Genomic DNA, 132,985 nt, shown 5'->3' with positions numbered 1-132,985 from the left:
TAGTGGTCAAGTGAGAGCTTGGATGCCTTTCGCTGTCATCCCAGGATGTCAATGCATCCCCCCTCAGTTCCATAAACAAAGGGGCCTACAGTTGCCCTTATCATGCACCTGGGAGCTTCTGGGCTCCCACTAGGCATTCCCACCAGTTATCCCCAGGCAGCCCTTGGCAACTGGCTATTTCTAATCAAACTCCAATTAGACTCATAGAATTAATAAGGTTGGAAAAGACCTCAAAGATCATCAAGTCCAACCTGTCACCCAACACCTCATGACTACTAAACCATGGCACCAAGTGCCATGTCCAGTCCCCTCTTGAACACCTCCAGGGATGGTGACTCCACCACCTCCCTGGGCAGCACATTCAATGGTTAACAACCCTTTCTGTGAAGAACTTTCTCTTCACCTCCAGCCTAAACTTCCCCTGGCACAGCTTGAGACTGTGTCCTCTTGTTCTGGTGCCGGTTGCGTGGGAGAAGAGACCAACCCCCTCCTGGCTACAATCACCTTTCAGGTAGTTATAGACAGCAACTCTCTCCTGCTACACTGCTCCAGCACCTCAGTGTCCTTGTAGTGAGAGATGTGGGAGCTTGACCTCACAGAGCTCTCTCCAGGGAGGTCCAGTTCAGCACATGGTTGTGTCCAACCCCTGGACGAGATCTGCCCTGGGATGGGGTTTAATCTGCTGCTGGGATGGGGAGATCCCCTCCATAACCACAGCAAAGTGCTCAAGCATCTCTCCTTTCCCTGTGCTTGGGGAGCCAGCCCACCTGAGCTGCTGTGCAGTCCCCTGTCACCATCCCTGCTGCAGGTAGGACCCCCAGGTCTGTGTCTGGAGCTACACTGTGTGCAGCTGGGTACTTTTTCCTAGGAGATTATAACAGAATCACAACAGAATCACAGTATGGTGGGGGTTGGAAGGGACCTCTGGAGTCCACCCCCCCTGCTAAAGCAGGTTCACCTAGATCAGGCTGCACAGAGACATGTCCAGCTGGGTTTTGAAAGTCTCCAGAGAAGGAAACTCCACAACCTCTCTAGATAGCCTCACAGGAAAGAAGTTTTTCCTCATGTTTAAGTGAAACCTCCTGTGTCCAAGTTTGTGCCCACTGCTCCTTCTCCTGTCACTGGGCACCACTGAAAAGGGCCCAGCCCCATCATCTTGACACTCACCCTTTAGCTATTGATCAGCATCTCAGGCTGCCCTTCTCCAGAATCAACAGCCCCAGGTCTCTCCTCGTTTCCTTCTCACAGAGATGCTCCAATGTCCTCAGCATCTTTGTAGCCTCCACTGGACTCAGCAGTGCCCTGTCTCTCTTGAACTGAGGAGCCCAGAACTGGGCACAAGCATCCTGATCCAGGCACTAGATTCATCAACGTTTTGACATCATCTGCTGAGAGAGTGCCCACAGGCCTCGTCTGAGCTCACAGAGCTGCTGAGGGCATGGTGGCACAATCCCAAGACAGTGTGACCACCACGTCCTGGCCACTGCACCCTGAACACTGCACATGTTCTTGCAACACATATCAGTGTGCCAGGCTTTATTGACAGGCTCTGGATGGCTCAGCAGCTCCTGGAAGATGGGGAGACACTGGCCAAGGTAGGTCCAGGTCTGCCTTCACTGATAGCAAATGCCTCTAGAAAAGCCTCTCATAGCTGCAGAGCTCACACTCAGACTTTGGGATTAGCTGGCACCTTGGCAGCACTACATGCACACCTGAGTGAGGAACCTGGCAAGGAGACAGTGATGTTAAGGTCAAAAGGCAGAGGAGATTTCCTTGGCCAGGTCACCCACTCCTGGTCCTGCCTGGACAGAGCTTGGGTCAGCTGGCACATCCTCATGCTTTAGTCCAACTGGTCCATGGGCAGCAGTGGCAGCTCTGGGCTGGGTCAGCAGGTGTGACAAGACTGTGAGACTGGGTGTCCTCAAGTGAGGTGCTGCAATTCAGCTGTGTCTGCTTTGATCCCACAGTGGCGAGACAGGAGCCTGCCTGTCCCACAGGGCAGCTGAGGTCCTGTTGTGGAAGGAAAAGCAGGCCTTTGACAAGAGCAGTCCCACCAAACCCTTCAAGGGACTAGTGCAGAATTTCAGAAGCAACCAGCAGCCCCCAAGGGTGATCTCCATGCCTTGCTGCCAGGTGCCAGGCCAGGACAAGGCAGGAAACCAAGGCAGTCAAGCTGAGACATGGCTGTTGAGAAGCACTCTCCATGGATGTAAAGCAGGAAGCAATCCAGCTATGGACATGAATTGTCCTGGACTTGCTCTGCATGCAGGAATTGAGATGATTTCTGGAACCCCTCAGGACCCTTGTAGCATGTGCTCACATCTCCACAAGACAGGTCAGGTGCTGATGATGATCTCCAGCCCTAACTGAGCTGTAGAAGACTGCATGCAGGACTGGTGGGAGGACAATGCCTTTGAGGTTACTGGTGGGAGACATTTCTGCTCCTGGCAGCCCTGTCCACTGTAGGCACCTAGCTATGCTAGTCACATGCAAGTGCTGCTCCTCACAGCTGGTCTGGGTGCTGACAAACGAAGGTTTTGCTGCCCATTCCCCTTTGCAGTCTAAGACTGGACAGCTGGGACTAGTACCTGTATTGCCATGTGCTAGGTGATTGGGGTGAACTTCACTGCCTTCTTTCTTGAGGCTTCTCAAGTGGCCCTCCAACAGCAGTGGCCTAGCTGAGCTACTGCTGCTGACAGCCTGTGTCCAGAGTTAGCTTGTGGTGAAAAGCATCCCCACACAACACTTGTCCTTCTGTGTGAAGGGCCTCCAGCAGCCCCAGGGAAAACACTGCTGGTGGTGCTTTCTGCTGGGGTCCAACAGCAGAACCTGCAGCCAGAGGCCCTGTACATCCTTGGGTGCCAGAAAATGGGCCAGAGGCAGGCTAGTGTCACCTCTGGACACCTCCTCTGGGACATATCTCCTCATCAGTCAGAGGCTATGCAAGTCAGTGAGAAGTGGAAAGCTACCATCCACAGACAACAAAGTTCCCTATGGAAGGACACTCAACAGAAGCAGCACAGCTGAAGACCACCACTGGCCCACTGGTATCCAGAAATGCCAAGCAGCACTGCAGCCTGCAGCAAACCACTGGACCTACATCAGGGTGACCACAATCACGTTTTTGGGCAGCTATGGGTAAAGCAGCTCTTCCCCAGCTGGGGTTAGCTACTAAGGATCAGGGTCTGGATTGCAGGGAGCAGCTGCAGAAGTGAAGCACAGAAGTGTTGTGGTTGGAAGAGCCCTTAGATATCATCAAGTCCAGCCACTTGCTTAGAGCTCACAATCCCACCACTACTGCTAAGCTGCTGCCACTAAACCACATCCCTCAGCACCTCATCCACACTAGACACCTCCAGGGAAGGTGACTCCACTGCCTTCTTCAGCAGCCTGTTCCCTTTCTGTGAAGAATATTTTCCTAATACCCAACCTGAACCTTCCCTGGCACAACCTGAACCCTTTTCCTCTTGTCCTGTCACTTGCTGCACGCGAGAAGAGACCAACCCCCACCTTGCTCCCACCTCCTCTGAGGTGATGGTCTCCCCTCAGCCTTCTCTGAAGACTGAACACCCCCAGTCCCTCAGCTACTCCTCGCCAGCCCTGTTCTCCAGACCCTTCACCAGCTTTTCTGCTCTTCTCTGGACATGCTCCAGCTCCTTCCTGTAGCAAGGGGCCCAAAACTGAACCAAGCATTCCAGATGTGGCCTCAGATCTGAGCAGAAGGTAGGCAATCACATCCCTAGACCTGCTGGCCACACTATTCCTGCTATAGGCCAGGATGCCATCGGCCTTCTTGGCCACCTGAGCACACTGCTGGCTCATGTTTAGGCAGCTATCAATCAACACCCTCAGATCCTGCTCCACCAAGCAGCTCTCCAGTCATCTCTTCCCGAGCCTGTAACATTGTGTATGGCTGCTGTGGGCCACAACAACTCCCTGACAGGAGGAAAACAGCTTTCAGTGTGCTGATGTGCCTTGCAACCCTAGGAAAGGGATGTGGCTCTGAGCAGCCTGCTCTAGTGTGAGGTGTCCATGGCAGGGGGGTTGGAACTGGCTGATCCTTGAGGTCCCTTCCAACCCTAACAATTCTAGGTTCCTATAAAAGGCAGGGCCAGTTTGCAGACACACAATCCTCAACCAGGCTGTTGCACCAGCACATCATGCAACATCTGCACTGGAGAGGAGGTGCTGCTCAAGCCCTGTGCTCTGCTTCACCCTAGTCTGCTGAGGACATGGGGTAGGTTTGGATGGAGCTTTGCTGAGGAAGCCACTAAATTAGTTACAGCCAGTTAGCACCACGTTTAACAAGGAGTTTCCCAGTTCCCTCCTCCCCTGCTGTAATTAGTTCCAGCCCTGCAAAGTTCAGTATCACCAACAGTGCCACACTGACAAGGGCAGGTGGCATGGAGACATGGGGTGGAAGCTGGTCCCACACAACACCCACCCAGCCTCAGGGACTGATTTGAAATGCAGTTGTGGTGGCAGGGTCAAAGCTGGAAGTCTTGGAATCATAGAATCAATAAGGTTGGAAGAGACCTCAAAGATCATCAAGTCCAACCTGTCACCCAACACCTCATGGCTACTAAACCATGGCACCAAGTGCCACATCCAATCCCCTCTTGAACACCTCCAGGGATGGTGACTCCACCACCTCCCTGGGCAGCACATTCCAATGACCAACAAATCTCTCTGTGAAGAACTTTCTCCTCACCTCCAGCCTAAACTTCCCCTGGCACAGCTTGAGACTGTGTCCTCTTGTTCTGGTGCTGGTTGCCTGGGAGAAGAGACCAGCCCCCACCTGGCTACAACCTCCCTTCAGGGAGTTGTAGACCACAAAAAGGTCTCCTCTGAGCCTCCTCTTCTCCAGGCTAAGCAATCCCAGCTCCCTCTCAGAGTCTGTGGCATCAGTACTCCCCCTCAATGTGGGAGGGATTTTATCATCTTGAAAGATGTTAAATCATCAGAAGTTGAACCACAAAATACCCCAAACCCAAACAGTTGGACCTTCTCTTCCCTGCAAAATGCTGCCATAGATAATAATTGTGTACTAAAAGAATAATAGAATGGCTGTGTGTGGAGGAGACCTCTAAGATCATCAAGCCCAAACATCAACCTAACACCATCATGGGCATCAAATGATGTCCCAGGTGTGGCATGGCCACATATCTCCTGAACACCTCCAGGGATGGTGACCCCACCACCTCCCTGGGCAGCCTGTTCCAACGCCTGACCACTCTTGCAGGAAAGAAATTGTTCCTAAAACCCAGTCTAAGCCTCCCCTGGTGCAATTTCAGGCCATGCACAATTTCAGGCCATCACTTTACAAAACAAATCACTTAATAACATTAACACAAAGGCATTGTTTTCAGCAGGTGGCTGAGATGTTGGGCTCAGAACTGGTTTTTCACCAAGGACATGGAAACTTGGTTTTCCTTACCTCGTATGTTGCCTCTCGTCTCAGAGCTTCCTGCCAGCTTGACACCAGAACATGCCAGAGGATCTGTGCTAGGAAAATCAAGCTTTAAACCACAGCAGATACTGATCCACCAGCTGGGATCTCAGAGCCAGACTTTGCACTTGGCAGAAAGCCACCAGTCAATAACCAGGAGAAGTGGGGACTTTGTCTCAGTGGTGCTGGACCACGTGCCTAAAGCAAGCACCTGGCTGCAACAGGGCAAGGAACCCCTCACCTAAATGTGCTTCTCCCACTGAGGTGCTGGTTTTCCCTCTGGAGGGAGAGCTCCTGAGGCTCTCTCAGAAGAGAGGGTGGAGGGGTACCCATGGTGAGGGAAAATGATTTGTCTTCTTGCACCTGGCATGTCCCTAGGCCAGACAGAGCTAATGTTCTGTGAAGGAGCTCCTAGGGCTGAGAAAAAGACGGAGAAGTCCCAGCTTTGGCTCAGGCCACAGAAGTGAGTCCTTAAAACAGGCAGAGAGCCAGCCCCAGGTGCGGTGCCTGCGATGGCGGCAGGAGGCTGCCCAGGCTGCTAGCTGGAGCAGGAACTCAGCGCTGCGGGGAGAGCTCCAGCTGCAGGCTGCTGTTGTTGTTGTTGTTTCCCTCTTGTGGGCGGCCTCGTGTCCTTCAGCTCTCTCCTTCACCCGGAAGCTGGAGCTTGGAGTGAACATTAACCCAGCACAGCAACAACCCTCCCAGGAATGCCTCTTCCCGGGGCAGTGTGCCAGGCTGCAGGAGTGGATCCGGTGTCTTCGCTGGGCACTTGCAGGCAAGGGCTTAGCCACAACAGCTGCATCAAGCATAGTGCAGCCAGCAGGAGCAGGGAAGTCATTGTGCCCTGTACTCAGCACTGGTTAGGCCACACCTTGAGTCCTGTGTCCAGTTCTGGGCCCCTCAGTTTAAGAAGGACATTGAGACACTTGAACATGTCCAGAGAAGGGCAACGAGGCTGGGGAGGGGTCTGGAGCACAGCCCTGTGAGGAGAGGCTGAGGGAGCTGGGGTTGCTTAGCCTGGAGAGGAGGAGGCTCAGGGGAGACCTTTTTGTGGTCTACAGCTCCCTGAAGGGAGGTTGTAGCCAGGAGGGGGTTGGTCTCTTCTCCCAGGCAACCAGCACCAGAACAAGAGGACACAGTCTCAGGCTGCACCAGGGGAAGGCTTGAGGTGAGGAGAAAGTTCTTCACAGAGAGAGTTGTTGGCCATTGGAATGTGCTGCCCAGGGAGGTGGTGGAGTCACCATCCCTGGAGGTGTTCAAGAGGGGATTGGATGTGGCACTTGGTGCCATGGTTTAGTATTCATGAGGTGTTGGTTGACAGATTGGGCTTGATGATCTTTGAGGTCTCTTCCAACCTTATTGATTCTATGATTCTATGACCTAAGAGGTAGTGGTGGCTCAGACCAAAGATCCTTCCAACACAGTACCAACCAGGGCCAAAAAGGGCTGAAGAAAGGCAGCCTCCTGACCTCTACCTGTTTGCAGCTCAGGAACTTACTGAGCCAGCAGTGGCTTCCTGTCTGGCCACTCTCCACCAGCCTGCCCTCTCCAAGGCAGGTAAACTCTTGGTGGCCCCAAAGTCCTGGAACAACATGACCTACAGATTAACTGCACATTCAGAGCAGGGGGAGGGAGTTGAAACCATCGTTCTGAGGGTTGGAGCTGGTATCCCAAGGTCTAGATTTACGCAGAGACAGAAGGCTGTATTTACCAAGTGGAGTTTGCATACAGCACAGCTCAGGGCAGGGACACGGTCTGTCCACAGGCAGAGGGAGCTACTAAACTGTGCAACCAGATCCAACTTGTTTTCCAACCACCACAGCTGGCAGTGGCAGCACAAATAATCCTTCTGCACCTCATACAGGGGTTCAGAACACTCCCAGCACTGCCTGTCTCACAGTGCAGGGCTTGGAGAGGCCTGAGGGACTTTGTGGAATCCTAGAATGCTTTGAGTTGGAAGGGACTTTCCAAGATCACCTAGTGCCAACCACCCTGCCATGGGTGCCACCTCCCACCAGACCAGGCTGCTCAAAGCCTCATCCAGCCTGGTCTTAAACACTTTCAGGGATGAGGCATCCACAATTTCTCTAGCCAACCTGTTTCAGTGTTTCACCATCCTCTAAAGAACTTCCTCTTAATGTTCATTGTAAGCTCTAATTTAAAACCTTTCTCCTGCCACTGCAAGCCCATACAAAAAAGCCCTCTCCAGCTTTCCTGTAATCTCCCTTCAGGTACTGGAAGGCCTCCCCACAGCCTTCTCTTCTCCAGGCTGAACAGACCCAGCTCCCTCAGCCTGTCCTCCTGGGAGAGGTGCTCTTAACACTCTGATCATCTTTGTGCATAGGGATAAGCTAACCTCTCTGCCCAGCTGGTATCTTGTCACAGAATTTCAGTGCTTTCAGTAGCCCCAAAGTTTGTGGGGCACAAGGGGAGTAGTGGCCATAAGGACATGCTAGCTTGGCTCCAAGGTGCAGGTCTGCATAACCCTTGCAGATAATCCTTCATCCACACCTGAGGAAGTGGCCTCAAGCCACACCAGGGGAGGTTTAGGTTGGACACTAGGACAATTTCCTTCACTGAAAAGGTTGTCAAGCTCTTAAAGAGGCTGTCCAAGGAAGTGGCTGAATCATCATCCCTGGAAGTATTTAAAAGAAGTGTAGACATGGTGCTGAAGGACATGGTTTAGAACCAGACTTAGTAGAGTTAGGTTAATGGTTGGACTCAATGACTGGACTCTTCTCCAGGCTAAACAACCCCAGCTCCCTCAGCCTCTCCTTGTAGGGCTGTGCTCAAGGCCTCTCCTCAGCCTCATTGCCCTTCTCTGGACATGTTCAAGAGTCTCAATGTCCTTCTTAAACTGAGGGGCCCAGAACTGGACACAGGACTCAAGGTGTGGCCTAACCAGTGCTGAGTACACACTTTTTCAACCTAAACAATTCTGTGATTGTATGATTCTAGTGAAGAACAGCCACAAGTGACTGGGTGGCTCTGTGACCAGAGGAAACGGCCCTCAGTGAATGCACATGTGGAGCAAAACCAAGAGCTGGTGAAGACACAGCAGAAGAGAAACTTCTAGCAACCCAGAGATGTCCTTCCTCCCTGTTTTCAGTTAAAAAAATCGCCCTCAGAATTTGCCAGCAGGGACAACAGCTTGGTCCTTGTGTCTCCTGCAGAAAAGTTTACTTTTCAACCTGTCATTACATACCAGATGTTTATTTATATACTGCAGACACACAGCAGGCTCTGGTTTGGTCTAATCATTAATGTCCCAAATGTCTTTTATTAAAAACAAACAAACAAACAAGCAAACAAACAAACAAAAACCAAAACCAAGGAGAGGACAGAAGAAACCTCTAGGGAAAATACAACTGCAAGCACAGTTCTAATTTCCATGGCCTTGGTTTGAAAGCAAATGCCTTTCCAAAGTCCATGACAGTAGCAAAAACCTGTAGTTGTGTGTGCCCATGCACTAACCAGTGTGAGTAAATTAGATTAGCAGCATCACCTGTGAAGACAAACCTTCTGCCTCCTGAGCTTCTCCTGGCTAGGTGGCATCAATTTAAAACCAGTGCATTTTTCCTGGGACACTGTGGTTAAGACTCCAGTGAACATTTTTCTTCCCTCCACCCACACTTCCAATGGGGGCAGCTGTCGGTGGCATGCAGAGGATCCACCTTGCTCTTGTCCTGACATCCAACCTTTCCCCAAACCTCACTTCCACTTTGATTACTTCCATACTGTGTGGTTGACCTCCACAGCCCTCTCCAAATTCAGGCTTTCATAAGTCTTTGAATGCACCTGATCTGCCCAGTAGTGTCTAAGGCAGAGCTGAGGCAGACCATGCCTCAGGTGAATAAAGGCTGGTGCTTCTTCCACTGGAGCCTGTGACCCTGGCTCCAGCCTACCTGGCTGAGATCAGTATGGGTTATGAATGCGTCTCTCCCCTTACTCTGCAAGCTGACATCTCTGACAGCTTTACAATGAGGTTTAAAGGAGGCCTCATCCACTGACTTGGCTTGGGTTTGAGGACAGTTGAGCAAAAACCCCCCTTACAGTGGGGTCTGCTGCATGCTGTCAGTGCCAGCACTACAGGCACAGCTGGAATGAAGCACTGCTCAACAGGAAAGCAGGGCAGCAGGACCTGGCACCATGATAGGGGGAATAAGTTGTATTTATCTGAGACACTTGGATCATCTTGGGTCTATGGAGGACTGAGCAGCACAGGCAGGTGTCCAGCCCAGGGAATGGGTGAGCCTAGGAGGCTCAGGGAGCAAGGCAATCAGATCCCACTTGCAGGGGTAGGCAGGGCATTTCTATGTGCTGGACTCATGGAGGTCAGCTCCTTGTTTCAGAAGAAATTAATGTTTTTTTCTAAAGAGTATCAAGTGATTTTCAGGTTTATCCCCAGAGAGGCATATTCCATGAGTCAAACACCTTCAGTACTGGAAACTCCTGCAGGAAAGACCTCTTTCCTTCCCATTATGAATGAGAGTCAGAGACTGAGATATCAGTGTGGAATCCTGGCACAGGAGGAGCCTAGCTGAGGTAGAGACAGGTAGCCACATGCTCATCCTCACCAAGTGTGAGGTGATCAGAAGACCCAGGTGTCCTCAGTAGCCAAACTCTCTGTAACATTAGGCCCTGCCTACTGCCAGGCTGTGGTTGGTTACACACTGAGATGAAAGGTTGTCTGTGGAGCAAACTCACCTCTGGAAGGCACAGCTCCCAGGACTTGAGCAAGGCCCAACACTCATCTGGAGACAGTGCCATGGCTTAGTAACTGCAATGTTAAACATGCTCTCCTGGCAGGCTAGCCAGCAAGACAAAGAGCAGGTCTCCTTCCTGACCCATTCAGAAGCTTGAGATACCAATGAGAGAGTGCTCTCAGTTCAGTATTTCTGGTGATTTCACTTGAACCTGAAGATCTCTTTCAAGCCCCCACCAGAAAAAGTAGCAAAGCCCTGGCTGGCTGGGTCCTTTACACCACGCCAACCTTTGTCATGGTAGCATAACTGATATTTCTTATGGACCTTCAGCTGTAATCCCAAGCTAAACAGGACAGGGTGGGCTGAAGAGGGAGAAGTACAGAAGAGGATAAAGCTCCCTTGACACCTTGCTTCCTGGGGCAGATGAACTCCTGCTATGACCACCTTTCTCCCTCTGCTCTGCCTCCTACAGGCAGTTGCTACTGAAGACCTTCTACAAGGTGAGAGGGAAGCGATGAGGAGCTCTGTTTTGGTTAAATCTCTTCTTCCTCCTCACTAATAACCTCCTTCAGGTCCTGAGGCCTCTGCTCTGCTCTCTCTTTCACATAGGCTGCTTTGATCTGCTCCAGCTCACGCAGCTCGGCCTCCAGCTCTTCCCTGTGCACTGACCGTCGGTTCCTCAGCACTTTCATGGGGAAGGGATTTAAGTCATTGAAGGCAATGTTCATCAGCTTCCTGTGAAGGAAAAGACAGCTCTTTACTGGCTGGTAACAGATGATAACAGATACCCCAAGTGCATCCTGGGGCAGGCAAAGGGTAGGCACTCAAGATTTCAGCCTGCTGCGCTCAAGTCACCAAGTAACCACAGGCAATGACTTCCCACACAAACACCAGCCCAGACCAATGCTTTACACAGCTTTATACCTTTTAAAGTACCAGTATGCAGTCACCAGTCAGGAGGTGGCTGATCAGAAGCCAATTCTGATGGTCCCCAGAGGAAGGCTATTCCTGACACTGAGCTCTTCTGATCACAGAAAGCTTCCTCTGAGACACAAGCTGCCATTAAAGACTGTGAGTGGTGCTGCACCCCCGGACTCCCCAACTACAGCTGAGAGAAACCCAGGAAGTGGCAACACAAGTTCCAATTGCTGCAAAAAAAGAAACTTGAACAGACTTTGTGGCCTTCTCTGCTGCAGCCTGCCAAAAAGAGCTGAAGTAGCACCATGAAGGGAAGGTCAAAAAGAGACAAACTGACCCGAGTGCCATGAACCCGCCAACGCACATGCACCTCTCTTAACAGACCGGTCACAACTCTTTTTTAGGCTGACCTAACAGGCAAGGAAGTAGAAACCCAGGATGGAGGGCTGCCTGCAGCCCCTGGTCCTACCTGCCATCTGTGATCATCCTTGTGAAGAAGCGCAGGTACTGGTAGATCTCCACACTGTCATGAATCCTGAGGATTTCCTCCTCGTTGTACTTAAAAATGGCAAGAGCGTAGCGGAAGATCACCTGGAGGGTTCACAGAATGGTCTAGGTTGGAAGGCACCTCCAAAGGCCACCCAGTCCAGCACCCTCTGCAGTCAGCAGGGGCATCCTCAACTACAGCAGGCTGCCCAGAGCCCTCTGGAGCCTCACCTTGAATATCTCCAAGGATAGGGCCCCAACCACCTCCCTGGGCAACCTGCTCCAGTGTTCACCACCCTCATGGTGCAGAACTTGTTCCTAACACCCAATCTAAATCTGATTGGAATGGAATGGCATGGCATGGAATGGAATGGCATGGAATGGCATGGCATGGCATGGCATGGCATGGCATGGCATGGCATAGAATAGAATAGAATAGAATAGAATAGAATAGAATAGAATAGAATAGAATAGAATAGAATAGAATAGAATAGAATAGAATAGAATAGAAGAATAGAATAGAAGAATAGAATAGAAGAATAGAATAGAAGAATAGAATAGAATAGACCAGGTTGGAAAAGACCTTTGAGATCATCGAGTCCAACCTATCATCCAACACCATCTCATCAACTAAACCATGGCACCAAGTCTCTCCTGAACACCTCCAATGATGGTGACTCCACCACCTCCCTGGGCAGCCCATTCCAATGGGCAATCTCTCCTTCTGTGAAGAACTTCTTCCTAACATCCAACCTAAACCTTCCCTGGCACAGCTTGAGACTGTGATCTCTTGTTCTGGTGCTGGTTGCCTGGGAGAAGAGACCAACCCCAACCTGGCTACAACCTCCCTTCAGGTAGTTGTAGACAGCAATAAGGTCTCTTTTGAGCCTCTTCTTCTTCTCCAGCTTAAACCCATTGCCCCTTGTCCTGTAACTGCAGGCCTTTGTAAACAACCTCCTTCCCATCATTCTTGTAAGCCCCATCAGGTACTGGCAGGCTGCTATTAGGTCTCCCTGGAGCCTCCTCTTTTCCAGGGTATTTGAGTTGGAAAGGTGTTAGGCAGCGGAGGGACCAGGTCCTCCTGGTGTAGAACATGGTGTTCAAGTGGGGATTGGACATAGTACTTGGTGCCGTGGTTTAGTAGTCATGAGGCCTTGGGTGATCTCTGAGGTCTTTTCCAACCTTACTGATTCTATTCTATTCTATTCTATTCTATTCTATTCTATTCTATTCTATTCTATTCTATTCTATTCTATCGGGTGGGCCACACAGCAGTCAGTACAGGCTGGAGACTGGGCTCCTCTTGCTCTCAGTAGGCCTAAAGGTCATACTCTCAGCCATGTCTTGATCACAGAGCAGAAGACACCATGGCCTGTCAGAGAATTGTTTTATAGCAGCACTACCTGCTACAAATGGGACAGGGATACTGTGCAGAGCATCAGGGACAGGTCTGCCTACCAGCACACAACAGAGAGGCTGGAAGAAATCAAGGAGCCACACCAAACATGCAGAACACAGAATCACAGAATCAGCCAGGTTGGAAAAGGCCTCAGAGATCATCAAGTCCAACCTATTACCTAATACCTAACACCTCATGACAACTAAACCATGGCTTCAAGTCCCACATCCAGAGTGGGTCAGAGTGGCTGGAGAGCAGCCAGGCAGAAAGGGACATGGGGGTACTGGTTGAGAGCTGGCTGAACAAGAGCCAGCAGTGTGCCCAAGTGGCCAAGAAGGCCAAGGGCATCCTGGCCTGCATCAGGAACAGTGTGGCCAGCAGGAGCAGGGAGGTCATTCTGCCCCTGTACACTGCACTGGTTAGGCCACACCTTGAGTCCTGGGCCCAGTTCTGGGCCCCTCCGTTTAGGAAAGATGTTGACTTGCTGGAACGTGTCCAGAGAAGGGCAAGGAGGCTGGGGAGGGGTCTGGAGCACAGCCCTGTGAGGAGAGGATGAGGGAGCTGGGGTTGCTTAGCCTGGAGAAGAGGAGGCTCAGGGGAGACGTTAGTGCTGTCTACAACTACCTGAAGGGAGGTTGTAGCCAGGTGGGGGTTGGTCTCTTCTCCCAGGCAACCAGCAACAGAACAAGAGGGCACAGTCTCAAGCTGTGCCAGGGGAGGTTTAGGCTGGATGCTAGGAAGAAATTCTTCATAGGGAGAGTGATTGCCCATTGGAATGGGCTGCCTGGGGAGGTGGTGGAGTCGCCATCATTGGAGGTGATCAGGAGGAGACTTGGTGCCATGCTTGGTGCCATGGGTTAGTTGATGAGATGGTGTTGGATGATAGGTTGGACTTGATGATCTCAACGGTCTCTTCCATCCTGGTCTATTCTATTCTATTCTATTCTATTCTATTCTATTCTATTCTATTCTATTCTATTCTATTCTATTCTATTCTATCCTATCCTATCCTATCCTATCCTATCCTATCCTATCCTATCCTATCCTCTTTTGAACACCTCCAGGGATGGTGACTCCACCACCTCCGTGGTGGTGGACACCACAAGCAGGTCAACCCCACAACTCTTGGACACATGCCTGTGCCCAGCACCCTGCCATCATGTCACAGGGTAGGAGCTGTACCTTAGTTCCCTCATACAGGAAGGCATCCCACACTCTCAGGAGGATGTCGCTGACCAGGCTGTCCACGAAGGCCACCAGAAACCAGTTGAAGGTGATGAGTGAGACATCAATCTGATACTGCTCAAAATGAGCTGTGAGGCGAGGCAGCTTCTCTGACAGGAGGTCTTTGAAGACTCTCTGATCTACCTAAAATTGACAAACAAACAACAAAAAGAAAAAGAAAACAACAAAGTCCTGGTCAAGAGCAGTTCTGGTGGTGGAGGGAAGGAGCAGTGCAACAGGACAGTGGCCTACACACCTCATGGTAATCACTGATGCTGCCTTCTAGCCTAACCACATTATAGGAGGAGGATTACAGAGGTATAACCAGAGAATGTAAAGATGCAACAAGGAAGGCTGAGGCCCTCTTAGAACTGAATCCTGCCAGAGGGATGAAAGAGAACAAGAAGAGCTTTTTCCAATACATCAATGACAACAGGAAGAGCAGGCAGAAGGTGGGCTCACTACTGAATGATATGGGAGAAATGGTAATTGATGATGGAGAGATGGCAGAGCTGCTGAATGCCTTCTTTGCCTCAGTCTTTACCCCTAAGATTAGCCCTCATGAACCTCAGTCTCTGGAAGCAAGGGAGCAGAGCTGGAGGGATGAGGACACTCCACTGGTCAGTCAGGACTGGGTTAGAGATCTCTTGTACCAGCTGAAGACACACGAATCCATGGGCCCCAGTGGGGTGCACCCATGTGTGCTGAGAGAGCTGCTGACACTGCTGCTGAGCCTCTCTCCATCATCTTTGAAAAGTCATGGAGAAAGGAGAGGTGCCTGATGACTGGAAGACTGCAAATGTCACTCCAGTCTTCGGAAAAGACAAGAAGGAGGACCCAGGCAACCACAGACCAGTCAGTCCCACCTCCATCCCTAGAAAGATGGCTGGATTTGAGATGCAAAGCAACACATAAGAAAAACAGCAAAATCTACTGATTTAAAGAGAGATGCAGGTCTTGGTAGAGTCAGCCATTCCCTCTGGCTATTTCTCTACATGTGGAAGATGTTTAAGTTTGAGAGAACTGAGTCTTTTTAGTCTGGAAAAGAGAAGACTGAGGGGGTAATCTCATCAATGCTGATCAATACTTAGGGTAGGTGTCAGGAGGATGGGTCCAGGCTGGAGGTCACCTCTAACCACATGGAAGACAAGAAGGTTATCAGGAGTAGCCAGCATGAGGAGAAACTTTACAGTGAGGGTGACAGAGAACAGGAACAGGCTGCCCAGAGAGATTGTGGAGTCTCGTTCTCTGGAGACTTTTCAAACCCACCTGGATGCATTCCTCTGCAGACTACCCTATCCTGCTATGGCAGGGGGGTTGGACTGGATGATCTCTTGAGGTCCCTTCCAACCTCTAATCTACTATGATACTGGAACAGCATCCTCTGTCTCCCAATCCTTCCAAATTACTGAGCACTGTACTTGTGTTGTGCCCAGTGCAACATGTGGAGCTGAACTAGAACCTTTAAGGTACAAGCAGAGACATGTGTGCTCTTCTCACTCAGAAGACCACAGTCCTTCCCAGCCTCACAGTGAGGAGGGAAAATGCTGCCACATCTTCCCACCTGGTCTTATTGGGATTTTCTGTGATTTCATAGAATCATAGAATTGTCAGGGGTGGAAGGGACCTCAAGGATCAGCCAGTTCCAACCCCCCTGCCATGGGCAGGGACACCTCACACTCCAGCAGGTTGCTCACAGCCACATCCAGCCTGGCCTTAAAAACCTCCAGGGATGTCATGAGTGCCCAGCTGAATGACAGGGATTAAAACATGCCCAGCTCTGAATGACTGCACATGGCCCAACAGAATAAACACCTAGAACCCCTCTGACTTCACAAGCAGGATTTGATCTTCTCACTTAGCTTCTCTTTGGGGTCATGAGTACGGTCAGTGTTTTCTTCCATGTGCTCACTTGGTGCAGCTTCCAAAGAAACATCTGGAGGGCTGCTGCAGAATGGTGCCTTCTCCATACTTACTTTCACACATAGGAGTTTGCTGCTTCACCTCTACTAGGCCCTCCTTGAAATAACTGACTGTGCAATCAGTGGGCACCCTCCTGACTAACCTGACCTTCAGGTGATCCCTCAGGAGTGGTTCCCAGTTTCCTAGTGCTGGGGATCCATTTTGCTGCCTCTCTGAGCCTAACAGCTTGGTACTCTCAACACAACACCTCTGCAAGGGGAAGGGATTGCAGGGTGGTATCACTGTCTTGTGAGAAACCAACCACACTGCAAAGCCAACTGCTTGCTTTGAAGCTTTCACTCCAAATCACTGTACCAAAGCCCAAGCAGATGTGAAGGTGCTCAGCTCACCTGGGATGTTATCAGTGTGTCACTGTAGTAGTCTGCTGGCATTAGGTTCTCCACAATATGGACTAAGCACCAGAAAGCAGTTTCCTCATCTTCCAGGACCAGGAGGGCCACAGCTGCCAATCTGTGATGGACAAGACAGGGTGAGGCAATGCAATACTACAGGAGGAGACATAAGCAAATGCAGGAACCAGGAAAGTAGGTTTACACTGGATCTTAGGAAGAAATTCTTCTGTATGAAAGTGGTGAGACTCTAGAATAGGTTGCCCAGGGAGGCTGTGGATGCTTCCTCCCTGTGTTCAAGGCCAGCCTGGATGAGGCATTGAGTGGCTGAGTCTAGGGGAGGGGTGTCCCTACCCATGGTGGGGGGAATGGAGTAGATGATCTCCAAGGTGCCTTCCAGCCTAAGCCATTCCATGATTCTATGATCCCTCCTACAGCTGTTCCTTCATATTCTTTAACTACAGAGATGCCAAACAAGTGCAGCCTGCTGCTTCCTTGACCCCAGCAACAACACTGGGTGAAAAAAAACAGACACCAAAGGCAGAATTCTGAAGGAAGATACCTAAAGCCAAGACAGAACTCTAGAAAGACAGGGGCTTGGGGTTGCTTCTTGGTACTATCCCATCAAGAAGCAGCACACCTGGCTCCTCACCCATTCCTCACACCAACTTCCTCACCTCTTCCTCACACTGACTTCCTCACCTCTTCCTCACACCTGGCTCCTCACCCATTCCTCACACAAACTTCCTCACCCCTTCCTCAACACAAACTTCCTCACCTCTTCCTCACACCTGGCTCCTCACCCATTCCTCACACAAACTTCCTCACCCCTTCCTCAACACAAACTTCCTCACCTCTTCCTCACACCTGGCTCCTCACCCATTCCTCACACAAACTTCCTCACCCCTTCCTCAACACAAACTTCCTCACCTCTTCCTCACACCTGGCTCCTCACCCATTCCTCACACAAACTTCCTCACCCCTTCCTCAACACAAACTTCCTCACCTCTTCTTCACACCTGGCTCCTCACCTATTCCTCACACTGACTTCCTCACACAAACTTACTCATCCTCAAACCAACTTCCTTGCCTATTCCTCACACTAACTTCCTCACCCATTCCTCACACCAACTTCCTCACCCATTCCTCAACACAAACTTCCTCACCCCTTCCTCAACACTAACTTCCTCACCTGTTCCTCACACAAACTTCCTTAACCCTTCCTCAAAACAAACTTCCTCATTTGTTCCTCACACCTGGGTCCTCACCCATTGCTCACACTGACTTTTTCACACCAACTTCCTCATCCTCACACCAACTTCCTTGCCTATTCCTCACACTAACTTCCTCACCTGCTCCTCACACCAACATCTTCATCCTCACACTGACTTCCTCACATGGATCCTCACCTGTTCCTCGCGCGGCTCCTCACCTGTTCCTCACACCAACTTCCTCACCCATTCCTCAACACCAACTTCCTCACCTGTTCCTCACAGTGACTTCCTCACACCAACTTACTCACCCTCACACCGACTTCCTCACCTGTTCCTCACACCGACTTCCTCATCCTCACACTGACTTCCTCGCCTGGCTCCTCACCCATTCCTCACACCGCCTTGCTCACCTGTTGAGTCCCTGGCAGTATCCAATGGCAGGGTTGTGCCAGGAGAAGGCCAGCAGCACCCTGCGGAGCCGGGGGATGAGCTGGGAGGTGGGGGAGGCGAAGTGCTTGTTGTTGGTGAGGGTGCGGGGCAGGTCGAGCTCGATCTGGCGGCAGGCGGGGTGCTCGGTGGCCTTGCTCTGCCGCAGCAGGCGCTGGTAGTGGTGGGGCCGGTGGCCGCCGCGCCGGCCCACGATCCACCTCCAGACGCGCTGGCGGTGCTCCGCGGGGATGCCGCTGCGGATCAGGCTCTTCAGCTCCGCGGAGGCGTTCAGCTCCACCACGCTCTTCCACTTGTCCCGCAGGGGCTTCTCCACCGCCTCCTGGCTGCGCAGGTTGTTGGACTTAATCTCCAGGGCCTGGATTTTGGCGAGAAGTTTCCAGTCCTCCACTTCGTAGTCGGGCACAGTCATAAAGCCGTACTCGTCGTACTCACTGGAGGGACACAGGGCAGAGGTTAGTGCCAAGGGCAGTGCTGCTACCTGCACCAAGGGCTGCTCGTTGCTGTCTCAGAGCATGGAAGGTAAATGAGAACCTGCAGCAATGACACAAACTGTAACTTTGCTCTCTGCTAAAGCCCAGCCTCATCAGACCTCTCTCATCTCGCTTGCTCTCTGGCTTCTAAGGGAGAGCATCCAGATGAACCTGCGTACATTCTCCCTACCATGCCCGAGTGCAGAGACACTTCTGCAGGAAGGGACTGCAAAGGCTTTGGGTCAGCAGACCAAAGAACACAGACCCACAGTCCCTCCTGATGTCTCCTTGTGCACAGGGAAGCCAATGAGGGTTTGTGCATCATCAAATACTTGTATCAATCACTGCATTTCTGACAGAAAGATAAAGGCTGAACTTGGAGTCTTATCTCCAAAGATACCTGGAGAACCTGCAAGTCTGACCAAGCAGATGAAATAGAAACTACCACAGAACTGTGGCACTAACTGGACAGGGAAGCATATGCACAAATGCAAGGACTCCAGCAACACTGGTGGCAAGGCTCTCTGGAAATCATCAGCCCAGTGCCACTTCACTGCAAGGTCACTGTAACAGGGCAAAGGTGGCTTTGTATGTCTGGGACTAGAAAAATCCAAAGGATTGAGATCCCCCAAGTCCCATATGGCCTTCTCTCCTGCAGAAGGAGCTTATCCTCACATGCAGTGTTTACCTTGAAGGTACAGTACGGCTTGTGGTCACTTGCCATACCCTGTGGCTTCTGCTGCTCCCAAGAAAACTTTAGCTGGAGTCACCATCACTGGAGATGTTTAGGAACCTAGAGACTTGATGGGGCACTTGGTGCCATGGTTTAGTTGATTAGATGGTGTTGGGTGATAGGTTGGACTCGATGATCTCAAAGGTCTTTTCCAACCTGGTTAATTCTATTCTATTCTATTCTATTCTATTCTATTCTATTCTATTCTATTCTAATCTTTTAACTTCTTGTTCCCACAGTGATATGACGCTATCAGATGCCAAATTAAACCAGCCTCCTCAACCTCAACTCCTAGGTCATGGCTCCAGGTCCCTGCTATAGAAATGGCTTCTTGCCTGTTCATTCCCCTCCACTGTCAGACTTTTAGTTGGGGTGTGAATATCACCACACTCTTGCCTCTTACCTTACAGGGTTCAGGTTAAAACTTTCTTCTGCTTCCTCCTTCACATCCCACTGGAGTGCTTGCTGGATGAGGTTCCTCACCAACTCAGCATGGGAGCTGGGTAGGTCAGGCACAGCCTCCTGCAGCTTCCGCAAGACCGTCAGGTATTTGCTCTCCATCTGGCAGTTTCGTGCTTGCAGGCAGGCACACTGAGGCAGAAACAGGAGGGAATGAGCTGGCTCACTGAGGGTTCTGCCTTCACACTGCTCTCTACTGGTCTGGTCTGGACATAAAGGAAGACTCCCAAAGAGCAGAGCCCCCCAGAGCACACCCAGCAGTTTTCTGCAGTCAGTGGAACTGCAGCTGCAATGAATCGATGTGGTCTGTGAAGAAACATGAGCTGCAGCATCCAGCATGCAACAGAAGCTGCTTACTGAGTAGGAGACCTACTACAGCATCACCTGCATTAGCTACTGCAGTGTTATCAGTGGACACCAGCCAGCTTGGCTCAGGACACCAGCAAAGAGCCACCACTGCTGAGCTGCGCCCTGACAAAACACAATGCTCCTGTGACCAAGCTGTCATCATACCATGTTCAGGATACACAACAGCACCACAGACAAGGTGCCACCCAAATCCCATGGCACTGGCATACAACGTTTCCCAGGCACAGGAGGCCAAAGAGCAGGACAGTCCCTACCACCACCACACTCCTGGGCACACAAAACTGAAAAAAAAAAATGGAATGATGACTGTTATCCCCACTCCACAAGTGGAGATCTGAGGCCACACGACTCACCCAGCACCTCACAGGAAGCTCGCTGAAGATCCCTGCTCATTGGGAAGCAGCAGTGGAAAACAAAAACAAAACAGAAACCACAGAGAGAATTATCTGAATGCACACAGAGGGGACAGAAAGGAGGGTGGGATGCCACCACTTTAACCAGCATTGTGCCTTGTATTGAGCATGTTTGCCTGATGACTTCCTTTCAGAAGGTGATGGCAGTTTCAGGATCAGAGAGGGATGTTCCATTAAGAGGCAGGCAGGGTTTCAAAGGGCTAAAAAGCAAACAGATGTAACAACCTACTTCAGAAGTAGGGGTCTGGGTTTTTTGCCTTGCTCCAGAATCCAAAACTCTGGAGATGTCCCTTAAAAAACTGGGAGCAGATGTTGGTCAGTAAGAGGGCAGAAGGGCTCTGCAGAGGGACCTCGACCAACTGGACAGATGGGCAGAGTCCAATGGCATGGCATTTAACAAGTCCAAGTGCTGGGTGCTGCACTTTGGCCACAGCAACCCCATGCAGAGCTACAGGCTGGGGTCAGAGTGGCTGGAGAGCTGCCAAACAGAGAGGGACCTGGGGGTGCTGATTGACAGCTGCCTAAACATGAGCCAGCAGTGTGCCCAGGTGGCCAAGAAGGCCAAGGGCATCCTGGCCTGCATTAGGAATAGTGTGGCCAGCAGGAGCAGGGAAGTCATTGTGCCCTGTACTCTGCATTGGTTAGGTCACACCTTGAGTCCTGTGTCCAGTTCTGGGCCCCTTAGTTTAAGAAGGACATCGAGACACTTGAAGGTGTCCAGAGAAGGGCAACAAGGCTGGGGAGAGGCCTTGAGCACAGCCCTGTGAGGAGAGGCTGAGGGAGCTGGGGTTGTTTAGCCTGGAGAAGAGGAGGCTCAGGGATGACCTCATTGCTCCCTACAACTACCTGAAAGGTGGTTGTAGCCAGGAAGGGGTTGGTCTCTTCTCCCAGGCAACCAGCACCAGAACAAGAGGACACAGTCTCAAGCTGCACCAGAGGAAGTTTAGGCTGGAGGTGAGGAGAAAGTTCTTCACTGAGCGAGTAATTTGTCATTGGAATGTGCTGCCCAGGGAGGTGGTGGAGTCACCGTCCCTGGAGGTGTTCAAGAGGGAACTGGATGTGGCACTTGGTGCCATGGTCTAGTCATGAGGTCTGTGGTGACAGGTTGGACTCCATGGTCTTTGAGGTCTCTTCCAACCTTAGTGATACTGTGATACTGCAAAAACCCAGGTAAGTAAAACACAACACAGGGAAAAACCCCAAAAACGAATGCCAGTATTCATCACCAGCCAGGGAAAATGGTTCAGGACCAGAAGGCAGGACTAGACAAGTCTGACAGTAACCAGACTTAAAAGGAGAGACACAAAAACAGAGCTTAAGAATACCTAGGAACTTTGATCTAGCTGCAGGACCTGAGAGTGTTGCCACCTGACAGCGCCAAGCCTGGTAGAGAAATCAAGATGAGACAGACCCAGGGCTCAGTCAGCCTGCCAGCTTTCAGGCATTTTTTTTCTGATTCCCTACACACACTGTTCCTGTCTTATTTGCATTAAAACACATAGATGAAATGCAGAAATCTGGGTTAAGCTTCAGCACCCTTAAAACTGAGCTTTCCAGGTAGGTTGATTTTGCTGAGGGACGAAAATGATTGTGTCTGATTTGGGAGCAACACAAAGCAGGAAAATAGGCACAGTTAACAAAAGAAAAAAATTGGGAGAAAAGCTTATTCCTGGTGTGTTTTGGACCAAAACCTATCACAGCACCAACTTTGGGGAGGAATTGGTAACAGTTGTCAGCAAGGAGAGGGCAAAAAAAAAAAGTCAATGCTTACCTTCATCAGAAGGGATTTTTCATTTTCAGCAACTCTTGTCCAGAGTCGAGTCACCTGGTGTATCTCTGAGTTGAGGAACTGGTTCTGGGTTTTGTATGCATCAATATCATCCTGCCACAGAGCACAGCAGTCACACAGGCTGAGTAATGGAGAGGTCTGGGATCCCCTCCCAGTTCAGGGACATCAGGTGTGGATTGTATTAAGGACAAGGAAACACCTCAACAATTTTTGTGTTCTGGGGAGGAGATGAGACTCCCCAGGACAAATATTGCCCACAGAGGAAATCAAGGCACAACAGGAGATTTAACACATCTAAGTGCCAGGTTCTACACACTGGCCACAATAACCCCAGGCAGTGCTACAGGTTGGGGTCAGAGTGGCTGGAGAGCCTGCCCCTGTACACTGCACTGGTTAGGCCACCATTTGAGTCCTGTGTCCAGTTCTGGGCCCCTCAGTTTAGGAAAGATGTTGAGTTGCTGGAAGGTGTCCAGAGAAGGGCAACAAAGCTGGGGAGGGGTCTGGAGCACAGCCCTGTGAGAAGAGGCTGAGGGAGCTGGGGTTGCTTAGCCTGAGGCAGGCCCAGGAGAGACCTTCTTGCTGTCTACAACTACCTGAAGGGAGGTTGCAGCCAGGTGGGGGTTGGTCTCTTCTCCTGGGCAACCAGCACCAGAACAAGAGGACACAGTCTCAAGCTACACCAGGGGAGGTTTAGGCTGGGTGTTAGGAAGAAGTTCTTCACAGAAAGAGAGATTGCCCATTGGAATGTGCTGCCCAGGGAGGTGGTGGAGTCACCATCACTGTAGGTGTTTAGGAAGAGACTGGATGGGGTGTTTGGTGCCATGGTTTAGTTGATTAGATGGTGTTGTGTGATAGGTTGGATTTGATGATCTCAAAGGTCTTTTCCAACCTGGTCTATTCTATTCTATTCTATTCTATTCTATTCTATTCTATTCTATTCTATTCTATTCTATTCTACTCTACTCTACTCTACTCTACTCTACTCTACTCCATCCTATCCTATCCTATCCTATTCCATTCTGTTCAACCATGTCATGCATAGACAAGACACTTGGGATTGCTAAGTGCACTGCATGTGCACGCTTAGAAAACACAGAGACTTCTGGGTGATATAAAGCTAGAGAGGCACCTAAACAAGACGATGAGCATATGTGTTTTGTTCTGTTTTGTAAAAACATGAGAGAATTCTCAGCCCCAAGGCTGTCAGCAAAAACAAACTCTCTCCCACAAAGCAGAAAGTGGCTGTTTCGCCAGTTCTCCACTCCACACTAACCAGTCACCATGCACGGTGCACACAGTGACACACAACAGGATGGATAGGTAGGAAAGAGCCAGGATGTATGGGGAAACTGCAAGAGGGAAGCAAAGAGGAACAAAGCACCAAGAGAGACTGCACCTGTGAAACAAAAGGAGAGCAAAGAAAGAGGCAGTCACCTGTAAATGGTGACTCCAATCAAACAGAACAGGCTTTAAGATGGAGATGAAATTGAGCCAGATGCTTTTGGGCACCCTACTGGAATCAGGTGAGCCCCTTTCCAGCCTGCCTCTGGTTTTGAGACAGATCAAGCAACCAGCAGTGCATGTGGTGTTTCCCACAAGGAAAATCCTCCCACTGAACCAGAGGGCACAGAAATGGGAGCCCCTAAACGACCTGTGCCATCTCACACACCTTCAGGTGCTCAATCTCCTCCTGCTGCTTATACAGCGTCTCTGCAGCAATAGTGTTGGCTTCCAGCAAGGGGTCGGAGAGCTCTCTGGCCATCTGCTCTGTCAAGGCCATGATGACTTCCTGTTTGGTGTGGTTCTTCTCCATCAGAAGCTGCACATGCTCCTTGAGTTCCTGGATGTGGCTGTCTCTCAGAGTCAGTGTCTGCTCCAGTTCCTTCTTCTCCTGCTCAAGAGCCTCCAGGCGGCTGGTGAGATCTGCAATTTGCCTCACCTTGTGGCGCACCAGCTCCAGCCTGTCCTTATCCTCTGCTGCCGTGAGGTACATGCTAGATACTCGCTTCTCCTGCTGGGCTGCCTCCAGAGCTTTGTGGAGAAGTTTAACCAGCTCCTGCAAAGGAAAAAAGAATGCAAAGCCATCACATCCCAGCGCAGCCCAGGGCAAAGGCAGCACAAACAGAGCAGACCCAACCAGTAATGAATGAACTGGGTTGTTTAGCCTGGAGAAGAGGAGGCTCAGGGGAGACCTTCTGTCTACAACTACCAGAAGGGAGGTTGTAGCCAGGTGGGGGTTGGTCTCTTCTCCCAGGCAACCAGCACCACAACAAGAGGACACAGTCTCAAGCTGCGCCAAGGGAAGTTTAGGCTGGAGGTGAGGAGAAAGTTCTTCACAGAGAGAGCTGTTAGCCATTGGAATGTGCTGCCCAGGGAGGTGGTGGAGTCACTGTCCCTGGAGGTGTTCAAGAGGGGACTGAACATGGCACTTGGTGCCATGGTCTAGTAGTCATGAGGTCTTGGGTGACAGGTTGGACTTGATGATCTTTGAGGTCTCTTCCAGCCTTATTCATTCTATGATTCTGTAACAGCAAAAAGTCCTCAGGATCTTGGAAACAACTCCTTTCAGAAGGAAAACTAATGCAGTGATCTTGATCTCTGCTCTCAGAGCTGGGACTGGAAGCTCTCTGCAGCAAGCCACAGATGACTAGGCTTCAGGTGGACTGCTAACAGCCCAGCTGTTGCTCACACTCTCCAAACTCTGGCTTTCCTACATTCACCATTCTCTGGAGCCCCAGGTGAGAGCAGAGAAACTGGGCATCTGGCCAGCAGTGTGGTAAAATGGGAGGGAGGGAGGGAAATCATGCAGTCTGCACCTGTCAGTGCTACCAGGGGGAAGCTGTTGTATCCATTCCAACCTTCCCTCTGCCAAAGTCCTCCCTCACTCCATCCCACATGAATGCATAAAAGCTTGCCCCAGCAATATGCTGCTGATTCAGGCTCTGCCATCTCCACCACTTCAGGAAGCAAATCAAGGATATAACCAGCTGCCCATCATGGGACCTGGTTCTCCTGAGTCTTCTGTCTGAAGAGCTACCAACATCACAGTACCATTCAGAAGAGACAGCCCTTGCAGTGACCCCTGCACTCCCTTCTTCAGTCAAATCAGCTCTTAATGGTGGATCACTGCTGAAAAAGAACCTGCTTGAACAGCATGACTTGGCCTGGCAGCTCCTGCCACTGTCACAGTGCCTGTTGAGGACTGTACTTTGTATGTTCACTGAGCAAGAGAGATGCATGGACATGTGCAGAGCACACCTGGATGTGTTTTGCCTCCCTTTTCCAACCCATCTGCCGGCTGCACTTCCCAGCAATGGCTGAAGGACAGCCCATTGTCCCTTCTGCTGGGCACAACCAGGCAGACACCAAAGGGGTATCACCAGGAGCTTCAGCTGGTCCCCACTGCATGCCTGCTGAGCACTTCTTGAACACCGAGGTATAAGGGAGTCCCTGTGACCAGTCCCAGGGCAGGGTCCTTAGGAGCAGCAGACTCTTCTTCACACTCACCTTCTGTGACTTGACTTCCTCTGTGAGTGTGAGGATCTGTTGCTGCAGGACACTCACTTTATCCATTGGGTTTCTCTCTCTGGACAACTCTTCAGGCAAGCCTGGGAATCCACTGCTCATCCACTTGGCCTTCCTAACCCAGTTCAGCCTGGACTCCATCCTCCCATCCTCTGGGTTCCCCTCCTTAACTGAAGGGAAAGAGGGTTAGTTTACACAGAATTGGGTTGCTGCTATGCATTCCTGTGTCTTGCTGTGGGGGACTCACAACAGCTCAGCAGAGAAGACTGAAACACAAGATAAAGAAAACTGCCCTGCTAGGATCCACAGGGTCACAACACAGTCAGTGGGGCTCAGCCACAGGCACCCCCAGAATAAATAAAGCCATAATGTGTTATGGTACCTGTTAAGCCACCCTGCACCCCACCCATTTATCTTGCCCACAGCAAATGCCAGTTACCATCATGCAGAGGTAACTTCCCAAGCATGCAGTGGAGCTGCTGAGCTTTGCCTGTGTCACTGCATCAGTTTAACTTCTGCCTCAAAGAAATATCAGCATGGGATGGCACTGAGAGATACAGCCTGAATCACAGCCAAAAGAGTCAGTCCTGTGCCAGTAACACAGGATGGGGTCTGAGACAATATGGTAGAGTTTCATGCCCCATGGTGACTTGCCACCTTCTCCCTCCCTGTCCTGCTAAGCCTGACTCCTTGCTAGAAGGCACCATACCATACCAGCCCACACAGCTCAGTAATAAGCACCTGCACATGCTGCCTCCACTTCTGCCTCTTGCTCCTCATCCAGGTTCTCAGGATGCTCCTGGAATTCACTGAAGTTAAAGATGTTTCCGTTGTTTCCCCAGAGCTGCTTGGAGCCACAGATACTGTAGACAGTGTTTCTGAAATAATAGATCAAGAAAGCATAGTGAACACAAGAAGTCATGACCACTGCAGTCATTGCATACTGCAACTGTTCAGCACCTTACCTCTCCTCACACCCCACCCCTCCTCCCAAAACCTACCTCCTTAATGTGCTGAGAAAATTAACTGTCCAGTGCACTGGTGGGTCTGGGAGGAGCAGGGTTGTAACAGATGTAAATCAGGTAGATGCCACAAAATCAGTACCAGGACAGCATGTGTAAATCAGTTGTAAATCCTTCCCCATGTGCTTTAGCCATAAATGCACATAAATGTACATAAATGCATCAAGCTGGGCAGAGGGATCAGTTAGACTTCTAGTAGACTAATAACATCTTTCCCTTCCTCCCTTTTCTCTCTTCCTCCCTCTCCTCCTCCTCCCTCTTCTCCCCTCCCTTCATCTCTTTCCTCAGCTCCCTGCAGAAATCCCCAGGTGCCAAGGAAAGCTCAGCTATCTACAGCAGAGTCCAAAACTGCCACCATGATCACATCTTTGCAGCCACAGGTCCTGTGCTCTGAACAGCAGGCATAGCCTTGCAACAACCAAACTCAACAGAGTCTGATGCACTAAAGAGATTCAGGAACAAAACTGCAACCAGACCCAGAATCAGCTGTTTACAGCTGCTGCTACCAGATATGTCCAGAAACACCAGGAGATGACTTTACAGCATCATGCAGAACCACAAATCCACAAATATTCCTTGTAAAACCTATACAGGAAAGTGAGACAGCTGCCTCTCTCCATGAAGGTATTTTCCCTTCTCTTCCTGTGTTGTCCACCTGCTATAACAAAACAAAGCCCTTGTTTTGAGATCCATAAAACACTCAGTGCCAGCTACACCCTAACTGTAAATGAACTTGGCATTTAACTGTTGTTCTCCTTTTGCCTTATTGCTGCAAGGTTCCACAGCAGAAGAGCAGACATTTCTGACCCCAGAAAACATATGGGCACATAAGATCCACAGACTTTAATTCCCTGCAGTCTACAGTTGGCAGTCATCCAATGCAACCTTCCTGTTTTTCTCTACCTCATGCTGCCCTTCGTTTTTCCCTTGGGACAGCAGCAGCTCAGGGATCTGATGAACTTTGCTGAAATTAGACACACCACACTCCTGCAGGTCCAGCCTGAGAGTGACAGAATCTGAAGAGATGTTTACAGAACCAGGGGGGCAACTCAGTTTGAAGCTGAAAAGAGGCAACTGTCATTCAAGCTACCAAAAGTGAAGAAGGCACAAAGTGTCAGACCAGCATGTCAACCACATTGCAGCTCTCTTCATGCACTTACTGTATCTCTGTCCAAGGGTGCTTAAGGGAGATGTTCTGCAAAGCAGTAGATGTCTGGGGTGCAGGCAAAGAAGCTGCTTTTAAACCCACTGCTTCTGTTGGTGTTTTCACTGGAGGCAGAAAGTCTTCGTTGTCAACAACATCTATGTAAAAAGAAGGTGAACAAGACAGAATTCCACTGGACTTTGGCTCTTCATCTGTCCTGAAAGCCACAACATTTTAGTACAGGTATACATTCCATGTTCAGCTGTCCAGGTGGGACAAGGACAATAGAGCAGGTTTCCTTAGTTGCAGTTCTCTTCACCCATCCCAGCACTGGATACTTTTAATGTGCAGGCAGCATTCCACAAACACAGTTTGTTACCAAATCATTGGCCTGCTGTGGAATATTTCAAGGCACTCAGCACCTTTCAGATCAGACACTTAGTAGGAAGTGGGCTATATGTTTCAAACAAAATTTGCATCTAATCATCACACTTTGTATGTGTGAGAAAAATCAAGAAGGAATTCACCATCGTGAGATACCTGAGAACCTCCAACCACATGCTGTGGATTAGGAGACAGCTCATTCAAAGTCATCTAGAGTAAGGCCAGAAGTTCCAAACTTGGGGGTGCTGGTAGATGAGAAGCTCAACATGAGCCAGCAGTGAGCACTTGCAGCCCAGAGAGCCAATCACACCCTGGGCTGCATCAAGAGAAGTGTGGCCAGCAGGTCAAGGGAGGTGATTCTCCCCCTCTACTCCACTCTGCTGAGACCTCACCTGGAGCACTGTGCCCAGTTCTGGAGCCTCTGTTACAGGAAGGATCTGGAGGTGCTGGAAGGTGTCCAGAGAAGGGCCATGAGGATAAGCAGAGGGCTGGAGCTGCTCTGCTATGAGGACAGCCTGAGGGAGTTGGGGTTGTTCAGTCTGGAGAAGAGAAGGCTCCAAGGAGACCTTCTTGTGGCCTTCCAGTGTCTGAAGGGGGCTACAAGAAAGCTGGGGAGGGACTTTTGAGGGTGTCAGGGAGTGATTGGACTGGGGGGGATGGAGCAAAACTAGAAATGGGTAGATTCAGATTGGATGTTAGGAAGAAGTTCTTCCCCATGAGGGTGGTGAGAGACTGGCACAGGTTGCCCAGGGAGGTGGTGGAAGCCTCATCCCTGGAGGTTTTTAAAGCCAGGCTGGATGTGGCTCAGAGCAACCTGCTGTAGTGTGAGGTGTCTCTGCCCATGGCAGGGGGGTTGGAAGTGGATGATCCTTGAGGTCCCTTCCAACCCTAACAATTCTATGATTCTATCTGACCAAGCATTGGAAGTTGGCACCTGCATTTACAAACCTGGCCAAAACCTCTTCCCACTTACAGATGAGAAGCACCATTCATCACTGGAGGGGGTAGATGCAAAAGAGAAGCCAACATATGTGACACTTACTTGTTCTGCCAGCCAGAGGTTCATTCACAAGCCCAGATCTGCCCACAGGAAATCTGCTCTGAGTGTTGCAAAATTCCCAGCGTCTCATCTGTAGCTGCTGCAGCCAGTAGACCATTGCCTGCTTGCTGATTGCCTAACATGACAAAGAAGAGGAAAAGGAGAGGAGTCATGTCATCAGCATGAGACATATCCTGAAGGTCTGACCACCACTTTGCTGCCCAAGTCAACAGAAACAAGGGCCAGCTGTGCCAAGCCTATGCTGCATCCTCTGGGCCTAACGCTGACTTGTGAGGGCAGAGTAACTCTTCAAGCATAGCCTCAGGAGCAGAACCTGAGTGGACCACTGACCTCATTTTAAATAGTTTTTATGGTTCACTGTGTTCCAAGGCTAAGCAGAAACATCACAGCTATTTCAGCCAGGAGTCACCCACAGAGCTTCTTAGAAGCAATTTTGACAGAGATAAAAATGCAGCCAAGGCTGCTGACGGGGCAACCATTTTAGGTAAAGGGAGGTTATTGCTGTTCAGCAAATTACATGCGGGCTGCAGGGCTCCTCAAGGGTTTTAATTCAGCACCCAGTCTGGCTTTTACTCCTATTCTGTTAAACATCACCCATCTCACAGGTAATGGGAGTGCCAGCCTTGCCAAAACAATGCCAGTAATTTAGGTATAGCAATTTAGGTATAGGCTGGGAGAACTCAAGTGAACCTCAAGCTAAGAGGTATCCTAGCAAAGGTGCCTCTTGCAAATGTTTCCTAATGACCCCCACCACAAGGTGCTGCCCCTTACCTTCAAAGTGAAAACTCTACTTGGTGTTCTGATCTCAAAAACCCCTTCCCCATTTTCCACCTTGCAGTCAAAGCTGGCACTGGAGAGGTCAATAGAGCCCAGAGGGTTGATGTCCTGTGCAGTTCTGTAGTACAGCAAGTGACATTTGTTTTCATCATAGAAGAACCAGCGAGACTTCCAGGTCTTGATTGGCCCCTTGATGCCCAGCTTATTTAAATAGCCACAGAGTGTTTTTCTGGATGTTTCTCTGCTGGGTTTCAGCTGTACATTTTCCAGGTCCCCAGAAGAGGAGAGCAGGTCTTTGTCTTTTGCTGGGGCTTCACTGCTGCTGGTACTGTCTGGATTTGACTCCACCAAGCTGCCTGGAGTGGCAGCAGAACAAGCTCCGCTCTCTGGTCCCTTTTTCATCTCTTTCAGGAAATAAACTCAGAACTGGATTGAAACAGGAAATTCTCTAGGTAAATAAGTAACAGCAGGTCCTGACTACATCATGTTACAGAACCTGCAGCAAATTAAGAAGAAGGAACAAGACCAGGTCTGGCATATGACAAAAACCATTCAACTAGCTTCCAAACTGCCCCACCAAGGTCTCCAACTTCTACTTTTGGTCTTTGCTCCTTGTGTTCCTCATCTCAGATGACCTCTATATATCTGTTTTCCCCCTTTTCCATTCCTAAGTTAGCTTAGACTAGCAGCCAAGAAGCAATATCACAATCCTGAGTGAAAAATAAGTGCAGTATGGGGGCACACCAGACCAATAGCAGTAACCAAGGCACGTGAAACCACAGACAACCACCTTGAGTGGTAGCTGTAGCAGACATGCCAACATTATCAAGCTCTGGATGGGCAAATACTCAGGCCAAGGGATTCCAGGGAAGTGTATCTTGGCATTTCCACTGACTGTTCAGCTAGTATTTTAAACTATGGTGTCTGGATTAAAACCCAGCCTTAGACACCATCCTCCTGTATCATTTGTGCCAGCTGAGGATTGCTGTTACAAAGACTTCATGCCAGGAGGCCTCATATGAGCAGCTGTGCAGCACAGAAAGCAATGCTTTGATCCCTGCAAAAGAGACTTTGCTGCTCAGTGGCTAAAGCAACCTTCTGCCTTCCCAAGGAGAACACAACATCTAAGAGAAATTTAGAAAAAAAACAAGGTTGGAAGGGATCTGTGGAGAGCTCTACTCCACCCTCCCTCTCAGAGATGGGGATGATAACTTCAAAGCCATAGCCAGCTCCTCAGGTCCACATTCAGATGAATTTTGATCACATGCAAGGATGGAAGGATTCTGCCACATTTCTGGGCACTTTTTCAATGGCTTCCCCATATGGCAGGTGTGATTATTTTCTTCTTTGTGTTTGGAAACTGCAGATACCCATGCCCATTGTTCAAATGAAGCTAACAACACTTCCTGAAAAACAGCTATGAATAACTTCTCCCCCCACACACTTTTTACTTTCCCTGAAGTAAAAACCTGATTTAAAAATCAGCAAATATAAAGACTACCAAAGAGTTCAGCTCAGACACTTAACACATACAAAGCCAACAGGCAATCAAATGCATTCCTGCACTGGTCAGTTACTGGGAAATCCAATTACAGACACAAACTATGGAACCTGACAGCCAGCTGTGTGACCACAGATTTATAGACAATAACACAGTGGAGCACACAGATGTTGCCCAAGCTCACACTCTCAGGAACAACTCATCCTCATGGCTGAAAGTAAGTTTACACATCCCAGTGCTGGCTAAGCTCCATCATGTTTGTTGCTGCCCCCTCTTGTTCCCACATGAGCTTTGTAGAGATCTACAGGCAATACTCACTCTCTTGGGAAAGGGACTGAACTTCTAATTCACTCCCCTGACACCACAGACCTTGCTGCTCAAAAGCATTCACAAATGCTAGGGAGAAGCAGCCTTCATGAAGGTGCTGCCCCAGATAAGCTTCTGGAACACTCACAAGCTTAATTTCCAAGCTTACTTTGCCATGCACAAAGGAGCCATCATCAGGAGGATGAAGCAGTTTCAAATCTTCCTAATAGACCTTGACCTTTTTACAGCATGACCAGCATAAGGACCTCCAGTACCCATCTGAACACTCTTATCACATTTCTACCTCTTGCCAGCATGATGGCCCACAGGTCCACACCATGTCCTGGCCCAAGTAAGCATTTTGGGTTCAAGCATCAAGTTACAAGGAGTCATGTCTCCCCTCCTTAGTAACAAGTAATAGGGCAAGAAGAAATAGCCTCAGGTTGCATCAGGGGAGATTCAGGTTGGATATTGTAAGAAGCTTCTTCACTGAAAGGGTTCCAAAACATTGGAAAAGGCTGTCCAGGGAGGTGGTTGCATCCCCATCCCTGGAGGTGTTTCTAAGAGGCAGAGATGTGGTGCTGAGGGACATGGGTTAGCAGCAGACACAGTTGAATTGGATAACGGTCGGACTCAATGATCTTAAAGGTCTTTTCCAATGAAAATGACTTTATGACTCTATTCTATGTCAGATCTGAGTTGGAAAGCACTCTAGGGACGACCTCACCTTCTAAAGAGAAGCAGAGAGATGCTCCTGGAAGTCACCTTCTGCTGGCATAAAGCTACTGCTGCAGGCACCACCCAGCAACCACCACAGCCTCCAAAACAAATCTGTCAGCAACAGAGGTTTCTGCCTCAGGTTTCCTTTGGTCCAGACTCTGTCCGGGAGCTGTCGGGGGAAAATGAAAAAAAAAAAAAAAAAAACAAAAAGGAAAGCAAGCAAGCAAGAAAGACTTATCTAAAAGCAGTGCTGACACTTACTCATCGGTGGGAAGAGAGGATCAGAGCAAGCCCTGCACAGATCTCTCTGCAGAAGCTGGTGTGAGCAGCACCAGGCAGCGCACCCCCCCCCCGCCCCGGCCTCGCAGAAGCACCTCCCAGCCCAGCTGCACCGCGCCTGGGTACCAGCGCAGGCTGCTGGAGCCTGGCACCGAGTTGCGCTGCCCGGCGCTGCGGGGGTCCGGAGTCTGGCACCACCGTGTACCGCCCAGCCCGGGGCGGGGGGACCTCAGCACCGGGCTGGGGGGCGAGGAGGAGGCGGGGAGGGGACACATCTGGGCCGTGAGAATGGCGGGGCTGGGTCGGCAGCCCCGGGAAGTGGGGGGTGGGAGGGAGTGGTACCTGCTCCGGTAGTCCGGGCTGCAGCGGGCGCCGCCTGGCGCTTCCTGCCCGGCCGGTCCGGGCGGCGGGACACGGCGGGGCGGGGCGCGGCGGAGCCCGGGGAAGGCGGCAGGGAGGAGGGCGAGGAGCGAGCGGGGTGCCTGGCAGGGGGGCGGGGGTGTGCCAGCTGGAGCGGCGAAAAGAAAAATCACTGAAAAACGGAGGTCTCAGGCGGGGAGCTGAGTGCCGTCCAAATGGAGCTGATGGGAGAAGCGTTTGAGCCCTCTCAGGCTGCCCCTCAGCGACACCCGGACAGGCTGAGGAGTTGGGTAGAGGAACTTCATGAAGTTCAGCAGGGACAAGCGTAGGGCCCTTCGACTAGAGAGGAATAACCCCCAGCACCAGCGCAGGTGAGGGGTTGACCCGCTGGAAAGCAGCCCTGCGGAGAAGGACCTGGGAGTGCTGGTGAACAAGTTCACCACGAGCCAGCACTGTGGCCAAAGAGGCCAAGGGCTTCCTGTGATGCACCAAGAGTGTGGCTAGAGGCTAAGGGAGGTTCTCCTCCCCCTCCACTCTACCCCAGTGAAGCTGCATTTGGAGTATTGTGCCCGGTTCTGGGCTCCCCAGTCCAAGAGGGATAGGGAACTACTGGAGAGTGTTCAACGGAGGGCCATGAAGATGCCGAGGGGACTGGAGCATGTCTGTGAGGAAGAAAGGCTGAGACACTTGGGGCTGTTTAGATGAGAACAAATACTTGGGAGGGGACTTTATCAATGCATATGAACATCTAAAAGACTGAGGGTGGGGCGGAGGCTTTTCTCAGTGGTGGCCAGGAATAGGAAAAAGGGGCAATGGGTACAAACTCTTAAGAGAGGAGATTTCACTTGACCTGAAGGAGAAACTTCTTGGAGGGTGCCAGAGCAGTGGAATAGGCTGCCCAGGGAGGTTGGAGAGACTCCCTTCTCTGCACTTTCAAAAACCCACCTGGATGCATTCCTGCACAACCCCATCTAGGTGCACCTGTACGAGCAGCAAGGTTGGACCAAATGATCTCCACAGGTCCCCCCCAGCCCCCACCACTCCATAATTCTATGATATTATGGTGGGGAAGTCTTGTGAGGGGCAGCTGGGGAACTGGGGTGGTTTATCCTGGAGAAATGAAGGCTGAAGGGAGACCTTGGTCTCTACAGCTCCCTGTAAAAGGAGGCTGGAGCAAGCTGGAGATTGGTCTCTTCTTCCAAGCAGCCTGGAGAAGAGGAGGCTCAGAGGAGACCTCATTGCTGTCTACAGCTACCTGAAGGGAGGTTGTAGCCAGGTGGGGGTTGGTCTCTTCTCTCTAGCAACCAGCACCAGAACAAGAGGACACAGTCTCAAGCTGCACCAGGGGAGGTTTAGGCTGGATGTTAGGAAGAAGTTTTACAGTGATTGGCCACTGGAATGTGCTGCCCGGGGAGGTGGTGGAGTCACCATCACTGGAGGTGTTTAGGAAGAGACTGGATGAGGCACTTGGTGCCATGGTTTAGTTGATGAGACGGTGTTGGGTGACAGGATGGACTTGATGATCTCAAAGGTCTTTTCCAACCTGGTCTGGTCTATTCTATTCTATTCTTATTTCTATATTAAGTGACAGGGTGAGAGCAAATGGCCTTGAGTTGTGCCAGGGGAGGTTTAGGTTGGACATGAGAAGAAATTTCTTCCCCAGAAGGGTAGTTAGGCCCAGGGAACAGGCTGCCTTGGTGAGTGGCGGAATCACCATCTTTGCAGATGTGTAAAAGACTCCCTGACCCCAGGGCAAGGAGTCTGTATGGTTCCAGCTTTCCCTGCATGCTGTGACAATTGAGCCTTGATGACATGACTCAGTTGGTTTAAAAAAAAAACACCCTGAGTTTAGCCAACTTTACCGAGTTTGATCACCAGCTTCAGTCCAGTTTAATGTCTGAGCAGCAAAAAGTGAAACTGTCCAATGACCCAGTGCCCCATCCTCCCTCTGGCTTAAGCTATCAAGCAGTGCACATGAAACATGCAAATTCTGAGTACTTCCATAGCCAAAACCAATGTGACCCACTTTCAGCCTGCCAAGCAGCCAGCCTTTAGACTGGATCAGCACCAGTGGAGCCCAGCCCCAATGGCTAAAAGCAGAATGTGTGAAGGCTACAGATGAAGTCCTCCTCCCCTCTGAAGCCTGAGCTGCCTTCTCCTCTGCTGTAGCTGGCGAGGACAGAGGGTAGCCAAAAGGGCTGCGTCAGGACAACACTGCCCTATCTGCAGTCTGACTGGAAGCACCTTGAAGTCTCATCTGGAGATGAACCTCAACCAGATAGTACCAGCACAGCTGCAAAATAGAACAGAACAGAATAGACCAGACCTTTGAGATCATCAAGTCCATCCTATCATCCAACACCATCTAATCAACTAAACCATGCAACCAAGCACCCCATCAAATCTCCTCCTAAGCACCTTCAGTGATGGTGACTCCACCACCTCCCTGGGCAGTACATTCCAATGGCCAATCACTCACTCTGTGTAGAACTTCCTCCTAACCTCCAGCATAAACCTCCCCTGGTGTAGCCTGAGACTGTGTCCTCTTGTTCTGGTGCTGCTTGCCTGGGAGAAGAGACCAACCTCTGCCTCACTACAACCTCCCTTAAGGTAGTTGTAGACAGCAAGAAGGCAACCCCTGAGCCTTCTCTTCTCCAGGCTAAGCAACCCCAGCTCCCTCAGCCTCTCCTCATAGGGCTTGTGTTCCAAGCCCCTCCCCAGCTTTGTTGCTCTTCTCTGGACTCGTTCCAGCAAGTCAACCTCCTTCCTAAACTGAGGGGCACAGAACTGACACAGTACTCGAGGTGTGGCCTAACCAGTGCAGTGTACAGGGGCACAATGACCTCCCTGCTCCTGCTGGCCACACTGTTCCTGATGCAGGCCAGGATGCCATTGGCCCTCTTGGCTGCCTGGGCACACTGCAGGCTCTTGTTCAGCCTACCATCGACCAGCACCCCCAGGTCCCTCTCTACCTGGCTGCTCTCCAGCCACTCTGACCCCAGCCTGAGCACTGCATGGGGTTGTTGTGGCCAATGTGCAGCACCTGGCACTTGGATGTGTTCAATCTCATGCCCTTGGACTCTGCCCATCTGTCCAGCCTGTCGAGGTCCCTCTGCAGAGCCTCTCTACCCTCCAGCAGATCAACTCCTGCCCCCAGCTTGGTGTTGTCAGCAAATTTACTGATGGTGGGCTCAATGACCTCATCCAGATCATCAATAAAGATACTGAACAGGATGGGGCCCAACACTGGTCCCTGGGGGACACCACTCCTGACAATCCTGCTGCCGGGGCTACCTTACACCTTGTCACTGCCACAGCCAGCCACAACCCCACAGGGAAGAGAAAGCTGGTGAGAAGTCAGAAGCGGAGCTATCTTGCTGTGTAAACCCCAACCCCGGGCGGCTTCCAGCCCCCACTGCGTGACTCACGGAGGGGAAGGTGGCTGTGGGACCGGCGGCTAAGGAGCCTGGGGGCGAGGGGGGCTCCTCGCCATGCAGCCACACCAACCCGCCCGCTTCCTGAGGCTGCCCGCCTGAGACCCGCAGCAAGTGCCAGCCCTCCGCCCTGCACAGCCGCCTGTGCCACGGCAGGGCGGCAGAGATGCTCGGCGAGGAGCTTCGAGCCCCGGCGGGAGCGGCAGCTCACACTAAGCGACACGCAGGGGACGCGCTGCCAGCTCGGGCAGGCGACGGCGGCGCTGCCCAGTGGCGGCCTGCCCTCCGCTCGCACCGAGAAGGCTCTGCTACCTCCCGGGATCCTTGGGAAGAGCTTGACAAGAGAAGACGACGCGCGCCGCCGCGCCCGACCGCCATTTCCCGCCGCCGTGCGGGAGCGCCGTGCCCGTGCCGCGCCTGCGCCGTGCCCGCGCCTGCGCCGCCGCCGCCTCTGCCTCTGCCCGCCGCGGAGAAGATGGCGGCGCCCTGAGCCGAGCGGCCCCCTGAGCCGAGCGGCGCTGTCCGGCACCACTTCGCCATGAGGAACCTGCGGCTGCTGCGGACTGCGGGGCTCCGCTCCACCGCCGCCTCGGGCGCCCCGCAGTGCTTCTGCCTCGGCGCCGAGCCCGGCACGGTCTTCGTGGGCTCGCAGCGTGGCCTTGCGGAGCTGGGCCCAGGCGGAGACTCGGTGAGACCCGGCGCCGCTTGTCGCTGTCAGGCTCGGGCCGGGGATGCGGCTTCGGGGGAGGGTGCCGGTGGCTGTCGGCTCCCGCGCATCGCTGCAGGCCTGCGGTTACCGGCAGTCCTCTGATAGGCTTCGCTTGTCTAAGAAGTGTCTCAGAGCATCCTGCTGCTCCGCTTGCCGCTGTCTGATCACAAAATCGGTTACAGAATAGTTGGGGTCTGGAAGGGACTTCCGGACATCGATCTAGTCCAAGCCCCCTGCGAAAGCGAATTACACAAGAGCACGGCCGGGCGGGTTTTGAATGCCTGTGGAGACTCCCTGGCCTCTCTGGGCAGCCTGCTCCAGTACTCCAGCACGCTCATTGAATTGTTAGGGTTGGAAGGAACCTCCAGGATCAGCCAGTTCCACACCCCTGCCACGGGCAGGGACACCTCACACTACAGCAGGTTGCTCAGAGCCACATCCAGATTGGCTTTAGAAACCTTCCACCACCTCCCTGGGCAACCTGTAAAGAAGTTTCTCCTTGAGTTCAGGTGAACCTTCCTGTCATGTGGTTTGTACCCACTGTCCCTTTTCCTCCTGGCCACTGCTGAGGAGAGTCCGGGACCATCCTCAGGACCTCCACCCTTCAGATGTTTATATGCATTCGTAAGTTACCCCCCTGGTGTCTGGTCATCTCCAGGCTAAACAGACCTAGGCCTCTCAGCTTCTCCTTGACAAAAAGATGCTCCAGTTCCCTCAGCATCTTTGCAGGCTCCACTGGAATGTCTCCAGTAGTTTCTGGTCTCTCTTGAACTGGAGAGCCCAGAGCAGGACAGAACACTCCAGGTATGGCCTCACCAGGGCAGAGTTGAGGAGAAAGAGAACCTCCCTTGACTACTTTGGAAGCTGGCTGTAAGGCTGCACTGTGAGCTTAGTGGCTGAAATGATTTGCTGTGCTTTCAAAATACTAAATCTACCTCTAACTGGGTCATTCCTGTGTGCAGTCTTTAAGCATGATCCAGCAAACAATTATGGCTCTGGCCAGCCTGATCTAGTGGGAGGTGTCCCTGCCCATGGCAGGCAGGTTGGAACTAGATGATCCTTGTGGTCCCTTCCAACCCTGACTGATTCTATGATTCTATGTCAGACAGTACTTGAGATCAGCAGAAGCAAATGGGCAGTGGAATAGTGAACAGTGCATGAGGATGCTTTTTGGAATCATGCTTTAAGTAGAAAAAAACCCCAAGCTATCACTAAAAAGGTCTCTTCAGCCTTGAAGAACTGGATTGCAGTGTCTTCTCTGGAAACTATGCACCTCTGAGGCATCTTTCTCCTCTGGTACATACAGTTCTGAAGTTGCTTCTGGGCTTTCCCAGGACCTCCTTATAAAGAAGAGTGTTTTCTTAAAATCTCTGTTGTGCCAAACGGAAAGGGACCTGGGGGTGCTGATTGACAGCTGGCTGAACATGAGGCAGCAGTGTGCCCAAGAGGCCACGAAGGTCAGTGGCATCCTGGCCTGCATCAAGAATAGTGTGGCCAGCAGGAGCAGGGAGATCATTGTGCCCTGTACTCAGCACTGGTTAGGCCACACCTTGAGTCCTGTGTCCAGTTCTGGGCCCCTCAATTTAAGAAGGACATTGAGGCACTTGAACGTGTCCAGAGAAGGGCAGCGAGGCTGGGGAGAGGCCTTGAGCACAGCCCTGTGAGGAGAGGCTGAGGGAGCTGGGGTTGTTTAGCCTGGAGAAGAGGAGGCTCAGGGAAGACCTTTTTGTGGTCTACAACTCCCTGAAGGGAGGTTGTAGCCAGGAGGGAGTTAGTCTCTTCTCCCAGGCAACCAGCACCAAAACAAGAGGACACAGTCTCAAGCCGTGCCAGTGGAAGTTTAGGCTCGAGGTAAAGAGAAAGTTCTTCACAGAGGGAGTCGTTAGCCATTGGAACGTGCTGCCCAGGGAGGTGGTGGAGTCACCATCCCTGGAGGTGTCCAGGAGGGGATTGGACGTGGCACTTGGTGCCATGGTTTCATCAGGAGGCCTGTGGTGACAGGTCGGACTTGATGACCTTGGTGATTCTGTGAAGGCCATCAACTGAATCAATTTTTAAATTAAAAAAAAAAAAAAAAAAAGAAAAAAAAAAAAAAGAAAAAATTCTGTAACCTAGTTGAAGCTGTTAAGTATGTCAGGTTCTTTTTGTGTTGTAGGGAGGGTGGGGCTGTTTCAACTATTTATTACTGTGGGGTTTTCCCTGGATGTACAAAATCGTCATTCAGCTAAACTAGAGAGAGCTATTTCACTTAAAACTGGCTTGTTTTGCTTGAACTGCATGCACAGCCAAATGTCTGAGGTGGTTTGGGCTTGTGTTTTTTTCCCCTTTGATTCATTTTTTTGGGGTGCTGTTTCTGCGAGGCCTGAATGACTTTGTATTGAAACAGTTTAAGCAGCTGCCCATTTGCCTCTTAATGTTGATTTTATGTGGAGAAGTGTTGAAAGGGGGTTGAAAGATGATTATGAGGACAAACCAGAAGCTGCAATATTGCCATTTACTGTTTGCTCCCCACTGTGAGATTTCTTATTGCCTTGCATTTGTGATAGAAGAGGACATTCACAGTCTTGTGTGGGTAAGTGAAATCACATGGAATCACAGAATGTTGGAAGGGACCTCAAAAGATCATCTAGTCCAACCCCCTCTGCCAGAGTTCATTGGCTGTTTCCTAATGCCGTCCTTGTACTTCTTGCTGTGTAATTGCAGTGGGATGAAATGTACCCCTGGATGTTACTCTGTCATTGCTGCAAACGTGCCACTGAGGTGATGTGTAATTAATGTCATTGGCCTCTCTATGTCTAGGTGACCAGAGAACTTTCCTTGACTGCAGAGGGTTTCATGCCTGAGGATGGAAGTGGTTGCATCGTGGGTATGGAAGAGCTTCCAGAGCAGGAGTGTGTGTGTGTTGCTACAGCAGCAGGAGACATCCTACTGTGCAATCTTGGCACAAAGGAGGTAACATGGCAGGAAAGACTCAGGGATTTCAAATGAAAGGGTAGCTCTGTTTTAACTTCTTCAGGAGGAAGTTGTATATTTATTACATGCTGAAGCATGGTTAGCCTTCCTTTTCTGGGCATGTGAGATGATTTTTCTGGGAGCTTGGAACAGGATTAAGGACAGAATATAAACTCTGTAAATAAAATGTAATAAAAAACAGTGGCTTGCTTGTCCACAGCCCTAGTGCTGTGTGGTTGCTCAGAGGGCTGTTGGCATACACCCACGTGCATGGGATCCGCTGGACAGTCTTGCAGAAACAGGGTGTTGCTGAGATCAGGTACAGAATGAGGTAATCCATCCACAACACACAGTGTTAACTACTTTTTTATTACTACCAGTCAATGTAGAACATCATGCTGACATAACTGAAGGGAGAGCCTTGTGTGTTGTGGCTTGAGGAACATTTGGAATAAAGAAGTCCTAGAAAACCCCCAGAGGAAACCATAATATCTTAGATAGGTAAATACAGCAGGAACTGAGATACTTACTCTGTGAACTGAGATCCTTGCTTCCTGTTCCTTGGTGTCAGATTTGTGTCATCTTTAGTACAGCACTTAAACACCACAGCAGCACTCTCTGAACCCTGCATCAGTTCCCACACCACCAGCCCGAGAGTGCAAGTGCAGGTAGACATCAGATGACAGTGGTCTGTCTGGGTTAGCTGGTCAGGTTGTCTGCAGGTCACCTGGGTCTTACTAGGTTTTGGGTTGCAAATACCACTTAAATATGTGTAGTTGGCTGTATCTGAAGAATGTGATCCATATTGCAACTTAGAACATGTCATAAGGGAATAGTGATTAACAAAAGATGTGCCATGGGACACTTTTCCTGCACTCATATATGGGCCACAGTTGAGGTTTAACTTCAGACCCTTTATTTCAAAGGTTTTCTTTGCTTGCTTTCTCAGTGTTAAAGTTGTGTTCTTTCTGGGGCACCAGGACAGCAGTCTTGCAGGTTACTCTCCTTCTGAAACTTTTGTATATGAGTGAGGGCTACTCTGCTCTCCAGTGCCCAGTCACACTTTAACTCACAAAAGGTTGTGGCACCCACACTTAATTCCTTGGACGGCATCATCTTGCTGTTTTTCACAGTTGCTTTGCTCCATGCCTTTTGCAGATCAGGACAACTGCTTGATGGAAGTTCTCTGCTCACTGCTGTTCTCTTGTACTCCTGATGGCCACGTATAACTGGCCTAGTTTTTCATAAACTTTGGGATTAGTGCAGCTATATGCAACTGTCACGTGCAGCCTGCACAAGCTAGTCTATATTTTAGTGCAGGTAGTGTCCCTTGACGTCATGTTGGAGTTCAGCAGGTAAGAACCATCATGGTTGTGACTTCATTATGCTCACCAACATAGCCAGAGGTCTGGTCAGGCAGTATGAGTGTTAGCATTATAGATGCTGAGATGAGACTGAGAGTTGCAGGATCAAGAAAGCTCTTGTTTAAACTGTACATGGTAGAAAATGTTAACCTCCAGATTACTTGGGCTCTCATACAGAAACATTCTGGAGCCATCTTTGGTTAGGAATGTTTCTTTTGTTTCATTCAACACAAAGGGTAGAGTAGTGTGACTTTTTAAACAGGAGAGGATTTGACTGCCTTGGTGGCTGATTGCTGATGTGCTGCAGTGGTGCTCCAGAACTTATGTGATCTTATTTTGGTCTTGCAGGTGGAATGTGTTGGAAGTGTGGACAGCGGTCTGAGTACCATGAGCTGGAGTCCTGACCAAGAGCTTGTTTTGCTTGCAACAGGTACCAACAGCAACCTGTGAGCTTTCTACCTTTAGGAGTAAACTGAATATGCCCAAAATGTAAAACAGAGTTAAGTATAAGATACAAAAAGCAAAGTACAAAGTTACGAAATTGAGACTGAGACTTAGATGAAACCCACCTGATCCTGTATGTGAGATTTCCTTTCATGATCCATGAAGTGCTTTGGTAATCCAAGCAGAAGCTGTTCAGGCCTAAAAAGCTGGGGTTTATACAACAGTGACTAGTCTTTCAGATCTTCTAGGGAAGTATACTTCATCTTACCTCTATACATGTAGAATCATAGAATCAGTCAGGGTTGGAAGGGACCACAAGGATCATCTAGTTCCAACCCCGCTGCCATGGGCAGGGACACCTCACACTAGATCAGGCTGGCCAGAACCTCATCCATCCTGGGCTTAAACACCTCCAGGGATGGGGCCTCAACCACCTCCCTGGACAACCCATTCCAGGGCTTCACCACTCTCATGGGGAAGAACTTCCTCACGTCCAGCCTCAATCTCCCCACCTCCAGCTTCATTCCATTCCCCCTAGTCCTGTCGCTACCTGAGACCCCTGTAGAGACCCCTACTTTTGATCCCCATTTGATTTCTTAGTAACAAAATCTGCTGCTTCTCTTTTGGTAGGAAATGTGTATGGCATAGGCTCAACTATGGCTAGAGGTGTCTCACCTAGAAAATAAAGTTAGCCTCAAGCAAAACAAAATCACAAAATGCCAGAGGCTGAAAGGGAACTCTGAAGATCACCTCTTGCAACCCCCTTGCTCAAAGCAGGTTATCTGAAGTGAGTTGCCTGGAACTGTGTCCAGTCAGGTTATAGATACCTCCAAGGGTGGAGACCCCACAACCTCTCTGGGTACCTTATGTTTTAATGGAATTTGCTGTATTTTAGTTTGTGCCCATTGCCACTTGTGCTGTCACTCAGCACCACCGTCAGTCTGTCTCCTGTATCCTACCTCCCATGTCAGACATTTATACACACAGGTGAACCTCCATCTGAGACTTCTTTCCAGAGCAGTCTGACTTCTTTCAGCCTATCCTCACTCAACAGGTTCTCTAATCCCTTGGTCATGGACTCACTATGGTATGTCCTTGTCTGTCTTCTACTGCTGGCTCCAAAAGGAGCCAGCATTCCACGTGTGTCTCACCAGCTCTGAGTAGAGGAGGAGCATCACCTCCCTCAATCTGCTGGCAACACTCTTAATGAAGTTTAGGATGCTCTTAGCCACCTGTGCAGCAGGGGCTTGCTGCTGGCTCATGTTCAACATGGTGTGCCCCAGGAAACACAGGTCTTTTGGGGTTTTTGGCTTTCCAGCAACTTGGCTCCCAGTCTGTCCTAGTGACTAAAGTTACTATTTTCCAGGTGCTGGAAGTGGTTTTTGCCTTGTTGAGTTTTTGACAGGCCATCTCACCTACATGACAAGATCTCTGGTATACCTTCTGGTGTACCTGCTGCTCCTCCCAGTTTTATGTCATCTGCAAATTTGCTGAATGTCCCATCCTCCAGCTCCCTGATGAAAATGCTGAACGTTTGCCCAAGTGTCCAGGGGCATGCCACTGGTGACTTGACCTCAGGATCCACTTTCTGCCACTGATAGCAATGCTTTGAAGCTTTGCAGTTCAGCTGATTTTAATTCCACTTCACTGTCCTTTATGTGTCTTGTCCTTCATGAGTTTGTCTATCATGGTGTTATGGAAGGCAGTGTGAAAGCCCTTACTGGAATCAAAATGACACCCACTGGTCTCCCCATATCCACAAGTTAGTCATCTCATTGTAGAAGACAGGATGGTCAGGTGTGGTTTCCCCATCATAAATCCTTACCAGCTGCTCTTAATCACCTTCTTGCCCTTTGTATCTTAAGAGGAAATGTTCAAGGGCTCCAGCTACTTATTATGAAGATGGAAAGAACATTTTTAAGGTTAGGCTTAGGATTAGGGAGCATAATCTGGAAGAGGGAGATTTGAAAGTGTTCCTCTGTTACAGTTCACTATTTTCTGCTTTGAAGGATGTTCTGTCTTCACTACCATACTGCAATTAGAACTATTGCTGTATTCAAGTCCATGCCAGAACAACAGGACAGTCCAGGAGAATGCTGAGTTCTGATTTAGAATAGAATAGAATAGACCAGACCAGGTTGGAAGAGACCTTCAAGATCATTGTGTCCAACCTATCATCCAACACCACCTAATCAACTAAACCATGGAACCAATCACCCTGTCAAGTCTCCTCCTGAACACCTCCAGTGATGGTGACTCCACCACCTCCTTGGGCAGCCCATTCCAATGGGCAATCACTCTCTCTGTGTAGAACTTCCTCCTAACCTCCAGCATAAACCTCCCCTGGTGCAGCCTGAGACTGTGTCCTCTTGTTCTGGTGCTTCTTGCCTGGGAGAAGAGACCAACCTCTGCCTGTCTACAACCTCCCTTAAGGTAGTTGTAGACAGCAAGAAGGTAACCCCTGAGCCTTCTCTTCTCCAGGCTAAGCAACCCCAGCTCCCTCAGCCTCTCCTCATAGGGCTTGTGTTCCAAGCCCCTCCCCAGCTTTGTTGCTCTTCTCTGGACTCGTTCCAGCAAGTCAACCTCCTTCCTAAACTGAGGGGCACAGAACTGGACACAGTACTCGAGGTGTGGCCTAACCAGTGCAGTGTACAGGGGCAGAATGACCTCCCTGCTCCTGCTGGCCACACTGTTCCTGATGCAGGCCAGGATGCCATTGGCCCTCCTGGATGCCTGGGCACACTGCAGGCTCTTGTTCAGCCTACCATCGACCAGCACCCCCAGGTCCTTCTCTGTTTGGGAGCTCTCCAGCCACTCTGACCCCAGCCTGTAGCACTGCATGGAGTAGTTGTGGCCAATGTATGGAACCCAGCACTTAGATGTGTTCAGTCTCTGCCCATCTGCCCAGCCTGTCGAGGTCCCTCTGCAGAGCCTCTCTACCCTCCAGCAGATCAACTCCTGCCCCCAGCTTGCTGTCATCTGCAAATTTACTGATGATGGATTCAATGCCCTCGTCCAGATCATCAATAAAGATGTTAAAGAGCATGGGGCCCAGCACTGATCCCTGGGGCACACCACTTTTGCCTGGCTGCCAGCTGGCTGTGGCACCATTCACCACCACTCTCTGGGCTTGGCCCTCCAGCCAGTTCCTAACCCAATGCAGTGTGCTCCCATCCAAGCCATGGGCTGACAGCTTGGCCAGGAGTTTGCTGTGGGGGACGGTGTCAAAGGCCTTGCTGAGGTCCAGGGAGACTACATCCACAGCCTGCCCCACATCCATCAGGCAGTCACCTCCTCACAGAAGGAGATCATGTTGGTCAGGCAGGACCTGCCCTTCCTAAATCCATGCTGGCTGGGCCTGATCCCTTGGCCATCCTCTAAAGTGCTGTGTGACTGCACTCAAGATGACCTGTTCCATAATCTTGCCTGGCACTGAGGTCAGGCTGACAGGCCTATAATTCCCTGCTTCATCCAACCGGCCCTGGAGACACCATTTAATACTGCATTTAATATCTGCCCTGCAGGTCAGCAAACACTTATCATGATGACAAGGGATTTTGAGCCAATTACTGAGAAGCAAATCCACCAGGATGAGTTTGGGGAAGGTGAGAGCTGCTGCACTGAAATGAAATTGTTCAATCTGATGTCATTGGTGTGTTGTGTAGAAAATAAAGAAATGGACCTGAGCACTTAATGGGCCCCAGGAGGCATTTTAGACTGTAGTGCTGCTGGGCAAGATGAACACCAATAAGGTACTGGAGCACAGCCTAAGTTAAATTAAGCTTCCTGCACTGGAGGTCTGTCTGGCCTGGGTACATTTCTTGCAGGTTTGGCTGGAGGGTGTGGGTGGCTTGGAGCTGTGGTCGTATTTAGCCACACACCATGCAGAGTAGCTCTGTGAATCTTACAGCACAATGATTCTTTCTTCTCCAGGAAAGCTTGTGGCTCTTGGCTGGGGCAAAAAGGAGACACAGTTCCATGGATCAGAGGGAAAAGAGGCTGCACATCGCAAGCAGACGGTATTGTGCTAGTTCTCTTATGATGGGCATCTCTAAAGAGTTCTCTTCTTCCTGTGGTGCCAGTTTGCCACTGACTGTCTGGTAGTTGTCTTTATAGGCTTCTCTTTATTTCTTCTGTTAATTGAAACACAGCATTTTTGTCCTTCTAATGAAAGACAGCAGCTGGGTGTGCTGAAGGACTGTTTGTACAGAGCTGATGTTTGCAGAGGTAAAGCCACCTTCACATCAGCATGCTAAATGTGTGCTATATACCAAACTGCCCGGATGATCAAGAGGAATAGCATGCAGTTGGGCTGGGAGGAGATGATGTAGCATTAGTTTGAACTCACAGAAGGCAAGAGAAGAAGGATTTGGGCTGCTGAGCATCACCAGTCATAAAATCATACAGTTGTTTCAGTTGGAAAAGACCTCTGAGGTCCAGGCATCAACTGAACACCAGCCATGGCCATTAAACCATATCCCAAGTGCTATGCCTACACATTTCTTAAACCCCTCCATGGATGGTGACTCCACCACCTCCCTGGGCAGCCTGTTCCAATACCTGACTACCCTCTCAGTAAAGGAATTTTTCCCAATATCCCGTCTAAACCTCCTCTGGCATAGTTTCAGGCCATTTCCTCTCATTCTGTCACCTGGTACCAACCCCCACCTCACTACAAGCTTCTTTCAGGGAATTGTAGAGAATAGAAATAGAATAAAATAGAATAGAATAGAATAGAATAGAATAGACCAGACCCGACCCGACCAGACCATGTTGGAAGAGACTTTCAAGATCACCATGTTCAACCCATCATCCAACACCATCTAATCAACTAAACCATGGCACCAAGCACCCCATCAAGTCTTCTCCTGAACACCTCCAGTGATGGTGACTCCACCACCTCCTTGGGCAGCACATCCCAATGGGCAATCACTCTCTCTGTGTAGAACTTCCTCCTAACCTCCAGCATAAACCTCCCCTGGTGCAGCCTGAGACTGTGTCCTCTTGTTCTGGTGCTGCTTGCCTGGGAGAAGAGACCAACCTCTGCCTGTCTACGACCTCCCTTCAGGTAGTTGTAGAGAGCAATAAGGTCACCCCTGAGTCTCCTCCAGGCTAAGCAACCCCAGCTCCCTCAGCCTCTCCTCATAGGGCTTGTGTTCCAAGCCCCTCCCCAGCTTTGTTGCCCTTCTCTGGACGTGTTCCAGCAAGTCAACATCCTTCCTCAACTGAGGGGCCCAGAACTGGACACAGTACTTGAGGTGTGGCCTAACCAGTGCAGTGTACAGGGGCAGAATGACCTCTCTGCTCCTGCTGGCCACAATATTCCTGATGCAGGCCAGGATGCCATTTGCCCTCTTAACACCTCAATTGACACCTCAATAATGAGGTGTCCCCTGCCTCATCCTTCTCCAGACCAAGCAATCCCAATTACCTCAGCTGCTCTCAACCAGACCTGTTTTCCAGACCCCTTGCCAGCTTTGTTGCCCTTCTCTGGACATGTTCCAGCCCCTCAGTGCCTTTTCTTGTAGTGAGGGGCCCAAAACTGAATACAGTACTTGAAGTGTGGCCTTACCAGTGCCAAGTACAAGGACGTGTGAGGCAGTTCCATGTGCCTGCACATTTTAGCTCTTTGCTCCTTTGACACTTCCTTGTCACTGCTGGATTTTTCATGCCTGTGGGTACCTAGCTGTGCCAGGGGAGGTTCAGATTGGGCATTAGGAAATATTTCTTCACTGAAAGGTTTCTCAAACATGGGAATGATCTGCCCAGGGCAGTGGTGGAGTCACCATCCGTGGGAGTGTTCAAGCAGTGTTTGAACCTGGCCTTTAGAGACATGGTTTAGTGTTGACCCTTCAGTGCTGGGTTGAGGGTGGGCTTTGGATGATCTTTGAGGTCTCTTCCAACCAGATGTTTTCTGCAATTCTGTGAGTCCAGCAAAGGGCTACAAAGATACTGAGGGGACTGAAGCATCTGTCCTGCAAGGCCACAAGTCTTGGACCTGTTTAGCCTGGAAAAGAGCAGCTTGAGAGGGAATCTTCTCAGTGCTGATCAATAACTAAAGGGTGGGTGTAAAGAGAATGGGGTTAGTCTCTTCAGTGGTGCCCAGTGATAAGGCAAGGGGCAACAAGTACAAACTGGAGCACAGAAAGTTCCACTAAACATGAGGAGAGACTTCTTCCCTTTGAGGGAAGAAGCTGTCCAGAGAGCTTGTGGAGTCTTCTTCTGTGGAGAGATTCCAAACCTGCATGGACGCTGTGATCCTGCACATCCTGCTCTAGATGAGCCTTCTGTATTAGCATGTTGAGCTGGACAACCAGCAGATGTCCTTTTTAATCCACCCTCCCACCCTCTTCTGTGATCTGTATTCTGTTGGGATGTCTCTTTTCTTTACCCTGTGTTGTTCTGCAAAGAACACAGCCTTCCAAGAATGCTACTTCCCCTTCCACCTTCTGACTGCTGTGCAGACTGCCTGGACGGTGTTCCTTTCTCCTCCCAGGGGGCTGTGACTCCTGGCATCAGTCATGAACAAACCCCAGTTCACCCCTGTGTCCATCTGGTGCACATCTGGCCTGTAAGCAGAGACCCTGATGAAGGGGAAGGGTAGCACGTGATCGTGTGAACAGACATGGGTCATATGCACTTGCAGGAGGAGCAGATTAGATTTACAGAGAGTTTTAATTTTAGTATTTCCTAAAACAACCTTCTGAGTAATGAATTTCTAGCTTTGCAGCCTTAAGATGTTTTTGTGGATCAATCTCATGTCAAGGCTCTTGAAAGAGCTGGTTTAGCAAGGCAAGTCTTGCTTAGACTAAGGCATCGATTGCCTTCCCAAGGTTTGATGTCCTTTTCTTCTGTGTGACTTCAGGGAGTGTTGCCTGCTTCAGCCTGGGATGATGGCAGGCCTCGGGTGACGTGGAGAGGAGATGGGCAGTTTGTTGCAGTGAGTGCTGTCTGCCCAGAGACAGGTATGGGATCAGACTTCTCTGAAATGCCAACACTTGAAAGAGGCTTCTTAAGCAGAAACTAGGCAAGAACCAGGCTTGTGGTCTCTTGACCATTCAATGCAAGGCTGAGTCAGGCTAGTTAACTGCTCTTTTCCCTGTTTTGACTTCTCTTTTCCCTGTTTTGATGTTCTCAGAGGCATTTCCTAAACACCATTGTTTTGATGCAGTCTGGATTTCCATCCAGCAAGAAGCCAGGAGAGGTTACTGCTGAGTAGTTGCTTTCTGAACTGCTTCTCTCTCTGGTGTTCAATCACCACTCAAGCCCTAAGCAGTTTCTGATGGTCTCCCAGTGCCAGATGGGAGAATCTGTTTGGGTTGCCCTAACTACTGTCCCTCATAACTAGCAGTCTGGCCTTGCACACTTTCATTTAGGTGTTGGTAATACTTTTCTCTGGGTTTTAACCTGAAGCTAAAGAGATAACAAGCACATAGTTTTCTTCTAAGACTGTCTTCCATGATAAATATTACTGATCATTTCAAACTGTATTAGTCAACATGTAACCCTAACTCTATATTAACTCAAACTGTATTACTCAGCATCTTGAACTGCACCAGACTCCACTGCTTTTCCACTAGTTTGGGGGTTTGCCTTCAGTACTTCAGATTAGGGAGAATCTTGCAGTTACAGGATAATTTTAACATTTCTGTGGTGAAAATTGGAGAGAGAAATGGCTGAGAGCGAGCTGCACAAGCCTGAAATACCTGTGCAGTTCCTTTGGAGACACTGTTACTAAGGGAGAACTGCTTGAGACAGAGGAAGTTGTTACCTCTTAAGGTGTAGAAGAGAAATCTCCTTTTTATTCAAGTGCATCAAAATTTGCTCTACTAGCCTTATGCAATCAGAGAAGTCTCTTCCCAGGGCCTTCACACATTTGTCTCATTGCTTTCTCACCCTGTAGGTGCCCGGAAGGTCCGAGTATGGAACAGAGAGCTTGTGCTGCAGTCAACAAGTGAGCCTGTCTCAGGATTAGAACAAGCACTGTCCTGGAAGTGAGTAGCAAAACAATCTGTAGGCTGGTAGCAGAGTGTTGCTTTTTATTCCCTCCTCACAGTCTTTCATCAGCATTAGTTTAATTTCTAGTGTGTTTGGGGTTTTTTTCCCCAAAACAACTACCTGAAGGGGGGTTGTAGTGAGGCAGAGGTTGGTCTCTTCTCCCAGGCAACCACTACCAGAACAAGAGGACACAGTCTCAGGCTGCGTCAGGGGAGGTTTAGGCTGGAGGTTAGGAGGAAGTTTTACACAGAGAGAGTGATTGCCCACTGGAATGGGCTGCCTGAGGAGGTGGTGGGGTCGCCGACGCTGGGGGTGTTCAGGGCGAGGCTTGACAGGATGCTTGGTTGTATGGTTTAGTTGATTGGGTAGTGTTGGATGATAGGTTGGACATGATGATCTCGAAGGTCTCTTCCAACCTGGTTAATTCTATTCTATTCTATTCTAAGAAAGCTTCCTCCTGATCCAGCATGAGGAAGAGCAGCCCTTTAAATCCTGGGCAGCCCAGTGCTTGCATTACATGTGGGGAGAAGGGACAGATTCTCTGCACAGTCTCAGTGTCAAGTGGTTTGGGATTCAGCTGTATAAACAGGAATATTACAAATCCCTTTGCTGCTGCTGCTGACATTTACTTGCTCACCTGAGGACATCATGAGTTCTGGAAAATGTCTGTGCTGAACCTGTGACTTTGATGAGGAAAACACATCCTCTGCTGCCCTTTTCTTCATGCCTCTGGAGAAAACATGAGGTGATTGGTATTTAAAATGACAGCTGCTGATCATGTGAGCAACCACTTTCCATTTGGCTCTTGTTTTTCAGACCCTCTGGAAACCTGATAGCATCCACACAGGAAAAACCCAACAGACATGATGTAGTTTTCTTGGAAAAGAATGGACTTCTTCATGGGGAGTTCACCCTTCCATTCCAGAAAGGGACAGTCAAAGTAAGTGCTGTGTGTGGGCTTCTTTGATTTAGAGTACAGTGGAGAGGAGGACTAGGTCTTTCCCATATTCTAGGAGAAAGTTTTTAACTTGGCATTTAGTACTGGTCCTAGTGGAAATGTGGCCTGAAAATAGAACAATGAAGAAGTTTGTGGAGCAGATGCAGAGCCATAGTACAGAGACAACTGTAGGGGACTGTAACCCTCAGGTGTTTCTGGCCATTGCATGCTTTCTGCCAGGCTTCAGAAATGCTGTTCAAGATGCAAGAGTGAGGTGAAATACTCACTTTATCCCAAATAAGAGAAGTGAGAAGCCACTCCTAGGTGTCAGCTCAACTTTTGCTTTTGGATGGTGAGAGGTCTTTTTCAGATGTTTCCTCAATGCCAAGGAAAGCAAAGAGCGCTCGTGTCATGTTTGTGGTCATACTGCCTCTTCAGTTGTATGGATCCACTGTGACAGGTCCTGCTGCAGGATGCTTCTCTCCAGCTGGTGGGAGCTTTGTGATACACAAGAGTTATGTTAGTCTGCTAAGCCATGGACCTCATGTTGTTGAAAACAAGGAGCAAACTCATGGTCTTTCAAGAGCATACCCACCTTACACAGAAGGCTAAAAGTAAGAGCCATGTTTGTTTCTGCAGGTTAATGAACTGCTTTGGAATGCAGATTCTACAATCCTGGCTATATGGCTGGAAGACCTGAAGGTGGAAAACTCCAACCCAAACAGTTATGGTGAGAACACTACATGAGGATCAAGCTCTTAGACTTGCCTCCAGGTGTGGTTAGCAGTGGTATTTCTCTGCAAGTTAGGAGGCATCAGGGAGGCTTACCTTCAGCTTTGAGATCCTTCTGGATCTCAGGAAGAGCTGGTGTTGCAGCCCAAGTCCACAGCATCTTTCAGGCTGCTCTGACTGGAAGTGTCATTGATGTGGGATGCTTAAGGTAGGAGCCCTTTAGAAAGCATGGGTGCCTTCTCACAGTGGGAGCTCAGTGATTTCTAGGATTGTTCTTCTGCACAGTCTGTTTTCTTGTGCTGAGTATTGTATGACAAAGCACACGGGCTGGAGGCTGGAACTACTGTCTTCATTGCACTTGACACACTTGTAGAAGAAGAAGAGTGGTGGTGGGGAGGGTTTGGGATGGCTCTCAAGTAGTAGTTTTTAGTAACCATTTGTTTTTCTGTAGTTCAACTGTGGACCACAGGGAACTACCACTGGTACCTGAAGCAAAGTCTGCATTTTGGTAGTTCAGAGGAGAATCGTTTGGTGTCCCTGCTGTGGGACCAAGAGAGCCCATACAGACTGCATGTGCTCTGCCAGGGTTGGCTTTACCTTTCCTATGACTGGCACTGGACCACAGACCATGGGATGGGAGAGAACAGCCAGCATATGGCTAATGTGGCTGTCATAGATGGAGGTAAGCAGTGGGACTGCTTGGCATCTCTGGGGTCAGAAGAAGTGGTTGGATGCAGGCTGGAGGGATTATGGTACTTCTTGTGTTTGCTGTTACTGCAAAGCTGTCACTCAGGAGGACCAGAGAAGCTTTCAGAGGTGGTTCAGTGGCATTACCTAAGAGCACAGCAACTGCAGTTTCCTGTTGCGTTGCTCCTACTTTCAGTAGAGAACCTAACAAGAGTCACTAGCACTGGGACAGGGTTACAGCTTGGGTTTTCTTTCTCTTTTTCTCCCACAGATAAAGTGCTTGTCACAGCATTCCAGCATGCTGTGGTGCCTCCTCCCATGTGTACCTACGAGCTCCAGCTCCAACAGGCAGTTAACCAGATTGCATTTCACACAGGTCCCAAATGTAGTGGGGACATGGCTATCCTGGATGCTGACAACAAGGTCTCTCTGTACAGATATGGTGAGAGCTCTCTCATGTTAAAGGAAACCCTCTCTCTCTGAGAGCATTAACCATGGGGGACTGATAGGGCGATGGTCACTCAGACCCTTAGCAGGCCACCCAGAAGGACCTTCAGAGAATTGAGGGGTGGCTCAGTGACAGCCTCATGAAGGTAAAGAAAGCCAAGTGCAAGGTCTAGCATCTGGGTTGGGGGAATCCCAAGCACAAATCCAGGCTCAAGGGAGAATGGATAGGGAGCAGTCCTGGGGAGAAGGAGTTGGGGGTGGTGGTTCATGGGAAGCTCAGCATGAGCTGGCAGCATGTACTCACATCCCAGAAGCCAGCCACAGGCTGCATTCCAAGCAGTGTGGGCAGCAGGTGGAGGGAGGAGATTCTGCCCCTCTCACACCTGGTGTGCTGTACCCAGCAATGGAGCCCTCAACACATAGAACTGTTAGAGCAGGTACAGAGGAGGTCACAAACACAATCAGAGGGATGAAACCCCTCTGCTGTGAGGCCAGGCCAAGAAAGTTGGGGTGGTTCAGACTGAAGAGAAGGCTCCAGGGAGATCTTACAGCAGCCTTCTTGTATTTGAAGGGGCTGCAAGAAGGACTTTTGGCAGAAGCATGTAGTGGCAGGATGAGGGCTAATGGCTTCAAACTGGAAGAACCTAAGTTTAGATTAGACATTTTGAGGAAATTCTGGGCCAGGAGGTTGGGGAGTGTGCTGGGTTGAGGCAGCCCCCTCTCTCCCCACCACGGGCAGGAATAAAACACTCAGACAAACGGATTGCAAAAGTGATGAAAGTTTAAATAGAAAGCAGTGAATGTTACAGAGAACCCAAAGCGCAGTGACAAAGAGAGATCCCAAAGCAAACCCAGAGGCATCCCATCCCATTCCCACCTGAGGGTACACCCGAGACCCTCAGGGCTCCTTCTTCCCCCTCCCTCTGCTGGGCTAGTCTCAGCTGGCCAGGCCTGAGACTGCCCATCCCCCCGTGGCCTTGGGCCTAGCCAGGCCCAAAGCCAGGAGACATCTCCCCCAGTTACCGGCTGGCGGAGGAGGAAGGAAAAAAGACAATGCTAGACCCCGCACTGGATCTTATAGTGGTGCAAAGAATTATGGTAGGAAATACACACAATTTCCTGTGTCCATCCCTCTGGGCTGGACTTCTGGACACAGGAAGTGAACACACCAGGGGGGCACCCAGCTCAAACTGCAACAGGGAGGCACTGGAACAGACTGCCCAGAGAAGTTGTGGAGGCTCTATCCTCCAACCCTGGAAGTGTTCAAGGACAGATTGAACTGGGGCCTCAAGCAACTTGATCTGGTAGGAAGTGTCCCTGCCTGTGTCAGGGGGATTGGAAGTAGATGATCTTTCAGATCTCTTCCAAACCAAACCATTCTGTGATTCTGGGCAAGAGCATGATACATCTGCTTTAACTGTGGGTTTAAACTCAGTTCTCTCATCCTCAGTAGATTACATGGCACAGGAACATTTTGGTGGCACACTGGCTTACGTGAAGGCAGTGTTCAGCACTTAGCTATGTGCTTATGCTGGCCATATCCCTCTGCCCTAACTTTGACTTGAGTAGCTTGCGCAGTCTGTTCTCACAGATTGCTGATTAGCCCTGGCAATAGCCACCTAGGGTCTATCTGAAGCACCTAGCACCTCCCAAAGCAATCCTATTTATTGTGTCATGTACCCAGTGCACTGTTACGCAAAGGGACTGTTGCTGCCAGCTCTGACTTCTACTGTGACAGTACAAGGTCACTGTGTCCCTCAGCCTAAAATGAGGATTAGATGTTTGCTGTGTGCATAGGGATGATATTTTCTGACTTCTGGAAATACTTTCCTGTAGCATCTACTTTTTTATAAGAATTAGTATGGAAGGGGCTCTTTTGGCAGGATGTCTAAACTCTGCTTTGTTCTTTGCTTGCTAGGACAGAGCACAATGCCTGACCCCACTGTCAGGTTTGGAGCTGTGGGTGGAAATGGATTTAAGGCATCTGTGGAAACACCGTGCCTGGATAAAACCTACAGGTAACACAGAGCTAGAGCAGCTGTACCAGGGAGAAAAAAAAGGTAGTGCCTGGCTGGATATTTTAGAGGTCACAGCTCTGACCACTTGCCTCAGGATGTTGAAGCATCTGTCAGATAACATGGTTTCATTGTACTGAGGCTGTGGCTGCAACCAGTGCTAAGGACAGTGCAGCACAGTGTGCAGTTTATCCTGAGCAGTGCCTTTGACTGAGGTCTTGTTCTAGTAGGAGCAGTGGCTGTGAGTGAACAGCACTAAGACAGGCTTTCCTGTGCCTGGTGCTCTTGGCACCGTGCTGTTGCACTTTGTGCTGCTGCTGCCAAAGCCAAAGGAATGGCTGTGCAGTGCCCAGGCCCTTCATCATGGCACACTGAGCCAACAGAGCTGCTTGCATGGCAGGGACAATGACAAGGTGGAAGAAAACCCTGGCTTGCTCTACATCTGTTCCTGTACACAGCTGACATGAGAGCCTGGGGAAAACAAATGGGGCTCCCTGGTCTCATAATTCATCTCCAGCCCAGCCTGTGGCAAGATTTATGCTTTGGGTGGCTGTGTGTTTGTGCCATGGAGCCCTCTTAGCTATGCTGTGTCTGAAGAGCCAGGCTGTACCTGGGAAGACCTTCCTTTCTCCACTGAGGTGGCCTTCTGAAATCAGGGTTCTATGTGCTTCTCACTCTCTTTTTGTTTTGTGACAGAGTTGATGTGGGCAGCAACAGCACTGAAGTGATGAATCCTCTGGGGCTCCGATTTCTTACCTGGCTGCCAGATGACAGCTTCCTGGTGGTGAGTCAGGGTCAGCATGCTGCTCAGTCCATCCTTCACCACCTGACTGCAGTGCCTGACATGGCTGGAGCTGAAGAACAGTGTCTGAATTTAAGGTACTAGAGATCTGTCAGTTTTGATTGAAGTCTGAAAGCACCTCTGGACAGTGCCCAGAAGAAATTCAAGTTTCTCAGTAGACAAGCAGGCTTGGGGCTGCAGGTTGGGAAACTTGGCTCTCTTCCTGTAAAAGAGCCAAACAGCTCATAAAGCTGGTCAGCACTTGATTGTAGTCACAGAATCCCATCATGGAGGGACTGGAAGTGGCCTCTGAAGATTATCTAGTCTAACCTCCTTGCTAAAGCAATGTCACCTAGAGTAAATCACACAGGAACATGTCCAGTTGGGTTTAGAATGCCTTCAGAGGTGGAAACTCCACAGCCCCTCTGGGCAGCTTGTGCACACCCAGCATGACAAGAGGATGTATGTTAGCATGCTTGTGTCAGTGCAGGATAGCTCTGTTGCTTTGACTGAATTTCAGCTCCTCATGTGGACTGAATTCCTCTGTTCAACCCTTTGCCCGCCATTATTAAAGGCCAGAAGGGGACTGGTAGCCCTTGTTTCTCCTGTCCTCATCTTCTGGGCTCTGTGGGGTCAGTTTAGCTAAAATGAGATCATGAAAGGAAAACACCTGGGGTACAGAAATCTGCTTGCCAGAAGGATCCTGGGAGTTCCTTTGTGCAGCACTCACACAGCAGATACAGGCTGATCTGCATATGAACTGCAGACTAGAACAAAAGCAGCTGGGCTCTGCAGAGTGCAGCAGCTCACACAGAAATGCCTGTTGGCTGGAGCTGCTGTTCCTCTGTTGCTGCCAGTGTCAGCTGAGGTGGGTCTGAAAGACTGCAGAAGATCCTTAGAGGAACAAGGCACCTGTCTATGCTTAAGATGTGCATCCTTCCCTCTGGCCACAAGAAATGCAGGACCCAGCTGTAAAATAATGTTTCCTGTGACTGATGTTCTGTGTCTTGCCTCCAGGTTTTCTGTGCCGGTAGATGGAGAAGTAATTAGCCTGTGCTGCAGCCCAGTAACCAGAACTGTAGCTCTGCAGCTGGCTAATAGACAGATCCTGAAGTACTTCTGGGGTAAGCTGGGCCTTATTAAAGTACCTGGTCTGGGGTGTAGTCATTACAGACTTCTCAAAAGGCTTTATGAGGTCAGTTGACTTTGAGGGACACAGGTGACCCTCATCAGTAGGTGGTCACAGCTTTCATGCTCTCTCTGCTCCAAAAATTAGGCCAAAGTCAGTGATTAGTGTCAGAAAGCACTCCATGCCAGGAGTGAGGGCTCAAACTTTGTGATTTGGAAAGAAGATGACTGGTTTAGTGATTTCAGAGCTGCTGACTGACCATCTTTGGCACTTCTCTCTTGTTCCACACTGAAATAAAGGTGCTGTTGAGCCCCTAGAAGTTACCACCTTCTGTGTCAGCATTCTTGCTCTCTGTCAGATAGGATAGCTCATTCCCAGCTCTAGTTTTCTTGAGGCACCTGTCCTGTGGTTGTCCTGACTGCATCTTTGATTGGCTAGAAAACAGTTTGATCTTCTTTTCAGAGGCCTCTACTCCAGTCCTTGAGCCCTGGAGGACTAGCAGTGGCTCTGCTGTGCAGTTCCCCTACTCTTGTGTGCAGACTTCTATCACGAGGATCGGTGGTGAAGTAAGTCAGACTGTGAGCAGCTTCAGTGCCCTGTGAGCAGATTCAGTGGCCACTCTTGGTTTTATTTCTGGTGTCCCACATCCAGAAAAGAAGAAACCCCAAACCTCCTCTTTGTCAATAATGCACCATGATCCTCTGCTCAGGGTCCACTGATACTTCTTAATGGTGTTGTTCATAAGGCAAATGTGGCAGTATGGCTGCATTGAGTTACCAAAGCTGTCCTACTGCTGGTGTTTCCTCTTGGTGATGGTTTCTTGACAGCTTAAGGAACAGCAAGCTCTTTTGATGGTAGTTTCAGGGATTCTTTTCTTCAGTGTGCCTTTAAGTGAATACTGTATGGAGCTGCTTTGCTCTGCCCTGTACTGGTACTATTCCTCTGGTATTTTGGACCAAATCTGGCATGGTTTCTGCTTCTGGTTTGTTACTGTGCAGCTTCTGTTATGGGGTGAACCAGGCTGGGTTTCCAGCCAGTACTGTTTAAAAACACTTAAGTAAGCCTTTCTGGGGCAGAGGTTGCATGACCAGTCCAGCTTCCCTAAGTAAATCACACCAGGTACTCAGTACCTCATTGTAAGGTGCTTCAACCCATTACTAATGTGTGAGGAGCTAGATGCTGTGACTCTCCTGGCTCATCCATGTCATCTTCTGTGTTTACAGGAGGTGATCTTGGGCCTCACAGATCGATGCCGGTTCTTTGTTAATGACACTGAGGTACCAAAGTTTGTGCCCTCACTGCATCCCTTTTTCTCCTGCCAAAGGAACTGTGCCACTTTCTGCAGTGATGAACTTCCATCGTTTCTCTTTGTACAGGTTGCTTCCAACATCACCTCGTTCGCAACATACAATGAGTTTCTGTTGGTGACAACCAGCTCCCACACCTGTCAGTGCCTCTGCCTGAGGAACATGTCAGTGAAAGGTAAATGCTGACTCTGGCTGCCTGCTGCTGCTGGCAGCTCATGGCCATTGCCTTGGTACCACAAAATGTCTTTGTTTTTAACATCCAAACCTGCTGGGATTGGGTTACCCAGAGCAACTGCTTAAAAGGGAGCTGCCTTCAAAAATCTATGGGAGAGCAAGGAATCACAGAATCAACCAGGTTGGAAGGGACCTCCAAGATCATCATGTCCAACTGTGATCACCTAACCATAATTAATGGACTAAACCATGGCACTAAGTGCCTCATCCAGTCTCTTCTTAAACACCTCCAGGACGTTGACCCCAGCACCTCCCTGGGCAGCCCATCCCAATAGGCAATCACTGTGTGAAGAACGTTTTTTTAAGATCAAGCCTAAACCTCCCCCTTGTACAGCTTGAGACTGTATCATAGTGTCATAGTATCAGTGGGTTGGAAGGGACCACAAGGATCATCTAGTTCCAACCCCCCTGCCATGGGCAGGGACACCTCACACTAGATCAGGCTGGCCAGAGCCTCATCCAGCCTGGGCTTAAATACCTCCAGGGATGGGGCCTCAACCACCTCCCTGGACAACCCATTCCAGGGCTTCACCACTCTCATGGGGAAGAACTTCCTCCTCACATCCATCCTGAATCTCCCCATCTCCAGCTTCATTCCATTCCCCCTAGTCCTATCACTACCTGATATCCTGAGAATTCCCTCCCCAGCCTTCTTGTAGGCCCCCTTCAGATACTGGAAAGGCCACAATTAGGTCACCTCAGAGCCTTCTCTTCTCCAGACTGAACAGCCCCTGTGTCCTCTTGTTCTGGTGCTGGTTGCCTGGGAGAAGAGACCAACCCCCACCAGCCTACAACCTCCCTTCAGGTAGTTGTAGACAGCAATAAAGTCTGCCCTGAGCCTCCTCTTCTCCAGGCTAAGCAACCCCAGCTCCCTCAGCCTCTCCTCATAGGGCTGTGCTCCAGACCCCTCACCACAGAAAATGACTTTGCATCTCACATCCATCTCCCAGGGAGCAAAATTTATCCTCTGGTTATTGTCCCTTCACTATTTTCAACAGCTTAGGCCTGGGTTCCCTCCATACCCTCCACATCCAAATAAAACCCAAACTTCTGTGTGCTATTTGAGGGTTTGTGGTAAAGAAGGGATCCCAGTTAGAGTTTCTGGTGGCATCTGGCTGTGAAGACCCTGGGAAAGGCAGGATGACCACTTAATGGTCCATTACATCTTTCAGTGCTCCCCTCCTCTGGTCTGTTGAGCCTCATGACCCTGCTGTGTACTGCTTCGTGTGCAGCAGTGCTTGGTCTTAAGAGCTCCCATTTCTGTCTGGAGCCATTGGAGATGGCTAGTGTATTGTTGACTCTGTTGTTGGTCCAGTATGGCCTAGCAGAACCTGGCTGGGGGCACTCCATGTGTGCTGACAAATGTGTTGTCTTCAGCCCTTCAGGCTGGCCTGAGCAGTGCTGCTGCACCCAACAGCGAGACCCTGCGCAAGGTGGAGCGAGGCTCTCGTATCGTCACCGTTGTGCCCCAGGATACAAAGGTTGTGCTGCAGGTCAGTGCTCTGCCTGTGTCTGTTGAGGTCTGCTGTCAGAGAAGGTGGAGGGGGACATCTCAGTGGGCAGCTGGCCAGCCCACAAATAATGTGTGCAGTGCTGCAAAGCTGCTGGCCTGAACAGGCGCAGCTCAGCACCTTGTGAATCTCCCTCTGGCTGGCTGGATGCAGAAGGATTTTGGACTTGCCTGTGTGAGTCAGGCTTAGCACAGGCAGCTGTGTGTGAACATAACTGGAGAGGTCTTCTCAAGTTTCCTGATGGCTCAGATGATGTACTTCATGTTGTGGCATCTTGTGGTATATCTCAGGCTCACCAAATACTTGCCCTGTTCACCAGCAGCCCTCTCTTAGCCTTGGCACAAGGTTGTCTGAAGTGCTAAGCTCATTATTCAGAGCCATCAAAGGTTTTCAGAATGGAAAAGGATGTCCTTTGAAAGGCACTGTAGAGGTGTGTGGCCTCAAAGCAGGGCTAACCTGAAAGGTTGGTCAGGTTGCTCTGGGTGTTGCCCACTTGCATAGAGTCCAGCCTCCTGAGGAGGGAATGTTTCTGAGCTGAGAGAATTTTCAGATGTTTTTCCACAGCTGTTGAAGTTGTGTGTCCTTTGAGGTGAACAAACAGGCATGTGTGCCTGCAGGTAGCAGGCAGGCCTGGAATATTGGCCAGTCCTCACTTTGCCTTCAATGTAAGCAGAGTAACTACAATTAATTGTGTGGATCTTGTGTTATAGATGCCAAGAGGAAATCTGGAGACTGTCCACCACCGAGCTCTGGTTCTTGCACAGATTCGGAAGTGGCTGGACAGGTAAGTGGCACTGGTGTGTTCTGGTCTTCCCTCACCCCATCTGAGCTGTTAGAGGCTGGCCTGGGTTTGTTCTGCTGGGGATAGAAGGGAGGCTAAACTCAAAGGAACTCATTGGAAGAGATTCTTCCCCGTGAGAGTGGTGAGGCACTGACACAGGTTGTCAAAAGAAGTTGTGGGCTCCCCAAGCCTGGAATTGTTCAAAGCCAGGTTGGATGGGGCCTGGTCTAGTGGAGGTGCAGAGGGGTTGGACCTGGATGAACTTTTAGGTCCCTTCCAACCCAAACCATTCTATGAATCTATTACTTCATTAGTGGGAACAAACCTGTGTCTGGTTCTACCAACCAGAAGTCCAGCTTCCAGCAGTCCCAGGTGCTTCTCACTTCACCCCTGGAGGGCTTGTATGTGTGCTGAGACTGTGTGGGTCTGCTCCAGACATCTCAATCACTGCATGATGAAGCTTGCTGGTTTTCATGTTTCATTTGTCTCATTGATTTACAGTGATGTTTTCTGACACAGAAGCTGGTCCTTTAGATTGAAATGCATTTCTAAGAGAGGAAAAAAATAGTGCAAGGCCTGTATCACTGCCTCAGCCTGGTGTGCTGGTCTGTCCCACTGCAGAGGCTGATAGTGAACAGGACTGACCTTGCATGTTTTTTCTGGAAGGCTTACTGCCTAGGCTATTCCCTTCCCAAGGGGGTCTTTGCTTCATTCTAGTCAGTTGCCTTTCTCTGCAGATGCACCTATCTACCATGTAAACTGTCACACTTGATTCTTTCCTCCAGGCTTATGTTCAGGGAAGCATTTCAGTGCATGAGGAAGCTGAGAATCAACCTCAATCTCCTCTATGACCACAACCCCAAGGCGAGTATGCTCAGTCCTGTTGTGTTGTTTTCTGTAGCCACCTAGCCTGCAATCCATTGTCATAGAACAGTGGGCTCAAAAGAGCAGATGGTGCTGTCATTTCTGCTTGGAGCAGAGGTGGATGCTCTGTATTGCTGCATCCTCATGCAGGCAGGTTAGATTTAGTGTTTCATTCCTCTTGCACCTTCAGAGAAGGTCTTTGAATTTGGGCTTAGACTGAATGTGCTTGTTCAGAATAAATGGTAATACTCTTGTTCCTTTCAGGTGTTTCTGGAAAATGCAGAAGACTTTATTAGGCAAATAGATTCTGTGAATTATATCAACTTGTTTTTCACAGAACTGAAGTGAGTATATCCCTGCAAAGGGAAGCATGCATGTGCTTAGTGGTGATACACCATTCTTTCAAAATACTGGCAGCTCTGGGTGCAAATAGTCACTCAGAAATCTGGCATCCTGGGTCATAAAGGCTTGGGTAAGCTCAGTAGTTTCAGGGACAGTCAGTGTGCCTTGTTGGGCATTCCAGCTTGCAGGCAGCTATTAGATTGGTTTTTTGCAGCAAGGGGTTAGTACATCATCTGACAGCTTTGGCTTGTCTTATAGTTTGCTGTACAGGGGTAAGCATGAACAAAGGAAGTTCTGTTCCCTCACAAAGAGGAGCAAGACAGCACTGCTCATCTGAAGCCCGAGGCCAAGATGCTCAGATACCCAGATCAGGTCCACTGACTTCATTCTCAAAGGCTGAGTGACAAGAGGCTTTGAGGGCATCAGTAGCTTCAGGACTTCTCAAGCTTGCTGAAGTAAATAATTGTTTAGGACCTGGAGCTATCACTTAGCTGTTCTGCTTTACTTTCACTTTTCACTTGACCTTAAATCTTTGTCTATAAATAAAAGCAAATGGCTGGATTTTCAGAAGTGCCCTGTGTTTAGCTAAAAGGTAGCTCTATCTTGAAAATCTTAGCTTCTGTTTTTTTGTGCAGCTGAAGCAGTTGTTCTGACCAGGGTTTTTGTTTTGTCTGTAGTGGCTGGGTTTTTTTCCCCAGTGTTGTTCTGTTGTTTGAGAAGGCTTAGGAATGAATGTTGGAAGAGCTTTCTGGTAGTGTGTCACGTTGTGTGTTAGTGCTGAATGGCATGAGAGTTACTTTGTTGAGTAGTTACTTCCTGTGTGCATTTGTGTCTCTTAGTATTACTGCCTTTGTGCTGGGCTGTGTGAAGAGCCATGCTGGTATTCATGGTTACCCTTTTCTCTAGAGAAGAAGACTTCACAAAGAGTATGTACCCAGCTCTGACTGGTAGCAGTAACACTCAACCACACTGCCACCCTGACCAGACAAAAGTGAACCTCATATGTGACGTGATGAGAGCTGCCATGGAACAGATCGACCCTCAAAAGTGAGCCTTTTCTTCTTGTAGGTGAAGGAGCCATTAGACAGATTTCTAACAAGTCACTTGCAGAAAGCAAAGCTGTCCTTAACATCAGTTATTTTGCTTTGGATCTGCTGAGGTGAGCCTGTGCTTCACCAAGCTTATGCGGCCCCCCACCATCTGTCTGCTGACGATGGTGTCCTGAAAGCCAGCATATGATAATTCCACAGATAGCAACCTTTTACTGCAAGGATTGAAGTAATAGATGCAGGATGCTGCTAAGAGTTTAAGAGATATACTCAGCTTAGGAGCAGTCTATGTGGCATAGGAGACAGGCAAGCAAGATTATTCATCTCAGGATGATGCCTTTTGGAGACATCTCAGCTGTTCCACTGGAGGTTAAACTACCTTTTTGATAACCATCCTGCTTGGATGAATCAACACCAGACAAGGATAAAGGGCAGGAAAACAGGATAGTAACAGTGGTTATGAAGCGGTGTTAAAGCCTTGGTGGCTTTTACATGAAGCAGTGGATAGAGGAGCAGCAGATGGTGGGTTGCTGCTGAGGCCTGTGAATGCAGACACTTTTCAGCAAGCAGTTTTGGAAAAGCATCCCCTCAACTAGGAAAACTATTTTTGAAATGGCACATGTGAAATATGTGACAGTGGAGATAACCTCCTAGAGAGCTTTCCCTTTAAAAAAGACCATTTTCATGCCAAATTTGCATTGTAAAACTGTGTCCAGCTGTCTGGGGTTTGAGAAGGAGGCTTTCTCTTTCCATCATGCTGACTGGTATGGTAAGGAAACTCATACTACTCAAAACACACCTCCAATCTAGTGACATGTTTGGGGGAAACATGCTGAGTGGAAAATCCTCTCTGGTACCTTCTGTTCTCTTCACATTTTCCCTATCTTCCTTTAAAAAGTCTGAAATACTTGAGTAGATTGTTGTTGTTGTTGGTTTGTTTTTCGCACTACATTGTAAACTAGGACTTGCACAAACTCTGCTGAAATAGCAATAAACAGTGTTTCTGCCCTCTCAATCATTTTATTTGCCTGCTTCTGTTTTCTGCAGATACTGCTTATCAATACTGACATCACATGTAAAGAAAAGTCCTCCAGAGCTGGAAACTGCTCTCCAGAAGGTTCATGAGCTTCGAGGTGGTGTATCAGGAACTCGACATTTTTGCAGATGGGTGATCTGCAAGGGCTTTTATTGTTAGCATGGTTCACCCTTAACATGGTTTTAAGGTGGATATTCATGGAGTCAGCCAGAAAACAGAAATGTACTTGGAACTACCTTTTTGTTAATGGAACAGCAACAAGTTAGCTAAGATATGCTGCTGTTCGTGCCCTTAGCTTATCCTTTTATCTGTCAGCAGACAGCCCAGAGTTGGAACTGTTTCTTTTCCAATCAGAGCTCTGGTTCTCTCAGCACAGAGTGGGAGGTTGCCATTCTGGATCCTGAAATCTCTAACTGGCAAACTGTGCTTTTATTCTGTGCTGGTACTTCTGGCTTGTCACTGTTGGACCCTTCACAAAGTTACTGTACTCAAGGTGGTCCTTGAAGTATTCCAGGAAGAGCAAGACAGACCAAGCCCCTAGTTTGATGATCCCTACCTAGTGGCAAGGGTGTGCTCCCTCAGAGCAGGGTGCCACTGCTGATAGTGAGACTGACATTGTGCATCTTTTCCTTGTTACAGAAAGTACCACTCCAGATGTCAAAGCTGTGAGTGCAGAAGAAGCACTGAAGTACCTGCTTTTCCTTGTGGATGTCAATGAATTGTATGATTATTCCTTGGGGACCTATGACTTTGATTTAGTCATCATGGTGGCAGAAAAGTCTCAAAAGGTCATTCTTGTCTTACAGTTCCACCCAAGCAACTTATTTTCTTGTTTTCACAAAAGTTCTTTTGGATGAGCCCACATGCTTTGCTAGCCATAGCTCTCTTCCAGTTACTCAGGAATCCTCTATGTGTGTTTGGCATGATGCTGGGAAGGTGACATGTCTCTGCACCTCTTAGTACTTCTTGAGCACAGCCTTGGAAACCTGCTTCTGCTCAAGGGTGAAATAAAGTTTTCTAGAGGAACGTGGCTAAGGAGCAGTGGAGAAGGGAAGGACTGAGGTGTGGTGGCTGCACAGCTTTTGTTCCCAGTTTTGTACTGTCTAAATTCTTGCTTATTTGGCTAGTGACCACAATAATGTGCATCCTACAGCAAGTTTAATTTGAAGTCTCTCAGTGGAAATACCCATCAGGATCTCTAGTTTGCTGATCTTCCAGCAGAGCCTTCTGTCTGCCAGTTACAACACCCAATCCACATTAGCAACGTTTATGACCTTTGGTGTGGGTGAAATTGACCAGCTGCAAATCTTTACATGATGACAGCTAATAGAAAACAACATGTGGCATGGTAGATAGTCTTGAATTTGGAAAGCCACCAGCCTTTAGACACTGCTGAAGCCTGGTAATTTAAGTTCTTTGTTATCCCTGGCCAGAGTACATAAACAGCCTTGATTCTTTCAGATGGCTTAGGCTTACTTTTTCTTTTGTTTTAAAGGCCTTTTAAATGCATTATCCTACAGTTTCAAACACAGGTCTGTCTGTTGGTGAAGAGGGGGGCAAACAGGGGTCTTAGCAGGTGAGCTCAAGTGCAGTTTCCTTCTTTGCAGGACCCCAAGGAATACCTGCCCTTCCTGAACACCCTCCGGAAGATGGAGACCAATTATCAGCGGTACACCATAGACAGGCACTTGAAGAGATACACAAAAGCTCTTGGGCACCTCAGCAAGTGTGGTAGGTGTCCTGCACATGCAGCATCTCTAAGGAGAAATTCTGCAGTGAAACATGTCTTTTCTGGGGGGGGGAGAAACAGCTGAAGAAAGACCAAAGGTCATCTTCCTGCCTGGCAGTGCATGGTTAACCTGGTTCTGTGATGTGTTTTGTAGTGCAGTTTGGTGCAGGGTGAAAGGAGTGAGAATGGTTATTGCTTTATGATCATGAGGAGTAAGACTTTGCTTGTTCCTGTTGTGGATTGCTTGTTCCCAGTTAATATTGCTGGTAAATGTGGAGCAGGCTGCCCAGAGAGGTTGTGGAGGCTTCTGTTTTAGAAACTTTGAAGACCGTTCTGGATGTGTGCCTGAGTGACCTGCCTTAGGTGATCCTGCTTTGGAGAGGTGGATTAGATGATCTCCAGAGGCTTCCAATCCCTGGCATTCTGTGGTTGTATGAAAAGTGGAGCAAACCTCAAGGAAGTGAACACCTTGGTTTTCTGGTAGTAGGATAGGTGGTTGTGTGCTGCTGCTTAATGTAGTGAGCCCAAACTGGCAGGGAGCCATAAGAGCCATGTGCTTTCTCCTCTAGTGCTACAAAACAATCAATTCTTTCTGCAGGTCCTGAACACTTCTCTGAATTTCTGAACTTGGTGAAGGATCAGAATCAATATTGTGAAGCCCTAAAGCTGTACCCCTCCAGCTCTCAAGAGTACAAGGTGTGTAAGCAAGTGACACTGCAGTGTGCAAGCTTTCTGTTCTCTCAGGCATGTGTTTGCCCATCCTCAGCTCCTTGAGTGCAGGATTGAGCCAGCAACTGCTTGCTGTGAAGTTCAGCAGCATTTTGCTGTTCCTGAGGCCCTCCTCTGAGGTAACAGCTGTATTGACTCTCAGCACTGACCCTGGGAGGTCTGGTGATCAAAGGCACTTATTTCTTTGAACCTGTGATCAGGAGAGCAGCCAGCTTGAGTCTCTACTGCACTGTCTTGTGGTATGGTGAGAACTCCTGTAACCAAAGAAGGATTCTCATCTTGTCCTGACCTTTGTGATACCAGCTGTCTATCTGGCACTTAAAGCTTAAAACCCTCAAAACTATTCTGAGTAGTGTTAGAGAGCTTGGGGCACTTGCAGATGTGCTGTTCCTTAGCATGTAGTGTCTCATGTTGATTTCAGTGCTGCTGAAGAACTTCAGCTTGCTCAAGGCTCAGGTGACATGTAAATAAATGCATTTATTATGATTTAATTTAGATACACACCACACACAAGCCTTTGCAAAAGACATTAATGAAGAATAGGGGAAATGCAGAAACTAAGTCTGTTTGCAACACAGTGAAAGCAGAAAGGACTTTCCTCATGAAGGAGATCTCTTCCTGACTGGCTCATTGGGAATCTTCTTTGTTCCTTCTGTATTCTTCCAGTCAAATCCACCTGTTCCTTCTTGATAGCTTTGAACAGCATCATAAAGTTCAGGATATTCATTCACAGCAGCCTGTGCCTATAGAGTTGCAGGGCTCATATCCTCCCTTGTGCCAGTGTTTGACTCCTGGTTCATGAGTAGGTTCAGGGAGACATTCCAACAAAAAACACTCCTGTGAGTGAGGAAGAAGGGCCCCAGTTCCTGCAGTAAGATATCTACTCAGCCTTTGTGTTGGAGATTTAAGTACCTCCCTGTGTCTTGCTTTAGCTCTCTGAAATGTCTCCATGTTCTAATTCTCAGCCCATGGCTTGATCCAAAGCCCAAAACCTCATGCCTGGAGGTCCTTTGAGGCAGGGGGGCATCTTTGGGGCATCTGTGGTGATGGGCACTTAATTTTTACTAATGGAGGGCTGCTACTGACTCCATCTGACCTCTTGTTTCTCTTGTCCCTTTCCTGCAGGACATCAGTGATGCATATGGGGAGTACCTGATCCAGAAGCAGCTGTATGAGCAGGCTGCCTTGATATTTGCTCGTGCTGGCATCTTTGCAAAAGCACTTGATGCTTTTCAGAGCAGTGGCAGCTGGCAGCAAGCCCTGTGCATGGCATCACGACTTGGATACACAGAGGATCAGGTGTCCAGCCTGGCCTGCAGCATGGCAGGTAGGCCTTGAGCAGGTGGAAGTGTGCAGAGCAGAACTGGCTGCTGTTATTTTTGGTTAATTTTGTTGGGTTTTTTCCCTAAAATTTAGTGAAAACTTCACCTTCCCTTAAAGGGATAACAAAGATCCCATGTTCCCCAAGGGCTTGTATGATTGCAGGTCACCTTTGTTTCTTAAAGGAACAAAAAGATGTCACAGCTGAGCTGGGAGGCACTCAGGAGTGGCCAAGCTGGCTGTGGCCTTGGCTGCCCAGTGCTGACTCCTTGCACTTTCTCCATTGCTGAACTGCTGTTCCAGACTGCCTCCTTGGTTAACCTCAGGCAGTGGAGACTGAGGTTAACCTGTGTGTCTGACACATCTGAGGCCTCCATAGGTTACTGACATAAGTACTGTCCCTAACCACAGACCTGTTGGATCATTCACAGCTGCATCTCCATGTCTTCTCCTCAAAGCCTGCTAGCAGCTAGGACCAAATGGTACCTGTAAAGCTATGTGCTGTCCTGCTGCAGGAGAAAAACATAGCAGCTGTCAGAATTTGTGGCCATTAGGACACTTCTAGACTGCATCCATGGGATGTGTTGTGGACCTGCCAAGCGTTTCAGCAGTAGAAATAGAGCAGCATCCTGACTCCTTCCTTACCCAGGGGAGCATTTATGAAGAGCCCACTTATGCAGTGGGAATGTGGCTTCTTCCAGAAGCTGAATGTCAGTGTTCTCTTTTTCTGTCACTTAATGAGATTTGGATGATTTGTTTTCTTGCCTTTAATACTTTTTCTAGTGCTCCTCTGAAGTCACAACTGTAATTTAGCAAAATGAGCAGACATATCTCTGCTTGTTTCCAGACACAGGGTGTCCTGAATGAGATTGTTTCACTTGGGTAATTTCATTTGGGATTTTTCCCTGGCATGGTATCACATCCTGTCTTGCATTTCATCCTTGCATACTGACTAGTGCCAAAGCTGGTTCTGAAGCCCTGAGTCCTACAAGCTTCATGGTGGTTGTGTCCGTGCTATAGAGAGCAGGTGGCAAAATGCTCCCTGCAGATAGCTGGGCTGTGATACACTGAAGCTTTCAAGAGAGATTTCCCTTTCACATCCTGGCCCCCTCCATTTAAGAGACTCATCACTATTTCTGTCTCAGACTTGAGGGAGAATGTTCTCCATCTGGCCTAGAGGGGTGTGCACCAGCAATTTCACAAGCAGCTGGCTGATAATGTGGCAAGTGAATGAATTCTTGGCTCTAGGCAGCCCTTCTTTGTAACAGGCAGATTGAGTCAGTGTGTGCACAGATAGGAAGTGGGATCTTCCTCTGCTTTGTAGATTTGTGGCACAAAATCCAAGCTGCTTCTGAGAAGCTGAACTCCACCTTTTCTTGTAGGAAAACTCATTGAACAGAGAAAGCACGCAGAGGCAGCCATTCTCATGGAGCAGTATGCTCAGGTAATGGAATGACCCTCCACTCTGTGCCCCAGTAATGTTCTCTGTCACAGGCCATGTGTTTTGTCCTGAGACATATGTGACTGTATGCCAACAGCAAAACTGTCTATGTCATGGGGAGGGCAGAGCAGGTCCAGGTTGTGCAGATGTGTCCCTAAAGAGCAAGTCCAGGGGATGCAGTGAGTAGGATGGGGATGAATGCTGTGTTCCTGAAGAGCAAGTCCTAGGTGATGCAGTGAGCAGGGTGGGGATGAATGCTGTGTTCCTGAAGAGCAAGTCCTAGGTGATGCAGTGAGCAGGGTGGGGATGAATGCTGTGTCCCTGAAGAGCAGGTCTAGGGGATGCAGTGAGCAGGGTGGGGATGAATGCTGTGTCCCTGAAGAGCAGGTCTAGGGGATGCAGTGAGCAGGGTGGGGATGAATGCTGTGTCCCTGAAGAGCAGGTCTAGGGGATGCAGTGAGCAGGGTGGGGATGAATGCTGTGTCCCTGAAGAGCAGGTCTAGGGGATGCAGTGAGTAAGGTGGGGATGAATGCTGTGTCCCTGAAGAGCAGGTCTAGGGGATGCAGTGAGTAAGGTGGGGATGAATGCTGTGTCCCTGAAGAGCAGGTCTAGGGGATGCAGTGAGCAGGGTGGGGATGAATGCTGTGTCCCTGAAGAGCAGGTCTAGGGGATGCAGTGAGTAAGGTGGGGATGAATGCTGTGTCCCTGAAGAGCAGGTCCAGGGGATGCAGTGAGTAAGGTGGGGATGAATGCTGTGTCCCTGAAGAGCAGGTCTAGGGGATGCAGTGAGTAAGGTGGGGATGAATGCTGTGTCCCTGAAGAGCAGGTCTAGGGGATGCAGTGAGTAAGGTGGGGATAAATGCTGTGTTCCTGAATTTTTCTACTCATGAACCTGCCTCTGCTTTGGTATGAAAAGTTTTCGTCTCAGAGAGCTGAAGCATGAGGACTGGAATAAGGAAGAGTTTGAGAGGGATTTCCCCTCTGCATGGGAGAAGTTACAGAGTTTATAGTGTGGTTTTATTCATGTCAGCACCTCAAAGTACTCTGCCAGAGGAGTGCTTTCCTGTCCTGACTGTGATACTGCTGCATAGCAATGTGCACCTGAATAGGTGCTCCTTCAGTGTGTGTTACTGGCATCAGTAGCAGTGCATGGCTGCTCTTCCCTTCTAGAACTACGAAGAGGCTGTTCTCCTGCTCTTAGAAGGAGCTGTCTGGGAAGAGGCTTTACGACTGGTAAGACATTTCAGACTAAGAGCCAGAGTGGAAATACTTCTTTAGAGTGCAAGAACAGAGGGAGGGGGTCTGAGTTAGATCCTTAATACCTTGTTTCCTTTCCCTGATCCAGATTCACAAGTATGACAGACTGGATATCTTGGAAACCAACTTCAAACCTGCTATCCTAGAAGGTAAATCTGTGCAGGGATCTGAGAATTACCTGTGCCATAGATGCTGAAGAAGGTCTTCACTTGGTCTGTGGGAAGTCACAGCTCTCAACTGCTAGAGGCTGTGTGGAAGGATGCTTTGATTCTGCCTAACTGGTGCTGCCCAGTTAGCTGCATTTGGCCCCACTCGATGCAGCTTGAAGCCCTGCAGTGTCGGGAGCTTGTTGCAGCTTAGCAGAGCTCCTTCTAACCTTTTCCAGACCTCACAGGCACAAGCTGCAAAGAGGTCTGTGCCTGAAGGCCCATGAACAAGCAGGCAGTGCAGGTGTGGCAGCAGAGCTGTGGAGTTAGAAACTGCCTGGGTGTCCTACAAGCTTTCATGAGTAGTTTGGGGAAAATCTGATTTGACAGCTGTGTTGTCTCTTCCCTCCAGGAAGGGTGGATGGTTGCTGTGGGTTGTGTCTTTGCATGTGATGGGCAGTAGGCTTGAGGAGTTGAGGGATATTTTTACTTTCACTCAAACCCCATTCATATACATGGATTTGGCCACAGAGCTTTCTGCTCTTCCTGTATCAGAAACAGACTCTTGTTCTAGAAAATGCTTCTTCAGCAGGTGAATTCACTCCTTGTCCAGGTGCATCCTGTACTGCATGCCTTGAATTTCCTTCCGCTCCGGTGCTTTTGTGTGCTTGAGCCTTGACTTCTGAGCTTGCTGATGAGCTGTGTGCTCCTTCAGACTTGTCCTGTAAAGGGTATGCTTTTCTGGTTCTATGGCAGAAGTACTCATGCTGTGATTTTCTGATTGAGCAGCTCAGAAGAGCCAGCTGCTCTTCTTGGATTCCCAGAAGACAGCATTTCTCCGCCATAAGAGTCGCCTGCTGGTGGTCCGAGAGCTGAAGGAGAAGGCTTCTGAGAGCCTGCAGGGTTGGTATTAAAATCCCTGTGGCTTTCTTCTACCTAAATAACTATGGTCATCTTTTGCTTTGTGGCATCCTTCTGCCCTGATGCAGCTGTTGGCCCTCCTCTAGCTCCAGTGGTATCTACAACAGTAGAATAAGATTCTTCTCACCCTGCTCCTCATGCCACACTTGGGCTGTGATTGTTTGCCCTTGCTCATTCTCTGAAGACTGCCTTATTTTCAGTGCTGTCTGCGTCACAGCTTCCATGGGATCAAAATGCTCCTGAAAGCTCTTCAGGATGACACAGCATTGTCTCCACGGTGCCAGCTTGGCTGGGTCAGACAGTGCTCAGCATGTCCTTTGTGCCAGCTCTCTTCTAGGCATATTCACCTGCCAGCTCATACAGGCTGAGGGGAAATTTTCTGAAGGCAGACTGCTTTCTCCTAGTCCAGACTTTGCTGCACTGAAATTGTCATCCCTCTGATTGTGCTGCTTAATGTCACAGTAATCCCCACCAAGGCAGAGGAGCAGCTTTCTCCTAGCTGCTGTTTCTTTTCCTGTGCTGGCTGAGTGGGGTTGGCAGCCATAAAGGCTCCTAAACACCAGCAGGTAGAATGACTCTCCCCAGGCTGCTTTGCCAGCATTACCCAGAGAGAAAGCTTGGAATAAATGTGACCTTTTTCCATTCTGTGACTGTTCTTAATGTGTTTTGCAGATTATGAGATGCCCAGCTGCCCAGAACTGGATCTTTTCTCTGAAACCAGCAGTGTTGTAACAGCCAGTGACATGAGCAGCAAATATTCACACAGCAATTCAAGAATATCAGCGTAGGTATCTGCCTCTAAATTAGGCAGTCACTGCCCTGGCATCAGCATTTTGCTCAGGCTTGGCATGCTCCTCCTCCTCACAGCTGCTCCTGCCTTGAAGCTGCTTTAATTTCCTGCTTATTTTAACTCTTACTGAGAGGAGGGAGAGAGCAGAAAGTACCAGAAGCTCCTGGTGCAACAGGAGCTGAACACCCAGCAGAGGAGCTGTGAGCACAGACTGGGGGCAGGAGCTGGTTCTGTGGATATTGGGCAAGCTGGCAGAATAATCTGGCTGTAGGAAGTTTAACACAGAATATGGGCAGAGCTCCTCAGGCATGAGCAGTTTGTGCACGTGGCTTGTGCTCTTTGTCCTTGGCTCTGTGCTGGCTGGGGGAGGGCTGCTGCCACCTCTCATGCTGAGGCCTTCCCACAGTGGGCGTCTGTGCTGCGTTTTGAGTGCTCTCAGTCATGTGAGCTGCAGTGTAAGGTGAGGTGTGTTAGAGGTCAGTGTTAGCCTGTGGGTGGGACCACTTCTAATTCCCCAGCTGAAATGTGGGGAAACACACAAGCTGTGGGAGAAGTGTGGACTTTTTAAGGTACTTTCCATGGCCCAGTTAAAAAGAGGAACAGAGTGCAACCTCAGTATGCAGCATATAGAAGTCTAATGAAATTCAACAAGGGCAAGGGTGCAGTCCTGCATCTAGGGAAGAGCCACCCTATGGATCAGTACAGTCTGGAGAGCAGCTCTGAGGAAAAGAACCTGAGAGTCAAGCAGGTGACCTTGAGCCAGCAGTGTGCTCTCATGGCCAGTGGCATCCTGGGATGCATTAAGAGGAGTGTGGCCAGAAGGTCGAGGGAGGTTCTCCTCCCCCTCTACTCTGCCTTGGTGAGGCCACAGCTGGAGTACTGTGTCCAGTGCTGGGCTCCCCAGCTCAAGAAGGGTAAAGAATTGCTGGAGAGTCCAGCACAGGGCCACTAAGATGATTAGGGGACTGGAACATCCCTCATATGAGGAGAGGCTGAGAGAGGTGGGACTGTTTAGGTTGGAGGAGGCCGAGGAGGGATCTTACTAAGGGGTGGATGTCATGAAGATGGGGCCAGACTCTTCTCAGTGGTCCCCAGTGCCAGGACAGAGGTTATGGGCATAACCTTCAACACAGGAAGTTCCATCTAACATGAGAAAGAGATTTCTTTACTTTGAGGGTGGCAGAGCACTGGAACAGGCTGCTCAGAAAGGTGGTAGAGTATCTGTCTCTGGAGACTTTCAAGGCCTGGACATGTTCCTGTGCAATCTGCTGTAGGTGATCCTGCTCTGGCAGGGTGCTTGGACTCGATGAACTTCAGAGGCCCCTTCCAACCCCTACCATTCTGTGATATGTGTCAGTGTGCCCATCACTGGGTGACACCATGCAACTCATACTGGCCTGTAACCAGGGGTTGCTCTCCTGTGGTGATGGGCAGGAGCTGAGCTGTGTCAGTTCACAGCTTGCAGAGACTGCAGAGAGGGAAATGTGCACAGACAAGCACAGATTCTGGCATCAACCTGTTTTAAGTGCAGCTCAGCTTCACCCAGTGGTGACTACTGCCAATGAACCTACCTGGCTGTGTGCTTAGAGATGTGCTCTAACCTTGCTGGAACACAAACCAGGCCTTCCTGTAGTCCTTTCTGTAGAGAAACAGCCCAGCTGCTCACTCCTGTTCCAGAACACACTGGGTATTGGGTGACCAGCGTGGAAGACATTTGGGCACAAAGGCAGGTCAGCTTATGTGCAGTTCCCTATCACTGGAAAGACCAAGGACTTGAGTAACAGTTTTCATGCACACTGCTGATATTCCTTCAATCTTAACCTGTTGTGCACATCATCACTGAGCCTCTTCCTTTCCAGGAGATCCTCGAAGAACCGGCGCAAGGCTGAGCGCAAGAGGTACAGCTTGAAGGAGGGGAGTCCCTTTGAAGATGTGGCTCTTCTGGAAGCCTTGGGAGAAAGTGTTCGTGCTGTGGAGGCTGTGAAAGGTAGGACACTTGGTGACCTTCTTGCAATCAGCTGCTGGTGAGGACAGCACAGGCAGCGTGCCCCCCTGGTTCTTTATGGATATGCTGAGGAGAGAGGCTGCCTGGTTAACAAGACCATCTGCATTTAGCCTTTGGTTTAGTTCATCTGCCTCTGCGCCTGGAAGGTCCGAGCCTTCCACGTTGTAATTTTGGGAGCAGAGAAGAGAGGCCTTGTTGGTGCCAGGACACATTGGTGCTGGGGCACTGCAGGGGCTGGGCAGGGACAGAACCAGTCCTGGTGTGCTGCCTCACAACCTAGGCTCTGACAGCAGAAAAATACAGCTGTTTGTTTAAGGCAGTTGTGTTAATTGCTTTGGCTCCTGCTTCTCTTCCCCCCTGCAGGAGACATACACACCCTTCTGAAGCAGCTTGTGCTGTTTGGTTATGATGAACAGGCTGGGGCACTGCATCAAGTCCTGGAAGAAGTTTTGCAGTTGATGGAGACCTCAATCCCAGAAATCTGGACTGCAGACCTACAACAGAGCTACACCAACCCGGTCTGTGCTCATCTTCAATACCCATCACACCCACGATACCAAGCATTTAGCATGCTTCTGCACTCTCCAGCAGAGAGTCCAGAATCCTTCCCTGGTGAGGTCAAATAGACATCCTGTGCAGTACCTGTCAGGGCAGCACACAGTAGATGTGTGCTACAGGATTAGCCTGCTGTGTCCCTTGCTCTGAATGCCACTTTGGACATGATGAGGTCTCTCAGGAGGCTTGTGTTACCTTGTCCTAGTGGTGACTTGCTAAGTGTATCTTAGTTTGTAGAACTCAGCTACAGCATTTTCTTTTATAGGCCTGATGTCTTAGAATAGCTTTTATGTACCAGAGTAGTGGTTGTCCCATCATGGTGTTGTGAAGTGAAAAGCTTGCAGAGTGCTCAGTTTAGTCTGAACTAGTATATCATAAGGAGTGAGAAAGGTTTTGTCAGGCTTCTGAGCCTCAGCTTAATGCAGGATAAGGAAATCAGAAGAACTACACTTAGTTCCCTTATTTCTGCTAAGTAAGTTGTGAACACTTATGGTGAACACATCACAGTATCTTCCCCCTTAACTACTGGTCAGAAAGACTCTTGAGGGTAGTTGAAAACTGTTCTGCATGACAAGGAGCTGAGACTCTCAGATGAACTTTAAATATTGCTGGCACTGTAATGAAAGTAGTCCTGCCAAGTCACAGCACTTCAGTGCTGTGAAGAGGTAGGTGCTGGGATAAGGGTTCTGTGTCCTGAGAAGCTGCCCTAAAGCTCCTCTGTCTCTATGTTAACTCTTCTGAGACATGGAGTTGAGAGTAAGCTGTGGAGAAAGAGACTTGGGGGTGTTGATTGATGAGAAGCTCACCATGAGCCAGCAGTGCCCCTGTGCAGCCCAGAAGGCAGCCATGTGCTGGGCTGCATCAAGAGGAGTTTAGCCATCAGGGCAAGAGGGGATTCTGCCCCTTGACTCGGCTCTGCTGAGACACCACCTCCAATACTGCCTCCAGTTCTGGTGTCCCCAGCAGAAGGAGACAGAGCTGTTGGAGTGAGTCCAGAGGCGGCCACAAAGATGATCCAAGGCCTAGAACTCCTCTCCTATGAGGATAGGCTGAGGGAGCTGTGGGTGTTCAGCCTAGAGAAGACTCCAGGGAGACCTTATAGCTGCCTTCCAATACCTGAAGGGATCCTGCAGGAAGGCTGCAGAGGAACTTTTCCTAAGGTTGTTTGGCAATAGGACAAGAGGGAATGGTTTGAAGCAGAGGGAGAGGAGGTTTAGACTGGATCTTAGGAAGAAGTTCTTCAGTGCAAGGGTGGTGAGACTCTGGCATCAGCTGCCCAGGGAGGTTGTGGATGCCTCCTCCCTGGGGGTGTTCCAGGGCAGGTCAGATGAGGCCTTGGGCAGCCAAGTCTGGTTGAGAGGCATCCATGCCCATAGCAGGGAGGTCGGAGTAGATGATCTCAAGGTCCCTTTCCACCTAAGCTGTTCTGTGATTTCTGGGTTTTGATGGCATGTTCCTGGTTACCTTGTACTGTCAGGCATCCTGCCAGCAGCTGTTTATGCTGTTGGAGACCAACAGCAGAGTTTTCATAGGTATCCTTGCTCTTAGCCTTGCTTGGTGCAGGCTGGAACATGAGGATTTCTTCTTCATACAGGTCCTGGGACCCAACTCAACTGCAAACAGCATTATGGCTGCCTGTCAGCAGAGGAGGATGATGACTCCTGTTGTGCAAGGTTAGTTGGAGCTCTGAGGTTAGGTCTGCTTATGAAATGCTGGTGGGGTCAGTGGCTTTGGGGCTCTCCCAGCACTGCTACTTGCCACCAGTTGTAGCATTTACTCAGGTGTGGGAGTTGCTTTTCTTTGTGGTGTACTTTCCTGCTTTGTTGTGAGTGTCCTGGGTTCAGTTTTGGGTCCCTGATTCCATCAATGACATTGAGGGGGCTGGAGCAGGTCAGAGAAGGGCAGTGAAGGTGGTTAAGGGTGTGAAGGAGCAGGTCTGGTGAGGATCAGCTGAGGGACCTGGGGTTGTTCACCCTGGAGAAATGGAGTCTGAGGGGAGATCTCATTGCTCTTTACAACTCCCTGGAAGGAGGCTGGAGCCAGCTGGGAGTTGTGCTCTTCTAGGTAGCATCAGATGATAGGACCAAAGGAAATGCCTCAAGTTGCCCCAGGGGAGGTTTAGGTTGAACATGAGAAGAAAATTCTCAAAGACTGGAACAGGCTCCCAAAGGAGGTGGTGGAAGTGTTTGTATGATTCAGAGATGTGGTGCTGAGGGATATCATTTGGCACCAGCCTTGGTGGAGTTAGAGAATGATTCAACTTGGTGATCTTCAAGGTCTTTTCCAACCAAAATGATTCTGTGATTCTAAGTGAGGAGCCTTCTTAGTAAGGTTTTGTTTGTTCTGATGTCCTGGGCTAAACCTGCTGTCTGAGCTGTGCTCCTGGCTTCATGTGTGAACCAGGAGGGAACTGGAAGTCTGATTTCTTGGGAATGTGTTAGATTATTCTGCTCCTGACTTACCCACTGAATTCTGGCTCTGGCTACAGCCTGTCCTGGTGCTCTGCCATCTCAAAGTGCTTGCAGCTATTAGGGCTGGGAGATCTAGCAAGGGTTGGTGCTATACCCCCCTTTTATCCTCCCTCTTCCTCACTAGTCCTACACTCTCCTTCCCTACTAGTCCTGGAATTGCCTGGAGAAATCTTCTAATAAACCTCTGGATGTGACCTGCCTATTGCCACTTGCTAGGGCTGGCTTCCAGAGAGGACCTTGTGCCTGTTTCTCACGCTGAACTACTGCTGTGTATGATGTCCCTGTCACTGGTGAAGGAACAGAGTTCTGCCACTGAGGGTGTCCTCCTCATTCTGAGCCACAACACTTTGTGGAGAGGAGATTTAATTTGCACCAGAGATTTCTTTCTGTAGGCAGTTCTGCTGGGGGCAACCTTCTGTGCAGGCTGGTGATAATCACTGAGGGGAAGGAGCCTTCTTGGTGTCCTTGGCCTGTAGAGTGAACTTGGTAGTTAACAGCTCCTGCTGTTACCCTCTGTTCTGACACTTGTCTTGTTTGCTTTTCAGATCCAGAATTACTAATTCCACCAAAAATCAATAAAAACCTACAGTGGAAACTGCATCTTCTCCAGTAACTGAAAGCCAAGGAATCCCAGTGGACTCTGAACTGTGACTTCCCAGATAATTCCAGTACATCTTTGCAGAAGCTGCTGTTGTCCTGACGTTTCTGATGCGGTCTGCAGGGCTGTGCAGGTCAAGGGTGATGTCCCTCTGACCTGTGGCACCACACCAAGGGGGCAGCCACCTACAGCCATGTGCAGAAGTGGCTTCTGTGGCTGGGGAGCCACAGGGTGTGAAGCTCTGAGCACTGCTGGCTGAATCCAGCATCTCCCACCGCTGTTCTCTCCTTCTGGGTGAAGCAAATCCCACCAGTGCTGGACAGGCTGTTTTCTCTGCCATCATTCCCTGCCCTGCCCATGATGGCAGGTCACAGTTTCAGCTGTCCAGCCTGGTTTGAGACATCTCGCCACTGGGTCTGTGCCAAAGCAAACTGTTGTAGTTGGAGACAGGAGTTGCATTTTTCTGTGTTGAAGCTGGATGAAGCCTAGCAGCAGATTTTCATCAGCATCACTTTGTTACACGAGGGTGAACCCTGCAGCAACAGCAGCCCTTACTGTCCTGAGAGTGGAGGGAGATCTTTGGTAGAGGAAAGTAGGAATAAAAGTGGGTGGAGGACTGGAGCTGGGGGGGTGTCAGTGCATCTTAATTACCAGAGTTTGAAGATGATCAGCTCATGCTGCTGTATGCCACTGACAGATCAGCACCTGCACCCTGATGATACTGTGTGCTATTGCAGGACTGGTCCACTAGAAACTGAGCTAAATGTACACCTGGGGATTAGGTTTTTACCCTAGAATACTTCTGCCATCTGACTGGAGAAGTAATAGCAGCAGTCCTGGGAGTAGAGGGAGGGGACAAGCTCTGCAGGTGAGGCTAGAGACCCTCTCAGAGGTTAATTTTGGCCTGGCAGCTGCTGTGTTCCATGCAGGCCATGTCAGTTGGGTGCTGTGGGAAAATGCCAGCACAGACAAGGCACCCCCTGTCTGTTGGAGGTATCTCATGACACAGCAGCAGGCTGTGTCCTTGCTGCACAGCATTAGCATCTGTCTAGTGCTGCAGATAATTGTTGTTGTGATGTTCTGGAGCCCCTATTACAAGAAGGATCTGGAGGTGCTGGAATGTGTCCAGAGAAGGGCCATGAGGATGAGCAGAGGGCTGGAGCTGCTCTGCTATGAGGACAGGCTGAGGGAGTTGGGGTGGTTCAGTCTGGAGAAGAGAAGGCTCTGAGGAGACCTAATTGTGGCCTACCAATATCTGAAGGAGGCTACAAGAAAGCTGGGGAGGGACTTTATAGGGTGTCAGGGAGTGATGGGACTGGGGGGAATGGAACAAAAATAGAAGTGGGAAGATTCAGATTGGAAGAAATTCTTCCCCATGAGGGTGGTGAGAGACTGGCACAGGTTGCCCAGGGAGGTGGTGGAAGCCTCATCCCTGGAGGTTTTTGAGATCAGGCTGGATGTGGCTGTGAGCAGCCTGCTGTAGTGTGAGGTGTCCCTGGCCATGGCAGGGGGGTTGGAACTGGCTGATCCCTGAGGTCCTTTCCAACCCTAACAGTTTTATGATTCTGTGTGAGAATTCCATCAGACTGGGGTGGCCCTGTGGGCTTGTGGGGTGTGTGTTGTGCTGGCTTGGGGTTGTTAGAGTGGAGTGGTCAGAGTCTTCTGCCAGTGTTGCATGAAGCATTGGAGTGGTCTTATTTCCATCTGTCCTGAGTTACATGGCCAATTCTGGGTGGTGTGGGGATGGCTTCAGCCTGGTGTCAGGTACCTGGAGACTGCACTGGTAAGAGATTCTCCAAGAGTAAAGCCTCAAGATGGCAAAACACATGAAAGGCTGCACAGGGTGGGAGAGATTTACTTGATCTGGGTCTTCAAAATGGTAGCAGAACACAGTCCAAGCCATCTTTCAGATCTGGAGAATGAGTGGTGAGGAAGTCTGTGGTCATCTTTAGGGTGTGGAGGGTCTGGTTCTGCAACTGAAATGCAACACTGACACTACTGGTTCCTGACATGCCTCAGTCTGATGCCAGGAAATGAGGTCTTGCTCAGCCCAGTGTGTTGTCTAGGAAGAGATTCCCTCTTGAAAGTACCAGGAAAAGGTAAAAACACTGCCAGCTTACTGAGGATTCATGCTTGTGTCTAAACACAGCAGTTCCTTGACTGCATGTGTATGGGTTCTGCATTTCCATTGTGGTGGTGGTCAAAGCTGAAGAGCCTCTGGCCTTAGGCATGTTTTCCTGTTCTCCCATCAAGGCAGGATCACTTTAAATCTGCCATCCATGTGGAAGACCAGTCTTCTAAATCATTCATATGGTAATTCATCACTGAACTCCCGTTTTGTTCCCCTACCTCTCTCCCCACCCCCTGAGTGAACTTCCAGTAAGGAGCTGTCCTGAGCTAGGGATGTCCAGCCTCCTGCTTCCTACTTCTGCAGTTGCTGAGCCTTCAGCAGCAGCAGTCAAGGTCTGCTTTCTCTTGAGTTCTGCTAGGATGCTCTTTGGCTTTGCTAGTGATGCATGTTGTCTTGAAGTGCATTGTCTGGGTGCAGTTGGCAGGAACTGAAGGGAGCCATTTGTGCAGAAACAGGCAGCTAGCTTGAGGAATGTCCCCACTGCTAAGCAAGCCTGGCTGCAGGAATGGAGTGGAGTGGAGTAGAGTAGAGTAGAATAGAATAGAATAGAACCAGTTTGGAAGAGACCTTCAAGATCGTTGTGTCCAACCTATCATCCAACACCACCTAATCAACTCAACCATGGCACCAAGCACCCTATCAAGTCTCCTCCTAAATACCTCCAGCAATGGTGACTCTACCACCTCCCTGGGCAGCACATTCCAATGGCCAATCTCTCTTTCTGTGAAGAACTTCTTCCTACCATCCAGCCTGAACCTCCCCTGGCACAGCCTGAGACTTCTTGTTCTGGTGCTGGTTGCCTGGAAGCCTGGCTGTGTCATTAGAGCAGAGGTTTGTCACCCATCTAGCTTCATTACATACAAAACGTGAAAGAAAAGGGAGGGAGAAAGGGAAGGGGAAGGAAGGGAAGGGGAAGGAAGGGAAGGGGAAGGAAGGGAAGGGGGAAGGGAAGGGAAGGGAAAGGAAGGGAAAGGGGGAAGGAGAAAGGAAAGGGGGAAGAGAGAGGGAAGGGGGAGGAGAAAGGGAAGAGGGAAGGGGGAGGAGAAAGGGAAGAGGGAAGGGGGAGGAGAAAGGGAAGAGGGAAGGGGGAGGAGAAAGGGAAGAGGGAAGGGGGAGGAGAAAGGGAAGAGGGAAGGGGAGGAGAAGGGAGAGGGAAGGGGGAGGAGGAAGGAAATAAAAGCTATTTCAGGCACACAATGTCATGAAAATAACACAGCTTTACTAGAAATCTGAAATACAGCACCAGGTGGAAAGGGAGGTTCTGAATTGATTCAGGTACCCTTTGCCAGCCATGGCCTTTGTAAGGCACCCAGCATCTCCCTCAGAAGCACTTCTTCCAGATGCAGACGGGTCCATGTTCTTCATATTCACTCCTGGAAATCCAGAGGTCCTGGAAAGAGTGTAGTGAGGCTAGGATAGAACCCCCAACCCAGACAGAAAACTTCCTGTGCGGGGCCGCGGTTATGCCGAGGCTGCCACTGGGGCACATGGTGGCCAGTTCCCTTCGGAAGCGCTCAGCAAAGCCCTCCATCATGGTGCTGCCCCCACACAGCAATATGTTCCCCATCACTGTCTTGATGATGTCACATTCGTGCTTCTTGAGGCAGGCACATGCCAGCTGTGGAAGGCCTGGCTCCTGTGAGCCAAGTAAGTCTGGTTGGAAGAGCGCTTCGGCACAAAGGAATCTCTCCTTGCCTACCGTCAGGAGGCGGCCGTCCGGCAGCTTATAACCCACCTCTTGTTGCTCCACAGGCAAACACAAGTCCTCTGTGAAGTCCAGAGAAGCGTAGCAACACTTCTCTTTGATGTCTTGCACGATGTCCAGCTGCTGCCCTGCGAGCAGGGTTCCAGACTCATTCAGTAACTTCCTGAGAAAGCGTGTGATGTCCAAGCCGCCGTAAGCTGCGCTCTTGGTGATGCCATTCAAAATGTAACCTTCGTAGATGGGAACCACCTGTGAGGTGCTGTGGCCACTTTCCACCACCAGAGCTGAGGTTCTTCCATAGGAGAACATGGATAAGTGGGGCTGGTAGGCAACGTGGATGGCAGGCATGTGAAACCCCTCGAGCAGCATCTCTGCGTACCTGCTCTTGTACGTGAAGGGGCAAAGGAGAGGCACCGACACCAGAGCGGCGTGGTCCTCAGGCTGAATCTTCATCTCTCTCTGGAAAATATGCTCCAAAGTACCTTGGACATGGTTCCAGTCCACCACAAAGTCGTGCCTGCTGTGGTTACTGAGCGTGAAAGGTGCGCTGCTGTTCCAAATCTCTTGTCCAACAAAGGTTCCTTTCTGATTGCTCCCCGACGTGCACTTGCCAACCATCGACGAGACAACACAGGCAGGCCATGGATCCCCTGCAAAGCCACACTTGCAGAGGCTTGTGCCAATGTCTACAACTACTGCTCTGGTTGCCTTTGTGGCCTTGGGACTACCCCTGGTCACAGGTACTACGTGGCTGTGCCCTGCAGGAGTCAAGCTGCTTGCATTCTCTGCTGACATTCTTACACACCTTTCCTGCACAGCTGCAGCTTCATACAGCAACTGCAATGTAGCACTGCCCTGCCACCACTTCACCTGGGCTTAGTGCAAGCAGCACATGCAGCCTGGAGCCCTGGTGGCAGAGGTTCCACTGATGCCACCAACTTATGATGTCATACATAGGCTTGCCCCTCTGAAACTAGTGCTCTGCATGCAAGGGTGTGACCAGGTGTGGTGGGTTGAAATCCCACCCCCACCCAACACAAAATTGCCAGAGCAGCTCAGCTGGGAGCAGAGGAAGCTCTATCCACAACCAAAACTACAATCCAGAAATATGGAATGCAATGAATAGGAATAGAATAGAATAGAATAGAATAGAATAGAATAGAATAGAATAGAATAGAATAGAATAGAATAGACCAGACCAGACCAGACCAGACCAGACCAGGTTGGAAGAGACCTTTGAGATCATCAAGTCCAACCTATCACCCAACACCATCTAATCAACTAAACCATGGCACCAAACACCCCATCCAGTCTCTTCCTAAACACCTCCAGTGATGGTGACTCCACCACCTCCATGGGCAGCCCATTCCAATGGCCAAAATACGCAACATTTACAGGTATTTACAATTTATAACCAGCACAAGAACCCCCACTGGACAAACCAGGGGGCTACTAATAGCTTCCTCACTCTCTGCTCCCTTCCTTACCCCCTGTGAAGGAGGCTTTTCCATTCTGGCCTGACCCTACCACATGAGGAAGGCCACACTTGTCCAGCACTTGCAACTAATTTTGGTCCAAAACAGTTCTTGCTAACCTTTAGCCCTGTTTCACCTCTGAGGCCAATGAAGAACCCAGATGGGTTGGACTAGATGAGCTCTGGGGCCAAGTGAGGTCCCAGTCTGCCTGTCCTAGTCTACCTGTCCTGTCATTGTTTCACTCTATTAAGTGACTGAGAGAGGCTAAGCTGGGCTTAGAATAAAATTAATCTTACAAGCCAGGCCTAGGCCCAGGAAAAATACTTCTACTCCTACTGCTCTGATGCTTATCTGTGAGCTCACATCTTGACAGTCATCAGATGATTGTGGCTCACCAAAATCCCCATGTGGATAAATAGGGCAGCATGAGAACACAACTTGGGTAGCAACCTCAACCTAGGCAGCCAAGCAACTGCAAACCTTGATGGTTTATCCTGCTGTGAAGCTGGGCATTGCCCATGGTACATCTGGTTTTATATGTAAATGACTACACAGAATCACAGAATGTTAGGGGCTGGAAGGGACCTCAAAAGATCATCCAGTCCAACCCCTCTGCCAGAGCAGGAGCACCTAGGGCAGGTCACACAGGAATACATCCATTTTCATTGTCTGCAGAGGAGCCTCCACAACCTCTCTGGGCAGCCTGCTCCAGGGCTCTGGCACCCTCACAATGAAAAAGTTTTTCCTTATGTTCACATGGAGCCTCCTCTGCTCCAGCTCGCACCCATTGCCTGTTGTCACTGAGAAGAGCCTGGTTCTGGCTTCCTGACACTCACCCTTCACTTACAAACATTGAGTCACCCCTCAGTCTCCTCTAAGCTACAGAGACCCAGCTCCCTCAGCTTTTCCTCACAGGGCAGATGTTCCACTGCCTTCATCATCTTTGTGGCCCTACACTGGACTCTTTCAAGCAGTTCCCTGAGGTCCTTCTGGACACAATATTCCAGATGTGGCCTCACCAGGGCAGAGTAGAGAGGGAGGAAAACCTCTCTCTACCTATTCACCACACCTCTTGTAATACAGCCCAGAATGCCATTGGCTTTCTTGGCCACAAAGGCACATTGCTAGCTCATGTTCATCCTTCTGTTCACCCAGGACCCCCAGGTCCCCTTCTTCTGTGCAGCTCTCCAGCAGGTCAGTCCCCAACCTATACTGGTACATGGGGCTGTTCTTTCCCAGAGGCAAGACTCAACACTTGCCCTTAATGGATTTAATTGTTTTAATTATGTTTAGATGGAGCCTCCTCTGTTCTAGTTTGTGCTTTATGACCCTTATCCTATCACTGGCCACCACTGAAGGGAGCCCAGCCCCAGCCCCTTGACCTCTACCCTTTAGTTATTGGCCAGCATTGATCAGATCCCCTCTCAGGTTGTTTTTTACCAAGCTAAACAGCCCCAGCTCTCTCAGCTTTTCCTCCTCACAGAGATGCTTCAGGCCCCTCATCATCTTTGTGGTCCTCCATTGGACTCTCCAATAGTTCTCTGTCTCTCTTGACCTGGGAAGCCCAGAACAAATCCTTTCACCCAAACAAAACACCCCCTCCAGCCCTCAGTGGACACAGGTGAGAGTGGCAGGACCACAGCAAAGCTGCACACATCCCCTTTGATTTCAGAAGTCACTTTATTTCATGTAGTTTAAACTATTGCAAAGTATCAAAAGTACACTTGCTGCTTCCTGGCTGCTTTTCCCCACCTTAGCCAGGCCAGTGAACAAACCCCCCACACCTCCACTAACAGTCCAGGGTTGTTGTTTCAGCCTGAAATCTGCAGGCAGGTTGTGAGGTGGGGTTTTTTTTTGCAAAGTCATTTTGGCCTGTGTTTCATGAGGTGTGCCTTTAACTCTGGCATAGTGGAGAGCTGTTGTTTGCAGTGATGGCACCTCAGGGGCAACTTCAGACATTCAGAGACGTGATCTCCTACCAGCACTTTCCCCTTGCTTCTGACCATCTCTATCACATCTGGTGGGGGGGAGAATTAAAAAGAGAGCAGAGATATTGGGACCATGTGGCATCACAGAGGAGGTGGCACTGCAGAATCTCTCTGCACAGCACTGCATTGCTGCCTTCTGGTTTGAACCAGTCACAGAACTTGGTGGAGTTTCACTTAGTGCTATTCCCCACCACCTGAAATTACATAAAACCTTCCACTTCTTACAACAGAATTTGTGGCTTGCACATCTGTTTAGAAACAGAACCCACAGGCAGGATTACATGTTCTTGAAATACCTTTCCTAAATCATTACCTTCAGAGTTCAAGAAGTAGTCTGTAGTGAAAGAGTTCCAGTGCTTTTTGGTCTTCAGAGCTGGAGAATCGAAATCCTGGCTGATGACATGCAAATGCAGCTGACTGAAGCCAAGAGATTAATGTAGATAAGAGAGAAGAAGGTTAATGTTCTAAGTTCTTTTGCAGCAGTGTCAGTTGCAAACATGACTCAGCAGAGTCAGGCTGCCAGCCTTGTGTCTTAACCCTGTCTGACCCACAGTCCTGTGACCAGAAACCCTGAGGTCTGTTCTGGAAGTGCTGCTTCATGCCAAACCTTTAAACAGTCAAGGTCACTAGTCTGCACCTCCACTGGCCCCTAACTACAGTCTGCATTCCTGCCAGCTTCCAAAAAGGCTGTGGTTTTAATAAACCAAAGGTTTAAACTCTGTAGATCACCTGGATGGGATTGGATCAGTGCCTCAGAGCTAGAAAACAACTTTGGGACACCAACCACAATACCCACAGGCATCTGGGCATTTACCTCACTCACTACATTCAAAGCTTTACTCAGTATCAGGCAGAACTTGACAGGCTTAAGAGTCACTCCCTGACCCCAGATCAGTGCCATGGGAGGGGGATACCCTAGCACCTGGCCACCTGCAGCATCACTGCTGTGGGTAGGACTGGACACAGGTGTGCCACAGCCCCAGCTACAGACCTCTGCTAAGGGAACCCAGCAGGCAGTTTACAGCAGACCCAAGAGGTGTGGCTGTCCCAACAGCATGTGCACAGCAGCACTCCCAGGACTTGGACACCACACCACAGTACTTAAGAGGATTACTTGTTGTGCAGCAATGCCAGGTCACCCCACAGGGCAAGCCCCCAAATCTCTGTCACCAGATTAACGGGGTCTCCAGCTGATGACTCATCCAGGCCTTACCTCATACTGGGGATAGCATGGTAACCCAGTCTGAACTCCAGACTCTGTCTGGCAGGGCACTGTTCAATCATTCTTTGCCCAACTGCATGCATGTGTTCCAGCAGTTCAATGTGGTCCCTGGTAATTGACTTCAGGCTTGGAATGGGCTTCCATGGTAAGACAAGCCAGTGGTAACGTGCTTTGGGATATTTGTCCTTGATGACCACGGCCTTTTCATCTTTGTAAACCTTTCAAAACAAATCAATGGATTATTGACTGACTGGAAGTCAAGTGTCTTACTCCTGCATGCAGTAGATTTTGAGGTGTCACCCATCTCCCATCTACACATCCCACCATGGCTGCAGAAGACCCCAAGCACACAGATGTGTTGCTAAGGCAACTTGGGCTGCCAGGAAAAAGGCAAGGAAAGATTACTAGATCAGGGAGAAGTATCAAGCAGCAGAGCATTCCACTTCAAGGAGGATTCTGATGGACATAAATTGGTCCAGGATATGTGCACTCTGTTCAACACCATGCACCAGGCCCCTCCTTCACGTATTTCTACAGCCTTAGAGGTGCTACCAATGGTGTGCTCAGCACCAGAGACCTCCACCAGCAACAGAGAGACAGAAACACTAAAGTCTAAGCTGTTTCAGTTCCAAGTCTATTCAGAAAGAACAGATGCCTGTCTGCCATGACCTTCTTCCCCATTTTGGTTTTTGTCATTTTGTTTTGCCTCCTGCAACAGTCTGATGAAGAGGAACAGTAGCAAAGCATGTGGAGAACAGGAGGGACAACCTGCCCTAGCAATAAGAACGTGCCAGGCTCTGCAACAGAACCCGTGTGAGACGTCTCAGACATCATCCATCTCTCAGAGCTCACTGTCATTTCTGCTAATGATTCCTGTGTGTTTCTACATGGGGCTGATCAGTCTTGCTCTACAGGAAAGAAGATTAAAATCTGATCAGCACACAAATCACAGAGCTGATCCCTTCAGCAGCAAGGCAGGTTGATGCTGTCATGTTGTAACAGACATACATCAGTGTCTGCACTGGCAGCCGGCGGAATGGGATCACAGAACCACAGAATGGTTTGGGTTGGAAGGGACCTTGAAGATCATCTAGTTCCAACACTCCTGCCACACCAGGTTGCTCAAACCCTCATCCAGCCTGGCCTTGAACACTTCCAAGCTTGGAAAGTCATCAAGTCCAACCCCTGCCAGAGCTGGACCATAGAATCCAGCACAGGTCACACAGGAACACATCCAGACAGGGCTTGAAAGGCTTCAGAGAAGGAGACTCCACAACCTCTCTGGACAACCTGTTCCAGTGGCAGTAATGTGGGGTGTTACTTGCACCCTTTGCTAGACTGCCCCAGTCATGGGGAGAGCACAGAAAGGTGGCATCTCTCATTTTGGTTGCACCAGTGTGAAAAACAACAGAAACACTCCACAGATGGTGAGTTTCACTTTATTTTACATACTAACCAAGCAGTTCCATTTCCTGTTTCTAAATGGCTGGAACAGCCAGTTCTCTGGCTGCCTATGCCAGTCCCTCACCGCTCTCATGGTGAAGAATTTGCTCCTAATGTCAAATCTAAATCTAACCAGGATCAGGTGTTTCCAGAACAAAGCTCTACTGCCATTTATTCAACATTTAATTGGAAAGCAAAGGCCAGAGTTCTCTGGTCTGTTGAGTTGAGAACCACAACTAACAAAGCTAACACTGAGTCACAAGCAGGTATCTGTGTTTTAACACCCAAAAGAAGAGTTTTAAACCCAGCTGCCCCAGTAAGTGCTGTATAAAATGGTGCTCTGGGGATGAAAATTAAGCTTCATGGGTTTAAAACTGAGTGTTTCATTCCACACAGAAAGACTGCTGACATGTCCAGGAGAATGGGCACCATTTCTCCTACAGTTCAGACCAAGTGACCTCTCCAAAGGTCTTTTCCAATTATTCAGTGATTCCAAGAAATCATGAGTGCCTGTGGTACCAAACCTCCTGAACACATTTTCTTGTTGAGAAGCAGAGAGGGAAAAACACCTCTCAAAGATGAAGATGGCCGGCCAGCACCCAGGCTGAAAGGTCCCAGGCTTCAGGCATTACCCTGCCAGACAGTGGGGTATCAATAGAGAGCACTGTCCCTGTTTTGGAGTTGAGCTAAAAGGCTTGGCTTTGAGAAGCTGCCTACAGATTTGCTATAGCTTAGAAACAAAAAAAAATCAAAGCCAGTTCAATACATGGACAGGAAAAATTCTCCCAGAACAGCAATAGAAAAGTGTGTGCACACACTGCAGCCACTAAAGACATCAGGGAGGTTTCTGTGTCTTGAGTATGACCTCCCCAAGAGCAAGCAGCAGACAAAACAAAGCCCAAAAAAAACCCCAGGAAAAATATTCTGCATCCCTGGGGAAGCAGATGGAGGGAGGAGCATTTGCAAGAAGGTTAAAAGAAACCACCCAGGAAATTCCTGTTGGCACAAAGAAAATAGGGCAGATGGAGGAGGAGCTGGGGTCACATCCTGTCAGCTGACACAGAGCTGCTGCAGTGAGGAGTTTGCGGGAAAGCAGGAAACTGCAGCAGGCTTGGACACCAGGCAGTGCTAGCTGCTGGGAAACAGGCACCTCCACCACCACTGCTCGGCTTTCAAGCCACACCTCCATCTCAGCTGCTTTCAGAAGAACTGCACTGCTCTGCTAACGAACTCTGGGATCTGTTGGCTGAAACTGACAGCGTGGAGAGCTCCAAGATAACCAAAACAACAACATTCTGCTGAAATCAGGATAGGTGGAGACTCAGAAGTTTATGCTGCTGCAAAGATATTTGTGAGTGGAGTGAAGCATGGTTAATCAGATCACCAAGGTAAACAGCAGGAGGAAGAAACAAAGGTCATTTGACTTGGTTAGACAGGAGCTGCTGCAGAGTACAGCTCTCACCTGCATTTCTGGATCCTGCATGGAGCTCTTCAGTCCTTGACTCCAGTGTCCTAAATGTTCCTAAAGCACAAAAGGAAGAAGATGTTTTAAAGCATTTAATTACTTTCATTTGTAGCCAGGTGGGGGTTGGTCTTCTCTCCCAGGCAACCAGAACCAGAACAAGAGGACACAGACTCAAGCTGTGCCAGGGGAGGTTTAGGCTGGATGTTAGGAAGAAGTTCTTCCCAGAAAGAGAGATTGGCCATTGGAATGTACTGCCCAGGGAGGTGGTGGAGTCACCATCCCTGGAGGTGCTTAGGAAGAGACTAGATGGGGTGCTTGGTGCCATGGTTGAGTTGATTAGGTGGTGTTGGGTGGTAGGTTGGACTTGGTGATCTCTTCCAACCTGGTTAATTCTATTCTAATCTATTCTATTCCATAGCAGTCAAATAAGAGCTGAATTATTTCCTTTCTGTACATGCCAACACACCTGCTGCAACTGCCCCCACAAAGCTTTCAAAACAAACTTCTAACAAGACACTACCAAGGTGCAAAGTCTTTCAAGTGCTGGAAATATAACAACAGGGAGCTCCAGATCTGCCTGAATTTGATAGTTTGCATGTTATGGCACAGTCCCTGAACAGTATTGGTGACACTATTTTACTGGAAGACCCTCTGCTTCATGGATCACAAGGGCCAAAGGAAGCACAAAGATCTCCACAGATCCTTGTCTTGTCACATGCTGCTCTGCACAGCACAAAGAAGTGGTAATGGTCTGTGGCTCTGCTCCCAGATGCATATATATATAGTGCAAGGAGTGGCTGGCAGAGAAAACAAGAAAGTCACAGGAAAATCAAGCCAACACAAGCAGGTATCTCTTAACACCCAACAGAAGGTGCCTCAAGTGCACTCTTTTCAAGTGACAATGTTTTATCTGTTCAGGTATCCCTACCCTGGGATAGGACAAGGGGCAATGGATATAAACTGCAGCACAGGAGGTTCCACCTCTAACGTGAGGAGGAACTTCTTCACTGTGAGGGTCACAGAGCCCTGGAGCAGGCTGCCCAGAGAGGCTGTGAAGTTTCCTTCTCTGAAGCCTTTCCAGCCCTGTTTGAATGAGTTCCTGTGTGACCTGTGCTGGATTCTATGGTCCTGCTCTGCCAGGGCTTGGACTTGATGACTTTCAGAGATCCCTCCCAAACCCTAACATCCTGTGACCCTGTGTTCCTGCATGTGTGTGTGTGTCACTTTACAGGCATTATCAACAGTGATCTTCATCATATTCTTAGAGAGGAAGATGTTCAGACATTTTTATAGTGCTAACAAGAGAAAGAGCATCAGTTGTATTGTCTCCCTGCTCCTGCCACCACTAATCTGGCCTGAGCTCATAAATGAAGTGGGCAAACCACATCCTGGGACTGACATTTAATCCTGAGGGGTTCATTTCTGTGCCCTCTCCTCCAGCAACTGCACTGTTACAGTTCCAGGTGCACTAAGCAGCCTTTTATTCTGTCCAAGGCTAAAATCTTGCTTTCAAAAGATTATGGCTGGTAACATTTAGCAATGCAAACATGGTTCTACCAAGAGAATGGCCAAAGCAGGAAGGGGGGGGGGGAAGCCCAATTCAAAGCACACAAAAAAGGGTCAAATTGTTCTCTTCTCTGTGCATAATCTTTTAGATAACCAGTGCTGTATCTGAACACAGCAGATTTCACCTCCAGAGCCAGCACAGTATCCCTGGTGTGACTCCAGCTTGACTGCACCCACATGAACTGTCCTGCCAGCAGAAACTGCAGCAGCAACTAGAGATTAACTCATCACTGGGTACAAGCAAGCCACTTCACACACAGCTACTCCACATATCAGGCTAGAACAGGCCCCAGGCAACTTTCTCAGGACCTGGGTGGTATCAGGAGCAGAGCCTTTGCTTCAGCACACATCATTTCACACACTCTTGAGTGCTCTGAGGAGCTGTGTCCATCTGAGATGCTTCCCCAGCAGCAGTACCTACAAAAGTAAAGACTTAATGGGGGGTGACAACCCTGAGAGACACAGCACAAGTGCTAACACCAATACACTTGCCTTTTTGCTGGAAGTTCCTTCCTGTTTGCTTAGCTTGGGATTTGCAGAGCTGCCTTCTGTACCCACCACCTCCGTCTTCGTTCTCTTTCTGGGCACAAGCTCAACATCCTCATCCTCACAGGAGTCCTCACACAGCATCTTGTTGGTTTGCATTTTGTTTTCTGCTTCTGCAGCAGTTTTCGCTGACTCTTCAGCAAATTCCACCATGAAGGGGTAAAGTTTATTCACAACATACAGCACTTGGCCTGGCTTCATTTTCACCTCTTCATCCTTGCCAATATTCACAAGGTCAACACTAGTTGGGTTGACTCCTATCTTTGGTAGGGAGAGAAAGGAGGGGAGAAAAAATAGCAAATAATGCTGTCACTGAAATCACCAACTCCTGCTCCATTGTCCTGGAGCATCACTACCCTGAAAACAAATGTCTTTTGTCTTCACTTGCACGCCCTTCCCCACACCAACCTGCTCCAAGGGGATAAAGGGAACACTGAAGACCCCTCTCTGCAGCCCAGTTTTGCTGTCAACACACAACCCTCAGGGTCACCACATCACAGTGACCTGGCAGTTCTCTGGCTGCTGGCTGCAGAAGTACAACAAAGACCTGTGCCACTTTTGCTCAAAAGAAACCCTTTTGATCTTTGCTCAGAGAAAACTAATAACCTATTAAACAACTGGTCAGAAAGTAACAGTAAGGAACAGTTCTTTCTGAAGGGGAACAATAGTTTTAACAAACAATCCAACTATCCCCAGGAAGTTACCTGCTTTCCAATTATTTGACTTTCTTCCCCTTTGCACTACATTTTGTTTCCTGTTCCTACCAAATGCTAACCCATCCACATGTTCAACCACACAGGCACACTCCTCTGGCTCCTTGCAACTGCTCACAACTGCTGGCTCACCAAGCAGCGAGCTCACCACTGATAACACTTGCAGTATTAGCACTCCCACACTCCCTCCTGCATAGGCAAAAAAAAACACAAAAGGGAGAAAGCCTTCCTCAGCCCCCAGAAGAGATATGCCCCATGCTCCTATCTTTTATTTTTCTCTCCCAAGCCTAATGTGACAGCCCTCCTCCAGCTCACACAAAAATGGCTGGCAACACTTGCCCTGTTCCTTTGAGGAGGCTAAACCTCTCTGTCCACCTCCACACCTGCAGACCATGTACCAACCCATCTGCATTTTAAGGCTTTGCTTTTCAGTTTGCATCTTAACAGCCCCACAAAACCAACCCTTGGTATCTATTCTGTCCCAGCAGAAAACAAGGAACAGCAAAGTCAAATCTTAACCTGCCTCTCCCCTGGCATCAGTTTACAGCTGTGTGCAACTCTGAAGTAATTTTCCTCTCAGACAAAGCAGTGCTGTAAAGGCTGGGAAGTCACCTGAAGTTTAGCTGATTAACTGACAAGCAATACATTTTCTTTTCTCTTGGGCATATCTGGTAACACAAAGTGGCATGGGCAACCTGCAGTGGCTGCTTGGTAGGTGGGTTTTCTCTGATCATGATTGTCACCCCAGGGAAATTGGGCATCTCCCACTTCAGAAAAATGCCTTTGGTTAATTTTTGTGCATGAAACATAACTTCAGAAAACCAGCTCTTCCCTGCGAAGCTTCTTCATCTGTTTCACTAGATGATACTGTGTTTCTCCTCACTTCACTGCTACCTGACTCCCAGACAGAACCCCTGTAGTCCACAGTGTCACAGTTTCACTTAAGTCAAGTACACTTCACATCCCCTGGGCCAATACATGATCTAACAACTGGTCACTGGGAACTTGTGCCACACACTGATCACCTAGGAAACAACTCCAGAGCACAGTGCAGAAATATGGTAGCACCCAGCATTGGAAAGTATTCCCAGCCCTGAGATTCCACTGACAGGGTACTCAAACCAGCTGCCTGACACCTCTTTACTGGATTCACCAGGCACAGGCAGGGTTCCTGTGTCTGCTGAGCTCTGGAGATGTTCTGATGGAAGACATCAGTAGACAGAGCACATTGGTGTGCTGTCCACACACCCTGATGCTGCAGGCACATAAACATGCCCCACCCAAACTCAGAGATTTTTCCCTTTGTAGTGTCTCAGGGATAGTGGTCCTCATGAGTGAACAGGCCTACATCCATCCAGTTACTCACATGAGAGTGCCTTTGGTGCTGTCTCACATCCCATCCCTTCCCAGAGGTGACCACACCTTTAGCTCTAGAAGCCACTGAAACACAAACCTTCCACAACTCCCAGTCCCATTAACACAAGAACCAGTTAGACCTTAAGCAAAGGGCTACCTCAGTTGTAAAGGTTTAAGGCTCAGGAGGCAGCTCAGCAATTTGGGGGAAGAAGTCCAAAATCTCCTACATATAGCACCTGGAAGAACAAGGTGGAGGACTCACAAGAGTGTTCTGTGATGCTGCAAGCTCAGAAACTGGAGCACATCTGGAAGGAGCAGTGCAGTCTTTCAACTGAGGTGCACAGCAGAGAATAAACAGTTCACTTCCAAAGACCACTGTGCTCTCCTTGGTGATAAAACAGCTTCAGGCCCCTCAGAACTATTGCTTCCAGCACTTGGAGGTACAACTACCCCTATATCAGAAAGATTGTACACCCATTTGAAAACATACCTGCTTAACTGTAACATATCCCTTGTTGCAGTCTGCTTTTAACTGAACTGGAAAGAAAGAACAAGGTGTCACAAAACAGTGTCAACAGACAGGCCAGAACTCTGCTGAACCACCCTCGCACGAAAGATCTGCCTTCTGGAGCTGATCTCTGTCAGTGCATGCAAAGAACATTTCTGCCTCATCCTCTGCTTCCAGGAGCACAGGTAGAACAGAAATAGCCCATACACTGAGTCACACCTGAGTATGTTTCACACCATGGGTCAGGGAAAATTAATTCAGAATAAAGGTGAAATCTCTGGAAGTCTCCTACATGTTATTGCTACTCTCACCAGCCCTCTGTGCCAAGGCAAGGAGCAGAAGTAAGGCAGGGAAGATGTGAAGGGGAGTGTTGCACACACCATGGATCCTTTTACATATGCTTCCAGCACACCTATAAAATCCTCACACTAAAAATCAGTTGGTTGAAGACTAAGGAGAGGAAGACTCATTCACAAAGCAAGAGTGTCAGCAGTAGAATGGGAACTGCAGGCCTAGGGACCCATGTTAAAGTTCAATTTAAGAAGGTGAATTCCCTGTTATTAGGTGCCTCCCCTGACCTCTGTAAGTGCTTATGAAAAAAAGCCTGATGACTTCAGGAATCAGGCAACCCTACAGATCATGCAGAGAAAGGAGACCACATGCCAGCTGGCTGCAGAAGCAGGCCTAAGGAAAGCCAGCCTGGAAAACTTTCAAGGAAAAGCTGTCATTTCCCATTTACAGCCTGGTCAAAGCAGCCTTTGTAATAATCAGGCTAAAACATTGGTCCATTAGCTTCACTGTAATTCACCCAAGCAGAAGAACAATGTTTGCTGACCAGTATGAGTGGTGTAGTGCTCCTCACACCCCACGAGTGTGGTTGCTGCTGCAATGTACAAGGTGGGATTCAAGCTAAACTTTACCTTGCTGCCGTGAACACTTCTTATCAGTTATCCCAGTCTCTGGGCCACGACCAATCACCACGGCTTCCAGGTGTGGCAGCTTCATTCTCTGACTGCATTCCTCCTTCCCCACAAGCCAGCATACAAGCATCACTATGCTGCAGAGCAAAACAAACAGCATATTACTAACGTGCAGCTTCCCCATCGCTCACCTTCCTCTGGAAGGGGCTCCAGCAATTCTGCTGCCAGCCCATTCACTAGCCAAGCCACTTTTGCTAACTGGGTTCATACTTCTGAAGTTCAAGGCAAAGCACAGCATTAACACTGGCATAATCCAAGAGCAGGTTGCAGCTGAAAGGGCAATCCCAGCTTCCTATGCCCTACATCACCATACACTCTCACATCCCCGGATCATATACAGAAGAAATCACTAGGGGCTAACAGCTCTGACAGAAAAGCCTGCCCACAAAAGCTACTTGCTTCCCAATGAATGTTATCTAAGAGATGAAGTTACCCAACAAAGACACCAGGCAGAGCGAGAGATGGTTGACAGCAACACTGTGCAGATGGAACATGCTACATAAACGGGCCCTCAAGTTTACTCTGCTTTGACCCCAGACTGCAAAGATCCCACACCCTCCCCACTGCCTGATGCGCGGTGCGCAGCGCTCCTCCTCCCAGCTCCGTGAGGAGCTTATCCCCGTGGCAAGCAACCCTCCATCCACAGTACAACACAAGCTCCCACACACACTCAAAACACGTGCGCACCCAGCCGCGCCCCCGGGTCACCCGGCGGCAGAGGACGGGCCCCTCCACGGCTCACTGCACAGCCCGCCTCTACCCTGTCACCCGGGTAAGGGCCCAGCACACGGCAACGACCGCCAGCACCGCGCAGCCGATGCGAACGGACAGCCAGGAGCAGCCCAAGGAGGCTGAGCGCCTGACTCGCTCCGCTACCACCGGGACGCGGTGCCGCAAGCCGCGGCCTGCGGGCGAGCCGGACCCCGTCGCCATGGCAACGCCGTCAGTCACCCTCACCGCGCGCAGCCGACGCGTCCAATCAGCTGCCGCACAGAGCCCCCACGTGACCCCAAGGCACGGGCCCGCGCGCTCCGGGGCCCAGCGCAGGCGCCGTGGCATAAGCAGAGGAGGGGAAGCAGGGTGTGGGGGCTGCGCGGTAACCCCGCCCCGATAATGCCAGAGCGTGTGGGGAGGGGGAGGGGAAGGGGGAGGGGGGGGACAACGGGGGCCGAAAAGAGGGACGTTGGGCTCGTTGCGTACCCGCCTGCAACCCGGTATCTCCCCTGCAAGGCACAGGGGTAGGGCCCGCTAAATAGGCGTAAAGCAAGACAACAGCTGCTGCTCCGCGACACGCAGACGGCGCGGCCGGAAACGCTGCCCGCCACTCGGCCACCCCGCCGAGGGCCTCAGCCCGCCCAAAGCATGCGCACCGCGAGAGGCCGCCGCTGCACGCCGGGAGGGAAGGCGGTGGGCGAGACAAGCCGCCGGAGGGACGGCCGTGATTGGCCAGCTGCCTTCCTCCTCCCGCTCCTATTGGCTGTCCGTCTGGCGAGGTCCGGGGCCCCGCGGGGCGGGACTTCCGGGGCGGGGCGGTGCCGGCTCAAAAGCGCCCGGATGCGGGACCGGCTCCGAACTTTCCAGAAAAGTCAGGATCGGCTCCGGTCGAGCAGCCGTCGCGGGGTACGGGACAACCCGCCGCACAGGTGCCGTCCTCCGCCATGGTGAAGGAAACTACCTACTACGATGTGCTGGGCGTGAAGCCGAACGCCTCCGCCGAGGAACTGAAGAAGGCCTACCGAAAACTAGCGCTCAAGTACCACCCCGACAAGAACCCCAATGAGGGCGAGAAGGTCGGCGGCTGGACGGAGTGGGGCTGCGGGGCTGGGCGGCCGGGGGATGTGGAGGGGCGGAAAGGTGGCGGCGGGACGGGGTTGCGGAGCGGAATGCTCCGGGGGTTTGGGCGGAGAAAAGGTCGTGTGGCACGGGGCTGTGGGGACGGGTGCCTGGGGAGTGGGGGAGGAAAAGGTCGGCGGAGGGATGGGATGTGGCTGCGGGGACGAATGCTTCTGATGTTGGTGCGTAGGAGGAGAAGATAAAACCCGCAGCCCAGTCCCATCCCACTGCTTGATGCCCGCAGGGTGGTAGGGGGCTGGTATGGAGAGGGAGAAGGTCGCGGTGGGACGGGATGGGGCTGAGGGTTCGGATGCCCGCGGGGTGGAGAGAGAAAAGGCGGCTGGGCAGGACGGGGCTGCGTGGCCGGGTGCCTTGTGCGTATTGGAGGGTGGGAGGGTCTGCGGAGGGGGAGGGGAGCGGCTGTGGAAGGTTTGGCGGGAGGGGAAGGGTGGCGGAGAGACAAGGGGGGTGGCCCCAGAGTGTCCCTTGGGGGTTTCAAGTCTCCCGTGCCTGAGGCACGATATGTGTCTCCCACAGTTCAAGCAGATTTCCCAAGCGTATGAAGTGCTGTCGGACCCGAAGAAGAGGGACCTGTATGACAAAGGAGGCGAGCAGGCCATCAAAGAGGGTGGTTCTGGTGGCGGCTTTGGGTCGCCCATGGACATATTCGATATGTTCTTTGGCGGCGGTGGGCGGATGCAGAGAGAGAGGCGAGGTAATGTGCCCAGTTCCAACACCTTCCCCGACTTTACCGCATGAGTGCTGTGGTGGACAGGATTGAAGTCTCTGAGGAGAATGCTGTAGATCAGAGTATTAAATAGTATTAAAAACAAGTCACATGCCTGATACCAAAATTGCAGAAAATAGTGTCTAGTCAGGTGTCCCTAACACCTGAAATGAGCAGGGCAGGACATCTGGTTCATGAGGTGGTAGTTTGGTCTCTTGTCTTTTGTCTCATGTTAATAACTAACCAGCTGCTGTGTTTGGAAAGCCTTGATCTGAGTGTAAGCCCAGCTGCTAGTAGGCTAAACAGGAAACACAGTGGTAACACGCTTTAAGATGTGAATTTGGGCTTTAATTGCCATTAACTATCTAAGTAAGATAGCCAAATCTAATTCAGTCTGTGAGATTTTCATGTTTTCTTCAGGCAAAGCTGCAGTAAAATGCTGCTCTGAAATGAAAAGTCCAGATCAATCACAGTGGGAAAGACCTTAGTGTTCCCTAAACTGGCTCACAGTAGTGCTGACACCATCTCTTCTGGTGGTAAGACTAAGGAAGAAAAAAAGGGAGATTTGTACCAAAAAGTTTAGTGTTGTATCAGAGTATTTTGAATAAGCCAGAGCTTTGTATCCTTGGCAAAATTAAGCCTGCAGTAGCTAAAGTTCTAATTAATTCCCGGGTGTAAAATATTAATTACTCGATTCAGTTGGCAGAAAAGTCCCCTGGTGAGAGGAAGAAAAGCATTGTGCTGACTCTAGGTAGTGTCTCCCACTTCTTTGTAGGAGGCACATTCAGTCACATTGTTAAAACTGAAGTCCTGCCTTATGAAAGGCTTTGTATAATTCTGTGCATTTTGTTACTGTTACTGCCTCTGCTTCCACGGGAGAGTCTCTGACTTAGTGCTTAACAAGTAGGTGTTAACTGGCGCAGCCACTAGAATTGTTACCTAATTTGACCTCAGATAGGGAGGGACTGTTGAGAAATACCAGCAAAACAAGACAAAAGCTGTGTTAAAGCAGGATGTTAAAGTTCACAGGCTGGGTTTATCCTGGCTTGGGCTTAGTGACTTGGAACGTTCACTGCCATGTGGAGAGGTGGCTTGCAAGCTGGAGTGAATGTTTGTTTCTCTTGCAGGCAAAAACGTGGTGCATCAGTTGTCAGTGAGTTTAGAAGACATGTACAATGGTGCAACAAGGAAACTGGCCCTGCAGAAGAATGTTATCTGTGACAAATGTGAAGGTAATGAGAAGCTGAAGTTACCAAATTGCTTCCAGAGCCTTTGGATATTTTTTGTCTGGCAGCACATAACCATCCTTCCCCGATGTCCATTCTCCTCAGGTCGTGGTGGTAAGAAAGGTGCTGTGGAATGCTGTCCAAACTGCAGAGGAACAGGCATGCAGATCAGAATTCACCAGATTGGGCCAGGGATGGTGCAGCAGATCCAGTCTGTGTGCATGGAGTGCCAGGGGCACGGGGAGCGTATCAGCCCCAAGGACCGGTGCAAGAGCTGCAATGGCAGGAAAATCGTGAGGGAGAAGAAGATCCTGGAAGTTCACATTGAGAAAGGTAAGGCCTCTTGTTGAGCTTGGGTGTGCTGAGGGTCTGCAGCACTTAGGAGAGCAGCTTTAGCAAGTGCATGGTGCTGGTGCGGTGAGTAGCACTGCTGAACACACACACACAGAGTAAGAATGCCTGCAGTATTGCAAGCGGTGAAAGACTTTTGAGCAACCCCATGAGACACCTGGGCTGGGTTGAGCGAGACTCATCCCTCCTATCTCTCAGCTTGCCTGCAGACTCCGATCACTTCTACTGTGTTTCAGTGTGAAGGGGAACCAGGTCTGCTAGAGCAACAGGGTGCAGAGACAGAGCTAAGCCCCTCATGCTTAGAACTCTATTTGCTACACCACCCTGACAGTGCTGCTCGGTGCAGGGACCCCTCTGCCTGGCAGAACTCGGCTTCATGCACAAGCCCATACGGTGCTAGGAGGAAGGGAGTGCTGAGTGACAAATGCAGCTCTGAGGAGGCTGCTCAGAGGCTGGTGGGAGAAGTCTCTGGAGTACCACAGCTTGTAAGACAGAGCAAGCTGACAGGCACGTGGCTGCTGCAGGCTTGCGCCTGGTTGTCACCTGCAGTGGCTCTTTGTGTGTGTGTAAGCACACCTTATGCAATGCCTGGCCTTGGGTTTTCAACGGGGAAAAAATCCTGCAGCAGCTTTAAATACAAGTGAGGGAAATCACTGAGAAGAGTTTCTCCTTCCTTATCCCTACAGAAAAACAGAGTGAGCTCACATGAGGCAGCCAGAATTGGTGGTAGAGAGGCTTCTGTGTGGGTGGAATGGTTTTTCTACATGACAGTTACAGTCCTAGAGAGAGTGCTTCTTGCACTCTCAGGCACTGAGATCATGCTTCCTAGGTAGCTCTGCCACATACATTTATCTATCCAGCTGAGGAAGCTGGTTGGTCATTTGCTCTCAAAATGCTTTATGTACACTGTTTTCTTTTGGGCACTTGTGCATGTAATGAGAGCCCTTTTGGTGGTGTTTCCCTTAAGGACTTGGCAGGTGGCTGCTTTGCAGTACAATTAAGCTTAGTGATGTTGAGCCACAGTTCACGTTGGCACCACTAAAATCTGTTGGACACGTGATTGGATTAGGGAAAAAAACATGAATGCCTCGAGGGAAGGTTCTGATCTTCAAATCCAGAGACCTCCTGCTGCTACCCTGTGCCTATTAAAATACTTACTACTTCTGCCTTTCACTTAGGATGGAAAAATGTTTGTTTGTTTTCTGCAACAGGCATGAAGGATGGTCAGAAAATAACATTCCATGGTGAAGGAGACCAAGAGCCCGGACTAGAGCCAGGGGACATTATCATTGTCCTGGATCAAAAAGACCACTCGGTATTTATAAGGTAAAAACTCAGGAATTCCTTTGTGTTAAGTCCTGAGATGCTTCCTTGATTACCACACACCCATTATCTGCTGGAAATACCAGCAGATAGGCTCATGTGCCTGCAACTCACCTGTGAGGTTGTTGGGGAGGCCAGAGGAGCACTGAGGTGTGCAGGATTCCTGGTACAGCAAGCCACAGCCACTTGTGTTCTTGTGGCACGTAGATACTCCTGTGTGAGCTTTGGCAGTGGAAGGCAAACAAAGCCAGTCAGCTCCTAAGAGTGTACAGATCTTGAACTTCAAGAGCTCCAAAGTACTGAGATCTGTTTAATAAATACTTGGGATTCTTTCTGTGCTCTTTCTAGGACAGCATTCCATCACTCGCCTCAGTAAATTGCCACTTCATGTGCGCAGCACTTCATTGCCCACTTGGCTTCAAGGCACAGAAAGCTTCCAGTGCCTGCACTTCTGCTCAGGGATCTGATTTATGACAAACCTGCTGGGTACAGCTTGCAGCCCTCTGAGTGAAGGTGGTTTCCCACACTTAATTTGCTGCCCAAGTGCACTGCACAGGGTGATCAGTCAGGATTCTTCCTTGCAAAAGCCAAAGTGACTCAAGCAGCACTGACCACATCTCAAGTATTTCGTGTTAGTGCTTGGTGTTGCAAGCCTCCTTGTCCCACGTGGTTGTAAACCAACGCTGTTTATCTCACAGAAATGTTTTTGCACTTGGTGCCTCCCTGCTTCTGTTCAGAGCAGTGAGGGAGGGTGTCAGTGGCTGTAGAGGAAGCAAGTGTCTCAGCCTCAGCACCAGCCTCTGACTTTGTGCTTGTGAATGGCGAGTCAGAAGTTCTTAGGGAACCTGCAGTGGGTCTGCCTGACTGTTCTGCATGGTGCTGAGCTCTGGAAGATGGTGCCAGATCTCAGTGCCAAAGAACACTGAGCTCACAGGTTAAGAATCAGCTCTATTTGCCTTGGATAAGCTTACTCAGCTGATTTTGCTTAATGTCCAATGAAACCAGATACCAAATCATCTGTGCCAGAGGGGTGATCTGGGCCAAACTCTCTGCATGGTTACCTGGGGCTTGGATTCACGACTCTGCTGGTGTATTTTTGTCCACCTTCCTGCCCACTGCCTCCAGTTCTGGTGTCCTTAGATAACCCTGGATGTTACTGGTCTTGTCCCAGAGCAGTGTAACCCCACAAGTGGAATGTTCTCCTCCTCCTGTCAGAGTCTCAAATTAACTTTTCAGGCAAGTCTCTTTCCAGAGACCTTTAAAGCAGGGTGAGTGAAATAACAGTTACTTGAAGAGACTGTTTGGAGGGGTTTGTAGCCCCTGAACATGCAGAGCATGCAGACATTAGCACTACCATGCTGAGGTCAGAGCAGGCAGTGAATTACATGATCATTTCCAGCTACTACTTCTAGCTTTCTAGAAGGTTCTTTCATCATAAACCAGGGTGGCCGTCCCCCATTCAGACTTCCTAGTACCAGCTCTTGGAGTGTGACAGGACAATGCAGAGCCAGCTGGTGTGCTTAAAGTGGTCGTAAAGCAAGAGATTAATTGTTGCAGTGTTTAGGAGGCTGAGAGAGAACTTGTTCCTAGAATCGGGAAGGAATGGTGAAGCGAAACTGGATGCAACTGAGCCCTATTGTATTTATTTCTTGTCAGCAAACACTTCTGTGCCCCGGATAGCTGTGCTTGGTCAGTAATGGCTCTCAACATGAGAGCCATTGTTCTGATTGCTGCACCAATACCCAGTGTATTGTGCTCCTGTCTGTTAAAATTGCAGCTTTAATTGCCCTTGCTAAGTTACGAGGTGGGGCACGGCCCTATTCCTGCTCTTCCTTCTCTGACTGCTTTTGGTTTGGTTCTGCCTTAGACGACATGAAGAGCTTCACATGCTGATGAACATTGAGCTGGTTGAAGCACTGTGTGGCTTCCAGAAGCCCATCACAACGCTGGATAACAGAACCATCATCATCACCTCCCACCCTGGTAAGCCTTGGCTTGCTTTCTGCTGCAAGCCCCAAGCGCACATGGAATATAAGCTGGAAAGCTAAAGGAGCAGAAACAAGGGATGTGTGCTGGTGTCCAGCTAGCTTGTTGGGATTTTTTTCCTAGTGTTTGCAGTACAAATATTAAAGCAAAGAATAAAAAGGGGGTTGGGTGTTTTTTTGGATAGCAGTCAGCAGTAACTCTCTCTTTGCGTGATATAGTAACAGACCTTACCTCATGGACATACTTGTATCCTGAGGATACCTCATGAGAATTGAAGGCCCTGGGTCTCTGAAAACCACTTTTTCAGCCTTGGAAGTGATGGAGCACTTAATAAATTTGTAAGTATGCTTCCTCTGGGAAGCATAACGAGGTTGCAATAATCTAATGTAGACATCAACCTGCTTTCCTACTCAGAAGTTACCAGGCAGTAAGTCCCCATGAGACTACTACGTACTGGGTTAATTGTGTGACCACAACTGTAGAAGGTTACATAAATACTGAAAGGGGTGAAAAAAACTCAGCCTGTTTCTGTTGCTTGCATGGATTCCTTCCCTTCCTTCTTTACAGTCTTTTTGTTTGTATTTCTTTTCAGGGCAGGTGATCAAGCATGGGGCTATTAAGTGTGTGTTGAATGAAGGAATGCCAATATATCGCAGGCCATATGAGAAAGGACCTCTGATCATAGAATTCAGGGTAAGTCAACTCACTTCCATGGCCAGACCTAGCTTCCACGCAAAGCATAACCTCTGCCTTGATCCAGAGGAGATAAACCATTATCAGATGTCCTGCCTTGTTACTTGTTTTAACATGTAAGCCATCAAACAGAACTGCAGTTCAGAACTGACAAAACTTCCAGAACATTCTGTGCTGAAAGTTCTGTTAAGTACCAGAACTCCTTCAGATACCTTGTGAATCAACACTCCTCTGGCATGTTCCTTAGTTTGTATCATCCTGCAGGAAAGAGGGCTCAGTAATAGGCTGGAAAATGCTGATTTCATCCCTGGAGAGGAGCTCCAAGTGGGAGCTGTAGCAGCAAGCTCTATCTGCAGTGGTTGTGGAGGAAATTGAACCTTATCTCTCTGATCTTGATAGGTCCTGTACTTTGCCTCTGGGGTGACTCCAGAGGACAGCCTGAGGCAGAAGAAACAATAGATAAGACTTGATTAAATTGCCAGGGTCAGAATCTGACTTGTTGGAAGCCTTTAAAAACACTCCAGTAACTTAAGTATTTCTTTTAAGCACCGTGTTTAAGTCATCTGTGGTGATGAAGCTGACTTGGGCAGATGTTTGACCCCTAGTGAGGTGGAAAAAGGACGGCTCAGGCAGGCTTGACTAACTCCAGTCCTTGATGATTGCAGGTGAAGTTCCCAGAGAATGGCTTCCTCTCCTCAGACAAGCTGTCTCTACTTGAAAAACTGCTACCTGCGAGGCAGGAAATAGAAGAAACTGAGGAAATGGAACAAGTGGATTTAGTGGACTTTGATCCATCTCAGAAAAGAAAACACCACTATAATGGAGAAGTCTATGAGGATGATGAGCATCACCCTAGAGGGGGTGTCCAATGTCAGACATCATAAAAGGGCCAGTGAATAACCTGTGATGCTTGTTTTGTATGCATTAGTGGATGAGTGAAGGACTCCACCCTCACTTCCTGCTGTTCGTTGTTCTATCCAGCCATAGTCGTTTCTAAAAGCATAAAGAAATAAACCAAGTAATCCAACTGACTTTGCAATTTGTACAAAAGCTCCAGGATGCAAGCTCAAACTAAGGTGATGGCCAGCATCACCCCTGCCTCTTGGTCAAGAAAACTCCCTTTACCTGCTTTTATTCCAGGCCTTGTAATTCCTGTATGTGTGCAGTTTTGCCCAGGCTTAACCTTAAGATTCTGTGGTGTTCTTTTTAGGAATTCTAGATCTTATACTCTGTTAAAAAGTATGCAGAAGTACTTCTAGCTTACCATGAACTGTAGTTAAGTTGTTTTGTTTTGGGTTTTTTTTCCCTCCTTTTTGTACCAGTTTAGGATAAGATGTTAATGTTTTGGGCTTGTACTGGTGTTTGTTAAATGGGGATTGGCTCCACAGCAGCCACATCACAGGACAAGGACATGGTCAACCTTCACAGGCCCGTTCTAACAATCACGACATCCACGAGCTCCCTGAAGCTACTGCACCTAACATCAAGTAGTTCCCTCCCTCTGCCAGCTTTGGTCCTGACCCTGGAGCTAGATGTGAAGCTTGCTTTGGTTCATCGCTGACTCCTGCCTGGCTGCTGCAGGAGCTTCCTTTGCTACTGTGCATGAGTGGAAAAGTAATTAAAAAAAAAAAAAAAGGAAAAAAGAGAAAAAAAAAAATAATCAAACCAAACCAAACCTGCAGGCTTTGATCAGCACACACGTGGTTTGAAACCTTGTCAGCCCACTGGCATGTGAAGCTTGACTTTCCACCTTGATTAATCGGATACGCCTGAGGGGTGTGTCCTGGACAGCAGCAGCAAGCCCCCGTTGGTGGGCACATGTGAACTTGCAGAGAACTGCCTGTCAAGTGAACACAAACCAACTGATGCATTGGGGATCTTTTAAAAGTTAATGTATTTTGTGTGTGTGTGTGTGTGTGTTATTTTAAGCTGACTCTTGGAAAATTCTGTATGACTGTTCTAATTATTGTAGCGTTTCCAATATAATTACAAAATGGTTCGCTGCCTCTTTTCTTCAGGCCAGATGTTGGTTTAAAGGCACCACCACACCCTCCCACCCACCCCCCCCCACTTCTTTTGAGACAGCTATTCACAGCAAAAGAGAGGGGGGGGTGAGAGGGGGGAAATCAGAAGGGTAGCTCTTTCAAACAAAGTGCTGAGAGGACTGGTCCAGATTTAACCTCTCGTGGGGCAATTTGGTCTTGTTCCACCATCTGGCTTGGGACGGAGCTCTTACTGCATTTTCATGCTGCTCTGAAGCAGAAAGTGACACAAAGACAGCTTTGTTTTTCTTCCCTGGAAGTAGCTTCTCCCTGACACCACACATGTTGTAACCACCAGTCCTGGAAAAGGGCGCTAGCTCGTGGGTTGGGGATTCCATTTCACAGAGGTGATTGCTGCCAGGGGTTTTGTACCTCAGATGAAGTTCCCTTTCAGCTGCCAACAGAACAGCAATGCCATTTCCACCACCACCACCCTTTTCTTTCTTCCAGGAAAGGTAAAATCCTGTGGGCAAAGTATCTTTCCAAATCGTGCTTATCACTGAGCTGTACAAATGTGACCAGCAGGAGCCTTTGCTCTATCTATCTTTGAGCAAAGGGGAAGGAACAGAAGGTTCCTAGCTCTGGTGAGGATCGAGGCTCCTGCACAACTGTCTCAAGACTGAACAGCACTAAAAGATGCTTTTTTCATTTCTGTTCTTAACCACAGGATGGAAACAGCTGAGTGCAATGCCTTGAGATGACAACAGGACCTTGTTCTGCTTCAAATGTCTGTGTATCATACAAAAAAAAGCATTCCATAGCCTGTGATGGTTTTTTTTCCCCCAGGGACACTTCAGTTTTTCCTTTCACCACACCCATAGCTGCATCAACACAGCTGTGGTAATGTATCTGCTCTTGACTTGCTTTTCAAGATCACAGGGGCTGGTTCTGCTTCATTCATGACACCACAGCTAGTCTAGAGGCTGGGTCAGGTCTAGATTCCAAGAGAGAGGCTGATCAGGACCCTCCAGAAGCCTTAGCAGAGCAGGCAAGGGGAAGATGCTGCTAGCTGGAAGCAGGGAGGGTAGCAGAAACACCACCACTTTAGCATTCTGCTTTGAGATGAGCTGGTGGCTGACGTGGAAAGCTGTCCCAGAGGAACACCCAGGCAGCAGCAGCAGAGCAAGTCCTTGGCAAAAAGCACCAGCAAATGAGGGAAGAGGTAGCAAGGACCCAGCCCTCAGAGCCAGGCTTCTCCATTCTGTGACACTCTGGGTACCAGGCAGCTACAGCAAGCAGCAAAGCATGCCCTGTGCCACCGAGAAAAAAAGCAAATGATCTTGTTCTGACTCCTTGTTGCTCTGTGTGGGATAGAGCTTCCCATTTTGGGGAATGAACTGCAAGGACAGCTGCAGAGATTGGGGATGCAGTAGCACAAAATAGCTGCTTCCATGACTACCAGCCTAGTAATCCAACCTATCATAACCTGAGTTGATGTCTGCCGTTAACTTCCAGGGTCTCTGTTTCATCACCACCAAATTCCTATCATCAAGCTTACAGCCCAGGCCCATGATTTCTTTCTGCTGTGCCCCAGGCATGTAGGACTTGTTTTTATCCCCAGAAATCTAGCAGCTCTGCTGTTCCACAGGTTTGCTGTGAAGCTGAGAACGCCCACCACAGACTCATCCGACAGTCTGCTCTCCTTTCTGATTCTGCCTGCAAGACTTCAGGTCCCTAGCTGTCCTCTCCTCCCTCTGCTTTGTCTACCAGCAATCCAGCAGCAGGGCAAGAAGCTTGCTCAGCCCAGGGTAGTGAAGTAGCTGTGCCCTAATCTGCTGTAGGCTTGCAGTGTGGACACAAGTTCAAGCAAGCAATTTAGAATCACAGAATGTTGGGGTTGGAAATGACTTTGGAGATCATTGAGTCTAACCATCTTCTACCTCTACCAAGTCTGGTGCTAAACCATGTCCCTCAGCACCACATCTCTACCCTTCTGAAACACCTCCAGGGGTGGGGATTCAACCATCTCTCGGGGGAGCCTGTTCCAGTGTTTGAGAACCCTCTGAGTGAAGAAGTTTCTTCTGAAACCCAACCTAAAGCTGCTGTGGTTCAACTGCAGGCCAATTCTTCTTGCCCTATGACTCGTTACCTGGGAGAAGAGACCAATCCCCACCTAGTTCCAGCCTCTTTTCAGGAAGTTGTAGAGAGCAAGAAGGTCTCAAGGTCTCTCCCCAGCCTCCTCCAGACTAAACAACCACAGTTCCTCAGCTGCTCCTCACAAGATCTGTCCTCTAGCACACGCCCTATGATTTAGGAGCTTTGTCTGGGAAGGCATCTTCCTACTTCCATTTGTGAGGGACTGGTGCCTAGAGCATTAGCAGAATCACAGAATTGTTAGAGTTGGAAGGGACCCCAAGGATCAGCCAGTTCCAACCCCCCTGCCATGGCCAGGGACACCTCACACTACAGCAGGTTGCTCACTGCCACATCCAGCCTGGCCTTCAAAACCTCCAGGACTGAGGCTTCCACCACCTCCCTGGGCAACCTGTGCCAGTGTCTCACCATGGGGAAGAACTTCTTCCTAGCATCCAAACTCAATCTACCCATTTCTAGTTTTTGTTCCATTCCCCCCAGTCCTTTCACTCCCTGACACCCTCAAAAGTCCCTCCCCAGCTTTCTTGTAGCCCCCTTCAGACAATGGAAGGCCACAAGAAGGTCTCCTTGGAGCCTTCTCTTCTCCAGACTGAACAGCCCCAACTCTCTCAGTCTGTCCTCATAGCAGAGCAGCTCCAGCCCTCTGCTCATCCTCATGGCCCTTCTCTGGACATGCTCCAGCATGTTCAAATCCCTCTTGGAGCCATCCTTTTCCAAAACCACAGACAAAGATGTGCCAGAGGTTTTAGAGGGTAAGGTGAGCGCTTACTCCAGTGCTCAGTAGTGGAGATCTTCAACCACCCGGGTATCTGCTGGCAGGACAGCACAGCAGGACATCATCCAGAAGACTCCAGGATCACATCACTGGGAACTTTCTGACCCAACTGATAGAGGAGCCAAGGAGTGGTCTGCTGGACCTCAAACCAACAACAAAGGGCTTGTTGAGACTGTGCCTTGCATGCTGTGACCATGAGATGGTGGAGTTCAGGACCCAGAGAGGAAGGAGGAAAGTGAATAAAAAGCCCTCAATGCTGGACTTGAGAAGAGCAGGCTTTGATCACTTCTGCTTGGAATTGTCCCATGAGATGAGGCCCTGAAGAGAAGAGGGTCCCAAGAAAGCTGGCTAGCTTTCAAAGATCACCTCCTCCTTGTCCAGGAGCAGCCCAGCCCAGTGAACAGGACACCAGGCAAAAATGCCAGGAGGTCTGTGTGGATGAAAGGAGCTGCCAGCCAAACTCAAACACAGAAAGGAAGCATCCAGAGGGTGTAAGCAAGGACAGGTAACCTGGAAGGAACACACAGGTGTCCAAGCATCCAGAGATGAAGTTATAACAGCCAAAGATCAGCTGGAGCCGAATCTGTTCACGGATGTCCAAGCCAAGAACAGCTTCTGGAAGTATACAGGTGGGAAATGCAAGGGAAAATGTGGGTCTGTGGCTGAATGAGGTGGTGTACCCAGACACAGGACGTGGGAAAGCTGGAGGTATTGAGTGGGTTCTTTGCCTCAGTCTTGTCAGCAACACTGTTCTCTAGGAATCTCAGGTCCCAGAGACCTGAGGGACCAGGGAAAGTCTGGAGCAAAGAGGATGTCCCAGTGGTGGAAGAGGATCTGGTCAGGGAAGACAGGCAAACTGGGCATGCATAAGTCCATGGGCCCTGATGATGCACTCCCAAGTGCTGTGGGAGCTGGCAGATGTCACTGTGAGGCCACTCTTGATAATCTTTGATTGTTTGTGGTGATTGGAGGAAGTTCTTGAAGACTGATAGAAAGCAAATGTCACTTCTGTCTTCAAGAAGGGCAAGAAGAGTGATTCAAAGAGATAAAAGCCTGTCAGGCTCTCCTCAAACCTGAATCTGGTTTTGGGCTCCCCAGGACAAGAGACATGGATATGCAGTCTGGCAAAAGGCCACAGGGGTGTGGGGAAGGGCTGGCAGACAGAGCTGGGAATGCCCAGCTGGAGACATCTCAGGAGGGATCCCATCATTGCATAAGGAAGAGTGCAAAGAAGATGGAGCCAGACTCTTTCCAGTGGTGCCCAGGACAAGAGGCAGTGGGCACAGACTGAAACACTTGAGGTGCCTGCTGGTCATCAGGAAACACTTTTTCACTGTGAGGGTGACCAAGCACTGGCACAGGTTGCCTGTGGAGGTGGTGGAGTCTCCAACCCTTCCAACCTCAGATATCCTGTCATTTTCTGAATAAAACCTGAAGGAGCACTTTTGATTTGAGTTACAAAGCTACCAGCTTGGGAAGACAAGAGAGACCCAGAGACCCTGTTGGCAGCAGCGTGTGCCTGCTCCCAGACTAGGCCATTTCCTGCCCAACCAAGCAGAGGCATCACCATCCATGTCTTCATAGCAGTTTTACAGGCTAAGGGACACAGAGGAGCTGTTTCACAACACAAGTAGCACCTGTTAGAGGTAAAACTGTTATGCTCCCTTCAGCATCCTCCTCCTGGCACCTTGCTCCATGGAAAGACAAAGAAGTCCTATGTGGTTCCTACCCTGTCCCTTAAATGGAGTGCTGAGATCTCTTCTTCCTGATGATCCAAATCAAGCCTCTGCTTTTGCCCTGACACCAGGCACAGGTTTGCTCAGCCTGCCTCTCACAATTCCCCAGTGATCCACAAGGGTGTAGGTTATTTACAGCTGTCCAGTGGAGCCCACATCACCATCAGGAGCTGGAGGTGGAGTATCCATGCTTAAGAAGGACTCCTGAAAGCCATACAGGCCCTAGGCTGTGAAGAATCCTTGCAGCTAAACTGAGGTCTGGATGATCAGATAGTGAGGTGGATTGTGAGAAAGAAGTCAGAGAGTTGTGATCAGTGGGACAGAGTCTAGTTGAAGACCTGTATCTAGTGGAGTCCCTCAGGGGTCAGCACTGGGACCAGTACTGTTCAACACATTCATCAATGACCTGGATGAGGGCACAGAGAGCACTGTCAGCAAGTTTGCTGAGGACACCAAACTGGGAGGAGTGGCTGACACAGGAGGGTTGTGCTGGCATTCAGTGAGACCTGGACAGGCTGGAGAGTTAGGCAGGGAGAAATACAATGAAGTTCAACAAGGGCAAGGGTAGAGTCTTGCACCTGGGAAAGAACAACCCCATGGAGCAGGATAGGTTGGGGACTGACCTGCTGGAGAGCAGTGAAGGGGAAAAGGGACCTGAGGGTCCTGGTGGATGGGAGGTTCACCATGAGCCAGCAATGTGCTCTTGTGGCCAAGAAGGCCAATGCCATCCTGGGGTGGATTAGGAGGGCTGTGGAAAGTAGGTCAAGAGAGGTTCTCCTCCCCATTTACTCTGCCCTGGTGAGGCCACATCTGGAATATTGTGTCCAGTTCTGGGCCCCTCAGTTCAAGAAGGACCTCAGGGAACTGCTTGAAAGAGCCCAGAATAGAGCCAGGAGGATGATGAAGGGAGTGGAACATGTCCTGTACAAGGAGAGACTGAGGGAGCTGAAGGCTCTGCAGCTTGGAGAGGAGGCACCAGAGGGGTGACCTCATTCATGTTTATAAAGATGTAAAGGGGAGTGCCCAGGTGTTTTTACGAGTCCTTTTCCATGAGGAATTAACTAATTACACATACCACAGGTGCTGACAGGTATGTCTTCACTCAGGATAAAGGCAGACGAGGCTGCACCAGCGTGCTGTAAGGCACAGAATGAAGAATACAGAATTAACCAGGTTGGAAAAGACCTTTGAGATCATCGAGCCCAACCTATCACCCAACACCATCTAATCAACTAAACCATGGCACCAAGCACCCCATCCAGTCTCTCTTTAAGTACCTCCAGTGATGGTGACTCCACCACCTCCCTGGGCAGCACATTCCAGTGGCAAATCACTCTGTGAAGAATTTCTTCCTAACATCCAGCCTAAACCTCCCCTGGCATAGAATAGAATAGAATAGAACAGAATAGAATAGAATAGAACTGAATAGAATAGACCAGGTTGGAAGAGACCTTCAAGATCATCGTGTGCAACCTATCAACTAATCCAACCCACCTAATCAACTAAACCATGACACCAAGCACCCTATCAAGTCTCCTCCTAAATACCTCCAATGATAATGACTCCACCACCTCCCTGGGCAGCACATTCCAATAGCAAATCACTCTCTCTGTGTAGAACTTCTTCCTAACCTACAGCCTAAACCACCCCTGGTGCAGCCTGAGACTGTGTCCTCTTGTTCTGGTGCTGGCTGCCTGGGAGAAGAGACCAACATCCGTCTGTCTACGACCTTCCTTAAGGTAGTTATAGAGAGCAATAAAGTCACCCCTGAGTCTCCTCTTCTCCAGGCTAAGCAACCCCAGCTCCCTCAGCCTTTCTGTATCACAATATCACGGTATAACTAAGATTGGAAGAGACCTCGAGGATCATCAAGTCCAAGCTGTCTCCACAGACCTCACGACTAGACCATGGCACCAAGTGCCACATCCAATCTCCTCTTGAACACCTCCAGGGATGGTGACTCCACCACCTCCCTGGGCAGCACATTCCAATGGCGAATGACTCTCTCAGTGAAGAACTTGCTCCTCACCTCGAGTCTAAACCTCCCCTGGTGCAGCTTGAGACTGTGTCCTCTTGTTCTGGTGCTGCTTGCCTGGGAGAAGAGACCAACCCCTTCCTGGCTACAACCACCTTTCAGTTAGTTGTAGAGGGCAATGAGGTCACCCCTGAGCCTCCTCTTCTCCAGGCTAAACCATCCCAGCTCCCTCAGCCTCTCCACACAGGGCTGTGCTCCAGACCCCTCACCAACTTTGTTGCACTTCTCTGGACACCTTCCAGCATCTCAACATCTTTCCTAAACTGAGGGGCCCAGAACTGGACACAGGACTCAAGGTGTGGCCTAACCAGTGCAGTGTACAGGGGCACAATGACCTCCCTGCTCCTGCTGGCCACACTGTTCCTGATGCAGGCCAGGATGCCATTGGCCCTCTTGGCCACCTGGGCACACTGCAGGCTCATGTTCAGTCTACCATCAACCAGCACCCCCAGGTCCCTCTCTGCCTGGCTGTTCTCCAGCAGCTCTGACCCCAGCCTGTAGCCCTCCATGGGGTTGTTGTGGCCAATGTGCAGAACCCGGCACTTGGATGTGTTCAGTCTCCTGCCCTTGGACTCTGCCCATCTGCCCAGCCTGTCGAGGTCCCTCTGCAGAGCCTCTCTACCCTCCAGCAGATCAACTCCTGCCCCCAGCTTGCTGTCATCTGCAAATTTACTGATGATGGACTCAATGCCCTCGTCCAGATCATCAATAAAGATGTTAAAGAGCATGGGGCCCAGCACTGATCCCTGGGGCACACCACTGGTGACTGGCTGCCAGCTGGATGTGGCACCATTCACCACCACTCTCTGGGCTCGGCCCTCCAGCCAGTTCCTAACCCATCGCAGTGTGCTCCCATCCAAGCCATGGGCTGACAGCTTGAGACTGTGTCCTCTTGTTCTGTTGGTGGTTGCCTGGGAGAAGAGACCAACCTCCGCCTGGCTACAACCTCCCTTCAGGCAGTTGTAGACAGCATGAAACCCGAGAGCCAGGCGCAGCCCCAGGCAAGCTCCCCACAACCCAGATGCAGAGCCTGATCTCAAGCAAAGTGCCAACTAACTTACCCTAAGCACTCTGTAAGTGGTACCAAAGATCACGAAATGGGGGAGCTGACCACTTCCCACCTGGGCAGGCATCCCCACCAGACCAAGTCTTGTTGTTGTTGGATCAGAGAAGTGGAAGAGCCTCTCCTGTAGCCACCTTCAGGTTTTTAAGGGTCCTGCTTCCAGTGCATCACAAAAGGCTGGGTCAAGACAGACATCTCACAGGAGGCTGGATCAAGACAGACATCACAGGAGGCTGGGTCAGGACAGACATCAAGGAGGCTGTGTCTTAGGGCCAAAGCCCCTCCTGTGTTTCCCCATCATGTTATCTAACTCCTCACCCTACTGCTCACACATGCAGCCCGCTCAGGGGGTTGCACACCCCCTGCCCAGCAGTAGACTTCCTCATCTTCATCTTCATCTTCATCTTCATCTTCATCTTCATCGAATAGAATAGAATAGAATAGAATAGAATAGAATAGAATAGAATAGAATAGAATTAACCAGGTTGGAAGAGATCTTTGAGATCATCAAGTCCAACTTAATCACCCAACACCATCTAACCAACTGAACCATGGCACCAAGACCCTCATCCAGTCTCTTTCTAAACACCTCCAGTGATAGTGACTCCACCACCTCCCTGGGCAGCACATTCCATTGGCAAATCTCTCTTTCTGTGAGGAATTTCCTCCTAACATCCAGCCTAAAGCTCTTCAGAAAGAGTAATTGGCCATTGGAATGTGCTACCCAGGGAGGTGGTGGAGTCACAGTCCCTGGAGGTGTTCAAAAAAGGATTAGATGTGGCACTTGGAGCCGTGGTTTAGATGTCAGGAGGTGTTAGGTATTAGGTAATAGGCTGGACTTAATGATCTCTGAGGTCTTTTCCAACCTGTTTGATTCTATGATTCCTCATCTTCAACCTCCTCAGGTCCATTAGCAGTCAAAGGAGGGCTTGAAGGTCTTTTGTGGTCAGATCAGGATGTCAACAGTTTCAATACACTCCCATCCCTGCTTAGTTTCACAGACAGATGTGGTAATTCTAGGCTGTGCCTTTAAAAATCTGGGGGGAGGTGTATTTTCAACCCCCCCATAACCCCACAGGTATGTGTTATTTGTGAGTCTTACTGTGCACCTGGGAGCTCCTGATCAAACACCAAGCACTCCCAGGCACAAACACCAATTATCCCCAGGCAGTCCTGGGCAGCTGGGTAATCAAACTCCAGTTAACTCTTCCCTGCTACACCAGAGGATGGAGCCAGGCTCTGCTGGGTGAAGCCCAATGACAGCACAAGAGGCAATGGGTGGAAGCTGAGGCATAGAAAGTTCCATGGCAACAGGAGGGAGATTTTTTTTTCCCTGTTGAGGGTGACAGAACACTGGAACTGGCTGCCCAGGGGGGCTGTGGAGTCTCCCTCTCTGGAGATATTCAAGACCTGCCTGAGTGAGTCCCTGTGTGATCTGGTCAGGAGGGTTGGACTGGATGAGCTTTTGAGGTCCCTTCCAGCCCCTAATATTTTGTGATTCTGTGAAAAACTCTACTTGTACAGCATTTACAACTGACTCTGGGCATCCTCCCCCTCTACTCTGCCCTGGTGAGACCTCATCTTGAGTACTGTGTTCAGTTCTGGGCTCCCCAGTTCAAGAGAGACAGGGATCTGCTGGAGAGAGTCCAGTGGAGGGCAGTGAGGATAATTAGGGGACTGGAGCACTGCCTGATGAGGAGAGGCTGAGAGACCTGGGTGCTTTTTAGTCTGGAGAAGAGAAGACTTAGAGGGGATTTAATAAATGCTTATAAGTATCTGAGGGCTGGGGGTCAGGAGGGAGGGGACAGACTCTGCTCACTTGCTCCCTGTGATAGGACAAGGAGCAATGGATGTAAGCTGCAGCACAGGAGGTTCCACCTCAGCACAAGGGGGAACTTTACTGTAACGGTCACAGAGCCCTGGAGCAGGCTGCCCAGAAAGGTTGTGGAGACTTCTTCTCTGGAGACTCTCAAGCCCTGTCTGGATGAGTTCCTGTGTGACCTGAGCTGGATTCTATGGTCCTGCTCTGGCAGGGGGTGATCTCTTCGGGTCCCTTCCAACCCCTGACATCCTGTGATCACCTTTCCTATAAGGCTCTGCAAAGAGTTTCTTTATCTTCTCTCAGACTGAACATCTACAGCTCCCTGAAAGGAAGTTGAAGTGAGGTGAGGGTTGGTCTTTTCTCCCAGGTAACAAGAGACAGAATGAGAGGAAATGGCCTCAAGTTGCACCAGGGGAGGCTTGGTTTGGTTATTAGGAAAAATGTCTTTGCTGCAAGAGTGGTCAGGGACTGGAACAGGCTGCCCAGGGAAGCGTCTGAGTCACCACCCCTGGAGGTGTCCAAAAAGTGTGTAAACACAGCTCCAAGGGACATGGTTTAGGTGGTGGACTTGGCAGCGTTATGTTAATAGTTGGGCTTGATCTTGGAGCTCTTTTCCAGCCTTAATTGTTCTATGATTTTATGATTGCTGTTACCAAATCACTGGCAAGCCCTGTCCCCCAGGCTCCTGGTTCAAAGCCCTCAGCAACACACACAGCCCCATGGGGTCTGGCAGGCACCCATGGAAGTTGCCCAACCCCTCAGGAGGATTTGGGTGCTTTGTGATCTTTTCCTTTTGACATCCCAGCCTTCACTTTTCAGATGGTCTCTCTAAATCTCACTATGAAACAAAGAATGATTTAGGTTGGAAGGGATCATTGAAGTTCATCTATTCCAACCCCTCTGCAGTCAGAAGGGACATCTACAACCAGAGCAGATTGCTCAGAGGGCTGACCTGTCCTAGAATGTTGCCAGGGATGGGGCATCTACCACCTTTGTGGCAACCTGGGACAGGCCCTCACCACCTTCACTTTCTTCCTTCTCTCCACTCTGAATCTTCCTCTTTTAGTTTCAAACCATCCCCTCTTGTCCTGTCACAACAGACCCTGCTCATAAGTCTGTCCCCAGCGTTTTTCTAGGCCACTTTAAAAACTGACAGGACACCAGAAGGTCTCCCTGGAGCCTTCTTTTCTGCAGGCTAACCAAGCCCAACTCTCTCAGCCTGGCCTCCCAGCAGAGCCCTTCCAGCCCTGCCAGCAGTGCTGTGGCCTCCTCTGGTTCTGCTCCAACAGGTTCCTGTCTATGCTGAGCACTCCAGAGCTAGCCCCAGCCCTGCAGGGGGGGGGGTCTCAGCAGAGCATTATCAGACTTGGAAATTGAAGCTAGGCAGCAGGAGAAGCTCCTCATTCTTGAGCACAAACTCATTATGGGCTTCAATGTGTAGAACTGGGAACCCTTTTGTCAGAGCTGGTTAATAAACATCATGCAACAGCTTTTGTAGTGTTGCTGCAGGGAATAAACATGGGAAGGTTTATTCCAGGCACTAGGGGGTAGCAGTATCTGAGCAGAACTACCCTTCAGATCCACAGGCTCAAGTTCCTTGCATAAAGCATTATCTCAGTAACATCAAAAAGTTGCATCCACCACCTCTGCAACTGTGCAGGACCTTAAGCTGACTCTTTTTGCTGAGCTAGCAGTAGCTCTCCCACATACACTCTGGAAAGGACACAGTGAACAGGCAGCTGATGCCACCCAGGCAAGGCTGGAATTGATCCCCAGCTCAGGAACTGATCTATGAGCCTTTCACCACATGGTGCTCCACCCCACAAAGCATTCCATGTCAGGGCTGTTCACTCTGGAGAAGGCTCCAAGGAGACCTTCTTGTGGCCTTCCAGCATCTTAAGGGGGCTACAAGAAAGCTGGGGAGGGACTTTATAGGGTGTCAGGGAGTGATAGGACTGGGGGGAATGGAACAAAACTAGAAATGGGTAGATTCAGATTGGACATTAGGAAGAAGGCCTTCCCCATGAGGGTGGTGAGACGCTGGCACAGGTTGCCCAGGGAGGTGGTGGAAGCCTCATCCCTGGAGGTCTTTAAGGCCAGGCTGGATGTGGCTGTGAGCAACCTGCTGTAGTGTGAGGTGTCCCTGCCCATGGCAGGGGATTGGAACTGGCTGATCCATCCCTAACCGTTCAATGATTCTATGCTCTCCAAGCCACATAACTCTCCAGCAACACAAGGCCCAGTGGGTGAGCAATGCTCTCTTTAGCAGCACTTAAAGCACGAGGTGTTGCCTTGCATGCAGCCAGGCGGTGTAGCACCTGGCTGATTCTCCAGAGAGAGAAGATGTCCTTCCCCCATTACATTGTTTAGACTTACACATTGTTAAGAGAGTGACATTTTAGCTTGCAGAAACAAAGCCAAATTAAAACATTATCTATATTTAAAAAATTCATTTTCAAGGCTATCACTGCTACTCCTTCCTGCCAGCTACCTCACAAACCACAGCTGCAGCCCAGGAGGTTTAAGTTTTACCACTGCCCTTTCCTAAGCATGAGGGCTGTGGGTTGCTTGGATCAAACACAAGCAAAAAGCCCCAGAGTAAAACAAAAAAAGGGTAAGAAATGTCAGATTTTCTGTTCTTTTTAAGCTAGAGGATGTCATTTCAGCCTTTATAAGCAGTTTTGTATTTGCTACACACTAAGGCAGTTAATAGTGAGGAGGAAGAGTTCTGTGTGAGGTGAAGGCACAAAAAAACCTTCACCACCAGTTTTGGGCAATACTAAGAAAAAAATGTTGGCCAAGCTTTTCTCCTGCTTGCCAGTGGAGCCTCTCAGCTGTGTGACTGTCAGATGCTTCTGACACATTGGTGTCTTTTTTTCCAGGCAGGAATAATGATTAATACATATCTAAACCATAAACTTTATTGCCATAACTGAGGAAACTAAACATTCTGCCCTGTACTCAGCACTGGTTAGGCCATACCTTGAGTCCTGTGTCCAGTTCTGGACCCCTCAGTTTAGGAAGGATGTTGACTTGCTGGAACAAGTCCAGAGAAGGGCAACAAAGTTTGTGAGGTGTTTGGAACACAAGCCCTATGAGGAGAGACTGAGGGAGCTGGGGTTGCTTAGCCTGGAGGAGACTCAGGGGTGACCTTATTGCTCTCTACAACTACTTGAAGGGGGGGTTGTAGACAACAGAGGTTGGTCTCTTCTCCCAGGCAACCAGTACCAGAACAAGAGGACACAGTCTCAGGCTGCACCAGGGGAGGTTTAGGCTGGAGGTTAGGAGGAGGTTTTACACAGAGTGATTGCCCATTGGAATGGGCTGCCTGAGGAGGTGGGGGAGTCACCATCACTGGAGGTGTTCAGGAGAAGACCTGATAGGGTGCTTGGTTGCATGGTTTAGTTGATTAGATGATGTTGGACGATAGGTTGGACACGAGGATCTTAAAGGTCTCTTCCAACCTGGTTCATTCTATTCTAAAGCATTACAGCTAAAAGCAGAACTAAACACTGCCTTTGTAGTGAATAATCAATGTAAGCTGAAGGGTTTTCCCCCTCCCCGCCTTGTGTTTCCTCAGACCAGTATGAACACAGATCAATCAAATGCTGCAGGAGGTCAGCTGATAACCAACACAGTAGGACCAAGCCCTCCAGCTGAAATAAAACCATCATCAGGTGACTTAAATTAAAACTAATTTATTGGATAAGTCAAAATAACAATTAAACAAGTAGTAGTAAAGTTTTCAGATATTACCATGGCAGGAAAGCATTCTACAAGAGATGAGGACAGGAAGTTGTGGTGGATTCAAATCTGCATGCATTTTATCTTGTCATTATAGACAAAAATCTAGGGTGGGTGCATCCTACAAAATAACTACAGTCAAACTTTGTAAGATTCTAGTGTCCAGGATCTCAAGTGGAGTCACCCTCTGTGCCAAGCTACAAAGCCTGCAAGATTTCCTTTCCTCCCCACCACACACCTAGCCTAGCCTTAGCGAGGCCCACAGGTATATGAAATTATAACAAATCATCTTAAGAAATGATTATTTAAAGCTTTTGGAAACATAGGAAGCTCTATGATGTAAAACCTTGTAGGGGAAGGGAAAAAACCCAACTAAACACCACCACAACTGCAGCCTGTGCAGTATCAGAGGATGAGGAACTCTGCCTACATAAACCAGCCTTGGCATGCTTTAAAAAACAAATAGTGATCCCCTGTAGCATGCTTCAGGTAAGGCTGGTCTGAGGACATGGTACACTTACAGGAGGGAGGCCTAGGTAAGGATTCCTTTTAGCATGGAAATAAAGTAAAACATAAAGGGGAAAAAAATAATAATAATTACAAAATAGAAAGAAGGCGAAGAAGCAAAAGCCTCAAACCAACCAAAACAACACGAAACAAAAATCCCCAATTATGATCCTGCTGCCACATTAGGGCAAGTTTATAGCAGGAAGTGCTGGGAAGTGGGGAAGAACAAGTTTTGTTCCCAGGAAGCTGTGCGACACCTACATAAATGTGTGTAATTGGGAAAATTATAGTGCCAGTTGAACACAGCAAAACCCAGGGGACAAAACCAAAGAGGCAAGCCTCTGGCTTCAAGGCGAGGACAAATCAGCCTCACCTGCAACCCAGGAATGCTCTGGCTGTGTTTTGCAGCAGCTTTCCCATCCCACATAATTAACTCAAATTTAGTGAAAACTGAACATATTTTACTATGTTCTAGGAAGGCAGCAACCCCTTCTAAGTGTGTCTGCCTCCCAGCTCGTTCAGGCTTCATCAACACTGTAGGAAGAGTACAGACCTCAGGAGACAGAAAAGAAAAACTCCACTCTCAGTGAAGTGGCCTCAGATAGTAAGTAAAAATACTTAAGCATCATCAATTTACTTGACATTAGGAATAAAAACCTTCTTCTCTGGAACAACTGAACTGAAAATTGGAAACTGAAAACTCTGCATTTAGACCTTGCTAAAAGCACAAACACAGCCTGCAAACATCACAGGAAGGCTTCGTGGCTCCTTGTCAAGACAAGCTATGGCTTCCAGAGCTTCAGGAGCCCATCTTCACTGTAGGTGGCAATCAGGTTCTGGTGGGGGTGATGAGCAATGCCAATGACATCTTTTTCATGAACCTAGGAAGCACAAGCAGAGAGGTGCATCAGGAGATTATTCCTTTAGCAGACTGAAGCCAAATACTCTCTTCAAACAAGAGCCAGAGGGCAGCTGGAGTGAGGTGTGCCATGCTTTGTGCAAGCAGCAAACACAGGGGAACGTGCCCCTCCACAAACAATTTTTGGGACATGGTTACTTTGTGTGGGGTGAGGGAGGGTTCAGTGAAAGTTTACATCCACTGAAATCCAGGACATCTTAGTGTTCCTCATGACATCTGGACATTCCTCTTTAGTTTAATCCTAGGCAAATTTATACCTGACAGCATGGTTGGAGTTGATGATATCAGAGGTCTCTTCCAATCTCAACAGCTCTATGGTTCTAGTCTCCACCAGCTGGAGCGCAGGTAAAGACAGACTCAGACTGGTTTGGGTTGGAAGGGACCTTAGAGATCAACTAGTTCCAAGCCTTCTGCCATAGGCAGAGACATCTTCCACGTGCTCTAGCTGAGATTAGTTTGAACAAGACAAAAGGGAATGGACTGAAGCCTGAGGAGGGCAGCTTTATACTGGACATAATGAAGAAGTTCTTTACAGTGAGGGTGGTGAGGCACTGGAACAGGTTGCCCAGGGAGGTCACAGAAGCCCCCTCCCTGCAGGGGTTTAAGGCCAGGCTGGATGAGGCCTTGAGCAACCTGGGCTAGTGGGAGGTGTCCCTGTCCATGGCAGGGGGGTTGGAACTGGATGATCTTTAAGGTCCCATCCAACCCAAACCTTTCTATGAATCTTTGAACCAATTCACCCTTAGCTCGGTGGGTAAACATTTTCTAAGGCTTAAGTCAAAATGGTTCTATCAAAACCTAAAGACTTTAAGGTTTTTAACCTGCAGCCAAATGTCCTGGAACATTACCAATCACTGGCTGCTACCAGAGATTAAATACTCATTGGTTCTTATCAGGGACTTCACAAACAATATTTATGCACCACCAGAGCTGTGTTTACAACCCTGCCCAAGCCCAGAGCTCAGAACTTACAGTCAGGGTTCTCTCCAGCTTGCCAGTCACTGTGCTGAAGCAATAGAGCACAAAATCTTCACCCACGCAGTAGATCCACTCTCCACGAGGCGAAAGCGCACAGCAGACAAAGTCACCTCCTTCTCTCTTACCAGAGCTGAAGCTTCTTACAATCTGTCAAGGCAAGCACCCCAAAATACAAGCATTAATATATTTGGCAGGATTAAATTGCAACACATCACTGCTACATTCAGGGCAAGGACACTGAGGCAGCACTAGGTGTGTTTGGAAGACAGGATCTCTCCACTGCTACAAATCAAGCTGGTGCTATAAGCTTTGTATGGAACTGGAGAAAGCCAGCTGGAGAAAACAGGTTCAACCCAAGGCCAGGTTACCCTCCTGGAAGCTATGCTAAAGCACAGGGAGGTGAATTTGAGACAGCCAGCATGGCTTCACCACAGGCAAGTCCTGCCAGACCAGCCTCGTGGCTTTCTATCCATGGTGTAACTACACCAATGGACAAAGCAAGACCAACAAATGTCACCTGCCCAGACTTCTGTAAAGCCTTTGACACAGTCCCTCACAACACCCTTCCCTCTAAGCCAGAGAAATATGGCTTTGATGGGTGGGCTGTTTGGTGCCTAAGAAATTGGCTGGATGGTCACATCCAAGGGGTAGTGGTCAACAGTTTGATGTCCAGATGGAGGTGGGTAACAAGTGATGTCCCTCCAGGGTCACTATTGGGACCAGTGCTGTTCAGCATCTTCATCAATACTATAGACAGTGAGATTGAGGCACTCCCAGCAAGTTTACCAAGCTGATAAGACTAAAGGATATGTTGCCATCCAGAGGGACCTGGACAGGCTGGAGGGAGGCAGAATGAGGAGAATCTTATGAGGTTCAATAATGTAAAGCACAAGGCCCTGCACCTAGGTCAGGGCAACCCTCAGTATCAATGCAGGCTGGGGGGCGATGAGATTGGCAGCTGCCCCGCAGGAAAGGAATTGGGGGTGCTGGTGGGTGAGAAACTGGACAGGAGCCAGTGTGGTGAGCAGATCCAGGGAGGTAATTCCACCACTCTGCTCTGGTGAGACCTCACCTGGAGGACTGTGTCCAGCTTGGGGGGGGGCCCAACACAAGAGACATGGACCTGCTGGAGTGGGTCCAGAGGAGGCCAAAGATGATCAGAGATCTGAAGCATCTCTCCTCTGGGTACAGGCTGAGAGTTGGGGCTGTTGAGCCTGGAGAAGAGAAGGCTCCAAGGAGACCTTATAGCTGCACTTCAGTGTCTGAAGGGAACCTACAGAAAGGTTGTTGGGGGGACTGCTTGGAAGGGCTTGCAGCAATAGGACAAGGGGCAATGGATTTAAACTCGAGCAGGGTAGACTTAGGTTGGACATAAGAAGGAAGGTCTTTACAAGCAGAATGGTGAAACACTGGAACAGGTTTCCCAGGGATGTGGTTGAAGCCCTGGCTCTGGAAGCATTCAGGATCAGCCCTGATGTGTCCCTGGGCAGCCTGATCTAGCTGGGAGGTGTACCTACTGCGTGCAGGGGGTTTGGACAAGATGCCCTTTGAGGTTCCCTTTCAACCCAAAGCAATCTGTGAATCTTATTAACTGGGTGTTGTCGTTCTTAAAATGCAGACATTTCAAGAGACTTGAGGGACATCTGAGAGCAGCAGGGCCACACTCACCTGTCCTTGCATGTTCATAATGACGACTGTGTTGGATCTGTTGCAGACCACGAAGTGCTCTGGATTTTTGGGCAGCAGAATGACACTGTTCACAGTAATGTCAGTCCCAGCAGTGCTGCCAAGAGACTTGAAAGTGTTTGAGCATTCTGTTGTCTTCACATTCCAAACCTAGTGTGTGGGGTGGAAAAAAAAAAAAAAATCAAATGTAAAGAACAATTGGATTGGGAAAAAAAAAGAGAAGGGGATACAGTATTCTGATTATTATTTTTTTTTTTAAGGCTTCTGAAGGGAAATATTAATGCCAAAAAAAATTGCTGTTTAAAGCAAATGTTAAGGAAGAAAAAGTTTTCACATCTGTTTTGAAGTGTGGACACCATGACCCATATCACTAGAGCTGAACTAGAAGTGAATTTGCATTATCCACATTCAGCCTGGTTCCCAGACTGGCTTTAGCTTCTACCTGTGATACACCTGCAACCTCTGCACATGAAACTTCTTACATGAGACTGACACAAAACCTGCTGAAGAAGCAAAGTCTCACTGATACCAGTGGGATGGGAATGCCAGCTTAGAGCTGCTCCAGGCTGTCCTAGCCATTTAGAAAGAGGAAATGGAACTGCTTGGTTAGTATCTAAAATGAAAGTGAGACCTGGCCATCTGTGGAATGCTTTTGCTGTATTTTACACTAGTACAACCAAAATCAGAGGTGCCACCTCTCTGTGCTGGGGCAGTCTAGTAAAGGGTACAAGTCTCAAGTTAAGAGGGAATTTGTGGAAGCTTCAAGCCTGGAAGTGTTCAAGGCCGGGTTGGATGGGGCCTTGAGCAACCTGGTATAGCAGGAGGTGTTCCTGCCCATGGTAGGGGGCTTGGAACTAGATGATCTTTAAGATCTCTTCCAACCTAAATCATTCTGAGATTCTATATAATATGAAAAAAAAATAATCTACCACACCCTCCTAGGCCACATCTGTAAATGAGGTTGGTTTAGCCACCCCCACATCAATGCCCCACTTAACCAATATTGCTGTTTCTATATTCATTTATTTACTCACTATTAGCCAGTGATGCCCTGTACACAACTCCTCTGAGCTACTTCACAGAGTAGTTCCCCTCTTTGCTGAGACCACAAGTAAAACCTTCCACTTCTGCAATCAGTTTCATTAGTGCTAGATTACCTATATGGCAAGGAACTCTCAAAGCACCTTTAAAGGGGTGTCCCACACAGGAAGCCAGAAAATACCTTTATTTCAGACAAGGGAAACCCCACATTGTGGCTTGTTTCTGGTTTATTTTAGGGAAAGTCAGAATGAAAGACACAGAAGTGACTGGGATTTTCAAGAGAGCTTAAAGTGACACCTCTGCTGCAGCCAGAGGAGTTGCTGGGCACTACAGAAACATTTGACCTGTTCAGAAATGGTTCATGACTACTGGAAAGGCAAGTTACTCCAGGTTGAGCTTTATGCTTATAAACAAACTATTAATAGCAATGAATTTAAGACACCTTCAAGTCAAGGTGTAGCTACATGGAACCCTTCTGTTTCCATGCCTGACTAACTAACTAGTTATAGTTTACTTGATGATCTTTAAGGTTTTTTCCAACCTGGTTAATTCTATCCTATTCTAACTGTGTTGCTAGGATAAAGCAAGAACAGGCAAGTCAAGTACTGAACTTATGTTCTCCTTTCATAAACACAGTAGCAACTGCAGCAGTTTACAAGGATGGCATGAAATCAGCTCTCATTGCCACCAATCCACAGGAAAGGCCACGAGCAGCAAGGTTTATTACAGCAGACAAGCCCAAGCCCTTCTCCAATGACTGCAGCAGCTGTAACAAACCAGGGACAAGATGCAAGGAGCCTGGATGTGTTACTTACAAAGGGTCAGTGCTGTATCTTACCTTCACTGTGCCATCAGAGGATGCACTGATAATGTAGTGGCCATCCTGGGTGAAAGTAGCCTCGTTGACGAAGGAAGAATGGCCACGGAATTCCTTCAGGGTCTTCCCAGATTTTAATCCATGAATCCTGTCACACAAGAGAAGGGACAACTCAGTGGGCAGCTAAGATAGCCCTGAAGCACCCTCTGGCCCCACCCTGTTTTAACTGAGACACCTTTGATAGGCAACAATAAGAAAATCTTTATTACGAAGATCATGTCCCCCTGTGAAAAGGTGGGGGAACACCACTGACCTTCAGCCTCAGGGACCTCTGTGTAAGACACACCCTGAGTATTAGAAGAGAATACTACTGTAAAAGGGGAAAACTACAAAGCTGACAACACAGGAATTGCAGAGATAAAAATTGGAAGTCTCTAGCCCAACAAAACTCCTGAGCTTCCAGCTTGCTCAATGATAGGTTGGACTTGATCTCTGAGGTATATCCAACCTTGTTGATGCTATGATTCTGTGATTGATTAGTACCACTGGGTTTTACAGGCAGGAGGAGCCTGAAGCTGTTTAACATAGGACATAAGCCTACAGAATCACCATGGCTGGAAAAGGCCTCTAAGATCATCAAGTCCAACCAGGGCCACTCAGTCCCATTCAACTAAAACCAGTCATCAAGCACAGCCTCAATCTGATTCACCACTGAAGTCCCATATGGGTGTTTCTTTGCAGAAGACAGGTGTGGAAGCAGGAAACCTTGACAAATCAGACAGATGGATGGAGAGAAACTTTATGATGTTGAGAACAGATAGCTGCAGAACCACCCCAGGCATTAAGATCAGCTGGGAGCTGACTTGCTGTAAAGGAGGTCTGCAGCAGGGGACCTCCAGCCCTTGAAGAGAACAAAGTGAAAGCCTTGAGAAAACCCAGCCACACCCCAGATGCATTAGAAGAGGCAGAGTCTGCAGATCAAGCTCCTCTCTGCTTGGCACCTTCCAGTTTTGGGCCTCACTAAGATGGCCACAGGTCTGGACCAAACAATGCATGAGGAGGGGCTAAAAGGATAGAATATGCTCAGTCCTGAGAAGTTCAGGAGGATCTAATTGCTGTCTTCCTTGTAGCCAAGAGAGTTAAATGGGTGATTATTAAAATAAGTAATAATAACCCCAAACAAGAAAGACTACTGTGAACTAGACAAAACTGACCCAAGCAGCTGTGAAATGCAGCAAAAATGCCCCAAGAGCAACAGAAGAGCTTCCTAGCCAGCAGTCAGGAAATTCCACTCAGTGTCAAGACACTAAACAGGATCAGAGCACACCAGGTAAGCTGCAGTAACTGCATGCATGAGTCCTGGTCTAAGTTAGACCAGAGCTAATTCTGCTCTGGGATGACTTCTCAGCGCAGTGAGGACACTTTCTGAAGTCCACAGCATGTTTGCACAGCCAGGGCCTGCCTCTAGCAGTGGGTAGAGTTACTGCCAAGGGCTGGGCTGCAGACCAAACATTGCTAAATCTTGCATGCCATGTTGGAGTGCAGAAAATATGAGGCCACACGGGACAGGTGAACCTCAACTGACCAACAAGGGATTCCATTACAACTCTGTCATATTCAAGATAAAGCTGAGGCATCACCAGGGTGTCTGAGAAGGCCTTCCATTCCAAACCATGTGTTCCCAAACCCAGTTCCAGAATCCAGCTCCTAAATCTGGTTCCCATTTCCCAGTCAGTCCAGCCTGGGACATCCCCAGTGCCTGCCCACAGTTATCAGTGGTGACAGTGACTAATTGCCATGGGAATTTGGGTTCCACATTGGTTTGTATATACCTGTTTATATTTCATTTTATTGTTAGTATCTCCATTAAAGCTGGTTTAGTTTTCTTTTCCAACCTGGAGGTCTCCCTCCCTTATTCTCCTCCCTCTGGGAAGGGACAGGGGTTCATAGCAAACCTGTGTCACTCATTTATTAGGGCTGGGCTGGCCACTACTTGACAGCATCCAAGTCTTAGCACATGGGAAGTGTCAGGCAATGCCAAATTTGCTTAGTTTAGCCCAGGCACTTTAAGAAGGATGTACTTCCTTGGGTTTTCTGGAGACAGACTTCATATCCACCTGAGCTGACACCCTAGCAACTTGGTAAACTGCACTAACTGGGGCTGTGCACCAAAGCAATGCTAAAGTTTGTACAAACATCCAACTTCCACTCCCGGGTTCCCAAGACCTCAGCTTGTGGCCCTTCAACATCATGGACAATTTCACTGCCCAAAATGAATGCCACAGACATTGGGAAATTGAACCACATGGACTGGGTTAAAAAATAAATAAATAAATAAAATCAAACCAACGTGCTCAGTGTTAGTGCTGCACTGCAAGGGATGGTTTGCATTGAGAAGTGGAAAAAAATCCCATGCCCAAAAGCAGAACTCCAGAGTCAGCCTGGAGAAATGAAAATTACCTTTTGGGAGTGAAAAGAAAAATGATCCTGTGTCTATGGCTCTTTTTCATCTATGAAATAATTTGTTGCCTGTTTTGTTTTTCCCCCCTCTTGCCAGCAAAAATTTATAAGCCATCTGGCCATGTGATTTTTGCCTAACAGATTCCAAAACATGTCAGAGAATCACAGGGCAGCTTGGGCTGGAAAAGACCTCAAAAGACCTCTTTTCTACTGCTCTTTCTCAAAAGAACTTTTAAGTCACTCTTGTTCAACTTAATTTTGAAAGTTTTCAAGGGTTCTGGCCCCAGCCTGACCCAGCTGTCTCAGCATTGCACAAGCACTGATTCCTTCTCAAGGGAAAAGCAGTTTCAGAATGTCCCTTTCTGAAGGCTGTTCCTTGTAGGAGCCTTGAGAACAGTCTAACAATTTCTTATCTACAACCACCTCTACATGAGGCAACCAGCTTCCTTCTCAGCCTCTCTCTTCTTATCAGGCCCAGCTCTCAGCCTTTCCTTCTACACCATGTACATCTGAAGAGATACTCAGATCAAAAACCAGCACCTTAAAAACAGAGGAAGGGCTGCACTGCCACTGACAGGAACAAACTGCAACTCCTGCTCTTGAATCTCTCAGTGGCAATCAGCCTGGCTGTTTCTCAAAGATGACTCTCTAGTACTGCATGTCAGACTGCTGGGAAGAACAGATGCCCAAAGAACATTTCTTTGGGTCCTTCTTTCTCTTGTTCCCACTCTAAAGGAAGTTAGAAAGATCCAAGGGAGGTATAGGGGTGGATTCAGGGCATGAGCTGGGACAAGAACCCTTTTAGGATAAGGGCTGGCAAAGCATGACTTAGACTGGGAGCAGCAACATGATGAAAATGATTGCCCCAGAATGTGCAGGGATGTACCTTACCTCCTCACACAGCTCGCTGGACAGCCATGAGCACTGCCAATTGAGGGAACTTATGCTCTATTCAGAAACTATCAGTAGGAAGCAACAAAGATGCACTAAACCACTTCAAGCTGCTCTCAGAGGACTTCTTTAGGTAAGTGGAAAAAAGTCCATGACACTGCTTCACAAGGGAAATAAAATGGATGGACCCAACTACTCTCATGGCCAGTGTAAGTGCCAGCAGAGCAGAAGCACTTGGCCCCTCATCCCATACTAAGCTAAGCAAGGTGTAAAGTCAGACTTTCAACCTGCACCCCTCCCAGTCCCCAGCAGCTGTGCTCTCCTAGTAGTATTGAAACTCAATGCAAAAGTATCAAATCCCATTTGAAAGGAATCCATATTCAAAAGTTTAACTGCTTAATCTGAAAAATCTGTTTCCCCCCTCCACTGTAGCTCACAGAATCTCAGTTTACCTACCTGATTGTCTGATCAAAAGAAGCACTGAGGATTTGGCTGCTGTCTTTAGAGAAACTGAGGCATGTAACACCTTTACTGTGGGCTCGTTCAAATCTTCTCAGACACTGACCACTCTGGATTTTCCACACCTGGAAAGGAAATAGAATGAAACAGAGGTCACTAATGTATTTTGAGATCAAGGGAGCTTAAACATCAGAGTCAACATTGCATCTGTGTATCTTTGTGGCCACCATGTTTCTTACCTTGATCTTTCCATCCTGGGCTCCAGTGGCTAGCATTTCTGTGTCTCTGCTGAAGCACATGCACAGCACTGCATCATCCATCATCATGAAATTATCTTGTGCCTGGTACTTCAGATCCTAAATGAGAGCAAAAAAGTCAACCAGTCAAAACAATGAACTCAAGGGAATACATTTTAAGGCAAAGTGCAAGAGTACGGGCAGTTTTAACCCTCAGTTTAAGAAGGACATTGAGACACTTGAAGGTCTCCAGAGAAGGGGAACGAGGCTGGGGAGAGGCCTTGAGTACAGCCCTATGAGGAAAGGCTGAGGGAGCTGGGGTTGCTTAGCCTGGAGAAGAGGAGGCTCAGGGGAGCCCTCATTGCTCTCTACAACTACCTGAAGGGTGGTTGCAGCCAGGAGGGGATTGGTCTCTTCTCCCAGGCAACCAGCACCAGAACAAGAGGACACATTCTCAAGCTGCGCCAGGGGAGGTTTAGGCTGGAGGTGGGGAAAGTTCTTCACAGAGAGAGTGATTGCCCATTGGAATGTGCTGCCCAGGGAGGTGGTGGAGTCACCATCCCTGGATGTGTTCAAGAGGGGACTGGACATGGCCATAGTGTAGTCATGAGGTCTTGGGTGACAGGTTGGACTTGATGATCTTTGAGGTCTCTTCCAACCTTGGTGATACGGGGATACTTAGATTTTATCATCAAGCAGACCTTGTAACAGGGATCACCTCACCACTTTAGAGGTAACAATGATGCAGAAAGGCTAAAAGGGCAGTCTGTGACAAACCAGCCAATTAAACCCACGTGCAGATTTCAGACTGATATCAGAGCAGATATCCTTTTCAGAATGACACTCCCCAGGAAATGAAAATAAAGCATAATCTCAAAGAATAAAGCCAGGTGCTCTGGCCCATGAAGTATCAAATAAGGCATCCCTTACCTTCCTGATTTTTCCAGTAGTGAAGTTCCAGACTTCAATGAAGCCATCAACAGAGCCAGTGACCAGGTATTGTCCATCTGGGGAAAACCGAGCACACTCCACATGCGACTTCTGCCCAAACTGTTTTAGAGGAGAAGGTAAATTAAGGTTAATAAGCAACTTAAAAGACAACTCATTAAAACAAAGCTAAAGCTTCATTTCAGTGGCAAACCCACAGCATTTTTGAGAGGCAGGCACTCACAAATTTGACGTGAAAGTATTGAAAAAACTGAGCATATCTACATATTAGCACCTCAAGGGCAAACAAAAATAACCTCCTTTTTTCCTGTGGAACTAAAATCTCCTTTCTTCTTCTTTTACCTGTGAAACTTACACAAACATTCCCTGCTTACAGCAGCAGCAGGGCTGGCTCATTTCCTATCTTTTGGTTTAGTTTTTTTTTGGTAGTTAACTATGTATGTTAAGAAACACCTTTCCAATACCCAGCACACATATAGCTGGCAGACTTCAAGGATTTCTGTAGTGGGGTGTTTTTTTTTTTCCCCCCTGTTTGTTTTGGTTTTAGATAAAAATATTTAAATACAAGTGATCTTGGTACATGACTACAGAACAACATTTTCAGCAATCAACATGAAAATCCCAAGGTCAGCAGTGGAAAGCAAAACAGATACTGCTAAACCATTTGTACTGAGCTGCTAGGGAACACCACAAACTGATTTCACAAGCTCCAGCTCATGAAACTTTTGAAAGCCATCATCTTCTGCTTGTTGTGACAACCAGCAGAGCTTCTACTACTACTGAACTGACACTTCTCATTGCACTGAAAACTGCCTGGTGAAGCTGAAAAGCTTTCAGAGGGGGAAAGCTGCCTGTTCTACATTGTGTGCTGCAGGGCAGCTATTTCATTGCAGCACAGCTTCCCTTCCCTTTTGGAATTTCTAAGACAAAACCTTTTAAAATGACATACTGATCAGATCAGCAGACCTGGCTCATGAGATAATCCGATCTGTGGCTCACAGAAGCTAATATGCATGCATAGGAGTTTAAGACATGAGTGTCTCCTTGCAAAAATAAAGGGGACTAAGCAAACCACTTCTGAAAACTCAATGATTCTAAACTGTGAAGTCAAATAATTAACACAAATACCACAAGCACCCACATAGTATTAAGGGACCTCATTTCACACAGTCTCCTGGTAAAATAATGCATGGTGAAGGAAGAAAAGGAGAATAGAATAGAGGTGGGGAGGGGGTAGAGATGGGGGGATGAGTAGAGGTGGCAATGACTTGGAGGGGAAAAAAAAAAGCACCAGAAGAATTCAGATTTGCTCTTATCTCTCAAGATAAAGCACGGGGAGGAAGAATCAGCAGTAACACACATAAAAGTAAACATAACATTACCTTAATATGTCTGCTCAGCTGTGTGGGGAATTTTTCCTCTTCTACATCTTTCACAGCTGCTTTGCCTCTGAACAAGTCAATTGTCATACCAGGAGGAAGCAGGCCCTGATGTTGCTGCCACTTCAGAGCCTTTTGAGGAGGTGAAAAAAATGTATCATTAGGTATTAGTTAACACGTCTTCCTCATCAAAGCTTGCTTCTAATTAACACAATATGACAACAGTTTCTTCTACCCTTACAATTTGCAAGTGTGAATGACACTTAAATACCACATATGTTCCCTCACACCTTCCAAGAACACTTGATTCAGGACACAGAACCTTATACAAACCCGCCAGCATGAGCTGCCTTCAGTCACAGGGCACAGCATACTCAAGCTCAAAAAGCAAGATGCAAGCCATAAACCAGCAAAATACACAAAATACTGTCCACAGAGTATCAGTGAACACATTCTGAGCAGTAAAAAAAAAAAGCTCTAAGTGCAACAATGGAAACTGTATTAGCATGCAGTTTCCTGTCAGCTGACTATTTATTCTGGGGGGGTGGTATAAACCCAGCCAGCAACCAAGCTAGCTTACTCCTTCCCCTTCCCAGCTTTACTTTTACAGGACTGGGAGAACCCAGTACACTGTGGTTAGTTTACATGGCAAATATCAACAGAAGCTGATTATTTTTCAATCATTACCTGCCCCAGCAATGCCATGAGACGAGATGGAGGTACCACACTGACTTCTCCAGCTAGAGCCTGTGCAATAGCAGCTCTCCGCTTCTCCTTGCTACTTCCATCAGGGTATGCCTAGGGAGAAGTTAATGAAGTCAGTCTTCTGTTTGCCATAGAAATATTCCCTTCCATGTTAATTTTCCTATTAGGCCCTTCTTTAAAGCAGCTTCTCTCTTTAACACCAACCCCTGGAACATGCTTTCACTAAAAACATGTCAGCCTGACATAATCAGGAATAATACCTTGCTATGATACAACACTTATCTACAAAAAGGTAGATTTTCTTCTGCATATGTATAATAGGAAAAGCAAAGCACTGATATGACACTGATCCTGTGGCAGGATACAAGTACAAATACCCCAACTCCAGAACCACTGCTCTCCTGCCTCATGACCCAAGTGCAACACCTCACTTCTCCAACAATTAAACAATGTGAAATCATCAAAGTGTGAAGCTGCACATTCTCACTCCCAGAATGGAAGATGTAAGCCATTAGCTAAATCCCCCCAACTCCCACCTGCAGTATACTCCAGAACCACTGCTCTCCTGCCTCATGACCCAAGTGCAACACCTCACTTCTCAAACAATTAAACAATGTGAAATCATCAAAGTGTGAAGCTGCACATTCTCACTCCCAGAATGGAAAATGTAAGCCATCAGCACCTCAGACCAATGCCAGGGGTCATGCAGGACAGCAACTGTGAGGTCTCTAGGAACAGTGCAACATACCTCACGAGGATCAAAGTAAGACCTGGCCAGAAGGTTTTCAAGATGGATGTACCGCTCTGGTTGAGTTTGTTTGAGCATGATCATGGGGTCTGTTTGTCTCAGAAGAGACCTGGCAGCACCAAGTTCCCGAAGTTCGATCAACTCCAACACAACCTGCATTGAGACACAAAATACCTGCATCAGCAAAGAGCAAGTGGAAAACAGCAGGGAAAGGGCTTCTACCCAGATCAGAAAAGGACATACACTGCCACAACTACATATTGGCCACAATGACCCCATGCAGTGCTACAGGCTGGGGTCAGTGGCTGGAGAGCACCCAGGCAGAGAGGGACCTGAAGGTACTGGTTGATAGTAGGCTGAATATGAGCCAGCCAGGTAGCCAAGAAGGCCTGCATCAGGAACAGTGTGGCCAGCAGGAGCAGAGAGGTCATTCTGCCCCTGTACACTGCACTGGTTAGGCCACACCTTGAGTCCTGGG

At 49.1% G+C, this 132,985-nt stretch overlaps 6 protein-coding genes across 8 annotated transcripts in view; 2 read left to right on the top strand and 4 right to left on the bottom strand.

The window, feature by feature from the left end:
- Positions 1 to 10,657: 10,657 nt before the first annotated feature.
- Positions 10,658 to 30,787, bottom strand: TBC1D2 (TBC1 domain family member 2). The gene is made up of 13 exons (XM_009899571.2): positions 30,298 to 30,787; positions 29,509 to 29,641; positions 28,099 to 28,240; positions 26,658 to 26,794; positions 25,899 to 26,086; positions 24,061 to 24,447; positions 22,374 to 22,484; positions 19,765 to 19,952; positions 18,119 to 18,589; positions 16,495 to 16,615; positions 14,141 to 14,326; positions 11,543 to 11,664; positions 10,658 to 10,890 (listed from the first exon to the last, which is right to left on the bottom strand). Exons 1-13 carry the CDS (start codon positions 30,703 to 30,705, stop codon positions 10,689 to 10,691), a joined length of 2,796 nt encoding a protein of 931 aa, XP_009897873.2. The 5' UTR covers positions 30,706 to 30,787; the 3' UTR covers positions 10,658 to 10,688.
- A 6,625-nt stretch (positions 30,788 to 37,412) lies between these two features.
- Positions 37,413 to 78,605, top strand: ELP1 (elongator acetyltransferase complex subunit 1). The gene is made up of 36 exons (XM_054178134.1): positions 37,413 to 37,591; positions 40,412 to 40,564; positions 42,277 to 42,358; positions 45,897 to 45,977; positions 46,306 to 46,391; positions 49,238 to 49,337; positions 50,276 to 50,366; positions 51,187 to 51,310; positions 51,947 to 52,037; positions 52,491 to 52,721; positions 52,998 to 53,168; positions 55,092 to 55,191; positions 55,885 to 56,067; positions 56,987 to 57,093; positions 57,561 to 57,664; positions 58,322 to 58,375; positions 58,475 to 58,580; positions 60,017 to 60,132; positions 60,861 to 60,934; positions 61,717 to 61,795; positions 62,060 to 62,139; positions 63,044 to 63,184; positions 64,234 to 64,319; positions 64,862 to 65,010; positions 65,830 to 65,953; positions 66,550 to 66,647; positions 67,806 to 68,007; positions 69,383 to 69,444; positions 70,613 to 70,675; positions 70,788 to 70,848; positions 71,635 to 71,748; positions 72,439 to 72,550; positions 74,416 to 74,543; positions 74,925 to 75,079; positions 76,711 to 76,789; positions 78,133 to 78,605. Exons 1-36 carry the CDS (start codon positions 37,442 to 37,444, stop codon positions 78,198 to 78,200), a joined length of 4,005 nt encoding a protein of 1,334 aa, XP_054034109.1. The 5' UTR covers positions 37,413 to 37,441; the 3' UTR covers positions 78,201 to 78,605.
- Positions 78,606 to 81,631: 3,026 nt separating this feature from the next.
- Positions 81,632 to 83,034, bottom strand: LOC104299413 (actin-like protein 7A). The gene has a single exon (XM_054178536.1). It carries the CDS (start codon positions 82,814 to 82,816, stop codon positions 81,638 to 81,640), a length of 1,179 nt encoding a protein of 392 aa, XP_054034511.1. The 5' UTR covers positions 82,817 to 83,034; the 3' UTR covers positions 81,632 to 81,637.
- Positions 83,035 to 85,030: 1,996 nt separating this feature from the next.
- On the bottom strand, positions 85,031 to 96,658 carry APTX (aprataxin). 3 transcript variants are annotated; one of them, XM_054178786.1, is made up of 8 exons: positions 96,241 to 96,264; positions 95,224 to 95,360; positions 94,286 to 94,332; positions 91,673 to 91,987; positions 89,612 to 89,671; positions 86,698 to 86,924; positions 85,798 to 85,901; positions 85,031 to 85,513 (listed from the first exon to the last, which is right to left on the bottom strand). In XM_054178786.1, exons 2-8 carry the CDS (start codon positions 95,351 to 95,353, stop codon positions 85,359 to 85,361), a joined length of 1,038 nt encoding a protein of 345 aa, XP_054034761.1. In that variant the 5' UTR covers positions 95,354 to 95,360; positions 96,241 to 96,264; the 3' UTR covers positions 85,031 to 85,358. The 3 variants fall into 3 exon arrangements, with proteins under 3 accessions (XP_054034761.1, XP_054034762.1, XP_054034760.1); XM_054178787.1 differs by lacking the exon at positions 96,241 to 96,264 and adding an exon at positions 95,954 to 95,974; XM_054178785.1 differs by lacking the exon at positions 96,241 to 96,264 and adding an exon at positions 96,484 to 96,658 and having other exon boundaries at positions 85,032 to 85,513.
- A 153-nt stretch (positions 96,659 to 96,811) lies between these two features.
- On the top strand, positions 96,812 to 104,717 carry DNAJA1 (DnaJ heat shock protein family (Hsp40) member A1). Its single transcript, XM_054178356.1, has 8 exons — positions 96,812 to 97,073; positions 97,654 to 97,831; positions 98,971 to 99,075; positions 99,175 to 99,402; positions 100,632 to 100,746; positions 102,611 to 102,726; positions 103,322 to 103,422; positions 104,088 to 104,717. Exons 1-8 carry the CDS (start codon positions 96,942 to 96,944, stop codon positions 104,304 to 104,306), a joined length of 1,194 nt encoding a protein of 397 aa, XP_054034331.1. The 5' UTR covers positions 96,812 to 96,941; the 3' UTR covers positions 104,307 to 104,717.
- A 15,137-nt stretch (positions 104,718 to 119,854) lies between these two features.
- Positions 119,855 to 132,985, bottom strand: part of SMU1 (SMU1 DNA replication regulator and spliceosomal factor) — a 15,136-nt gene continuing 2,005 nt past the window's right edge. The window contains exons 3-12 of the mRNA XM_054178874.1: positions 132,508 to 132,660; positions 131,742 to 131,852; positions 131,058 to 131,186; positions 129,658 to 129,777; positions 128,731 to 128,847; positions 128,489 to 128,616; positions 124,703 to 124,829; positions 122,806 to 122,973; positions 121,132 to 121,284; positions 119,855 to 120,121 (exon numbers count right to left, since the gene is read on the bottom strand). Coding sequence (XP_054034849.1) covers positions 120,023 to 120,121; positions 121,132 to 121,284; positions 122,806 to 122,973; positions 124,703 to 124,829; positions 128,489 to 128,616; positions 128,731 to 128,847; positions 129,658 to 129,777; positions 131,058 to 131,186; positions 131,742 to 131,852; positions 132,508 to 132,660 — 1,305 coding nt within the window. The 3' untranslated portion in view covers positions 119,855 to 120,022. The remainder of the gene's footprint in view (positions 120,122 to 121,131; positions 121,285 to 122,805; positions 122,974 to 124,702; positions 124,830 to 128,488; positions 128,617 to 128,730; positions 128,848 to 129,657; positions 129,778 to 131,057; positions 131,187 to 131,741; positions 131,853 to 132,507; positions 132,661 to 132,985) is intronic.

Source organism: Dryobates pubescens, chromosome Z (assembly GCF_014839835.1).
Source record: "Dryobates pubescens isolate bDryPub1 chromosome Z, bDryPub1.pri, whole genome shotgun sequence".
Taxonomy (NCBI): domain Eukaryota; kingdom Metazoa; phylum Chordata; class Aves; order Piciformes; family Picidae; genus Dryobates; species Dryobates pubescens.
Note: the sequence above shows the minus strand (reverse complement) of the source record. Positions and strands in the feature narration are given on the sequence as shown.

Excerpts from the sequence above, each read along its gene's own strand:
- APTX (XM_054178785.1), bottom strand. The coding sequence starts at position 95,353 with ATGCTTGTATGCTGGCTTGTGGGGAAGGAGGAATGCAGTCAGAGAATG. Across the intron at positions 94,333-95,223 it reads GAAGTGTTCACGGCAGCAAG|TTCAGTTAAAAGCAGACTGC; the intron begins GTAAAGTTTAGC and ends CTTTCTTTCCAG. Across the intron at positions 86,925-89,611 it reads TGCAGGATCCAGAAATGCAG|GTTTACAAAGATGAAAAGGC; the intron begins GTGAGAGCTGTA and ends TTGTTTTGAAAG.
- TBC1D2 (XM_009899571.2), bottom strand. The coding sequence starts at position 30,705 with ATGAAAAAGGGACCAGAGAGCGGAGCTTGTTCTGCTGCCACTCCAGGC. Across the intron at positions 29,642-30,297 it reads GTAGAGTTTTCACTTTGAAG|GCAATCAGCAAGCAGGCAAT; the intron begins GTAAGGGGCAGC and ends TTGTCATGTTAG. Across the intron at positions 19,953-22,373 it reads AAAAATCCCTTCTGATGAAG|TGTGCCTGCCTGCAAGCACG; the intron begins GTAAGCATTGAC and ends TTTCTGCCTCAG.
- LOC104299413 (XM_054178536.1), bottom strand. The coding sequence starts at position 82,816 with ATGTCAGCAGAGAATGCAAGCAGCTTGACTCCTGCAGGGCACAGCCAC.
- DNAJA1 (XM_054178356.1), top strand. The coding sequence starts at position 96,942 with ATGGTGAAGGAAACTACCTACTACGATGTGCTGGGCGTGAAGCCGAAC. Across the intron at positions 99,076-99,174 it reads TATCTGTGACAAATGTGAAG|GTCGTGGTGGTAAGAAAGGT; the intron begins GTAATGAGAAGC and ends CATTCTCCTCAG. Across the intron at positions 100,747-102,610 it reads GACCACTCGGTATTTATAAG|ACGACATGAAGAGCTTCACA; the intron begins GTAAAAACTCAG and ends GTTCTGCCTTAG.
- ELP1 (XM_054178134.1), top strand. The coding sequence starts at position 37,442 with ATGAGGAACCTGCGGCTGCTGCGGACTGCGGGGCTCCGCTCCACCGCC. Across the intron at positions 46,392-49,237 it reads CTGCACATCGCAAGCAGACG|GGAGTGTTGCCTGCTTCAGC; the intron begins GTATTGTGCTAG and ends GTGTGACTTCAG. Across the intron at positions 65,011-65,829 it reads TGGCAGAAAAGTCTCAAAAG|GACCCCAAGGAATACCTGCC; the intron begins GTCATTCTTGTC and ends CCTTCTTTGCAG.